General features: G+C 42.6%; 1 protein-coding gene and 1 long non-coding RNA gene across 7 annotated transcripts; one reads left to right on the top strand and one right to left on the bottom strand.

The window, feature by feature from the left end:
- On the top strand, positions 11,741-27,597 carry MTX3 (metaxin 3). Of its 5 annotated transcripts, none has more exons than XM_013994940.2 (10): positions 11,741-11,875; positions 12,395-12,464; positions 12,825-12,901; positions 14,233-14,325; positions 15,025-15,207; positions 15,347-15,423; positions 15,929-16,086; positions 17,676-17,764; positions 19,482-19,604; positions 20,592-27,597. In XM_013994940.2, exons 1-10 carry the CDS (start codon positions 11,795-11,797, stop codon positions 20,700-20,702), a joined length of 1,062 nt encoding a protein of 353 aa, XP_013850394.1. In that variant the 5' UTR covers positions 11,741-11,794; the 3' UTR covers positions 20,703-27,597. The 5 variants fall into 5 exon arrangements, with proteins under 5 accessions (XP_013850394.1, XP_013850395.1, XP_003123801.1 ...); XM_013994941.2 differs by having other exon boundaries at positions 19,482-19,608; XM_003123753.4 differs by lacking the exon at positions 19,482-19,604.
- On the bottom strand, positions 34,186-114,917 carry LOC106509485. 2 transcript variants are annotated; one of them, XR_002341784.1, is made up of 3 exons: positions 114,660-114,917; positions 81,023-81,126; positions 34,186-36,413 (listed from the first exon to the last, which is right to left on the bottom strand). It is a non-coding gene; the product is annotated as an uncharacterized LOC106509485 (long non-coding RNA). The 2 variants fall into 2 exon arrangements; XR_002341783.1 differs by lacking the exon at positions 34,186-36,413 and adding an exon at positions 67,099-67,218 and having other exon boundaries at positions 114,660-114,914.

Here is a 121,038-nt window from a genome sequence, read left to right as displayed (position 1 = left end):
CTTATATAAGATATAAATATATAATTTTATAAATATATGTAATAAATACACTTAATTATATTATATAATTCTAGTAATTAAAATAGAATTATACTATATAGACTATATAATGTATGAATTATATATGTAAGTTTATACACACACATAAATTCCTTTATATTTTCTCTATTGAATTGAATATATACAATATATTTGAATATATATAGATACATATATATTCTAACAAAATATTTTTAAAAATTTTATTGAAATATACTTGATTTACCATGTTGTATTAATTTCTGCTATATAGCAAAGTGACTCAGTTACACACACATATATATTCTTTTTCATATTCTTTTCCATTATAGTTTATCACAGGATATTGATATAGTTCCCCGTGCTATACAGTAGGACATTGTTTACCTAATCTATATATAATAGTTTGCCTCTGCTAATCCCAAACCCCCAAGTCTTCCCTTCCCCCCACTTTCCCCCTTGGCAACTAAAAGTTTGTTCTCTAGATCTGTGAGTCTGTTTTTGTTTCATAGTTATGTTTGTGTTGTATTTTAGATTCCACATATAAGTGATACCATATGGCATTTGTCTTTTTCTTTTTTTCCTTTTTTTTGGGGGGGGTCTATTTAAGGTCTCACCCATGGCATATGGAATTTCCCAGGCTAGGGGTCAAATCGGAGCTGCTGCTGCCAGCCTATACCACAGCCACAGCAACCCAGGATCCTAGCCACGCCTGCGACCTATATCACAGCTTACAGCAATGCCGATCCTTAACTTACTGAGTGATGCCAGGGATTGAACCCACGTCCTCATGGACACTAGTCGGATTAATTACCACTGAGTCACAGTGGGAACTCCCTTGTCTTTTTCTTTCTGACTTACTTCACTTAGTATAATCATCTCTAGGTCCATCCATGTTGCTGTAAATGGTATTATTTCATTTTTTTAATGGATGAGTAATGGATAGAATATATATCCATTCTTCTGTGATGGACATTTAGGTTATTTCCATGTCTTTGGTATTGTAAATACAGCTGCTATGAACATAAAAGATACGTATGCACATATCTTTTAGAATTATTGTTTTGCCTGGGTATACATGCACAAGAGTGTGATAGCTGGATCATATGGCAATTCTATTTTTAGTTTTTGAGGAACGTCCTTACTGTTTTCCACAGTAGCTACACCAGTTTACATTCTAACCAACAGTTAATAGGGTTCCCTTTTCTCTATACCCTCCCCAGCATTACATTATTCCTAGACTTTTTAAAGATGGCCATTTTTTTTTTTTTTTTTGTCTTTTTTAGGGCCGCACCCATGGCACATACAACACAGCCCATGGCAATGCCAGATCCTTAACCCACTGAGTAATGCCAGGGATCAAACCTGTGTCCTTATGGATACCAGTTGGGTTTATTAACCACTGAGCCACGATGGGAACTCTTCACATTTAATCCTTTAAAAAACCCTTTATTTTCAAATAAATAGGCTCATAGCAAGCTGCAAAACAAATGTACAAGGAGGTTCTGTATACCCTTTGTTTCCCCTTGTGTTAACATCCTGCATAACTACTATACACTATCAAAACAGGAAATTGACATTAGTACGATTCACAGAGCTTTTTCAGATTTCACTAGTTTTACATGCCCTCATTTGCATGTATATGTGTGTGCATATATGCAGCTCTGTGTAATTTTGTCACATGTAGATTTGTGTGACCACCACGACAATCAAGATCAGAATCATTTCTTCAAGGCTTTCAGGCTATTCCTTGTAGCCATACCCACCCCATAACCCGCCCCCCCCCAACCTCTGGCAACCACTAACCTTTCCATCTCTTGCTATTTCAAGCATATTATATAAATGGAATAATATAGTATGGAACATTTGGAGATTGCATTTTTCCTATTCATCATAATTCCCTGAGATTCATCCAAGTTGTGTATATTGATGGTTTATTTCTTTTATTCCATGGTAAGGATGAGCCTCAATTTGTTTAACCATTCACCTGTTAAAGGACATTTGGCATTTTTCTAGTTTTTGACATTCGTGAGTAAAACTGCTATGAACATTTGTGTACAGTTTTTTTTTTTTTTTGTCTTAACATAGATTTCTATTTCTCTGGATAAATGCCCAGCATGGCTACAGTTGGTTGTATGCTAGCATCATAGTGCAATGCCTCTCAGTGAAATGTCTTATGTCTTTTTGCCAGTTTCTACTTAGATTATTTATTTTACTGTTGAATTTTGAGAGTTCTTTATATATTTTCTATATGACTCCTTTGTTAGCTGTATCCAAGTCTGGATCTTGACTTTGCATCCTCTTCACAACATCTTTTGCATCTTAACATTAGTGTGGTACATTTGTTACAGTTATTGAACCAACAATGATGTATTATCATTAAAGTTCAAACTTTATTCAGATTTCCTTGGTTTTATCTAATTGTTACCTCCCACCTCCAACAGTGATGATGCCTACCATCTGCCATCCATATACTTAACTATTCAACCCCAGAGTATATCTGTATATCTATACAGATATCTATATGTATCTCTCTCTCTCTATCTATATCTCAGGACAAGAATTATTAATCCATACCCCCAGGGAATATAATTTTATCAACTACAGTAGAGCCTTTTGCCCTTAGACACACAGATTACACCGATTTCCATTGTTGCTTAGAGTAAGACCACCTTCCGTCCCTTACAGTGTAGTTGTTTCATGAATTTTGTTGTTGTTGTTGCTGTCTTTTTAGGGCCATGCCTGTGGCATATGGAGGTTACCAGTCTAGGAGTCTAATCAGAGCTGTAGCTGCTGGCCTATGACACAGCAACACCAGATCCAAGCCACCATGTCTGCGACCTACACCACAGCTCACAGCAATGCTGGATCCTTAACTCACTGAGTTAGGCCAGGGATCAAACCCACAACCTCGTGGTTCCTAGTTGGATTCGTTTCTGCCGCACCACAATGGGAACTTCTGTTTCATGAACTTAAGGTGGATCCTTTTGTCACAGATCCATCCTGGGATGCCCTGACTTCCTAAATAATTAAAAAAATTTGTCTATATTGAGGATCACTTGTGCTATAAAATTCTATGAGTTTAGACTAATGGATCACGTCATGTATCTACCATTACAATATCATACAGAATAGTTTCATCTCCCTCAATAATTCCCGATGCTTTTCCTAGCCCATCTTTTCTCTTTCCTTTACCCCACCCCTGGCAACCATCATGTTTTTACTGTATCTATAGTTTAGCCTTTTTCAGAATCTTGTGTAATTAGAATCATATAGTTTGTCAGATTCACTTTTTTCCTTTAGCCACATGCATTTGAGTTTCATCCATGTCTTTGGGGAGCTAGATAGAGCACTCGTTTTCATAGTTGAATGATATCCCATTGTATGGATATACTGCAGTTTATTTATCTACTGACTTATTAAAGGATATCTTGGTTACTTCTGGTTTGGGATGACTTTAAATAAAGCTGCTATAAACATTCTTGTGCAGATTTTTGTGCGGATATAAAATTTCAAAATAAGCAGAGTAAGTACTTAGGAGCACAGTTGCTAGATTTTATGATATATTAGTTTCTGAGGGCTGCTATAATAAATTACCACAAACTAGGTAGCCTAAAACAACATAAATTTATTCTCTCATAGTTTTGGACTTTAGAAATGAGGTGAAAATGGGGTGTTAGGCGGACCATGTTCTCTCTAAAGACTCTAGGAAAGAATCCTTTCATGCCTCGTCTTAGTTTCTCCTGGTTGCCAGAAATCTTTGGTATTCCTTTGTCTGTAGGTACATTGCTCCAATTTTTGCCTGTTTTCATAGGACTATCTTTCTCCTCTGTGTGTCTGTGTCTCTACGTCTCCTTCTCATAAAGACATCAGTCATTGGATTTGAGGTCTATCTTAATTCAGTATGATCTCATCTTAGCTTGATTACATCTACAAAGCCCCTATTTCCAAATAAGGTAACATCACAAGTACCAGGGATTAAGACTTCAACATACTTTTCTGGGAAAAACAATTCAACCCACAATATACGGTGAGATTATGTTTAGCTGTAAGAGAAACTGCCAAACGGTCTTGCAGAGTTTTGTGTTCCCATCAGCAATGAATGAGAGTTCCTGTTGCTCCATGGCCTTGCAAAACAGTTGGGACTGTCAGTTTTTTTAATTTTAGCTATTCTAATAGGTGTGTAGTGACATCTTATCATTGCTTTAATTTGCAATTTCCTAATGACGAATGATGTTGAATATCTTTTTAAATTCTTACTTCCATCTGTTTTTTGCTTTTGTTTTTGTTTTTGCTTTTCAGGGCAGCACTAGCGGCATGTGGAGGTTCCCAGGCTAGGGGTCCAATAAGAGCTACCGCTGTTGGTCTATACCACAGCCACAGCAACATCAGATCCAAGCCGAGCCATGTCTCAACCTATACCACAGCTCATGGCAACGCAAGATCCTTAACCCACTGAGCGAGGCCAGGGATCGAACCCACCTGGTTCCTAGTTGGATTCGTTTCTGCTGCGCCACGATGGGAACTCCTGCTATTTCCATCTGTATGCCCTCTTTGATGAGGTGTCTGTTTACATCTTTTCTTCGTTTTTAAACTGGGTTGTTTGTTTTCTTGCTGAGTTTTAAGAGTTCTTTGCATATTTTGAATATTGAATATAAGTCGTTTAGCCAATATGCTTTGAAAATATTTTTTCCAAATCTGTGTCTTATCTTTTCATTCAAACAGGATATTTTGTATTTTCATTACTCATTTTTTTTCCTTTAAGACTTCCTCTTTGACTCATTGATTATTTAAGAGTTTTTTGTTTAATTTCCAAGACTTTGGAGATTTTACTGTTGTCTTTCAGTTATTGACTTCCAGCTTGATTCTAGCATGGTCAAAGAATATATTTTGTATGATTGCATTAAAATTTTTTTTGTTGAGGTTTGCTCTATGACTCAGGAAATGGTCTACTTTGGTGAATATTCCATGAGCTTTTGGAAAGAATGTTTGTTCTGTTGTTGTTGATTGGAGCATTCTATAAATGTCAGCTAGATCCTGCTGTTTAATTCCTCTTGCTGTTTGCTTATTTTCTGTCCAGTAAGTCTATCAATTCCTGAGTAAGTGGGGGGAGGGCTATAATTATGGATTTGCCAATTTATTCTTTCTCACTGATCAGTTTTTGCTTCATGTAATTTGAAGCACTGTTATTTGGTGCATATATTTAGGATTGGTATTTCTTCTTGTTGGATTGGCCCATTCTTTGTTATGTAATATTCCTCTTGTCCCTAGCAGTTTTCTTTATTCTGAAGCATAATTTACTGATATTAATAGACATCACTCTTACTTTTTGTCTGATCAATGTTTGCATGGTATAGCTTTCTCCATCCTTTTATGTTCAACCTACCAAAGCCACTATGTTTGAAGTTCTTTGTAGACAGTGTTTATCTGGGTTGTGTATTTTCATTCACTCTGCCAACTTCTGTCTTTTAGTCGGTATATTTAAACCATTTGCATTAAGAATAACAATTTATTTTGTAGGGTTTAAGCCTGTCATTTTATTATTTGTTTTCTATTTGTTCTCTGCTAATCATTCCTCTGTTTCTCTCTCACTCTCTCTTTCCTTTTTGTGGGTTACTTGAACATTTATTAGAACTCTATTTTGATTTAATGTTTTTGAGTATATCACCTTGTATAGTTTTCTTATTGGTTGCTGTAGGTATTACAATATACATATATAACTTACCACAGTCTACTGGTATATGATGTTTTATCACTTTTAGTGAAGTATTGAAAACTTATTTCCTTTTAGGATCCCTCACCATCCCCCATCTTAAAATAGAATTCTCTTGTTTCTACGTAATTGATCTCTATGCCAAATGATTTTTTTGTTTGGTTTAATTCTTTTTAATACAAGCATACTTTGTTTTATTGTACTTCACAATTATTGCATTTTTAAAAACAAACTGAAGGTTTATGGCAACCCTATATCAAGCAAGTCTATTGGCCCTATTTTTCCAACACCATTTGCTCATTTTGTGTCTCTGTGTCACATGTTGGAAATTCTCAAAGTGTTTCAAACTTCTCCACTATTACATTTCTTATGGTGATCTGTGATCAGTCATCTTTGATGTTACTATTGCAGAAAGATTGTGACTCATCAAAGGCTCAGATGATGGTTAGGATTTTTTTAAGCAATAAAGCATTTTTAATTAAGGCATGTACATTGGGTTATTTTTGGACATAATGCTATTGTACACTAAACAGACTATCATGTAAACATAACTTTTACATGCACTGGGAAACGAAAATATTCGTGTGACTCATTTTGCTGTGATATTTGCTTTATTGTGATAGTCTGGAACTCAACTGGCACAATTTCTAAGGTATGCTTGTGCAAAATACAGACAACAGTTTCACTATGCTGGAGGAGCAACATATATCCCTTTCGACGTATATCACTGCCCAATAGGCTTGATGCCATATGAAAGAAATAACCTGGCTCCCCATTTAAATTTCTAAGCCAGTCATAAAACCATACTAACTTGGCTTGACTTCAAGATGGCTGAGTTGAAGCTGCTCACTGCTGAAGGTTTAGAGTCCATCTTCTTTGATTCACAGGGCATTTCCTAGGATCCCCTCCCTCTTCTATCATCCCCAGGACCAAACTGCAAAGGGCACTAAAACCAAGGTCTCCACATAGGACTTCTAACAGATGGAACTGGTAAAATGTGAACTGATCCTGTTATGTTCTCTAGCTAACTTCATTTCCATGAAAAAATTGAATAAAATACTTAAAGAATGTCTCTTTGAAAATGCATCGAATTATTAGCTTGCCCATGGCTGTCACTTGATTTGTCTCTTTCATACTGATTTAAATTTGACCCTTGCCACTGTCAGCAAAGTTTCCATTCACATTTTTACTGAATCCCTGGTACAGTCTCTAAACAGCTTTCTTTCTCTCTTTAAAGCCACAATCTCTTTCCCTCAGGCTCTTTTGATTTGTTTTCTAATATTACAGGGAAATTTGAGGGTAATGGATTTGAGCTAACTCAGCATCTCATGCTCCCCTTGAAACTTCCTCCCATGTCAGAAGGAATGTCTCTCATTGTCACTGCCAGCTCCACTGCTCAAGCTCCTCATCTCAACCCCTCAGTCCTAGGGTAATTCCTCAGACCCATCCCTCTTTTCTCTGGCATCTTCAGGCTTTTTGCTCACTAGGTGGCCAATCTGTCTTCATCTGTATGTAGATTCATCCTGTCATCTCCTTCAAATACTTTATCTTGAGACTCCTGCTCCTGTTCTATTTCTTTCCTTCCTTCATCTGATATATTCCTCAGGATATACCAGCCCCTATTCCTGTTACCTAATTTTCTTTAGTAACCACGTGAAATTTGATTTCCAACAATGTGTTCAAGGAAAAATGCTCAGTGCAAGGGTGCCAGATGACTTTCTTTTAATAATATTCTTCAGCATTTCCTCCTTTCATTTTCACAACATTTTAATTCATATAATACAATTTATGAGTTCATAAAACTTTTCCTCCTACAGTGTCCGTGAATCAAATTATTCCACTCCTCCATCCATGACTGTGTGACTCCATTACTACTGTCTATATACTTTTACTGTTTTGTAAAAATTCTTCAAAACTACCTGTCTCCATTCCTTCTAATATCACCAATTCTGGTTCTCCATCTTCTTGACCAGTCTTGAGCTTATTATCAAAATCAGCATCCATCATTCATTCACCTGTCTTCAGATTCTTTATTTCCAACTCCATGCTTTGACTCATGTAGCATAGCCCATGTGGAGTGCCTTCCTCTGTGCTCATCTAAATCCAGTGTACACATCCTTCAAGGTCAGCTAAAGTTCTACTTCTTCCATCAGGCCTTTGCCAAGAATTACAGTACAATAGAGCCTTTGTCTAAAACCACATTAGATTTGTGGTCTGCTTGACAAAATAGTACCTCCTAATCAGCTCTAGCTACCTCAAATATGTAGGTCTTGTTTTCTCAACTATCCCTCTGAAAGCATGAATATAAGTTTTTATTCCCTTACAGTCCAGCAGGGTGCTAGGCATATAGATGTTGCTTCATGAACTGACTTAATGGATTAATTCTAAACAAATACTATTAAACAAGTAATGACAGTAATATCATGCACTGATAATTCTACTCTGAGTGAAACTGGGATTTTTCAAGGGCTACTTAGAAGGCAACAGTCAGGATGACAGAGTGGTTAAGAGTATGAGTCCAGACTGCCTGGGTTCAAATCATGCCTCTATCGCCTATCGGTGATAATTAATTACCAATTTCTGATCTTCTTGGGAAGATTAATGAACACCTTTGTGCCTTAATTTCTCTCCCTGAAAACAGAAGACCATAAAAGCACTCACTTTATGGCATTGTTATGTCTACCAAATGAATTCTGTTGGATACTTAAAACAATATCTGGTGTGTAGAAATTGCTCCATGAATATCAACTATCATTAAATATTTATCACATGTAGAATGATAGTATCTCAGAACTAAAAGAACCTTTGCTTTAAAAGTAAATGAGTTGAGGAATAAAGGTAAAAATGATTGGCTCAAGGTCATATGGCTAGTTAGAAACAAAGTCAGGAAACCAGCTCTCCTGATTCTTATTCAGTGTTTGTTATTTTCCTCCCCAGGACTTCCATATCTGAACATGTTACTGATTAAAGACATTTAGAGTTGAAAATGATGCCCAAGTTCACAATGCATGATCACTTGTCACAAAACTTTCATCTTTGCTGACAGCATTATTTTACAGATTCTTAATCACCTATACAAAATATCCTAATAGACCCCGCACCATGGTTACTAAGTTAAAAAACATATGATAGGATAGGAATGGATGCCAAGAATCAGGTCCCCTGAGTTCAGATAACTATCACTAGATGAAGCTATTTTTTTAATGTCTATATTTTGAAAAATAAGATTTCTTTGTCAGGAATTCCTGTCATGGCTCAATGGTTAACGAACCCTACTGGTATCTGGGAGGATGCAGTTTCGATCTCTGGCCTTGCTCAGTGGGTTAAGGATTTGGTGTTGCCAAGAGCTGTGGTGTAGGTTGCAGATGTGGCTCAGATCCTATGTTGCTGTGGCTGTGGTGTAGGCAAGCAGCTACAGCTCTGATTCGACCCCTAGCCTGCGAACCTCCATGTGCTGCGGGTGTGGCCCTAAAAAGACAAAAAAAAAATTTTTTTTTCTTTCTCAGGGAAAACACTGTCTGGAATACTCATTACAAAGCTGCAATTCAGGTCACCCCATGCCCCTGTATGTGAATATTTTGCACATAGTATGCTTCCTGGTAGGAATCTGAAATTATGATTTTGACAAACTCTGAATAATACTCTCTAGTAGCCAAAAAAAAAAAAAAAAAAAAAAAAAGGCACAGAGACCAATTACCCATACCAGGCATAATTCCTGAAGGTTTCAGCTTTCTGTGTGGTTCTCTGGGGCAATATTCAGCCTGGTTGTGCAATCAACTGTGCTGGGATTTTAAAATTCAATCTAGCAAATACAGACTCTCAAGGGGAATTGCAGCAATAAAAGATTGCTATTAAATAGGCACAAATAAACCTGTGTGTAAGGATTCTCTTATCAGAAGCAATAGCATGCTGTTCTGTCTCAACTCAATGCTAAGAGACTTAATTTCTCTTTAATGAAAATGAAACTGTCATATGTAACAGCAGCAATAAGGGAGAAGGCATTGTGTGTCCATGAGGATGTATTTTCACCCCTCCACCATCTTATAAACAAGACTCAAGTAGTCTACATTCTCTGTTTACGATTACTTTAAATGTCTGATTGTAGTATATGGACTCTGAGCTTTATGGCTTGGGATTTTAATCCTCTAAACTGGTAAGTCCAATTACTTGAATCTCAAAGTTGAATTACTTTGTACTAAAGACTGAACAGACAGCCTCCACTAATCCCACAGAAGATGCATCATTCCTGCTCTGTGCTTCCACAATACTTTATTTTATTGTATTTTATTTTATTGTCTTTTTGCCATTTCTAGGGCCGCTCCTGTGGCATATGGAGGTTCCCAGGCTAGGGGTTGAATCAGAGCTGTAGCTGCTGGCCTACACCAGAGCTACAGTTATGCGGGATCCAAGCCGTGTCTGCAACCTATACCACAGCTCATCCTTAACCCACTGAGCAAGGCCAGGGATCAAACCCGCAACCTCATGGTTCCTATTCAGATTCGTTAACCACTGAGGCACGACAGGAACTCCATAATATTTTATTTTCATCTTTAACTTTATTCATGGTAGCCTGACTTGTTACATTTAATTTTTTTTGTCTCTTTTGTAGACTATAAACTCTGGAAGAACTCATGACTTATCTATCTCTGTATTCTCTCAGAGCCTTATAGTGTTTGGATATAGTAGCTGTTCAATAAATATTTTGACATTTAATTTTAATGGTACATATGTTACACATTTTTCACTTTGAAGTTTTGTTAATGAAATCTCATCTTTGACATAACTTCCCTTCTCATTTCTGAGAACTCTTTGCTTTTGAAACATGAAAAAGGACTTTAGCACATTGCTATTGTAATTTAGATGGCTATGTAAACAGTAAGGGAGTGCTTAGCAATTACCTGTTGAGTTGTATCTTTATGAAAATTTGCAGAGATTCTTTTGCTTACTCAGTTGTTTAAAGGGACCTAACCATCTCGGGGTAAAGGAAAGGCAAGAACTCAGAGGAATGACTGAGAGGGTATCCCAGAAACTCTACTGTGCCATCTAGATAAAAACCTGGCAACTTTGTCCTTATTCCAAGATCCAGTAAGCATGTTAGGATCATGGCATTCTCAAGACCTATCTTTTCTCTTTTTTCTCAGCTTTTCTTAGCAGTTGTCAGTTTGATGTTCAATAAACATGTAGTTCACCTCCATTAGGCCCACAGGCATGACTGGTGGCATTACTTGTAGGACCCAATCAAAATAAAAAATGCAGGGCCTTTTGTTCAAAAATTAAGAATTTTAAGACAATGACACTAGAACATTAAGGCAAGTATGGGCCCCTCTAAGTATAGGTTCCTCTTTGAGGTCTCACATCTATGAAGCCATTCCTGTTTCTGTCTTCAAAGAACTTCCAGTACACCAAAAGGCAAAAAGTCTGTATTAGATAGAAGCTACAATTCAGGCATGTACAAAGGGCTACAGGAATCCAGAAGTTCCTAACTTTGGAAAATAGTCCTAGGGAAGTGACAGTTAAGCTCATTTTTGAGGGAACAAAGATATTCTAGACTGAAGGAAGGTAGAATTCACTTGACAAACTTTAGGAATAGGGTTACTTTTAAGGAGAGTGTAACAAGTGAACATGAAGGTGACTATAATTGAGACCGAGAGTGGAAAGGGGTAGAAACCAAATATATGCGGGAAGGGGCAAACAATTATAGAGTGCCTACTCTATGCCAAATTCTCTCCTCCCATGTCATAATTTTAAACACAATAGTCTTGTGAATAAACTGTCATGCCTGGTCTACAAATGGCTTAAAGCCCACGGTAGTACTGTTCAATGAGCTTGGGACACATTAGAAATCCAATAAATATTTAAGGTTGTCTGACTGAGGGCTCAGGACTCTTTACCCCTAGGCCAAGCTAGCTCTGAGCATGCCCCTAACCCCTCCAGGGGTCCTTTCCTGTCTCTCCCAGTCCCCAAAATAACCTTCCCTCCCTTTCGCCCCGCCCCCTCAGTTCCACGTGCCGGAAATTAGGCGACAAAAGCACTTCCGGGATAGCAAAGGTCGGCCCCTGCAAGATGGCGGCCCCCTTGGAGCTCAGCTGCTGGGGAGGCGGCTGGGGGCTCCCATCCGTGCACAGCGAGTCCCTGGTGGTGATGGTGAGGCCGTCCCGCCCGGCCAGGGCGCGGGAAAGAAGAGGCGGTGCTAGAGGCGCGAGGCTGCCTGGGCGGGGTCCCGGCTGCTAGCCGCGGTTTCAGCGGCGCTCCGGGCCCAGGCCGGCTGGGGCGCTGCTTGCTGCACTGCCTTGGGCTCCCTCCCGTCCAACGAGTTACAGCCTAGCCTGTGACCCTGCGGAAGCCTAGCGTGAGAGTCACGTCTTCTCCGCTTGGTTCCGAGTTTTCTCAGCCGTGCAGAGCAGTCTAGGCGGAGGAATGAAAGCCCGAAACAGGAGGCGCGCGCTCCCTGCTCTGCTTCTCAGTAACGTCTTGGGGGGCTGGGGGAGATGTCTCAAAATCCTGATAGCTGGCGCGCGCAACCCCGGCTAGAAGTCGGGGGAGGAATTCTGCCCGCGAGTCAGGCGTCTCTGCCTTCGGGGGACCAGGCTTTGAAGTGAAGCTGCTCTGCAGATTTGCATTACGTACTCAGTCTAAAATGTTTTATTGCAAACTCTCTTTCAGGCTTACGCCAAATTTTCTGGTGCACCCCTAAAAGTCAATGTCATAGATAACACCTGGAAAGGTTCAAGAGGTACAGTGTAAACTTTTAAAAACCCCTTTCTACCCTGTTTAACTTCCTCACTCCCATTTAGAGCTAGGAGGCTTGTGGCCATGGAGTACCTTGGGGGGTTAGTTCTTACATGACCTTGGCAGTGTGTTGCTTATGTTTTGATCTTTCTGAGTAATACTTCAAAGGACAAGCCAAATCAGTGGAAATTATGAGAAGTGAAAATGCTCTCCAGAACTGTTCTTTGTGAAATTGCAAAAACCTAAAGTGACTTACTCATTTTTTTATTCCTCCAAATATGATTGGTATAGTTTTTAGGGTATTGGAATCTCTTCTGAGGAGATCAAAATGCTTCCTTCTATGTAAATTGTTCTTTGATTATAGGAGATGTACCAGTTTTGACAACTGAAGACAACATTGTTTCTCAGCCGGCAAAAATACTAAACTTTTTAAGAAAACAGGTGGGTGGTTCTGTTTGAAGAAGTAAATTCTTCATCACTGTGTGTTTTCAAAAAAGTACATTAAAAATACTTTTTAGACTTTTCGATGATACATGGGGATTGGAATTAAAATAGATTTGAGAATCATGGCTCTAAATCATGTGTTGCACTGTGATAGGAAACCTGTATAGTGAATTAGTTTATATTTTTGTGCACTTGGCTTCGTTTTTATTGAAATTTAGATATAAGCAGATTCAATTTAGCCATCTTCACTATTACGCTTATTGATATGATTGTAAATTTAGTCACATAATTGCCACACCTTTTGTGCTGGGTATGACATGTGAGTTCCCATCATCCATCAACGTTTATTTCTTAAAGCACTTCAACCAATAGGTGCAGATAATTATTTCATGAAATAATGTATACAAAATGTCAGAACATGCAAAGTTTTATATAATGTATTCAAAAGTTTAAACATGTAACAGTTTTTATAAATGCAAAACCTGTGGGTTTTGCCAATACTTTTTTAAAAAAAAGAAGTCTTCTGTCAACAAAATTTAGAACTTTTCTAAATTGGAAGATTTTCTTTTTTAATGAGGAAAATGCAGCTAATTAGAGCTTTTTCCTCATTATTGATGAAAATAATGATAGCTTCTACATATTAAGTTTGTGTTACATTCCATGCACTAAACTCAACTAGGTCATTAACAATTTGATACTGTATGGGAGTTCCTGTCGAGGTGCAGCGGAAGCAATCTGACTAGGAACCATGAGGTTGCGGGTTCAGTCAATCCCTGTCCTTGCTCAGTGGGTTAAGGATCAGGCATTGCTGTGGCTATGGCATAGGCTGGCAGCTGTAGCTCCAATTAGACCCCTAGCCTGGGAACCTCCATGTGCCGAGGGTGCAGCCCTCAAAAGACAAAACAAAAACAAAAACAAAAACCAGTTTGATACTGTATAGCGCAGGAAAATCTCAATAGTTTGTAATAACCTATATAGAAAAAAGAATGGATATATTTACATGTATGACTGAGTCACTCTGTTGAAACTAAATACAGTATTGTAAGTCAACTATACTCCAATAAGATTTAAAAAAAATCATTGAAATAATAGTTAATAATTAAAAAAAAGCCTAAACTAACATTAATTGAGCTTTCTGTGTGCATGACGGCTGTGATAAGAACTTTACTTTCATTAAGCAACATTTGTCACTGAATTCATATTTCTCTTTTCCCCTTTTAATATGTTTGCCATTTTTGAGAAACAGTAGGAGCTAAATAATTTATTTAGCTTCCCTGTTTTGGGATGCTCTTGACTTACTAAGGTTTTGGTTTTATATTTTTTGACAGAAATATAATGCTGATTATGAACTCTCTGCAAAACAAGGGGCAGATACCCTGGCTTACATTGCTCTCCTTGAAGAGAAGCTTCTTCCTGCAGTGGTGAGCACTGGTGAATATTACAGTATTTTAGTGACCTACTGAAAATTTAGTCTATTTAGAAGATAATGAAAAAGGCTTAAGAGAGGAAAGTTCATTTATGTATTAATCTTGATTCTTTTATGTAACCGTGAAACTGGTTCCTGTTAGACATCCATTCAACTAGTATGTGAAACAACAAAGTGAAAGATGTCATTCTGGAAATAAAGGTTCTCTGTGGAAGATGGAGTTTGTTGCTCCATGTATACAACCAGGCCAATTGTAATTCATTCATTTAACAAATATTCTTTGAGCACCTACTGTATTCCAGGCCATGTCCTGGGTAAGCACCTGGGATAGAGCAAACAAGAAAACTCATGCATTTAAAAGTCTTGATTTATCCTTGAGTCATTCTAACTGGAAAATTTGTATGAAGGTAACTTTACTCAAGGATATTTATGAAAAATGTTCACATTAAGTGATCTTTTATTTTATTTATTTATGTTATTATTTTTTTGTCTCTTTAGGGCTGTACCCATGGCATATGGAAGTTCCCTGAGTGAGGCCAGGGATCGAACCTGCATCCTTATGGATACTAGTCAGAATCATTTCCACTGAGCCACAATGGGAACTATTCATTTTGTATATTTATTTATTTTTGTACATTAAGTGATCTTTTAATAAATGAATATCCTTGTATTGTTTTTTCCCCTCTTTTTGTAGCTTCACACTTTCTGGGTTGAGAGTGACAACTACTTTACTGTGACAAAGCCTTGGTTTGCTTCACGAATTCCTTTTCCCTTGAGTTTGATCCTGCCTGGAAGAATGTCTAAGGGAGCTCTGAATAGGATTCTCCTGACCAGAGGAGTGCCTCCGCTCTACCACCTCCGAGAAGTAGAAGCTCAGGTATGGTCGGGATTGCCTTCAGAGCAAGGGCTCTCGAGGGATGAGAGAAGGCCGAGATGAACTTACCTATAGGTGCCTGCCTGCAAAGGAGCTCCAGAGCATCTTTCCTACCTTTGAGATGTCATTTCATCCTTATTAGATATACAGAGATGCCAAGGAGTGCCTAAATCTTCTGTCAAACAGATTGGGAACATCTCAGTTTTTCTTTGGAGATACGTGAGTACATTCCCTTAAAAGCCATTTTGATGGGTTTTTTTTTGCATATATTCAGTGAGCAGTTATTTAAAGCGAGTTCCCTTGCTGGGCTCCCCCACCCCACCCCCAATGAGATTTTCAGTTAAAAAATATTTAATGGATTTTTACTATAGGAAACTTTTTCTGTTGGTGGTAATCTCACATTGACTTAATATCCTCCATATGTAAATTTAAAACATCTACGACTATTCCCACCCTATCTCCAGTCTCTGTATAACACTTTGAATAAAATGAATCTTTAATTTACAGCTTAATTTTCTTCTAAATAAAATGGGTATTTTTTTTAAAAAACTGCTAATGAGTAAAGTCCTGGTTGCATCATTCTTATACACTAGAATGGGTGGTAAACCTTTTAAAAGACTATACTATATACTTCAGAACTGACAAGTGTATTCGAGAAAAAAATTTTTCTAATATTCCAAATTAATATTTTCTTACATCCTTTTCAAAATATCCTTATTTTTAGGCCTTCTACCTTGGATGCCTATGTGTTTGGTTATCTTGCACCTCTTTATAAAGTACGCTTTCCTAAAGTTCAGTTACAAGAACATTTGAAACAGCTTTTCAACCTGTGTCGATTTTGTGATGACATCCTAAACAGTTATTTTAGGCTTAGTCTTGGAGGTAAGCTGGTTTCTCTTTGGCTGATCTTTACTTACATAGAATATTTGCATATTCTCCCAAGGATGTACAAGCCAAATCCATTACTTATTAAAAAATGTATGGAGTTTCTGTCATGGCACAGTGGAAACGAATCTGACTAGGAACCATGAGGTTTCAGAGTTCGATCCCTGGCCTCACTCAGTGGATTAAGGGTCTGGCATTGCCGTGAGCTGTGGTGTAGGTTGCAGACATGGCTCAGATCTGATGTTGCTGTGGCTGTGGTGTAGGCCAGAAGCTGTAGCTCAACTGGACCTGTATCCTAGGAACCTCCATATGCCGCAGGTGCAGCCCTTAAAAAAAAAAAAAATTGTGTATTGCCTTTAAATGCTGATTTATAGAATTTCAAAAAGTTGCATTTTTCCAACCTTATTTTTATTCCCATGTGTTAGTTCTTATTTAAATAGATAAGTATATGTTTGGCTTTTGTTTATTCTTCTGGGTTTTATGCAATTCTTTCTTCTTATTCTTTAAACATTGCCCCTTTGAAGTGGGTCATTTTCTGCTAAAAGTTAACTACAGCCCTGCTGAAAGATAGCATTTATCCTAATGCAAATGGGCAATTACTTTAAATGTTGCTTCTAGCATTTTCCTGCATGAACAGAAATCAGCAGCAGATTGATTTTGGTGAGGTACACTCCCATGATTCCACTACTTGAAAACTGATTGCATCAGACCGGAGGTATAGTAAATAGAGCACCTGTCACTTAGGCTCTGATTCTTTGGGAGTGTGGGGCCTGTGCTTAAGTGACTGGGACACTAAATTTGTATTGGGAGAGATGGCAGAAATTGTCCTTTTAAGAAATAGCAGTTATAAGGATAGTTGGCTTAGGGACAGTTTCTTTTTTATAGTGGGTCATGTGTCTTGTATATAATACATTTATTTGCATATAACAAGAGAGGGGTTAGTAGTCTGGGAGTCATGAAATTGGGTAACTTTTAACCTTGTTACTTTGGCGCAGTGGTTAGCAGACCTGACTACAGGACAAACACAAAAGCTTGGTCCTATACCAGATTTACAGAATTAGAATCTCCTAGGGATAGATCCTAGGAATCTGTATTTTTTGAGTCCCTCCCAAAACTTTGGATGCCTGGTGGATATCTGTTTGGGAGTCACTGCCTTAAAAAGCTGTTCAACTAGTTGTTAACTGAAGATCTGTTTGAAATGGGTGGGGAAAGGTACAACTTAAACTTGAGAAGGAAATGAGGACTGCTGTGCCCTTACTAATTACTTTGGCTGTGTGCATAATGCTTGGCTAATAGGGTCTCCTTAAGGACAGATTTAGTCCTTTTTTTTTTTTCCCCTCCACTAACCCATCAGAAAGAGAGAACGCAAAGATTTAGTCCTCTTGCTTAAGGTTTGGTTTTGGAGCATTACTCTCTTTCTTAACTTTGCCTTTGAGCCCAGAATGGTTTTTCATTTCACTTTTTAGGGGGCTGGATGTGGGGGTTGGGGCACTTAGGAGGGTGGGTAGACTCCAAATTCTTTCAGTCTAAACAGCTTATAAGGCTTTCAAAATTTCCTCTTTCTGATTTCTGTCCTGGCTTCTTAGGCATCTCTCCTGCTGGACCAGAAACGGTAGATGCAAATCTGCAGAAACTCACACAACTTGTAAATAAGGAATCCAACTTGATTGAAAAGGTCACATTTACTTCAATCATTATTTTATAGTAGTTTAGTATTTTCCTTTCTGCAATTAACATTGTAATTTGGGTTATGCATTAACTTTACCCTTTCAGTTTTTCTTAAAATTAATTTTTTTCAGAATGCTGTTTAAATTTCATACATTTACTAATGTTGTACTAAATATAGTATTTTGAAGCCAGTAATGGCCTGATTGCTTTGGGGAAAGATCTGATAATGGTACTGGGTTTACTTCTACCACACAATTAGTACTTTCCAAGCTAGGAAACCCAAAAGCCTGGCTTAAGAAAAGAGAGAGAGAGAGAGGCAAACAAAAAACACTTCTTGCTGTGAGCTTCTGTCTGTCTCTGAGGGTTAACATTTCTTGAGATTGTAAACACCTGTATATATCCTTGCTTGCTAGTAGCACTATGATGTCTTTTTCTTTCTGTCACATAAACAATTTTATTTGGGCTCCTTTATATCCTTCTCTGTTCTAAACGTTGTCTACAGTTTTTCACCAGTGTGCATATTTTGCCACTTTGGGAGTGTTCATTTGGTTGGAGGAATATTGAGGAATTCCATAGGGGAGAGAGCCAGCAATGGAAATTTCAATGGATTCTAATTGGAAAAATACAAGAGAGTTATGCATTTTTTCCTTAAGTGTCTGAACTTGCTTTTTTTCCTTATCTAAATGGATAATGGTTCATTCATTCTTCCACAGACTAATGGGGCAGTGTGGCCTAATAACACTGGCTAGACGTTCTGAGGATCAAGTCTCAGGCACTGTATTATATGCGCTTTATATGAATTACCTCATTTAATCTTGACAGCTCTGTGTGTGCAGGTTCTCTGTCACCCGCATTTTACAGATGAGATACTGAAGCTTCAAGAGTAGCTTTTAATATCACCTTGCCTGAGGTCATTCAGCTGGCAAGAGGTGGAGAGGGGATTTGAACCCTAGAAATTGGATTCCAGCATGGGCTACGCAGTTAGCCATCTAATGTATGAATGAAATTATGTATCTAATGTGTGAATGAAATTATGTATCCATTACTGCTGGTGCTAATAGCCAGGTATATAACTGCCACTCTGTGGAATGACCATTTCATTTCATTTTATGGTATATCATGTGTCTCTTATTAAAGTTTGGGTAAGGCGAATGAAAACCATATTTGTCTTAATTCTTAGCCTAATCGGGTGAATCTCATGAAAGGAAATACATTGAAAGTTCAGTGTGGATAAAGGGAAGATTACTCAGACTGTTCTAGACACTTTTCTGTTAGAGGAAGGCTGGTCGGTATAGTTCCATTTTTCTGTGTGGCCAATTCATTACAGACATGTGAAAGGAACCATGAAATCCCTACATGTGCAGAAAGTGCAACCAGGAGGCCCTGTCACCACTTTGTATGCCTCCATCTTGGCATCATCAATATATGGAAGTCTCCTGACCCTCTCTCCGGCACTGCCCCCTCCCCACCCCGCTTGCCATCTGCCCTTCAGTACAGGTCACTGTTTGCTATAAGACATTAGAACAACAAGTTCTCTTGGCTACCACTGTTCACCATTTGGACAGAAAATCTAGAATTTTTAAAAAAGGAAGTTATGTTTGAGGAACGTAGTTCTTGCAAGAAAAAAAAAAAGACATCTTAGCACAATTGATTCAAATAGTTCACTGGGAATACTTTTTCCCATTGGCAAATTAAGAGTTAATCTTTTATTCTCTTTCCTTTAGTATAAATCCCATGTACCTCTGCTGAAACATTTCCTCTATGCTTTACAAAAGCATCTTGAGAAGATAAGGGATTTGCTCTGCACATATTTAGAACTCCAGAAAAGCCTGCCTATCACCTATCAAGTGGGTAATAAGATGCTATATGCTATTGGTTTTGGGTCGTTGATGTACCTGCTCTCAAGTCTTTATGAAAGAGCTTAACCGCAGAACCTGAACCTTGCACCGTGGTTATGGGTTAAAGGCAGTTTTCTAAGCTCTGATTCAGTTCTAAGTAACCCCTCTCCTAGTGTTTCCAGGGGTGCACTAGGACGTCTTAGGGTAAGTGTGAAACTCTTAGACATTTTCTTAATATACTCCATACTAATTTGTTTCTGTAGACTTAGAATTGACCTATTGTTTGCATTGCCTCTGGATTAGGACTAAATAATTTATCCTTCTTTTTGTCGCTTCTCCTAGATTCCTTTGGTCTAAATACTCACAGCCTAAAAGAGGTGATCTTTTTGAGTGGCGGGCAGGTCATTTTTATTCAGGCAATGAGGTATAGTTGAAAGAACAGCAGTTATAGAATAAGACGACCTTGGCTCAGATATCAGCTCTGATATAAGCTTTGCAACCTAATGCAAAGTTGGTAACTTTTCTGAGCTTCATTTGCTAATCTGTAAAATGAGGAATGATTGTGTCTGCTTTTTTTTTTTTTTTTTCCCTCTTTACACTTGTGTTGGGAAGATCAAATGAGGTACTGTAGGTGAACCTACTTTATTTATAAACTGTGTAATAGAAATACTGCTTTTACACTTACTAGAAGATCTCTTAAACCAAGTCATATTATGGTTGAGGAGTTCAATAGGATGTTCATTTTGTGGAATTATTATAATTGTGTGAAGGCATCAAGGATGAGCTATTTTGTTGCTATAAATGTATGGAGTCAGCCAGTATTTAGGTGTGATGTACAGAATTCCTGAGAGATTACTTGCAAGAAAAAGGTTTCTCTGGCAGTTCTAGAAACATTAGGTTCTATACTCTCTGGGCTATAGTTTGGACGAGGAGGCCATAGTCTGTATCAGTGGTGCCACAGCCATTAGTCAGATGTATCTTTTGTTCTTTCCACAGATGGATGACAATCTTCGCCAAAGCCCTCAGCTTCCTCCTCGGAAACTGCCAACACTTAAACTGACTCCAGCAGAAGAAGAAAGTAATTCCATACAACGGCTATCCCCCTGACACTGGTTATGCTTTGTATTCAAGTCTCATAATTGTCGCAGTCATTCTTACACTAAGCGTGCGAGGGAAAAAAAGAAAATGTTTTACATAGGTATAAGGAAGATTCTAAAACAAAAGAAATTTTCTATGACAGCAGTTTTTTTTTAGTTAGGAAGCTTATGTTTTAGCTTGGCAATGCACTTTAAAAACATCCATGTGAATGCTAAATGAACTTGGGGGGGGGGAGAAAACACATTGTACTGTACATAAAAACCTGCCTTAACCTTGGCAGATTTTTGCCTTTGGTTCACATGTTGTTGACCAAAAGCTACACTTCTCTTCTGAATGTGCACTCTTAATTTATTTAGTTAATTTATTAATTTAGTTTCCTTAGACCAGTTTGAATATCTAATATGTGGCTCTTTGGCTGAGGCCTTTTTCTTATCTTTAGAAATATGATGCCTAAATTAGACTTTAGGAAAAATATATTATTCTAATATTCCATTTATTTCAATAGAAAAACCTGTATTTAACTTTAAAAAGCAATGAGGAATGTGTTTTATAATTATGTTCTCATAAGTCTAATCTTTTTTTGGGGGGTGCTACCAGATACATATATAGTAAAGGTGATTATATGTAATATTTGTCTGACTATATGCACTTCTGTATAACAGTATTTGCTGATGTGTTCAATATAGGTTAGCAAGGGCTCTTTCAGTTCATTGGAGCTTTAAATTTGTGTATTTGTAATACATCTTTAAGTCTAGTCATTTCTTTCTTGGAATGATTTCAGGAGAGCTGAATGGGTTGGTCATCGTTATTCTGCCTGATTGTAAAGTCTTCTTGACAATTGCCCAGTTGTTAGACCCTACTCAGGAGGAGCCCACTGCCAGAGTAACAAGTCCCTACTGGGTGTCTGGTCCAAGTTCACCATGCTTGGCTCAGACCAGTGTTCTTTCATAAGAAACCTATCATGTAGTCAAAAGCTTTATGACAACTAATATTTTCCATAGAGATTTAACTACAGTTGAAGTAGCCAGTGGAATAATCGGAAATGGCAGTAGATTTTTAAGAACATTTTCTGTTTATTGGTTGCTGAGCTGTTAAAGGATTTGCTGTGCAGGTAATTTTACTTATAGTAGACTCCTGCTTATTTTAGTGGCTGAGGTGCTTCTGTTGTCCTAAAATCACTTCTGGGGTTTTTAAAATATAGGACCATGTTTTTGATTAGTGTCTTAAAAGATTATTATGGTGCTCGGCAAATCTATCACGTCCTGCAGGAACCCCCGTGTTAAGGAAACAGCTTTGTAGTCAGGAGACTCGTCTAATTTGAGCTGAGTGGAGCTCAGCTGTGTTTGACCTGCATCCTCTCAATGTGTTCTGTATTTAAGAATCTATTTATGCAGGAGTCTTTAAGTCACTGTAAATATTTTTTCTTGAAAGTTTTAATTAAATGAGAATCATGGTAGTCTTCAAAATCTTGTTCATCTGTTTGGATGCATTGAGGGAAAGTAACTAGTAATTTTGACTTCTGCAACAGGGAGGGGCGGAGAGAGCGAGCACGAGCGTGTGCATGAGTGTGTGTGTGTGTGTGTGTTATGTGTGTTATGTGTCAGTTTTCTATCCAGCCATCAGAAATCTATATGAGTTTTCTATGCTGGGAATCATGACTGCAGAACAGTATTCTCTAGGACTGATGGATATTGGAAAAGGGTGGTTAGCACATTAATCTGTTTATGCTTTAGTCAGGGTTAGCAATTTTCAATTATGATTTCTACTAAAACTTCCAAGAAGTACTTGAAGTGGCTAACAATCCTCAAACACATGTAAAACAGAACAATTAAAATTAGTTTTAGGAAAAATAAAAAATTGGTGGGAGAAGGAACTATATTAACCCCAAAAGATTCTAAAATCAAATGGTAAATTTAAATCTAAGTTTCTTCATGGGCAAAGTCAAAAGAGAATACTCAGTTTTGTAAATTTTTCTGTCCATAAAACCATTAATGTCCAGGAGTAAGAAAAATATGCGTACATTTTTATAAGAACGGGAGAGATCATGTTCTTACGACACAGTGATGCAGCCAGTAAGTATACTGTCATGTTTGATGTGTAGAAAGTTTAACCAAAAGATAGCATTTTAGGATAGCAAGTATTTGTCCCTTTTTAGTAGAAAAAAACTACTGTAAATATGATTTATTTCCTTTTGGTCCTTCCAGCTTTGAATTACCTTTAGCTGTATGCTATCTATGCCAGGATGCTTTCAGACTATCTTTTCTAGAATGCAGAGTGTGATTTAGTTGAGAATTTCTGTGTTGGGTTCCTTAGTTGAGTTTTTTTGGTATAAGCCAATGAGCTATAGGACTGAGCACAGACCACTCCAGGGATCAGCCACACACACAGGAAGTGCTAAGCTAACGAGACGCTAGGAAGCTATGACTGAGCACAAATCACTCCAGGGATCAGCCACACATACAGGAGGCACTTGGAACTCCTGTGCACAGAGATCAGAGAGCTTGTGACCAACCTGTCAGGATCTGCTTTGGATAAAGTTGAAGTTTGCTGAGATAAATGGTCCACAGTCTTGAAATACTATGAGCCCCTTTCTTTTGGTAGAGGATAATATGATAAAAGGGACTTTGTTGTGTTTATATTTATTGGTACTAAAGGATTAGAAAATTGGTCAGATAATTCCTATAAGGTAAAGATCTTCCATCAACAAACTGCCATCCATCATCCATAAGGCCAACCATTCTCTTAACTCCAAAGATACTATGAAGAATGTTGAGGATAACAATGTTTTTTCCCCCTAAAAGGTTGATATTGACACGTAATGAATCAGATTTCAACCTGGGTATGTTTTTTGAGGACCAGAGGATTGGCGATTTTACGTTAAATCCAAAGTCTTTTGATTTCCATTTGTAATTTCTGTTCACTTATACTGCTAGATGTATTAACATAAAAGAACAGGAAATCTTACTTCAATCAGCTGAGTTAGAGTTTTCAGAAGTCTGGAGAAACGGAAAACAACTAGACATTAAAGAGGCAAAAATTGGTGAAGTGATGGTATCTCAGAAAACCAATTTTTAAAGATGGCATCGTGTGATAGAAGTGGTAGTTGAAGTCGGAGTATGTTTTCTTAGAGCCTCTTCTAGGAAGAGACATTCACCACATCTATTAGTTTTTTGACAGTTTTTCATAAGGTGTCAAAAATTGTATCCCCTCTAAAACCAAAATATAAATGCTTAAATGTAAAGAGAAGCAGCTGAGGGATGGCTACACAGGAACTCTCTGTGCTATTTCTGCAACTTCTTGTGACTCTCTATTTCAAAATAAAAGGGCTTTAAAAAATAAATTCAGTAAATTTTACCATTGTCTACATAAACGATGATTAAAAATGTAATGCTTCAAACATAGTATTCAGTATTTAGTTGCAAATAAATGCATAATTTAAATATAATTTATTTCATTCTTGAGTTTAAAGAAAAAACTCAGGTTTGCAGCAAATGATTAAAGATCTATTTTGCCTTATCATCAAAGAACAAGATAAATCCAAGAACCCCTTTTCCCTAGGATATTTAAAATCCTATGATTTTATGTTTGTAATTATATATTTTTCTTCCTGTGGTTTACATTTGAGGATAAGGTGTTTTCAAAAAAGCTCTTCCACGGCTCCTTCACTTTGCATGTGTTCTCTTATGACACTAGGACCATGCTTGGATGAAGAAAGTTTGGCATGTCTACATGCTTTTTGTTTTAGGCTCACAGGGATTGAGTGAATGACTTTGTCTTGGTTTGGTTATTTATATAATTGAAATCCTGAGCAGAGCCACATAGTGTATTTGGGTTTTGAGGATGGTCTTTTGTATATGTTGTTGGCATTAAGAATTATCCTTTGCTGGCGATCCCGTTGTGGTGCAGTGGTTAATGAACCCGACTAGGAACCATGAGGTGTCAGGTTCAATCCCTGGCCTTGGTCAGTGGGTTAAGGATCCGGCATTGCCCGAGAGCTGTGGGGTAGGTCACAGACGAGGCTCAGATCCCACGTTTCTGTGGCTGTGGCTGGCGGCTAAAGCTCCGATTAGACCCCTAGCCTGGGAACCTCCATATGCCTTGGGAGTGGCCCTAGAAAGGGCAAAAAGACAAAAAAAAAAAAAAAAAAAAAACCAAAAAAAAAAACCAACAAACAAACAAAAAAACAACAACAAAAAAAGGGAATTATCCTTTGCCTTTTTTTCTTTTTCAGCTCTGTGGAATTTATAGTTACTTTTCAATGTTTTCACATTTCTTAAGCAGATTATTAAGAAATTTGTTGTTAGTTACATGAACCAAAAAGTCTCAAAGGTTTAATGGAAGTTTCACTAGATCTTCAGAATGTTGATTTTCACAGAGGTGTGAAAGATGAAGTGATTTCCTATTTTTTTTTTTTTTTTAAGAGTCTCAAATTTTTTAGCCCAAAACTCTCGTTGGGGTATGTTGGCTAGAAGCCCAGGTTACCTGCCCTAGACTTAAAATTATTTGTTTGAGGTGCAGAAGTATTCTCTGAATCAAAAAGCATACAAAAATTATGTGTTCTAGATGAGGAGGCCAGTGATTACTGATGAGAATTTACATTCTTGAATAGTGATAGAAGAAAGGGTAACTTTGAGCCAGATGTTTGTAAATAGAGAGGGGAGTGTTATGACAGAAGTCTGTTCAGAGCAAAACGAGAGAGCGTCTTTTAAAAATGCAGGAAAATAAGTCTTTTGTATCCTTATTATTAATTTGGAATTATAGTATTTTTTAAAAACTGTATTTTAGTTCTTTGGAGAAGCAGTTCACGATATTATTTTGGCAGAATATATTGTTATTATGTGAACAGAGGGTTCTTTGGCCACATAAGTTTGGGAAATGCTAGGTTAGACAAAGTTACTGTAGGCTTTTCAGAACCTTAGATATGCTGTTATGTTGTTTCACACTCTAAGAAGGACTTGTATTCTATACATCATTTCCCTAAGTTTTTTTTTTTTTTTTTTTTTTTTTTCTTTTTATGGCTGCACCTGCAACATGTGCAAGTTCCCTGACCAGGGGTTGAATTGGAGCTGCAGCTGTGGCCTACACCACAGCCATGGTAACACCAGATCTGAGCTGCATCTGTGACCTACATTGCAGCTTTTGGCAATGCTGGATCCTTAACCCACTGAGTAAGGCCAGGGATTGAACCTGCATCCTCACAGAGACAGCATCACTCCCTTAACTCACTGAGCCATAGTGGGAACTCCCCCTAATTAATTTTTATGTGGATTTTTTTTTTTTAAGTAGGTGTCATGTGGGATTTGTGTTCTGAGAAATACACTTAGGAAAATGCTGCCCTAGAGTGTTTCTGCTTGTTTGTGCTCATTGTAAAGGCTTCCAGTTGTTGGCTGCCCCTCTGGTGAGTGGTGATAAAATGAGAAGAGACAGGTTAGGACTTCCTTGGACCATGGAGTTGACTGAGGAGTGACTATTGATTATTTAGGCACATGTGAGGCCTTGGATCAGTCCGGCCCTATTCCCTTGGACCCAGTTGGCTTGGATCAGCTGTACAGGTCTGTGAACTGCTGATTTCAGAGAACTAACCACTTAGGCATTTGTGAGACAGAGGGAACCAATTTGGAATTCCAGAACAATTTTCCAGACTGTTTCTGGCTGTGCCTTAAAAGTGCCAAAAAGGCAGTGGATATTTGTAGCACTAAAGTCATAACAAGCTGATTATTTTACACATATATATATGTATACACATATTATGTCATAGAAAGTTTACAGTTGCTTCAGTGACAAGAGCAAAGGAAGTTAATTATTTTCAAGTTCTATTACTGAAGACATGGTCTAAAAAAGGATGGTATATTTGTGTGTACATTTTCTAGGAAGAGGGTTTATAGTTTTTTATTAAATTCTCAGCAGTTTTTATGTACTAAAAAAAGCTTTAAACCTCACTAGACCTTCAAATTTCAGAGACCGAATATGTTTGATTTCATTTCGAAGTGTGAAACCAGTTCACTATCAGGTGTAAAATGCATTTTGTTTTCTGCAATGTGTAAGGTTGCATATTTGAACCATACAGTTTGGGTGTGTATTTGATAGAATATTTGCCATTGGGTTTGAGTTGTGGTATAATGGAGAACAGCTAGCCACGTGAACAGCAGTTGGATCTTTGTTCTGATTATTTAGATTTCCTCATGCAAATTCAGAGAAATGCCTTTTAATCACTGAGTTTACATATCCCAGATCCTTGGAAGTCAAGAAGAAATGACTTGCCAGAATTCTCATCGGTCCTAAGCAAGTCATGCACTAGAGAGAAGGCAATGCTGGCCATTCATTCTCTGGACTGTTGGCTGCCTCCCTTGCAGTGCTGGCATCTTTATTACTTGGAGAAGGATGGATGAACTCAAGCTTTCATGTTAATTGTGTTAAGATGAGTTTTATTCTTCTGCTGACTTGATGTTTTATTTTGTAAAATAGGAAATGATGTCTTTCCATTTTTCTCTTCATCCTAAAGTGGAAACTTGAGGTGTTTGTAACATAATATTAGCTTTTTGGAAGACTGCTAGCAAAGAAGAAAAGTAAGAAACTTATGTATACTCATGAGTATTGGTTTCGTTCCACCAAGCTAATCTTGGAAACATCCGTTGTAGTGTACATCATTTGAAACATCTGTTGTAGTGTACAAATACTATAGTTTTGTTATAAACTATCCTAAAATCACATTTTTGGTCATAATTTCAATATTCTAGGCTTGCCTGACGTGAACATATTTTACTCAGAGACTATGTATAGATACCCAGAAGTGGTGATGAAGATCAATGGTGTAAAGAATTTATCCTAATTAATGAGAAACTGGACATAATGTCAAAATAGCTATTTTCACAATAAAATCTGAAATTGCTTGAATATTTATTAACTCCTGGTTAAATATTGTTTCTTCCTTGAGGTGACTGTCATTGGGAAGAATTTCGGGGTGATTGAAAATACTGCCCTGCTGGGGCTGAGCTGGATAGAGGGTTGTTCTTTTTAAAATGTCCATTCTTTCTATGATGCATTGAGATGCCTCATGCCTTTTCCAGCCTGTGCTAAAGGAGGTTAGAGGCCTGCTCCGCATGTGACCTCAGACAGTTCACTCAACCTCTCAGGGCTATACTTATGTCTGTTGTAAAATAAGAGATGGCTCTGTAAGGTTCTTTTAAATTTTCCCTTTTGCTCATCTAGACAGTTCAGTGATGCTCCATGTAATTGGATGGAAGGTATATATTCATTTTTTTCCTCCCTTTTTGTTTGTTTTTAGTGGGCTAGGATACCTGGGTGTAGAGAACCCTGCCAGAGCTGTTAGTCAAGTAAGTACAGTTTGCCTGAAGGAATGAGTCTTTGTTAGTAGAGGTTTTTTGGGGTTTTTTCTTTTTCTTTTTAGGGCTGCACCTGTGGCATATGGAGGTTCCCATGCTAGGGGTTGAATTGGAGCTGCAGCTGCAAGCCTATGCCACGGCCACAGCAATGCCAGATCCGAGCTGTGTCTGTGACCTAACCACAGCTCATGGCAAGGCTGGCTCCTTAACTCACTGAGGAAGCCAGGGATTGAACCTCCGTACTCATGGATACTAGTCAGATTCGTTTCCGTTTAGACAGGATGGGAACTCCTAGAGTTTATTTTTTAAAATTGAGGTGTAATTTACGTGTATCGACCTTCATGTAGAGCTGTTCAGGTATGTATTTCTCTCAACATGAAAAGCTGGCTACATCTTTATTGATACTTCTGTTCCAAAGAACACAAATCTTAATTGCTTATGAATTTTGAATTTAAGATGAAATGCTGTGGGGTGGATTGAGGTGATTAGTAATAGTCACCTCTTTTCTGCAAGAGAGCAGGAAAGAAGAGTTGGTATTGGTAGGATAATAGAATTCTTTGGGGAAAAGATAACTATTTGGAGTCACGAAGCTGAGGACTTTTCAACAAGGACCTTCCACAATTTTGGTTCTTAGTTGTTGGCTCAGAGGTTTGCCTTTGCTCTGGGCCTGTTTTGCGAGCTCAGAAACTCCTGGGTGACTTAGTGTGATGTCCCCAGCTGGATGGTAGGCTGCAACGTAAACAGCACTCTGATGTTTCCCTTGCCACTAATGGCAGCTACTGGTAGGAAAACTCAAGTTTTGCCATTTCGGGGTCTTGTCCCAAGTGAATCTCTGTAGGAGAAAAATTGAGATAAAGGGGAGCCAGCATGATCACTGAATACTGCCCATGTGTTTGAGACAAGTGTCTCTAAGAACAAGAAGGAAATGGTGGTGGAGCATGTGAGGATGTGTCTTCCTCAGGATCATCTTGTAAGTCCCTTCCTAGTTAGAAAGCCAAGGAGATGCTCATCCCTTCTCGATCTGATGAGAACTTCATGAGAAAGGGCGAGAAGCCATAGTGCATTTCTCCAGGTACATGAGTCAGCTTCCTGGAATGCCCTAGCCATCTGTGATGAAGAAACCAAGACAGCTGCGCATCATCAAAGACATTTCTCATTTCTAACGCAGCCAACTCGAGGCTCCAAAAGTTGTACTTTTCCAAGTAAGAGAGAGGCTGTTATATTTATCCTTTCACTTTTTGAGTAATGAGTGAAAATAAGGAAATTTTGACATTTATAAATAAAATCGGGGATTGGTTTTCCAGATCCGAGTTTGGGACAGGTGGTCTTTTCAAGAATTCGCATTTTGGAAAAGTTAAATCTTTTGGTGTACAAGTAAGCGTGACGCTTTCCAAATATCACAGTTAAGACCAAACAGATTTCGGTTTTATTTTAAATGCAAGAAGCAAACTGACTTATTTGAAGACTGTCAGATTGTGCCTATTCTGATATATGTTGTCCCAGTTTTCTCCCTGAGAGGGGAATTGCCTTTTTTCATCTAATGAACTTGCTTTATGTTCTGTATTACATATAATGTCCAATGCGCAGGGTGACTACTGCTAAAATGATTTAGAGAAGGGTGGAGAGGGATAGAGTAGATGTAGAAATTAAGAGGAAAGAGAACCTAAGAGAAAGGAACTCCAAATATGATGTAACTGGGGCTGTGAGGATGAATAAGAATGGACTGTAGGACAGTGAATTTTATTTTATTTTTTTTTGCCTTTTCTAAGGCCGCTTCCGCGGCATATGGAGGTTGCCAGGCTAGGGGTCCAATCGGAGTTGTAGCCACCGGCCTACGCCAGAGCCACAGTAACACGGGGTCCGAGCCGTGTCTGCAACCTACATCTCAGCTCACGGAAACACTGGATCCTTAACCCACTGAGCAAGGCCAGGGATCAAACGCGCAACCTCATGGTTCCTAGTCGGATTCTTTAACCACTGAGCCACGACAGGAACTCCGGAACAGTGGATTTTAGAGTTAGAAAGCCTGGGTTCACACCGCACAGCAAATTGGTGACTTTAAGCAAGTTACTTGAGTCTTAGTCTGTATTATTATTCATCACAATGCAGTGAAATAACTGAATCTGAATGTATGGACGTTGTTATGTACTTTTTTTTTTAATTATTAAAGTTTAGGAGCTACCAATAGAAAAAGTCCCATCCCACCTCATATGGATAATCTCTGTTAACCTATTGGTATCTAGTCTTTCAGTCTTTTATTTTCTACACACACACACACACACAATTCTGTATATGTTGTAATCCTATAGTATATACTATTCTGTAATATGCTTTTTCACTTTGTATTCCAAAAATCTTGTAGGTCTTTACATATTCTACATAATTTTTAAAGGCTGTCTGCAATTTCATTGTATGATGTTGCAGTGTTTAATTCATTCCCTTGTGATGGACATCAAGGTAAATTCCTCCTGTAATGACACATATTATATGTTACTAAGTTGTTTCTCAGGAAGATCACACTACTTTATATTCTCCAAGGCCCTGTGTAAGAGAGCTGGTTTTACTGCAGCCCAACCAACTCTATCTCACCACCAGTCTGATAGGTAAAAAACAGTATATTTATCTATTTGATATGCATTTCTTTGATACCTAGTAAGGGTGAATATTTTCCCCATATGTCTACAGTGCATTTGTAATTCTTCTGTAAGTTGGCTATTCATATTCTGCATAAAAGGAATATTACTTAACTTCTCTGAAACTCTGTTTTCTCAGCTGTAAGATGGGGTTTCCATGTGGTCTAAATGGAATAACACATTGCAGATCCAAAATATGGCAGGTGTGCAAAGTATTCTTTCCCTCCACGTTATTTCCTGGATTAAGAGCTTCCAGAGTGTGGAGACTCCTTTCTTTATTTATCCCAGCACCTAGCGCCGTGCTTGCAACAGAGAAGGAGCTCAAGAAGTTTTTGAGAAAGGAAGACTAGTTGGGATTCGAAAACATTTTGAGTATATCAGGAAAAGGAGTGGGAAAGGTAGATGCCAAGATCCAGTGAATCAGCAGTGAGAAAACTGGTGGGTTCCTCAGAAGCTTACTACTAAAATGGAAGAATTTTTATTTTCAAAGCTCTACAAGAAATCATTTCTTATGAACTAAAATGGCTAAAGGACATTAAATACCTATATTCAAGGCTGTAAGCAGCCTTGAAAAGGTTTTTTGTTTTTTTGTTTTTTTGTTTTTTTTTTTTTGGCAAGGTAACAAGTACATATTTGAAGTATGCTAAGAAATATGACTAGTGAAAGGAATAAATAATTAAATTTTTCGTAAAGTGAATAACCATTTTTTAAAAGTTGGTTAATTCTGATTTTCATATATTAGGTGTGCTTGGACTTGGAGGAAACATGCAGTAACAATATAATAATATTTAAAAATGGTAATAAGTGAAAGTCATCCAGAGCTGTGGTGCCTCAAAAGGAAGGAAGAGGATGGTGTCAGATCTTGTTTTATCCCACATGCCATGTGATCATGGAGGAGAGAGTCAGTGGTTCGTTAATGAGATCTGCAGATGGCTTTAAATTGAGAGGTATTGTAAACAGCAGGAATGACTGAGAAATGATACAAAAGGAGCTGGAAAGGTTAGGAACATGGACAGGAAATCAAATGATTCAGCCTGGAGTAATGCAAGCCAATCTGACATCTGGGGCCAAATAAGAAGAAATACAGATATGCCATGCAAGAGACAAATGTGGAAAACAGTCATCTTAAAGGAGGTTGAGGGGAGGGGGAGGGACTAGAGGAGAACAAGAGGGAGGAAGCAGGAGCTAAGTGGTTGAATGCCTACTGTGGGCCCAGTAGTATGATTTGATACTGCATTGACAAAAATTAAGCCATTTAGTGCTATGCAAGAAATAGAGTTTGGGGGGGATCCATTATGCATAAAGAGCTCAGTACTTGAGAAACAAAAGCCCAGCCACCTTCTAGTGATCCTAATGCTTGTTACTGGTATAGTGTTATCAGTATAGAGAGCATTTGCAAGTGGCCTGGAATCTTCAGAAAGGCAGGAAAGATCATTTGCCACATTTCTACCTTGGGTGTTACCAAGAATTCTTGGAGCAGCTCCTTCTAGGCTGTCCTTGGTGCCAGTGGCATGAGGAGACTCTATAAAACCTTGGGTGAATAAGCACAAGAGGTGGTCCGTTCCTTCCAGCCTTCCTGCCCCTGATCCCACCTTCTGATGCCCTCCTGTGAACCTCTAGGAACATACAGCTTCCATCCTGCCCTTTGCCTGAGTTTCCTACAATTCTGTATCCTTCTCTTTTGTCTAGTGATCATTTGTATTTTCTCTAGATGTCAATGAACTAAATCAGACTTACTGGCAATATTGGCCCCCTTTAGGAATCTCCACCTTTTTAAAAATGGAGCCACCACTCCTCCTTTCTTCAGTTCCAAGGGCTTGAGGAATTGGGTCACAGTGAGAACCTCATGGAGATGAAGAGAAGGAAGGCCAAATTATTCTAGAGAGAACAAACCCCAAAGCAGGTGATGTTCACTGTATCCATTCCCTAACGTGAGGAGAAGACCAGAACACTGGTGCGAAGAATACATTGAAGGAGTGAGCTGCAAAGGAGTGGTGTCAAAAGCATATCATTTGCAGTTCCAGTTCTAGTTGATAAGGAATGTTAATGGCTTGAATTGGAAGCTTGAAGCCGAGTGTGTCAACTGTCCCCGATAATAAGGCCTGTGGCTAAAAAATTCATTCATGTATTCAACAAGTATTTACTAAATGCCTCATGTTCCAGGCACTGTTCTTAGTACTGAGGATACATTAGTGACCAAAACACAGGTCTCTGCCCTGCTGGTACTGTGTTCTACCAGGAGGGACAATAACAAACCTGATGAATAAGCAGATTATATAATACAGTAGAAAGTGGCAAGTGCTATGGAAAAAGCAAAAATGTAAAATGGGATAAGGAGGCTAGAAGTGCTGGGATCAGGGGCAAATGACAGTATTAAATACAGCAGGATAGGCTTTATTGTGAAAATGACATTTGAGAAAAAACTTGGGTTGAAAGAAGTGTTGGGCTGGCTTTCTAGATATCTAACGAAGAGCATTCTGGGCATAGGGTACAGGTGGAGCAGGGGTCCTCAGGTAGGGTTTGTGTGGCATGTCTGAGAATCAGCACCAAGGCCAGGGTTTCTGGAGCAGCGTGGGCAAGGTGGATCGTGAGAGATGGTGGGTGAGCTGAGGGGTGAGAGCAGATCAGGTAAGAGCCTGTGGGCATTTGTATGCCTTTGCCTTTTACTCTGAGCCATTTCAGGGTTTTGAGTAGAGAAGTGATGTCGCTGATTGCTCTTCAAAGGATTACTTGAGCTGTGGTGCTGAGGGTTGACAAGGGTGTGAGCCTGGAGACCATCTAGGAGCATGTTCTAGTAATCTAGCTAAGAGATGGTGGTGGCCCAGATGGATTACGATGGCAGCAGTGAAAGTGGTAAGAAAATACTGGATTCTGGATGTATTTTGCAGGTACCATCCACAAGATTTCTTAACTGATTAGATGTGGGTTGTGAGAGAAAGAAAAGTGACTTGAAGTTTTTTGGTGTGATCTAGTTGCCATCAACTGACATGGGAAAGGCTCTGAGTAGAACAGCTTTTGAGAGGCGATTGGGAGTTCTATATTTGACATGTTGAGTTTGCAATGTCGATTACACATCCAAGTGGAGATGATGAGTAAGCACTTGGGTATATATAAGTTTGGAGTTCAGGAGGTACAATTCAAGAGTCATGAGATAAAGATGTTATTTAAAACCATGAGACTGAATGAGATCATTAAGCGTTTATGTTATAGAGAAAACGACTAAGGACAGAGACCAAGGACACTAAACATGAAGAGAGGGTGGAGAGAAGCAGCAAGGGGGCCTGAGACCAGTGAGACTGGAGGAAAATCAAAAGAAGGTGATGTCCTTGGAGCCACATGAGGAATATGTGTTAAAGAAGAGGGAGTGATTGGGATCTAGTGTTGCTGTGAGCTGCGGTGTAGGTCACAGACGTGGCTCAGATCCCTCGTTGCTGTGGCTGTGGCTGTGGCTGTGGCTGTGGCTGTGGCAGGCAGCTGTAACTCCAGTTGGACCCCTCGCCTGGGAAACCTTCATATGTCATGAGCGCAGCCCTAAAAAGCAAGAAAAAAAAAGGAGGGGGGATGATCGAGTATAGTGATTGAGAACTGATGGGTCACATGTAAGACAGGGACTGAGACTTGACCATGGGATTTAACAAATGGAGATCAGTGACCTTGATGACTAGTTACCATGGAGTGATGGATAGGAATAGGTTCAAGAGAGACTAGGAGGAGAGGAATTGGGAAGAAGAAACAAATGATGACTGGGATAACTGTAAACAGCATGACAGCTGGCGAAGATATCTACAGGTAAAAATGCCTTCCCCTGGGTCCCTGAGCTCCCACCAAGGAGGTAGCCACCCATTTATTTATGTATATTTGTGTATAGCTGCAAATCAAGTCAACATGCAACCAGCAGTGTTGAGCTAGGTCATTAGGAAACCTTCTCCATTATTAGAGATTCAAGTGAGGTTTAATAGAGTTTGTCAAGGGATTCTTATTTATTACAAATATTGTTGTTTGAAACATGGGCTCTTTCTCATAACAATGAGCTAAATTTTTTTGTGAATAAGGTCTAGCATATTAATAATGTTATGCTTAGTTAACCCAGGTGATGCAGAGACCAAGTCAATCACTAGGGGGTTTTCTTCTTTGTCTAGAGGATTTCAGCTTCTGTGGTTTAGGTAATAGAATTTGTTTCCTCTGTCTAGGTCTGGGGCCCAGAAAACTGAGCCCAAATGAAGTAAATCTGCATCTTTATTTTCCATTTGAGCTACTTAATGACTGCATGCATTCATCAAGGGACAGGATGAGAACATATTAAAAAAGCAAAGGGTTACTGCTATAGAAAGCATCAAGAATGCTGTGTGGAGTATAAATATGTTTTAGGAAAAATGCAATGTTTTAAAGGTACCAACTAGTCTGACAACAAACCAGAAAGCTTGGTGTCATCTTTTCTGTTTCCCTCTTTATCTGGTCAATCACTGAGTCCCATCCCCTTCTCACTATGGCCATTGCTTGAATCTGCACAGTTCTCCTGCCATGGCCTCTTCTTTCCTGAGTCATTGCTGCAAATACACTTACCAGTGCCTGACCTTCTGGTTTTGCTCCTTTCCAAACCATTCTCTGCATTGTTCAAGAGTGACCTTTCTAAAATGCCTAAAGATCATGCTTCACCTTTGCTTAATACTTTTTAATGGCGCCTTGTTCTTAAGTCTAACCTTCTTAACATACCTTAGAAGACATTTCATCATCTGGTTCAAGGTCAACTATGCCCCGCCTTCTGTCCTCACCACTGAAAATCCAGCCACCAAACCACTTCAATGTCAAATAACCCCAGACTTTCTTTTAGGTCTTTGGATGAAAAGGTTCCAATGAGTAATCAGCAGCCACAAAATGGCTTATAACAAGACTAAACAGAAAATTAAATTTTTAGGCTCCATTAAAATAGAAATGGAAGGGAGGTTGTGTGGTCAGGCCACTCAAGATGCTGTTCTCTTGCTCTTTATAATCCCCTGTCTGACCAGTCCCTGCTTCCCCTACACAACTCCTCACACAGACATGCCTGCCCTTTGCCCCAGTCAGTGACTATTCTAATCCTTAGGCCAGAATGGCTGCACCTGCTAGTTTATTAATAGGAAACATCTGGCCTTGTGATGGTGGTTAACCAGAGGGGTTGTGAGGGACGTCCCTTGGCTGCTGGTTTCCCTGGTAACTGATGAGCCAATCTGTTGCCAATTTCCCTGGCCAATGGTAGCCTCCTTCTTTCTCAGGTAGCAAAGATTGCTTCCATGTCCTTCCTGCTGAGGTGTAGTGTCACTCTAGGACCCTTTTATTTCAGACCTGTAAGAGCCCCTATCCAATTAACCACTGATGTCTCTGTTGCTATCCCCAGGCTCTTTCTTCACCTAGAGGCTGGGCCACTGCAAGGCTTGCAGGCCTGCAGGGTGCAACCCAAAAGAGGTCCTTTGTTTCCGAGTTCCTTATATTCACATTATACTAGATGTTTCCATTTCTACTTGGCTCATGCTCATGTGTAATAGCACTGCACCTAAATCATATTTGGCTTCTTTTCTACTTAGCTTTACCTCTCATGGCTTAGTCCCTGGCCCTGTTTTTACATTTTACTCACTCCCTTGGCACACCCACCTTACACACTTTACCTTGTTTGTCTTTTCCATTCCCCAGTCTTTAAATGCTTCCTGTAATTTGACGTCTCATAGACTGTCCTCTCCAGCACAGGCATCTCTTCTGAGATCAGACTCCTATCCAAAGGAGATCGAAAAGGTCTGTAGTAATCTCCACCTTGAATCTAAAGCTGAACTCTCATCTTCACTGTGCCACTCTTCCTCTGCCAGTCCTTCCCACCTCGATAAATGTCACCTGCATCATTCCACTGCTAAAGTCAGAGACCTGAACATTTATCTCTTTCCAAGTTCGTGAGAAAACCTGCTAACACATTAGTCAATGCCTGAAATGCTTTATATATTATAATTGTCTTTTTTTTTTTTTTTCCTTTTTAAGGCTGCACCCATGGCATATGGAGGTTCCCAGGCTAGGAGTTGAATTGGAGCTGCAGCCGCCGGCCTATGCCAGAGCCACAGCAATGCGGGATCTAAGCCATGTCTGTGACCTACACCACAGCTCAAGGCAACACCAGATCCTTAACCTATTAAGTGAGGCCAGGGATCAAACCTGCGTCCTCATGGATGCCAGTCAGATTCGTTTCTGCTGAGCCCCAACGGGAACTCCCATAATGCTTTACATATCTGTAAAGTCGCTACTATTATTATCACCCATTTCATAGTTGAGGAAACTAAGGCACTAAGAGAGGTTAAGTAATTTGCTCAAGGTCACACAGCTTATTAAGGTGATTTTAAATGCAGATGATGTGGCTTTAACCCCTATACCAACTGTTATTCTTGGAATCTCTTTCTGATTCACCCCTGATAAGTTCACATCATCTTATCAGAAGTGCAAACAGATTCTCCTTCCAAAAGTGCCCTGAATCCATCTACTTCTTTCCATCATAGTTGCTACCACCCTAACCTTTTGCCAAGACTGTCACAATATATCCATGGAGACCGCCAGTTCTACTCTTGTCCTTCCCGCTTCCCTCAAATCAGCATCCCCAGTCATTCTTTCTAAAGAAGCCAGGTCTTAGCTTGACCCATAAAATGAATTACATTACCCCCAATTATTCTTTCTCATATCACCCTATTCTTTTCTTTCATAGTCAATTTCATAATTGATAATTATACATTTGTATCTCTGTTAGAGCTCTATGAGAACAAGGATTTTGCTTTATTTCTTGGTACCCAGCACAGAGCTTAGCCCATGAGCTATCAGGCACTTAGTAATATTTGTGGATGGATTGATGGATAAATGAGTGACTAATATTGAGTAAGGAATGGCTATGTAGTTTTTATCTTATGTGTTACAATGAAAACAGTTTCACTTCTTTATAAGGGACTAACGGGAGGAGGCCATACGAATTACTGAAAAAATACTCTGTATGATTTTTAAAATAAAATGTAGTTTTTATTGTTTCAGTGAAGGCTGTTGTATGATTCTAGCAAGCAGGCACCCATGGCTTTCACCCAACACTCTTTTCTGAGCGACTCTATCCCTGCCCTTATACCCCTAACTCCACTCACTGGACCAGAGAGAGAAACTGGCCCAAGGTGGGCTAATTAGATTCTCCTTGTTCAGAATTTAGAGTTAGGAAACTGAGTAACAGATTTTTAAAGGAACAGCATTCATTCATTCTTCAAATATTCATCAAGCATCTAGAATGAACTGGTCATTGAGGATATAATGAACAAGCTATGTCTCTCCTTGAAGGAATTAACAGTACAGAGGAGAAAACCTGCTGCAGTAGCCAAGACATGGAAGCAACCTAAATGTCCACCAACAGATGAATGGATTAAGAAGATGTGTACATATATATAATGGGATACTACTCAGCCATAAAAAAGAATAAAATAATGCCATTCATAGCAACATGGTTGCAACCAGAGATTCTCATACTAAGTGAAGTAAGTCAGAAAGAGAAAGACAAATGCTATGTGATGTTTCTTATATGTGGAATCCAAAATATGGCACAGATGAACCTATCTACAGATCAGAAACAGACTCACAGATGTGGAGATCAGACTTGTAATTGCCAAGGGGGAGGAAGTGGGATGGACTGGGAGTTTGGAGTTAGTAGATGCAAACTATTACACTTAGAATGGATAAGCAATGAGGTCCTACTCTATAGCACAGGGAACTATATATGGTTTCTTGGAATAGACCATGGTGGAAAATAATATAAGAAAGGGATTGTATATATGTATGACTGGGTCACTTTGCTGCACAGCAAAAGTTGGCACAACATTGTAAATCAACTATACTGTAATCAAAACTCAAAAAATAAAAATTAAGCCACAATTGTGCAAGACAAAAACAAAAACCTGCTACTGCAATTCAGTGTGTTCAGTGCTCTGAAGTGGGAAATACCAAGGAGTACCCAGGAGACTCTAGGAAAGGTATCATATGCAGTCTTGTGAAGGCAGAGAAAACCTCCCAGCGAGGTGATGTCTTAGTCAAAAGAAAATAGATCCAGAAAAGAGTAGATGCGAGGGGAGAGGGCATCCTAAGCAGAGGGAACAGAAAATGCCAACACAGTGCATTGACTGTGGGTACAAGGATAGGGGAGATTATAATGAGAGGGGAACATGGTCTCCATCCTACAGGCCTTTGTCAGCTGGTACAAAGTTTGGACTTGGGTATTGGAAGCAGATGTACCCGTAAGGAGATTGTTAACAGAAATCCAGGCACGGAATGATGTTGGCAAGAATAAGTTGGTGAGAGTGCGAAGAGACAGAGTGGATGGTTAAAGTGTGTTTAGGGTGGTGACCAGTGAGGGAGAGAGAGGAATCAAGGATGATGTCCAAGAAAAGAATCTTAAAAATAATGCATGTGTGTATATGGATGAGTGAATCACTTTGTTGTACAGAAGAAATTAACACAACGTTGTATGTCAACTGCACTTCAATAACATTTTAAAAAGTTAAAAAAAAAAAGAAAAAAGGACGATGTCCAGGCTTGTGGCTTGGCCTCGCTGTAGACTGAGGTCACCCGCTGAGACAGGAAACACACAAGGGACCTCAAGGAAAAAGGTCAGGGCTGGAGACATAGATGGACGTGTCATCTCTGCAGAGTTAAGTAACGCCGTTGCAGTTATCTTTACTCAGTTCGTGGAGAGGGAGAAATGAAGACGTCCATGGGTGGAATCCTCCCTAAGTCTACCATTTCAGAAGGGGAATGAGGAGGAAGAGCCTACAAAGGAATTTGAGAAGATACGTCCTGAGAGATGGCTGGAAACCCAAGGAAGAGTGAGAGTGATGTCAGGGAAGCCAGTGGATGAGACCTGCTCCAGAAGGGTTTGAGGAATGCCAGGGCTCTGACAAAGAGACCAGAATAAGGACCACTCCACTCTAATTGCTTGGAGTAACTCATGTACAACCTCGTAAATTTTTTTTTTTTTGGTCTTTTTAGGGTTGCACCTGTGCCACATGGAAGTTCCTGGGCTAGGGGTTTAGTCAGAGCTGTAGCTGCTGGTCTACATCACAGCCACGCCAGATCCTAGTCCCATCTGCAACCTATACCACAGCTCATGGCAACACCGGATTCTTAACTCACTGAGCGAGGCCAGGGATCGAACCTGAGTCCTCATGAATACTAGTCAGGTTTATTACTGCTCAGCCACTGTGGGAACTCCATAAATATCATTCTGAACAATCCCATTGCGTAGTCATCTGTTTGTCCCTAAGAACTCGAAGAAGCTTCTCGATAGTCCCCATAACACCTTGCAGATTCTCTAAGAGTGGAGTCGGGCTCATGAGGATTTTCTGAATTTGGTTTTCAAATGCGATTACACGTCCGTTCGTGAAGTACACTTGAATGTCAGAGTTGAGAATGTGGAAAAAAGTAGACATAAGGAAAACTTATTTTAAAAATGTTTTTCAACTTTAAGCAAAGCATCTAACAACCCACTAAGTTTAGCATTTCATGTGTGTTTATGACCTGTCAAAAACTGCCAGAACTTGACTTGGGAGCAAGAAGAAAAAGATGTTGCCTGTTTGTCATCTCTCAGCGCGTCCAACTTCTGAAGGCCACGCTGCAGCCCAAAAAGAACTTTCCTTCATCAGTGGACATTTGTCGAAGGAGAGAAACATTAGTAATAGGATCCAGGCCATGTAATGTTCATTAAACAATGAGATGCTGATGCCAGTCAGTAATCACTTTTTTCCATTTTATTTTCAACAGTGCAAGTGTTCCTAAGAGGCTTGCATGGGATTGAATCTGGTATTTTAATCAGAATTTTAGTGTATTTTCGGCATCTGTAACATCTCCCTCCCTCCTACTTACACTGAGCAAGAGACTCTCCTGGGTCTGATTTGTGCTCCTTCTTCTGAATGTTTAGTCAATTTAATATACACAGTGGATGTATTCTGCGGGAAAAAAATGCTAGGCTTCTCAGCAGAGTCATTTCAAAGATTAGGTGTTGTTTAAAAACAAAGCCATCGCATTCCTCACAATTATAAGGCAGGAAATACAACACTCCGCAATGTTTTACAAGAACTTCTCTTTAAGGCCTCTTGGTTTCTCGGCCTCATGGGCACCCAGCTTCTCTGAAGATGGTTCTGTGTCATCCCTCTGAAGTTTTAGGTCCTGGAGAAACTCTATACTGTTTACTGATTGTTTTCCATTTACAACTTTCACCGAGGAGTTCCCATTGCGGCTCAGTGGTTAACAAACCCGACTAGGAACCATGAGGTTTTGGGTTCGATCCCTGGCTTTGCTCAGTGGGTTAAGGATCCGGCATTGCCATTAAGTGTGGTGTAGGTTGCAGAGGCGGCTCGGATCCCGCATGGCTGTGGCTCTGGCGTAGGCCGGTGGCTACAGCTCTGATTGGACCCCTAGCCTGGGAACCCTCCATATGCCGCAGGAGCGGCCCTAGGAAAGGCAAAAAAAAAAAGACCAAAAAAACCCAAAAAACTTTCACTGAGTAATTAGCGAAATGGAAATGAAAGCACAGGATGAAGGCAGGCATAGTCAAGGCTACCTATTTTCAGGTCCAGGACAGAAGGTCTGAGTCTCACCAAATGCCTGGCCAGACCGTGAGCCCAGCCTTTTCCCTCCTGGGTTAATACAGGAGGTGCAAAGATAGATGAGAGGCCACCAATTCAAGGTTTAAGAAAAACTTTCTTCATGTTCTATAACAATTTAGTTTCAAATGCTAAGCTTTTATTTCTCCTAGCTAGCAGAAGAAGAAGGAAAAAAAAAAAGAAGAAAACAAAAAAATTATAACTAAGTCCTTCCTGGGGGGCCCCTCCCTACAGCTCTTTATGCCAGTGTATCTGGAGCTTATGCGGGGCCAAGGCCTCTGGGGCGGGGGGCACCTGATCCACACAATTTATCTTGGAAACAGTCTTGCCCTTGCCTTTGCCCAACCTGCATGGCCCCTCAGGCCAAGCCATTGTGCTGACAGCAATGTGCAACTCTCTCCCACCTTCCACCCTGCCCCTCAGCGTCTCTGCCAGGTTGCCTGTGTACCCTGCACTCTCCCAGGAAGCAGGCCTTACCAATCCTTGTCTCTGTCACCTCCATCTTCACTTCCTCCCAGTTAAACAGTATCTCTTTCTCTTTCTAGTTTGGGGAAATCACTTCTTTCTCTATTTCTTCAGTATAATCTGCCCCGACCCCATCCCGGACCTTTTTCAGTTGAATCTTCTGCTGAGGGCTTAGGCTTTTGTTTCTAAAGCTTGGCAGGAAACCTCTTCCTGTGAGGCAGAAGCAGGGTCAGCTATTATTTGCTTGAATGCGAAGGAAGGGAAAGAGGAAGAGGAGGGATAGAGTCACGATTGGTGGCTTAGAATCCACACCCCATGAATGCCTCTCCTGACATCTAGACACCAGTGTTTGTTATAAGATACCACCGCCCCAACCCCCCCAACTACATCCTCTAATGTCCATGGGCTCAGGAGCCTATGGGATCATACGCAGACTCCTGCACACCAAATGGCAGAGAAGGACTAGCCCGGAAGACGCACATTCCTTCAGCTGAGGGAGGAGCCCCAGCCCTGTCCACGGAACACAGCACCTGCTCTGTGAACCATTCTGTTCCAGCCCTGGAAGCTTACCTGCCTTGGATGGATGGGAGGACCATGAAGAGAAACAAAACTAACCCAGAGCAGGTCTAGGTGAGGCTGCTACTGGTCTGCATCTTCCCACCCCAGCCATGCACACACCAAATGAAACACAGAAGAGCAGGACGCAGAAGGCAGAGTCCTTTCCCACCCTAGCCAGAGAGAGGCCTGGGGGTGAGCAGAGAAACCAAGAGCCCCTGGGAGCAGCTGGAGAAGGAGGGTGGATGGTGCAAGGTCTCTGAGAGGTCCCAGGCGGTTGCCCACCCACGGGAGCTTTGGCAGGTTATGGGTGGTTACAGACCACACCACGTGGCTGATCAGGAGGCCGGCAGAGTGGAAGAGAAGTTCAAGTGGTGGCCTGAATTCTGGGGCCACAACTTCCTGTGCTCCCACTCGTATATCCCTGGACACACAGGAAAGGCTATGAAAGGAAGTTCTGTCATCACGCAGGTGGGGATGGGCTGGGGCGGTGGCTGCTGTCTTAGCAGAATTAAGGACAAGCTGTTAAAGAACTTTTTAACAAGGATTTGCAAGGAGCTGGAAGGGGCCAGGAGTTATCCACATCCATGTTGTTACATCGGTATTCTAATCTGCGCACCCTGGTGAAATAATGTGAACTTTTGCCCCTGGGGGGACCTGCGTTTGAACTCCGGGTCTGTCATTTCTTAGCTATCACATTCTTTGGCAAATTGCATGGTGTCCTTTCCCTCATCTGTAAATGGGCATAAGAGTTTTTTCAAAATTTTTATTTTATTGAAGTGTAGTTGATTTACAATATTGTGTTAAATTCTGCTGAATGGCCAAGTGATTCAGATATATGTGTGTATATATATATATATTTTTTTTTTTTTTTTTTTTTTTTATATATATATATATATGTACACACACACATGCACACAGATATAGATACACATGCATATGTAAATTCTTTTTCATAGTTTTTTCCATTATGGTTTATCACAGAATATTGAATATAGCTCCCTGTGCTAGACAGTAGGACCTTGTTTCTCCATTCGATATATAATAATTTGCATCTGCTAGGGCATTTATGATGTACATCTAGCATGTTACCTGCCGTGTAATTAGGACCAATTAAATGAGAGTTGCTACTGTTGTCATAATTATTACCATCAGTGTTGCCACTAGAGAGAAACCAGAGAAGGAACCCCATAGGTTTTAGACTGTCTTTGGGTTTTTGCATTTAAGAGCTTGCATTAGGCCAGCTAAGAGACCAGAGCACATGTCTAGTGGGTGACGTCTGTGAGACCCTAGACTCACTCTGTGCATTCGTCAAGGACACAGTTGGGTTGTCATAATTCTCTGGGTGTTTGGGGACTGAGTCTGCAAAAACGATGGCATTTGCTGAACCAAAGCTGTGAACAGCTGTGCTGGGCTCGAAATAGCTTCCCAAGCGATGACTTTCTTTGCCAAGTCAAAGGCACCGCTCACAGTGGGCTTGGAACCACAGAAACATCTAATAGCAGAGAGGTCTCTGTTTCAGGGTGACACCTGGCAATGTTTTACCTTCAAAATCGGGAAATGACCAATTTCTAGAGCACAGTCTTTGGCCTGTTTTGGGACGAAGTCACAAGCAAAGGTTCAGGGGAAAGAGAAGCCTCGGTAATTTATGAAGGGGAGGCAGGTTCATTAAATCAAAATTCAAACAGGAGCTCTAAGTTAGAGAACTTCCAAAGCTTCTAGCCTTCCTGTAGTCAAGAGCATCTGTGGACGTAACAGCCAAGTCTGTGTCCCCAAAACCCAAGCCAACTAAAGAAAGCAATGCATTTGGTGGAAAAGCCATAAAAATAAAGACATCCTAATAAAGCTGTTGGACTATTCTCACTGCATTTTGACCAGAAAAGGGAGCTATGGAAAGATTCTGTCACCATCTGTGATCTACTTGCCATAAAATCATAAATCAGGGAAGGTTGGCAGTGGAAGGACTTCAGACATATAGCTCAGTCACTCACCTGTGCCCTAAGGCTAAAGAACGAGGATCCCAGGGCTTCTAACTCCCAGCCAGGGCCCTTGCCACCATCCAGGCAGCTGTCCCAGAGGTGGAAAAAACACACATGTTCAGGGAGTTCTCCAAGCTCACTAAGAAAAGGTGCCATCAAACACCAATTCAAACTTGGCATCTGGGGATCAGGGATAAAAAAAATACCGTGTGATAAATCTGAAGGGACAGGAGGCCAACAGGAACACAGGCTCCCTCGAGCTTCTCATCAGACTGTGCTCCAAGTTCATTTCCAAGCCATTTATTTGGACTCCACAATATACTTCTAAATAGACACAATGGTATGAGTGGTTAAATTCCTAGGCTAGTCTAGAGGAGCTTATTTAATATATAGCTTTACTTGTAGTACTTGACTCTTCCAGATATTCCAACTGTAATGAGCCACTGTTTATGTCTGTTCATTAATAGAAAAACAAATCTCAGGCTCCAGGTTGGAAGGCAGCAACACAGCTCCCATTTTCCTCCAGTGGGAGTGGTTTCCCTTGCAGGAGCCTGGGACTCTAGGGTGTTGGGGTCAAGGGAAGGGCAGGAAGTCTTTCTTGCCCAGGCTCTGGGCACTTGCTAACTCTTCCACTGCTGGCTCTCAAACCTGATGCTTGGAGGGTGCTGGTCACCAGCAAACGGCTCACTGGTCTAAGGTAAAATACAACATAGAAGTTCCAGCACAGAAAGTTGTTCCCCAAAGCAAAGTGTATTCAATTTAAAGAACAACTCTTTATTCTTTAGATATGTTTCTCAATCTAGGATATTGAATTGCCTTTTCGGAAAGGAATGTTTTCTTAATATTCTTTCTTGGAAAAAGAACATGGGCAAGCCTATGTTCTCGATCCCCAGAACTGCATTCCAAAATTTGGAGAACTCCAATTCTGAGAACCACTGCTCAACACCTCCCCATTTCTCGGGTGAGTTAGGGAAGGTTTTTGCTGTAGTGTCCATCCCTCAGGGTTCTGGGAGGACTGAGTGAGGGAACTGATGGAACCAGAGGGAAGATGTCCCTCATCCCTTACCAGTACCATGTGGGTCCCTCATGAATTAAATGTCCCAAAGGAGGGTCAGACTGGGATTGATTTTCTCTAATGGTTTAGAATACAAATTCTGGATGAGCCACGGGTACCTCCCTTAAACTTCATTGAGACTAACCAGAAATGTATGATCTTTCAGGTAGAGGCTAATCATTCAGGGAGTAGCTACTACCTCATGAGGAGTATGTGGGAGATGACTAAGCACATCAAACCACACATTTACAGGGAAACATTTAATATACCCAGAAATTTGATTTTTATAATAATGTTAAAATATCTTTGGCAGTAAAATATTAAATTCTTTCTTTTTCTTTCTCTTCCTTCCTTCCTTCCTTTCCTTCTTTCCTTCATCTTTTCAGGGCCGCACCTGAGACATATGGATGTTCCCAGGCTAGGGGTCGAATCAGAGCTGTAGCTGCTGGCCTATGCCACAGCTCACAGCACCACTGAATTCTTAACCCATGATCGAGGCCAGGGATTGAACCTGCATCCTCATGAATCCTGTTCAGATTTATTTCCGCTGAGCCACAATGGAAACTCCTTAATTTAAAATATTATCAAATATTTTTGAGACTGATTTGGGTAGATCTGGGTAAGCACTCTTTTGTATTGTTCTGTTCTTGAAAGCAAAGCAGATAGCCAAAAAGCACATGAAAAGATGCTCCACATCACTCATGATTAGAGAAATGCAAATCAAAACTACAATGAGGTATTACACTAGTCACAATGGCCATTATCAAAAAGTCTACAACCAATAAATTCTGGAGAGGGTATGGAAAACAGTATGGAGATTCCTCAAAAAACTAAAAAGAGAACTACCATATGATCCAGCAATCCCATTCCTGGGTATATACAGAGAAAACCATAATTTGAAAAGATATGCACCCCAATGTTCACTGCAGCACTGTTTACAATAGCCAAGACATGGAAGCAGTCTAAATGTGCATCAACGGATGAATGGATAAAGAGGTGGCACATATACGTGATGGAATACTACGCAGCCATTAAAAAGGATGAAATAATGCTATTGCAGCAACATGGGTGAACCTAGAGATTATAATAGTAAATGAAGTTAGGCAGAGAAAGACAAATACCATAGGATATCACCAGTCAGAAGAATGTCCATGAGCTGATCACTTACTCCACACAACACTCTTCCTTACTCTGTCTTTCTAAACCTTTCCCTGAAAGCCTTCTGGGAGTTTGGGCCTTTTAAGCACTAGCTACCTGAACTCCTTGCTTGGTGCCTGCCATAGATGTTACCATTTCCTCCCCCACAACCTAGTTTATCAATAGATTGGCTTTACCGTGTGTGGGCCCAAGTTTGGTTTAGTAACAGAACTAATTATCTAAAACTCAGATCTGATCTTATCACTGCCCTTTTCAGAAACTTTCAGTTGTGTCCTTATTGTGTGTGATGTCTTGACTCTATGGTGTCCCCCGTACTTGAGTCTTTACTGAGAAAAAGGCTCCAGATTGAAAGTGTAAGAGTTGATTTTTATTATGAAAAGCCAGGACAGAAACCAATTCTTTGATAAGTAAAGAGAGTTCCTTGTTCTGGAACAATCTATTCAACTTGATTGGAAAAAAAATACCTTGAGAAGAAAGTAATTTTTTTTTTTTTTATCTTTTTGCCATTTTCTTGGGCCGCTCCTGGGGCATATGAAGGTTCCCAGGCTAGGGGTCCAATCGGAGCTGTAGCTGCCAGCCTACGCCAGAGCCACAGCAACTCAGGATCCGAGCCACGTCTGCAACCTACACCACACTTAATGGCAATGCCGGATCCTTAACTCACTGAGCGAGGCCAGGGATCGAACTTGCAACCTCATGGTTCCTAGTCGGATTCGTTAACCACTGAGCCATGACGGGAACTCTGAAACTAAAATTTTTTAAAAATAAGAATATGCTCATCTTTAAGGTGTAGTTTATGGTCATATCTATCTTGGTTTGTTCCTGCCAAAATATATATTATCTTTATAACATATTTTGATTGGCATTGATTATTTTTTAGAGTTTCCCTACCTGAAGCCCATGCTTGACTGAACTTAAGGAATAAAGTACTTGAAGAAGAAGAAGGAAGAGGAGTGGGGGAGAAGAAGAAGGAGGAGGAGAGGTCAGAAGAAGGGGGAGGAGGGGGAAGGGGGAGGGGGAGGAGGAGAGGTGAAGGAAGGTGAAAGGGGTGAGGAAGGAGGGAAGGAGGAGAAGAAGAAGGAGAGGAAGAAGAGGGAGAGGGCTGATTTTATGAAAGGCTCAGTGAGACACGGGGATACAAGTGGACACACTTTGGTACATTAGCAAAGTGAGACACACAGTCAGGGAACAGGCTGATCATCTTCTCCTGAGAGGACCAGCCCTGCCGGGTCCTGGGCAGGGCCTGGGTTGGGTGTGTAGGAGTGTGTATACCTTGGTGGATTCAGTGGGGACCACTGATACCCAGGGGTCCCAGAAGGATGCGTGTGAGGGGGGTTGAGTCAGACCAGAGGCACCAGTAGTGGGAGAGGTCTCACTTGGAAGTGAGAGTGAGCCTCTGGGGAAGGCCAGCACTATTTGAGGGACACCCATCGGGAGCACGTCAGGTTTGGATAAGAGCCCGTGTCATCCAAGTTAGTACCATTACTTTGCTACCCTTATATCCATGTTCTGACGAGAGCCGAGGTTGTCTTGGGTCACACTGACTTTAAGGAAACAGTTCCTGGGAGAGACGGTTGATGAGAAATCATTACCAGGGCTAAAATGCATCCTTCCATTGCCCTTTCTCAGACAACTGAGTTGCTATCATAAAAAAGGAGGTTCTGTGTTGGGGACATTTTGACTAGAGTAGCTAATTATGAAATCTGACCTGACACAGAGAGCTAGAGTCCTGGACCTGTCACAAGTGTCCCCGAGGCCTCTGCTGTGCTGTCAGCAGATTTATGCTTTGTAGGCAGTTTGCTCTTGCATTTGATTTGCAGCAAGGGGATGGGTTGAAGGTGAACGGATCATCCTACAGCAGTGACTTCTGGAATGGAACATGGTTTGGGCTCTTTGGGGGACTAGGGGTGACCTATGTTCAAATCTCAGTGACCAAGTCAGGTAAGGCTCACAGCATCTGCTGTATCACCAACTAAGAGCTGTTTGACATCTGATATAGTAGTGGCTTCAAAGCCCGGATGAGCCGGATCAAGACGAGTAGCGTTGTTTTAACTCAGAGATAGGCTTGCATTTTAACCTGCTGTTACCTGGGTGCCTTCCCTGACTTTAGCACCAACATGGACAGGGCCTGGCAGCAAAGGGGGTGTGCCAAGGCTTCCTCCTTCAGTTGGTCACAGCAAGAAGTTCCGATCCTCGCAGGTCTGCTTGTTAAACCCTGATCTTGAACCATCTGTTCTCTGTTTTCCCAGGTTGCAAACTTCATGCCGGGAAGATGCAGTATTTTGCAAACTCCGCAGCTATTAGTTTCCCCGCTGATCACACTTCAGGGTAGTGGGGCGCTTCGCTCGTGGTAAACTCTCTTTAAGCTTGAGTCATTGAAAATGTACACAATCAGCAATGTTCAGAAGGAAGCATATTACAGCTGACCAAGCAGAAAGGCCTCTGGAAATCTCCTTGCCTCTGCTCTGTGAGCCCACTGTCTGATTCTCCTTTTCACAAACAAAGAATGTAACTTTCAGGAGGGATGGTCTGGAAATGGCCTCTGTCTTATGGCTGATTTTAGCAGATGTGGTCTTGCCTTCCATGCTCGATGAATGGCAGGTGGTATATTTTTTATGTGCCTCTGAGGTACGTTTTTTATGTGCATCTGAGGGTGCCAAGGAGGGCCTGGATACTTTCAACGTAGACAAAGAACAGACAGGGATTGTTCCCTCCTTCTGGTGGGGAGAGCTGCCCCCAGGTGCTCTGATCCCCAGTCACAAGAGCATGGCTTTCTCTGGCCCTCTTAGGAGAGGTACCTACAAGGCTCAGGAGCTGTGTCAGGGCAGGAATTTGATCACTAACTCTCTGGTGACTTGGGATTGAACTGCTTGCGTACTTACTGGCCACTGGTCTCTTATTTTTCACATCTTGCTTGCTCGGATCTCACCTCTTTCTCTACTAGTTTGTGTTTTACAGAGTGTCTTTTGAACAAGGGTCAGAAAACTACGGCCTGCTGGCTGGCTGCCTGTTTTGGTAAATAATGTTGAATCCAAAGGTGCCTGTTACCTTATGAATGAGTGTCTGTGGCTCTGCTTCAAGGACAGGGTCAAGTACATGACAGAGGATGAGCAGTCTAACATATGGAGGTCCCTTAACTGTGGGCTCACTGCCTCTAAGGCCCTTTCTTTTGGGCATCAACACATTGTCACTTGGGAATTTCTTCTTTTGCCACTGTTATAAATGGCCTCCTTTTACTTATTTGCTGAAGCATCAGGCCTCTTCAACATTCCAGTTCAATGGCCTGACTGTATGCAGGAGAAATCTATATAAAATACCAGATTTAGGAACGTAGTTACCCCTGGGGGTGGGAGACAGAAAAGAAGAGGTCAGCAGACATCCTAGTGGCTGTAACGCCTCTACCACAATTTGCTGCTTCTTCTTCTTCTTCTTTTTTTTTTTTTTTTTTTTTTTTTTGTCTTTTTGTCTTTTTGTCTTTTTTTCTCTTTAGGGCCGCACCTGAGGCATATGGAGTTCCCAGGCTAGGGGTCTAATCGGAGATGTAGCCTTTGGCCTATGCCACAGCCACAGCAATGCAGGATCCAAGCCTTGTCTGCAACCTACACCACAGCTCAGGGCAACGCCGGATCCTTAACCCACTGAGCAAGGTGAGGGATCGAACTTGCAACCTCATCGTTCCTAGTTGGATTCATTTCCGCTGTGCCACGACGGGAACTCCCAATTTGCTTCTTTATAGCATAGGAATCAAATGTGGCAGAATGTTATGATCTGATGAAGCTGGGAGAAGGCAACGTATAAATCCACCTGGTGGAAGGAAGGTGGCGGAGAGAGGGGAACCAGAGCTTCTCGGTAGGAAATGAGAAAAATCTCTTTTGGGGGAGAAGAGAATGGTCAGACCTGGCACCTGATCTGGGTTGTTATGCCTCCTGTTCCGCATGCCGCAATATTTGTTCCATGGAGGAATTTAGCACGTTTCTTGAGCAGCATGTGCTCGGCATGGTGGGTGGGATCCAGCGCTGTGAGGAGACTTAGTTCCTGCCTTGAAGGCACTTACAGTCAGTGAGAGAGGGAGAATTTACACCAAGACTGATGCTTCTGCAAAGCAGAATGGAAACAGCAAGCAGCACCATCGGAGAGCCTTAGCACACAGCTATGGGACTGCCAGGGGAGGGACCATCAATCTGGGGAGAGGGGGAAGGGAGCAGAGAATTCTTTAAGCAAAAGTAGGAACTCGGCCCCTGGGACACAAGAGAATCTCTAAAGGAGGGGAAATGAGGAAGGATGCAGCAGAGGGAATTTCCAGGGCACTGAGCTGGCACAGCCCAGAGGAAAGGGTACAGAGACCGAGACAGGAGATGTGCTGAGGGGAAGATGGAAAGCAGAGCTGGAGAAGCAGAGGAGAGGGAGGGGAGAGAGAGGGAAGGAGGGGGAGAGGGGCTGGGAAGCCTCTGGCTGCCTTTCTAGCTTGGATTTCTTCCCATAGGCATGGGGAGCTACTAAAAGCTGGGGAGTTTGGAAGGTTAGAAAGGGCAGTGTGACCAGACCTGCCCTCATAATTATCTCCGGAGAAGGGAGGGAGGGCGGGTGAGAATGGGAGGCAGGGAGGCCTGGGGGAAGGCTGGTGAAGCAGGTCCAGGCAAGAAATGACTGCAAGCCTGCGCTCAGAGAGTGGCTGTGGGGATGGAGAGGTGGTGGTGGTGGTGGGGTGGCGAGGGAGGACACTGTGGAGGTGAGGCAAGTGGGGGCGTCACAATCCCCCTGAAGGGACTGCCCCCTGAATATCGTGGCAGCTGGACTTCCACAACAGATGCCTTGATGTCTCTTGGTGCTAAGACTGCCTTTCCTCTGCACTGGAACCCCTATCTCCCCTCAGAGTCTGGTACAGAGCTATTTGCTTAGCAGGTGCTTGGTTAGTTCAGCCCAGAGAGCAGCAGCAAGGTGACGGACAGCATCAGAGACCCTGAAGGTTTTCCTTAGCTCTGGGCACTTGAGGTGGAGACGGGACAAGTTTCCAAAGATGTGGGGTCACCCCTGCCTAGGCATAGAGGGGCAGAGCTGCTGCCTCAGTCACTAAAGATGCGGAAGGTCCTGTTGCAGCTCAGAGTTAACAATCTGACTAGGAACCATGAGGTTGCAGGTTCAGTCGCTGGCCTCACTCAGTGAGTCAAGGCGACTGCTGTGGCTGCTGCTGTGAGCTGTGGTGTAGGTCGCAGACATGGCTTGGATCTGCGTTGCTGTGGCTGTGGTGTAGGCCAGCAGCTGCAGCTCTGATTCAAGCTCTAGCCTGGGAACCTCCATATGCCATGGGTATGCCCCTAAAAAGACCAAAAAAAAAAAAAAAAAAAAAAAGATGCGGAGACAACCTGGTGGAGTGGGAGGAGCCCAGGAGGGGCCTGAAGGAACCTGAGCTCTCTAGCCCTGCGCCCTCTGACAAGACCCACCAGGCCCTCAGTTTCCTCATGAAGTGAAGGGAAATCAGAGAAATCCTTTGTCAAGATGATTTGGTTGCAGGCAACAAAAACTGATTTTTAGCAAACTTAAGCTAAAAAAAGAAATCTGTTATGAGGATATCTAAGAGCTCCCAGAACTGAAGGGAAGACTGGAGAACCAGGCATGGAAAAGGATGAGAACCAGGACAGCTTCAGGGTCCCGGTGGCAGGATTTAATCCCTGGTCCATCAGGTGGTGGGGGTGGGTAGTGACTGCTTCTCAAATGCTTGAGCCCAGATAGCCTCCCCCATCCTTATTTCATTCTTTCTTTCTTTCTTTCTTTTTTGCTTTTTACGGCTACACCCCCAGCATATGGAAGTCCCAGGCTAGGGATCCAATGGGAGCTACAGCTGCCAGCCTACACCACAGCCACAGCCACGTGGGATCCAAGCCACGTCTGTGACTTACACCACAGCTCACAGCAACGCCAGATCCTTAACCCACTGATCAAGGCCAGGGATCGAACCCAAAACCTCATGGTTCCTAATTGGATTGTTTCCGCTGCGCCAGGATGGGAACGCCTATTTCACTCGTATTAATAATCACATCTAACCGGCTCCCCAGGCCACATGCCCACCCGAGTGGGGAAGGTACGTAAGGATGGATGACCGACGTTTCTTCCAAGCCACATGAGGCAGGGGAAAGGCAGTTCCTAAAGCAAATGTGGTATGTTGTAACCCCAAGAAAGTAAAATGGAAGATGACTGGCCAAAAGTGCTTTTCAAGCTCAGGATTTCCATGGAGCTCTAGAATTCAACAACCTATAGCATGAGGTGAGGCATGAGGCATGGACAGAACGTCAGAAAAGCGGGGCCAAAACCCTTTCCCCTCTCCAGTGGGGAGGAGGGGAAGTGGGGGTGAGGGGCAGGGAAAGGTGGGTGAAGGCACCACAGAAAGAATGGCTGCAGCTTGAGGGGTTCTGGAGCTCTTCCCCGCCTCTCTTGAGGGCATCTCCTTAATCAAGGCCACCGCTTCCCTGGGGGCATCGTAACATTGCGTTGGATCCTTCTTCCCAAATCAGACGATTAGAGGTAATTCCAAAATGCTTCCTTGGAGTCTATGTATCTGATGGCCCAGACTAGGCTTCATGGTGAAAGGGGGACAAGGAGCTAATATTTTCAGAGGTCTCTGGGTAAGATCCCCCAGAAAATGTTTTCAAATTTTTGGGGAAAAAAAAGTTCAAAAAAAAAAAAAAAAAAACTAAAATTGGAGCCTATGACACGTCGGCAAATAGAAGCTGAGTTCTTATGAGGACAGCCATGAAATCAGGCATTATTCATAGTGAAAGGGAGAACGTTTGTAGGTTTCCAAAGAAGCTTCAAGCCCAGGACTGAAAATGCCGGGTCTGGGGCCAGGCATAGCTGGGGACATGGAGAGGGTCATTTCCGTCACTACATGTCACTTGATCCAGGGCTACAGTTCCAAGGGCAGGAAGCAGGGCAGCAACATAACCCAGAGACCTTTCTGGGGAGGCCTCTGAAGGCTGTAAACGGTCCAGCATGACTCAGGTCTAAAAAGAGACTAAAGCAAGGGCATGAGTTGCGAAGTATGGGGAAGAGGGCACATAGCAGGTGGTGATGCCACACACAGCTAGGAAGGACAGGAGTGAAAGTTCCAGTGCCTCCACCCTTGACCACTCCTGCTCACCAGAGTGGCTAATTGCCAAGGTGCTATGTGATGAGACCACAGAAGGGCTCCCTTTGCAAACTCTTTCCATCAGGGTAGAGGGGGATCTTCTCTGCCCTCAACTCATAACCCTTATCTTTGTCCAGTTAAGGGATCCAACTTGGTCTACAGACACTATCATGTGACTCTGCTCCTAAGAATGGTCTTTGGGTATCTGGGATCAGTCAGGATGAAGAGAACAAACAAAAGAGTTGGGGCTCGAACTTCATTCAGAGGAGAGATACGGAAGGAAACCAGAAGGGGGGTTATTGCTATAGAAAGAGTGAGCACACCTTGTATGTTTGAGAGTTTGGCTGGCTGAGAACAAGAGTCCCACACGGCCGATGGTGCCCTTCCATGAACTCTGCTAAGTAAGTATATTCCTGGGGAGGCATTTTCCAAAGTGGTAAGGCTCCCTGGAGGCCTTTTTTTTCTTCTTTTTTTTTTTTTTTTTCCTGCTGGCAGTGTGTGGTGATTCATGTATGTCATGCCATCTGTAGTAGCATCAGTCTGTTTCACATTTGTCGGAGCCACTGCATTGGAAGCTCCCAGAGGTTAAGGATGATATCTCATTGATCTTGGCATTGTAGAATCTGGCAAAACCCTTCACATGTCATCAATCCTCAGTCACTGTGGTTGTATGGAATGGAAAACAGCAGGGACATGGTTTAGCGTGGATAGCGAAAGGCACCGTGCTATCCTCTTGTGCTGATTTAGTACCTAAGAAAGTCACAATGACCTCCTGATGTTAATTACAGCCAACTCCCTACCCAGCTCTTCCATCATGTCGGTCCTCAGAAATGTGGCTCTATTTGAATACACAGATGTGGATCTGTGACCCTCTGGGTGGTCCTCTGTCCTGAGGAGGAGGGCAAGGCGCCTGCCCTAGCATGGGCTCAGAGCAGCTCCAGTGCCTGTCACAGTCATGAGCATCCCAGTGACTGCCTCCTAAGCTACCGCACACATTTCTCTCTCTCTCTCTCTCTTTTTTTTTTTTTTTTTTTTTTTTTTTTTTTGGTCTTTTTGCCTTTTCTAGGGCCGCTTCCACAGCATATGGAGATCCCAGGCTAGGGGTCGAATTGAAGCCCTACACCACAGCCACAGCAAAGCCGGATCCTTAACCCACTGAGCAAGGCCAGGGATCGAACCCGCAACCTCGTGGTTCCTAGTCAGATTTGTTAACCACTGAGCCACAACGGGAGCTCCAGCATTTTCTCTTGTTGATAAGCGTCTGGCCAAAAAAAAAAAAAAAAAAAAAAAGCTAAGGAGTTATCAATGAGAACAAAAAAAAGCACTTTCCCATCCCAGTAGTTTTAACTCAGCTGCCTTTGTTCTATTGGTCCAGGATCTTGAGGATGACTTTGAGCATAAGGAGCCCTGGGCACTTCCCCCTCTTGGAAGGCAATCCTACAGGAAATATTTCCGGCGGTCTTTTGCTGACTGGCAATACAAGCTGGACAGTTTATGAAGGGTAAAATATAGTTTTAAGGAATAGGTGTTTCTTCCACTTTTTTTTTTTTTTTTTTTTTTTGTTAAAGAAATCACACGTATCCTTGTCTAGAGGATATTTATGCCCATCTCACTGTCATTACCAGCCCTGTGACTTTTCAGGTAGTTTCTTCCTCAGTGGAACCTAATTAGGGATGTGGACAAAGACACACTTTACCTGCATCCCCAGCTGGGTGAGCCCTGGGGTAAGTTCCCTGGGCTGGGCAGGGTGAGAGGCATCAGCTGATGGGCACTGGCTGGGCTTGGTTGACTGAGGGCAATCAAGGGATGTGTGTTCACCCAAACATTTACGGTACTTATCCCCAGGAGGTGGAAGAGTGGGCAGTATTTCTTTCTTTCTTTTTGTATTAATGGGATGTGGGGGTAATAAGTATGGATTATATTACAATCAGAAAAATTATACAGCCTTTTTTTTTTTTTGGCCGCCCCATGACATATGGAGTTCCCGGGCCAGGAATCAGATCCAAGCTGCAGCTGTGATCTAAGCTGTAGCTGTGGCAACACCAGACCCTTAACCCACTGTGCCAGGGATCAAACCTGCTTCCCAGGACTCCCAAGATACAGCAATCTGGTGGCACCACAGTAGGAACTCCTACAACCATTTTTTGAAAGACCTAGCAAAAAAGGGTTCTTACGTGTTCCCAAACACATCCTGCTTAAGGCAGCCCCGTCCCCATTCTCTTCCTTCTTGCTCTGCTGGGACGAGTCATGTGCACACTTATTCTCAGCAACGCACCATCCCTCCCATCCCAAGACACCCCCCATCCCCAGAGCACTCCTGACAAGCCCCCAGTGATATCACTGCTCCAAGAAGCTCAGCAAAGCCCACAGTCTGGAACTTTCTCCTATGCTTGTATCGATGTCATCACAATTTTTATAATTGATTTCAGTATAATTTGTATAATTGATTTTGAAGTACTCAAGTAATATGTGAATTACGTCTCCTTGGTAAAATAAAATTACCCCTAGTCTTCATCCCTCCATCCCCAGGGTTAAATTATTATTATCTATTGGTGTGTTTCCTTCCATGTTTTTCTATTATGTACTTACTTAAATGCACCCACAGTCACTACATGATCATGTGTTTTTGTTTGTTTTCTATTTTCATAAATAGTATCATATTTTCAGGTACTGCAATTTTCAATTTTCTTCTTTTTTTTTTCCTTGCAGCATATGGAAGTTCCCCAGCTAGGGGATGAATCAGAGCTGCAGCTGCTGGCCTGCATCACAGCCACCACAACATGGGATCCTTAACCCACTGAGCAAGGCCAGGGATCAAACCCCCAACCTCGCAGAGACAGTGTCGGCTTCTTAACCCACTGAGCCACAATGGGAACTCTGAAATTTTCTTTCTTTCTTTTTCTTTTTTTTTTTTTTTTCTCAATAATATGTCTTGAAGATCTACCCATTCAATAGCTCTTTCAATTGCTACATAGTATTCTAAAGTGTATTTAGTAATTCCCCATGGATGGATATTTAGATTGTTTCTAGCTTTTCATTCTTACAGTGAGCAGCCTGGGAATGAATGCTTCCTTGCGCATAACGATAAGTGTTTCTTGAGGACAGTTACCCAGAAGTGAAATTGCTGAATCAGATGGTACACGATTTTTTTTTTTTTTTTTTTTTTTTACTTTTGGTAGATACTACCAGACTGCTCACCAATGTGGTTGTACTGATTATATTTCCACTGCAATTATATGAGTATACCTGCTTCCCACACCCTTGCCAAGTCTGAATAGTATCAAATATTTTAGTTCTTGCCAGTCTGATGAGTATGGTATATCACTGTGGAAAATTTTACCCAATTACCAGTGAGAGTGAGCATATTTTCTTAAGGTACACTTTCTCTTATATTGATCACTTGTTCATATTTTTTCCATTTTTTTCCCTTTTTGTGGGGAAGGGAAAATCTTTTGGGGAGAGTTTATATGAGCTGTGTATGTGTTCCAGATAATAATCCCTTGTCATTTGTATGCATTGCAAAATTTCATTATATTTATTTATTTATTTTGCTCTTTAGGGTCACACCCCATGACATATGGAGGTTCCCAGGCTAGGGGTCGAGTAAGAGCTACAGCTGTCAGCCTATGCCATGGTCACAGCAACGCAGGATCTGAGGCACATCTGTGACCTACACCAAAGCTCACGGCAACACTGGATCCTTAACCCACAGAGCAAGGCCAGTGATGGAACCCGCAACCTTACGGTTCTTAGTTGGATTTGTTTCTGCTGCACCACAATGGGAACTCCAAAATTTTCTTTTAGATTTTGCCTTTTTTTAAACTTTGTGAATGGTGTCTTTTGTACAGAAGGATTTTGTCCTTAATAGAGCCAAATTCATCCATCATTTCTCTATGTTTTACTTTCCATTGGCTCAAAAAAATTTGTGGATTTGCATTACGTATTTTGTCTTTTTTTTCTCAACTTCCTTGTGCCTGCTCCACCTTGCTGCTCTTGGCATATGTGTGCAGCGAAGACTTGGGGAGACATCTGAGCCCATGGCTGTCCTAGTGCTCATTCCTGAAATGCACTGACACCAACTCCAATGACTGGCACCAATTCCTCCCTTGCTAGGGAATTAGGAAAAATCAACTTGCTGGAAAGAGGTAGGCCTTTGGCTGGGGTTTGGAATTATTTATGGTTGTAGACATTTGTCTTTGTAAGGTCTTAATTACCTTTAACTCTCCATGCCAGAAAAATAAATCTTATTATTAGACAATCAAGCACACATGGTGTCCAGGAGATAGAGGGGAAAAAATAGAAGGAAAATAAGAGCTCTTTCCCTTCCATTCATGCATTCACTCATTCATTTGTCTAGTCAGTGAGTTAGTCAATCAACACATATTTATTTTTGTCCAGTCAGTGAGTTAGTCAATCAACACATATTTATTAAATACTTGCTGTATCAAGTACTTGGCTGTGAATTTGGGACACAAAGAAAGAAATATCACTGCTCTTGTGGAGCTGACTTTCTAGCTACACATTTATCTCATTTGTCACAATGAATTGGTATCAGATCCCCCTTGAATATGACATCTGGGACCCTTTTTCATGTGATGGCAGATTTAGAGAAATCTCATTGTGCCATAATTGTATTTCTTTAAAACCTGTGTGGTTTAGGGTATGAATTTGGGGTGGGTTTGTGGATAGCACAATAAAGACAATGCAACATGTACAAACTTCCAGGGTAGTCATGTGAGCTGAGTATTTCAACATGTCTCAATACAATTCTGAGTTATTATAGCTAAAGATAAAGGTGAAGTCACTTAGATTTTCAATACAAATTCACTGAGCTCTAACAAGGGCACCAGCTCTGCAATGGGCCAGGCATTTTGTTGGGGCTCAGACTCACTAGGTGAGGGACTGCATTGATTTTCACCTTGGCCTCTCTTTGGGTTTCCTACCACTTCTCTCTTTTCTCCAGACTTCTGGAATGTCCTGAGAAAAGAGACAAAACTTAAAAAAAAAAAAAAAAAAGGAATGAATTTTGTTTTGACTCCAATGTTCTCTAGCAGTATTTAGATAGACACTGCTTGTGTGTAACAATAGGTATTTTGAAGTACAGCCATGCACAGCAATTCTAAGCAGTGACTATAGATACTTGATAGTTCATGAAAAGCACATTCAAAAGAATAGGTATTGGCTCCCTAACTTTAGACTATGCTACAAAGCTACAGTCATCAAAACGGTATGGTACTGGCACAAAAACAAATACAGATCAATGGAACAAGATAGAAAGCCCAGAAATAATACACACACCTATGGTCAATTATCTATAACGAAGGAAGCAAGAACATACAGTGGAAGAAAGACAGTCTCTTCAATAAGTGGTGCTGAGAAAACTGGACAGTTACATGTAAAAGAATGAAATCAGAACATTCTCTAGCACCACACACAGATAATAAACCCTAGATTGATTAAAGACCTAAATATAAGGCTGGATACTATAAAACTCTTAGAGGAAAACATAAGCAGAACACTCTTTGACATAAATTGCAGTGATATCCTTTTGGATTCACCTTCCAGAGTAATGAAGATAAAAACAAAAATAAACAAATGGAATCCAATTAAACTTAAAAGCTTTTGCATGGCAAGGGGAACTATAAACAAAACAAAACAAAACAAAAAACAATCCACAGAATGGGAGAGGATATTTGCAAACAAAGTGCCTGCAAGGGATTAATCTCCAAAATATACAAATGGCTCATGCAGCTCTATATCAAAAAACAAAAACCAAACAAACTAAAACCAAATAAACAACAACAAAAAAACCCCAACAAGTAACCCAATCAAAAAATGGGCAGAAGATCTAGGTGGACATTTCTCCAAGGAAGACATACAGATGCCCCAAAGCACATGAAAATATGCTCAACATCACTAATTATTACAGAAATGCAAATCAAGGCTACAGTAAGTCATCATCTCATGCTAGTCAAAATGGCCATCATCAAAATCTACAAAAAAACAAATGCTGGATAGAGCATGGAGAAAAGGGAACCCTCCTACACTATTAGTGGGAATGTAATTAGTATAACTACTATGGAGAATAGCATGGAGGTTCCTTAAAAAACTAAAACTAGAACTACTATATGATCAAGCAATCCCACTCCAGGGCATATATCTGGAGAAAATCATAATTCAAAAAGATACATGCACCCCAGTGTTCACTGCAGCACTATTTACAGTGGCCAGGACACGGAGGCCACCTGAACGTCCATCGACAGAGGAATGGATAAAGAAGATGTGGTACATACGAACAATGGAATATTACTCAGGCATTAGAAAAGAATGAAATAATGCCACTGCAGCAACATAGTTGGACCTAAGGATTGTCATGCTAACTGAAGTAAGTCAGACAGAGAAGGACAAATATGCGATATCACTCGAATGTAGAAACTAATAAAAATGATACAATCGAACTTATTTACAAAACAGAAACAGACTCACAGACTTTAAAAACAAATTTATGGAGTTCCTGTTGTGGCGCAGTGGTTAACGAATCCGACTAGGAACCCTGAGGTTGCGGGTTTGATCCCTGGCCTTGCTCAGTGGGTTAAGGATCCGGCGTTGCCCGAGAGCCGTGGTGTAGGTCGCAGACGCAGCTTGTATGCCGCATTGCTGTGGCTCTGGCGTAGGCCTGCGGCTACAGCTCTGATTCGAACCCTAGCTTGGGAACCTCCACATGCCACGGAAGTGGCCCTAGAAAAGGCAAAAAGACAAGAAAAAAACCCAACAAACAAATTTATGGTTACCAAGGGGGAAACATTGGGAGGAGGGATGAATTAGGAGTTTGGGATTAACATATACACACTGCTACATGTAAAATAGGTTATCAATGAGGACCGACTGCATAGCACAGAGAATTCCACCCAATATTCTTTAATAACCAGTATGGGAAAAGAACCTGAAAAAGAATGGCTATATGTATATATATATAACTGAATCCCTTTGCTATATACCTGAAACTAACACAAAAATTGCAAATCAACTACACTCCAAATGAAATAAAAATTAAATGAAAAAAAAAAAGAATAGGTATTCAACCACTCCATTTTGCAGGAAAAACAACCCTGAGTCACATGTGTGCACATGTGCACAGGTGCATAAATACCACCTCCAAGGACACATGCCAAACTGTAGCAATGTTACTGTTGGGGTTTTCAGGGTGGGGAGGGGTGGATCATGGGCGATATTTTCCTTATTGCTGAATACATTTCCATAATAACTGGATGCTTTATAATGACAGTATGCTATAATTCCAAAAAAGAAAGATAATTTTAAGATATTTTCTGTAGCTTTGGACAGTCACTTTTTGGGCAATGCTGAGATCTAGAAATAGTACTCAGCCCCTTAGGGACTCCTGCCTGATCTCAGACCTGTCCGTCCTTATACGTTGCATAATTTCATAGGATATAAATAAAATATTTATAAAATAAGATATTAAATTAATATTTTTTTGGTTCTTTTTTTTTTTTTTTTTTGGCCAAACCCATGGCATATGGAAATTCCCTGGCCAGGGATCAAACCTGTGCCTCAGGAATGACCCAAGTCGCTGCTGAGACAACTCTGGATCCTTAACCTGCTGTGCCGCAAGGGACCCTCAATATTTTGTAGTGTTTCATAGCTCACAAAAAAGTATTTCTCTTCTAGTAATACATCGAGAGTTGATTTTTACAACAGTTCAGAGAGGTGGGGTCTAACAGTTCCATGTTAAGATAAGGAAACAGACTCTAAGAAGCGAAATTACTTGCCCAGTATTGAAGTGTACTTGGGATCTCTGTCCTGCTGCCATTGAATTAACTTTCCTGGAAACAGCAGCCCTGTTTGCCCCCCATCACTGTCTCCAGGACCAGGAGTGGAAAGCTGACCCAGACTCAGCCAATCAGCTGTCCTTTCCCAGGAAACTGAATTTAGGACTGAGTCACAATCCACCTGTGGCTGGACCCACAACTGGGAGGTATGAGGTGTAAAGTAGCCATCTCCTGTCTGCTTCATGGGCAGGAGCTGGTGACCAGGTCGAGAGAGGCAGTGAGGAAAGGTAGAGAGGAAACCTGCTTTTTCTAGTCACCTGCTGACAAGTCCCCTTCCTGAGGCTCAGCTGCAGCCTCGATCTTGGATCCCACGAGACACCGCCCTATCTTAATCCTGCTTGAGTGTGGCTTCATGTTCTTGAAACTACAGTCCCCAGACCCTCAGCCGGCAAGTGACAGAACCCGACATCACCCATGGGTAAGTCACCCACTCTCCCTTAGGTCCTGTCCCCTCTGTGCTGTCACCTCCACCACTTCAGCAACCACGCCTCAAGGCTTCGACTGAGGGTGGTGTAGAGAAACACTGTTTCCCTACAGGGATGCAGCTGTGGGAGGCAAGCAACAGATGTGCTGCATGAATCAGATTTATTTGGGTGTAAACACTGCACAAATTTGGGTGTGTAGGTATGGGCGCACCCCTTCACTTCGTGTCAACAGCAACACTGGGCTGCACCCCCTCTCCATAGTATGAGGGATTCCAGAGAGGTGGTTGTTGTTCTTTGTTAATAAGTATCCACAAGCACACCCTTCCCCTTAGGCATGTTGCCCAGGTGTGTCTGTGAGGGGGTGCAGGTGGGGCGCAGCGGAGGTGTGTGGTCGGAAACAAAAAGAAGCAAAGTGTGCCTGCTTCGAGACACATCTGCCCTCCGTTCTCTGCTTTCACTCTTTGTTAATAGAGACCTAAAAAGTGTAGTGCGGTGGGCTGGCTGCATTAATAGTCTCAATCCTTCAGCCCTCCCTGGGTTCACAATCCTTCACAGATAGCTTTGCAGATCACCTCCGCCTTCACCCCCCAACCCAACATGTGTACACACACACACACACACACACACACACACACACATGCACTCTGATTCTGTGGTTCTCTTTAGCTAATGGAATGCTGGCAAATGCAAGGTCCGCTGAGGCTTGAAAAAGCTTTTGTGCCTCTCCACCTCCTTGCTTCTCTGCCTAAACTAGCCTAGGGGAGGATGAGTAAGGGGTACAGGGCTGAGGAACCCCGGTCTGAGCCACCCTGGACCAGCCAACGATCCAGCTCAGCCCCAGATGCGTGAATAAGTAGCAGCTGAGACCAAAACAGTCCATCTGAGTCCCTTCTAAATCACCTACCTGCAGGCTCTGCGCTAAATGAATGCTTCCTATTACATGCTCACTGAGGTTTTGTGGTTGTTTTTATACAGTAGTATTGGGGCAATTGATAACCTATTCATACGACCAAAGATGTATCTGCACAGGCCATTCCTTGGGCAATTATCTGGTTAAGTTTTAAGACATTTTAGGTGACCCCAAAACAGTCACCCTGTACACCTGCCCTCCCCATCATTGCTTAAGAAAGAGAAATGGTTAAATCCCCACTTTTCTCTGATACTGTGTGTGCAGCAGAAGCGCTCAGCTCTGGCTTCGTGGTTGAGGTCTACCCACTTCCCTAGAGCACAATTCAACTTTTCATAAACTCCAGTTTCAAAGAATGCCAAATGGCAACCCTCTCACTAAAGACAGATAAAGCTCACGTGGCTTGTGATGAAGGGGGTTCCAAGTGTGTGGTGAGAATGACGATATACATTTTGGGTGGATAAAGGGCTGTCTTGAGGGTCTGATCATGGAGAAGATCCTGCTGGCCATCCCACGGTGGCTGCTGGAGGCCAGGCCGATCCTGCCAGGTCTGGCTCTGTACAGAGTGGACTGGATTGCTTCCTGGGTGGGGGTGGGGCAGCTAAGGAGAGAAAGCAGGAGGTGGGAATACAGAGGAAAGGGGTGGAAGAATAGTTCTCCCAATATGCACACTTGCCGGGTCCCCAGGGCAGGGACTCCTAACCCACCCTAGACATCCTGTCAGTTCTCAAGGGGGAGGCATGGAGCATGGAAACGTCCTCTGCCCAGCACGGATCTCTCTGATTGTGCAATGCCATCTCCAGCTTGGGAGGAGACCTTGGAAGAGTTAAAGAGGACCCCAAAGAAGGAGTTCCCATGAAACAAGAAAAGCAAAGTCGGGAAGGTGCCCTATACTCCAGTCCATGCTACTTTGGCCCTGGCCTTGAACTCAAGGCACTGAGCTTGAAGGCTGTGGGGAGACCTACATAGGTTAGTCAACTTTTTACTTTGCCAAATGACAGGTTAACCAAAAATGAAACCCCAAATCTATCATCTTCTCTTACACCTTTTTATTATTATTGTTATTATTATTACTTTGGTCATGCCGGCAGCATGTGGAAGTTCCTAGACCAGGGATTGAATTTGTGCCACAGCATCAACCTGAGCTGATGGAGTGACAATGCCAGATCCTTAATCTACTGCATCACCAGGGAATTCCATGTCATACCTTTTTTAGAACAGGACTTTCTGACCCCAAAGTAGTGATAAAAGTATAATTTCAGTATCAAGAATGGCCTTTTGGAGTTCCCTGGTGGCTCAGTGGGTTAAGAACCTGGCTGTCACTTTTGTGGATCAAGTCAGATGCCTGGCCCCAGGACTTCTGCATACCATAAGCACAGCCGAAAAAAAAAAAAAAAAAAAAAAAAGAATGGCCTTTCCCCCAAAATGAATTAGTAATCTTATACCATCTCCTATATATAGAATGTAATAATTATATATATATATATATAATTATCCCTGTTTTTCTCATTTCACTTTAGACTTGTGAAGATTTTATCAGATATGAGTCACCGCTCCTGGCCTCCCTCTCTGCTGGGTAGACATTCCTGTAGGACTAGGCTTGAAAATCAAATTCTTTCATGGGCTCCTGGACGACCCAGAAGGCTGAGTACTTCACACCCTGCAGGGAGTCTGAACTCTGTGCCACGGTGGGTGAGGGTAAGCAGGAAACGCTATAAACACCACACACCGTGGCTAAGAATCAGGGTGGCTGGAAAGGCTCCATCCCAGGTGCTTGCCTGAAACGGTCTTAACAGCCCACGCGTTCCTTTTTCTCCCACCTCCTTGCCGGTTTTCTCTTATCCACCGCCCCACCGCTTTCTGCTCCTCCCTGCGCAGTGATTCACACGGGGGTGCTTACACTAAATATGATAAGTCATTAAAAAACTCTCCACCATCTTGGTCTTGGCTTTTACATTTCAGAGCCTAAAGAATGTATGTCCTGGTTGGAGAGAAAGATAAGCCAACATTATTATCTGAGGTTGCAAAGCAGGCGACTTTATGCTCCTGTGGTGTGAGTGGAGGGGAGCCGTCATCCCAGAATGGCAACAGCCTGCAAGAAACAGTTTAGCTTCCGCAGGGATTACTTCAACCACAGCTCCGTTCTGATTAGCAGACGGGAGAAGCTGCAAATGCTAATGGGGAGATCACTGGAGTAGATGGGGACTCTCTGGGGCGTCTGCAGGTGTTGAGACGTGAACAATGTAATCATTTAAATGTAAAGACACCAATAGATAACTTCCACCCCAAATGACTGAGCTGAGGTGGATGAGGCGGAGGTAGGCTGCTGGAAGAGAAGGTGGAGCTGAAGGAAGTGTGGTCCCTGTGCCTGCGGAAAAACATGACCGCACCTGAGCTTGGCAGTAGGGAGCAGTTTGAAGTCCGATGTGAATCAAAAAACGCCCTCCCATCCCAGCACGTTGCAGGGCTTGATTTAACACAATGCTTGGGATTGAAATCATAATAGGAAAGCATTTCCTTTCTTTCTTTTCCCTTTTTCTCTTTTCCTTCCTTCCTTTCTCTTTCCTTCTTCTTTCTTACTCTTTCTTCTTTCCTTGTCTTTCTTTCTTCTTTCCTGCGAGATTGAACATTAAAGATTCACTTTGTTTAAAAATGGAAATAGTTCAAGTCTTTTTACTAGTAACCTTAAGTTAAGAGATCTTCGTTGGCAGCCTTCCCACTCCTCCTCAAGCCTAGTTGGTCTTAGGTTAAAACCCTTGTTTGCTTCTTTGGAGGCCAAGAGGCATGAAATGTAGATGATTTGTTGATGCTCAGTTTGCCCATCTGAATCTCAGGTAGCATATGATGTGATGCAGACAAGGCCAAGGGCAGACCTTGGGGCTAGGAACCGGGGATACAGAGAGGCCTGCAGCTGGGCTGGGGCTGATAGGAGGGGGCTGCACTTCCGGGGAAGGTCACTGGCAGTGGATGCTGAGCTGAGCTGAAATCTGGGTTAGAGGTCATGGCAACAATATATAAAGAATGATGAAACATTCCCAGGAATGGAGTAGGATGGGGAAATTGTATTTACTAGAACTGTTTCCAGGAAGAGAATTGGAAAGAATCATTTTGAGGCAGAATAATAACTCAGGTTGTCATATAGAAGTATGGGCTTGGGTGCATTCTTTGATGCGGCTATTGATTAACATTTGTGACTTAAGGGCTCCAGGAAGTAACATCGCCACAGGCCTTGTTTACTATAGGGAGTGTACCTATGCCCAGATGGACATTAATCTCTAACCCCCTGTGACTCAGTTTACGGGAAGAGAAGGGCGAAGAAACCATGAGACTTATGGGGCATTTTCACCCCTTAGACCCCTATTGGACAAGGATTGATGGAGATAACTGGGCGAGGCCAATGGGAGAAAACCACAGCTTTCTGGACCCCACGTTGGTACCCCCCCATCTTTAAGGGATAAAAAGCTCCATATGACAATAGAGAGAGGGGGCTCTTCTCCCCGCTCCCAGCTGTCCTGGAAGCTATTTGCTTTCCTGTAATAAAGACTTTGCTTGCTTGCTGCCAGTGTGTTTGCGAAGTTCGTTCTTCAGCTGTGTGAACAACAACTGGGATTCCAGTAACATCTTTCCGGCATCAAGTTGATAAGCTGCTTAAGGCTAGGGAGGCAGTGTGACTATTTTGAGACTTGTTCAAGTAAAAGTTATGTAGGGCTTTTGTTCACCTGAGCAGAGGATGCAAGTTGGGGTCAGAGTGGAATTGCCTAAACCAACAGAGGAAAAGCAGAATGCTGCCACCAGGAAGCCTCCATATTAATCATTCCACTGATAACTCAGGCTCTTTTCTAAGTTGATGGTGAATAAAACTTTCACTGTTTTGAAGAGATTTCAAACTGCTCAGGACACCCACAGACACCCACAGGCCTCTGTGGTGGTGGAGGGAAAAGAGGCTGCTGAATCCCTAGAATGACTGCTAATTCATGGCCAGGGTCTGTGGAGAGAGGATTTGACTGGGCCATGTCAAAATGAGCTGCATACAGAACATGCTGTTGCAGGGGACAGACCAGAAGGTCAAAGTCATGAGCTAGTGGCCAGATCACATGGACCTGAGAATTGCCCCCTTTCTACAGGGAGAAGCATTCCCATGAATGGGCAGCCTGGCAGCTTCTCTTGAGATTGTGATAGTTATGTTAGTTCAAGCAGATTATGATTGTATTAGTCAGTGTTCTACAGAGAAATAAAACCCATAGAGAGTAAGATACAACTAGCCAGCTAGATATTGATGAAGAGGTTTATTATGGGAATTGGTTCATGAAATTACAGAGGTAGAAAAGTCCCATGATCTGCTGACTGCCAGCTGGAGAACCAGGAAAGCGGATGGTACAATTCAGTCTGAGTCTGAAGCCTGAGGACCAAGAGCACCAGTATGTAAGGACAGGAGAAGATGGATGTGTCAGCTCAAGCAGTGAGAACACATTTGCCCATCCTTTGCTTTTTTTGTTCTACCCAGGCCCTCAGGCAAGTGGATAACACCCACTTGTGTGGATAAATGTGATCTTTGTTGCTCAGTCTACTGATTCAAATGCTGATCTTCTCCAGAAACATCCTGACACACCCCCAAATAATATTTTACACCCTTTTTCCTTCCTTGGCCAAATTGCTGTATAAAATTCACCATCACAATGATGATAGGAACCTAAAACTCTTATTCCTCCAGTATGCTTGTCTGGACTCACAGGGGCACCCCAGGGACTGGTGGGCCAGGGAAGGGCAGCCTACGTTTGATGGTAGGGCCTTCCTCAAAGGATGACACCTAAGATATAAGGGCTGTGACCCAGGCTGCTTGTCCAGCACAAACCCTGGGTGCCTGGGCCTGACTAGGTGCTGGGAGTAAATAGGGAGAAGACTTGGTCCCTGGCTGAATTCACAACTGGGCAACAGAGCAGACACGGTGCAGGCAGGACATCCAGTAGTGTGATTTCACAACTCTTTCAACGATTGGATAGAATAAATGTTTAAAGGCATTCATTTGAATTTGGGAGTAGATTCTTTTTTTTAATTTTTTTTTTTTTTTTTTTTTTTTTTGTCTTTTTGCCATTTCTTGGGCTGCTCCTGCGGCATATGGAGATTCCCAGGATAGGGGTCAAATCGGAGCTGTAGCCGCAAGCCTATGCCAGAGCCACAGCAACGCAAGATCCGAGCTGCGTCTGCGACCTACACCACAGCTCACGACAATGCTGGATCCTTAACCCACTGAGCGAGGCCAGGGATCGAAGCCGCACCCTCATGGTTCCTAGTCGGATTCATTAACCACTGAGCCATGACGGGAACTCCCCTGGAAGTAGTTCTTACAGCAGAGCATGCCGTAGCTCCATTTGGCAGGAGCACATGGGAAGGAAGGGGAAGGGGGATTTTTTTGGCAAAAGTGATAAGAGCCCAAGTGTGGCAGGTCTTAAATACCAGCCTCAAAGATCTTGTCCTCGCCCTATACACGAATCTTTAGCGGTTAACTTTTGAGGACAAAAACTGGGCATACTCTGTGTCCCTTCACACAGTGGGTGAGGCTGTCACCTGCCCTCTTGAGGCAGAATAATAATTCAGGTAGTTAGTGTAGGAACGTGGCCTTCGATATATTCTTTGATATGGTCATTGATTAATGTCCGTGACTCAAGGGATCCAGGGAGGAACATCCCCACAGGCCTTGTTTTCTATTGAGAGTGTATCTGTTTTACATCCAGGTGGATGTTAATCTCTAACCCACTCCTCGGTAATAGAAAAGGAATGAGAGGAATGGTGACTCCCAATCTAGGGAAGAGAAGAACACAGAAACCATAAAACACCTCTAAGACCCCTATTGGACAAGGACTGATATAGGTAAACTGGGCAAGGCCAATGGGAAAAAGAACTGATATCTGGACCCCGTGTTGGTCCTCCCACCTTTTCTTTTTAGTCTTTTTAGGGACGCACCACAGCATATGGAGGTTCCCAGGCCAGGGGTTGAATCGGGGCTATAGCCACCGACCTATGCCACAGCCACAGCCACACCAGATCTGAGCCACATCTGCAACCTATAGGACAACTCACAGCAATGCGGGATCCTTAACCCACTGGGCGAGGCCAGGGACAGAACCTGCATCCTCATGGATACTAGTCAGATTCGTTTCCGCTGAGCCATGACAGGAACTCCAGTACTCCCATCTTTAGGAGTTAAAACCCCTATAGCACAATAGAGAGGGGGACGCTTTCTCCCCCTCCCAGTGTCTGTGCTGGGAGCTGTTTGCTTTCCTGTAGTAACGACTTTTTGCTTGCTTGTTGCCTGTGTGTGTTCTTGAAGTTCATCCTTCGGCTCTGTGAACAAGAACCTGGCTTGTTTGGGAGAAAGCAGCACTCTGACACCGACTTTCTCCCATTCTATAGGTGCTTGACACCTGCAGAGACTCCCATTCCAGCCTCCTTCACAGCCTGGTGTGGCCAGGTAGCTAAACTCTGGCCAGTTGTAAGATATAAGTGCCACGTAAAACTTCCAGACCTTATCCTTGCAAGGGAAGCTTTCCTTCCTTCCTGTGGTCAGAACGCAGGTGGGGTGGGGCTGAGCCAGCTTATTCCCTGTACACCCCAGGGGACAGTACAGCAGTAAGAAAAAGGGCATCTGGGTCCCTGAGTGGCCTCAAGGAACAGAACTGTCCACCACCACTGGACCACCCTCTGCTGCAGGCAGGGATATGGGAGAGAAATGAACTTCTATGTGAGCCCCAGTATTTGGGGGTCTATTTGTTATAGCAGGTTAATCTGTATTGTAACTATTACACTGTGGCTCAAGATGGTTGCCCAGATGCACTAATAAATTACTTTTGGAAATTCATAACGGAAAAGTCAATAATACAGGGCTGTGGAAATAAAACAAAGACCAACCAAATGAAAAAAGCAAAGGCTATTTATTCAGAGTTTGCTCTAGAGCAAGGGAGGAACTCAGGCCCTGTCTTTGCGTTTGGCAGAGACTCAAAGGCAGGCAGAGAAGTAGGAAAGCTTTACAGTGGAAAGAAAGGAAGGATTCCCATAGGCCCTGATTGGAGGCCACCAAAGCTGGAAGCAGGCTAGCTAGAAGGAAGCATCCTATGTGATGCTTGGTGGGGAACATATTTGATTTTTTCTGGTTGGTTTTAAGTTGGATGTGGGAAAGAAAATTAGGAAAGCTGGACGTTATTAACTAAGTCCTGGCCCTTGAGGGCTGATTGTTAGAGAAGTTATTGTTTAGCCTTCTGGATTTTCACAGAGATAGCAATCTTGTATGCTGTGAGTCTGACTTTAGCAGGCTGGCTTCCTGGACTGTCTATTGTAGATGAGGAGGTTGGTTTCCTGGGCAGGTCGCTGCAGGACCAGAGGAGCAGTCATTTTTGGGGCCATGTCTGAGGCATGTGAAAGTTTCTGGGCCAAGGACTGAACCCATGCCACAGCAGTACCAATGCTGGATCCTTAACCCTCTGAGCCGCCAGGGAACCCCCAGAGTTGTATTTTTATGTAAGTTGTCCCTCTGTCTATTCAGTTTTCTTGTGGCTAATGAGAACAGAGAGTGGAAATAGTGGTGATGGGATAGTGTTTTAAAGTAAGTGAACTGCCACACAGCAGTGGAAGCATGTAGCTTTCACTTGGTCCTTATGGATAGAGCATGCTGTTGGGCTGCACTGAGAACTGGCCAAATCACAGTGGCAAAAAAGAGAGGCCCCTGGGGCTGAGGAACAGGAGCTATGTGACCCAGCAACAGGACATCTGTGCTCACAGCCAAAGGGCATTAGGACTTGAGTTGCTCCTGAAACTTGCCTGAACAAAAAAAAAAAAAAAAAAAAAAAGCTGCCTGTGGGCTCCGTGCTGTCACCCCACCCTCACCCCCTCCTGCCTGGGAGCTTGGGCTAGAGGGCAAGGCTCCTCCATCCTAGACCCCCACAAGCCCAGCGAGTCCCCAGGCATGCGTGGTGGATTTGACAAACCACTGGTCACAGCAGAAATTTGCTTTTCTTAGTGTGAAGCCAGGGGTGAGCACACCCAAACACACGAGGGGACCCCTGATTGCCTCCAGATGTCTGAACAGCTCCCAGCTGGCAGGCCCAAGCTCGCTTTCAGGTCTGGTTTCCATTCCGGTGGCGTGGGGGACAAGGGGACTCTCCTGCATGGAAGCGAGGGCAGCCAGCCGGGAGCTGCGGGGGACTGTTTTCCTGACTGGGGAACACCTCTCCTTCTGGTCATGAGCTGCAGACAGTCAAGCGCAGGCACTGCTGTTTCCAAGAACACTGCGTGTGGATCTTTGCTGGAGACAAAGGCCGCTTTATGCTTTGTTCTCCCTGGGGTTCCTCACGCCCAGCCCAGCAGGCTCTTTCTTCCACAGGTTCTCTGGGGGCCCCAGGAACGTCAGGCAGTTCCCGTAGAGGCTGGGCTCCACCGTGATCCAGGCCAGGCCCAGGGAGGGAGGTGAATGCAGCTGGCTGTCCCGAGGCAGGCTCTTGAATTTCTAAACTTCGCATTTGTTAAAGGAGATGCTTGGCTCTCTCCTCCCTTTGTTCAGTGGATCAAGCCCCATATCTCAGAGCCATGCTTGAGTCTTTCTTTTCCTTCCCCTCCCACTTCAGGAAGTGCTATCTGGGCTCACTGGAAGAATTTAACTTTTCTGTTTTCATTTCTTTTTTTGTTTTGTTTTGTTTTTTTAGGGCCACACCCATGGCATATGGAAGTTCCCAGGCTAGGGGTCGAAGGGGAGCTGCAGCTGATGGTCTACACCACAGGCACAGCAATGCAGGAGCCAACCCATGTCTACAACCTACACAAGAGCTCCTGGCAACGTCGGATCCATAACCCACTGAGTGAGGCCAGGGATCGCACCTGCATTTTCATGGATACTAGTCAGGTTCGTTAACCACTGAGCAACGACGAGAACTCCTATCTATAAGTTTTTGAGTTCATGGCTGGGTAGATGGATGGATGGGTAGGTGGATGGTCTTCTTAGAGCTGTATAGGACCAGACCACATTCCTCCTAAAGGTCGCTCGGTCTACAATACCCAGAGCCGAGCCACACCAAGCCAGGCTCAGTCCACACATTCAGACAGGTGTCAATTCATTTCAGTAAATATTTACCGAGTGCCTGCAATGTGCTAGTCTCTGGTGATACAATCATAAGACAGACAGACATAGAGCTTGCAGGAAAGAGGGGTGGGAGAAAATTAAATATGCCATTATAATAGAGAACGGGGCAATCTGTAATTATAATATGAAAAGGGGAGGTGCTGCCAGAGCACAGAAAAGCAGCATCTGCATATAGTCTGGGGAGTTCAGGGAGAAGGTAGCCTGCCTTCCTGAGTGCTAGGCTGGCTTATCGTTCTAGGTACTTCAAACGTAATGTCTCTTCTCCCCACAACCCTCCTGCCAGGTAGGTATAATTATTACTACATTACAAATGTGGAGACTATAAAAGCAAGTGCTAAGCCCAGAGCCACTGTTTCAGGATGGATTCCTGGGATATTGACTGAGGGAGAGATGTGCATACATAAGTGCCTGCAGTGCAAGGGCATGCAGGCAATGAGGTTAGGCAGAAGGAAAAATCTGAGCAGCGAGGCAGGTACAACCATGGCCTCAGTTGATACCACATGTGCTCTGGAGCTGGGAAGGTTGTTCCGATCTGAAGCAGTTTTCAATGCCCAAAACTGACCAGTCATTGAACCCAGGCTATTGCTGAGATGAGGGCATAAACTTGGGTGTGGTAGCCTCCTCATCTGATGGCAATTCCTGGAAGGGGTCGGGGTAAGTTGTGCACTGTCAGTCTCTGGGAGAGCAAGAGCCTCTGCTTGCACTTTCCATGTTGGCATAATACTGATGTGATTTTTTTTTTTTTTCTTTTTAGGGCTGCAATTATGGCATATGGAGTTTCCCCAGCCAGCGGTCGAATCAGAGCTACAGCTGCCAGCCTACACCACAGTCCCAGCAACACAGGATCTGAGCCACATCTGCAACCTACACCACAGCCCATGGCACCACCAGATTCTTAACGCATCGAGCAAGGCCAGGGATCGAACCGGCAACCTCATGGTTCCTAGTTGGATTCATTTCCGCTGTACCACGGTGGGCACCCCTGATGTGATGTTTTCATGTGATGCAGTGTTGACAGGCTTAGTCCCATCTCTTCCCTGTCTACCATCACTTTTTGGTGATATCACTGATTCTCACAATTTCAAATACCATTTATATGATCCCACATTTATATCCTCAGTTTAGGCCTCTCTTGTGTGCTGCGCACTCATATGCCACTATTTGTTTATCATCTTAACATTTCCAGAAGCAAATCCTGATTCTCATCCCCTTTGTAATCAGTTCCTCCCACCCTTCCTCTCTCAATTACTGGCACCTCCACTCTTCCAGCTGTTCAAGCCAAAACCTTGGATCACTCTTGGCTTTTCTTTTCCTCTGAACCCTCAGTCAGTCCATCAGGAAATTCTTCAAAATACATCTCATAGCAACTCCCCATTTCACTCAAGCTAAGTGAGTACGATGACCTGATCTCTTCTTATCACCTCTGTCAGTTTTTTTCCTACCCCCCCACCCCCATTGCTACCATCATACATCTTTATAGCTCACTCCCCTTTTTTTTGGGTCTTTTTTTGGGCTGCACCCACGGCATATGGAAGTTCCCAGGCTCGTGGTCGAATGGGAGCTGTAGCTACCGGCCCACACCACACTCAGCCACAGCAACGCCAGATCCAAGCCGCATCTGTGACCTACACCACAGCTCAGGGCAACATCAGATCCTTAACCGATTGAGTGAGGCCAGGGATTGAACCTACGTCCTCACGAATGCTAGTCAGATTCATTTCCACTGAGACACAATGGGACTTCCTATAGCTCCCTCCTTAACTCCCTTCAAGTCTTTCTCAGATGTCACCCACTCAGTGAGGCTTCCCTGAGCATAGGATTTTAATTACACTCTCCACTCTGTCTCAATTATTTCCCAAGCATACACTACCTTCTAACATATAATTTAACTATTTTATTTGTCTGCCGATCTCCCCCTCATCCCCCAACTAACAGGTAAACTTCAGGAAGGCAGGGAGTTCTTTTCTGCTTTGTTCACCACGGTTCCCTGGGGGCCTAGCCCAAGGTTTGACACAGAGTGGGCGTTTGGCAAGTGCGCTTGACCAAATGACTGAGGCAGTGGGAGGGCTTTCAGGTGGGTCTGTCTGGTTCCACACACAGGTTCTCGTCCACACAATACACTGCACATTTCCTACACAATCCGACCCCTTCGAGAGAGACAGATAGACAAATAAATAGACAGACAGATAAAATGCTACCAAGAGGCCAAAAGCAGATCTTGGCCTTGCTCAAGGTCACACAGAGTAGCTGGCCAGGGTCTCTGTGTCAGACGCAGTTCCAGCTGGACTTTGTTTGCTGGGCTAAGAGTGTCTCAGCTGCTTCACAGGTGAAATCACACCCGCAGTCTGCCCCTCCAACCCCCACCCCATGACTTTGGAAAGTGATGGGGTCAGGGGTCCTGGAGCCCCTTCTGAGCAAGACAGGTGCGGGACTCTGATATGCTCAGTGATTTGCTGGGCTTTCTGTGGCTGTTCAAGTTCATTGCTGAGGTGGGAAGACCTGAGCCTCATATTTATGTGACAGTTCTCAAGCCATTTTTCTTGCTTGCTTTCTTTCTTTCTAAGATTTTTATTTTTTCTATTACAGTTGATTTACAATGTTCTGTCAATTTCTGCTGTAGAGCAAAGTGACCCAGTTCAAGCCTTTTCTTTAGGACAAGCCAAGCCTGCCAGTTTGCTCAGGCTTCTGACCAACTGTCCATATTCAGCTGTCAATCAGAAGGTGTGGTTAAAGGAAATCTGGGGACAAGGGGTTTGGCCACTTTAATCACAGCAACATGTTGAGTCCTTCCTTGTTGTTTGTTTTGGCTTCGCCCTGGGCGTGTGGAAGTTCCTGGGCCAGGGATCGAACCTGCCCTACAACAGTGCCCTATGCCACAGCAGTGACACCACCAGATCCTTAAACCATTGTGCCCCAAGAGAAGGCCCTTCTTTATTTTTAAAAGGGTTTTTCAAGAACCAGAGGCCACATGGGACAGCGGAAAAGCCTCTGACCTTGGAATGAGAAACCTCAAGCCAGACTAGTTTTGACTTTTCACTGAGTAGTTATGTGACTTTGAGCAAATAGCTTATTCTAAATTTCATTTCCTGCTACATAAGGAAGAGCATTAGACTAATGAGTGCTGGTGAGCTAATGGGTTTGGGGTTGAATTCCTTAGTTTTGGACCTTAGCAGGTTTGGTTTGGTTTTTGTTTTTTCATGATCTTAGGTCTACGTATTTATTGAATTGATTGAGTGGTTCTTTTTTCTTACATTGTTTTTTATATTGAAGTAGTTGATTCATAACATTGTATCAGCTTCAGGAATATAACGAAGTTATTCAGTTATATAATTTTTTTTTCAGATTCTTTTCTTTTTTTTTGGCCACACCTTCGGCATATGGAGGTTCCCAGACTAGGAGTGGCATCAGAGCTGCAGCTGCCAGCCTACACCACAGCCATAGCAGGGCAGGATCTGAACCACACCTGCAGCCTACACCACAGTTCGCGGCAGTGGCGGATCCTTAACCCACTGAGTGAGGCCAGAGATTGAACCCACATTCTCATGGATACTAATCGGATTCTTAACCCACTGAGCCACAATGGGAACTCCTCAGATTATTTTCCAGCATAGGTTATTACGAGATACTGAATATACTTTCTTGTGCTATAAAGTAAATCCTTGTTGTTTAATCTGTTTTACATATATTAGTGTGTATCAGTTAATCTCAGACTCCTAATTTATCCCTCTCTCTTCCTTTTCCCCCTTGGTAACCTTAAGTTTGCTTTCTTTGCCTGGGAGTCTGCTTCTGTTTTGTACATAGATTCATCTGTGTTTTCTTCTTAGATTCCACATATAAGTGATATCATATAATGTTTGTCTTTATCTCTCTCTCTCTCTTTTTTTTTGGTCTTTTTGCCTTTTCTAGGGCCACACCCGCAGCATATGGAGGTTCCCAGGCTAGGGGTCCAATTGGAGCTGTAGCCTCCGGCCTACGCCAGAGCCACGCAGGATCCGAGCCACATCTGCGACCTACACCACAGCCCACGGGAATACCAGATCCTTAACCCTCTGATCAAGGCCAGGGATCGAACCCACAACCTCATGGTTCCTAGTTGGATTCATTAATCATTGTGCCACAATAGGAACTCTGTCTTCCTTTATCTGACTTACTTCATTTGGTATGATACTCTCTAGGTCCATCAATGACAATATTTCCTTCTTTTGATGGCTGAATAATGTTCCATTGTGTGTGTGTGTGTGTGTGTGTGTGCAGATACACACACACACACACACACACACACACACACATCATCTTAAACCAATCATCTCTGGATGAGCACTTGGGTTATTTCCATGTCTTGGCTATTGTAAATAGTGCTGCTACGAACATTGGGATGCATGCATCTTTTTGAATTAGAGTTTTCATCTTTTCCAGATTTATGTTTAGGAGTGAGATTACTGGCTCACATGGTAACTCTATTTTTAGTTCTTTAAGGAATCTCCACAGTTTTCTTCATAGAGGCTGCACCAGTTTACATTCCCACCAGCAGTGTAGGAGGGTTCCTTTTACTCCATACCCTCTAGCATTTATTTGTAGACTTTTTGATGATGGCCATTCTGACCAGTGTGAGGTCAGAATTCCTCTAGTAATTATCCATGTGGAGCATCTTTTCATGTGTCTGTAGGCCATCTGTATCTTCTTTGGAGAAATGTCTCTTTTGATCTACTGCCCCTTTTTTGATTGGGTTGTTTTTTGTATGAGCTGTATAGTTTTGGTATTAACTCCTGTCAGTTGTATTGTTTGCAACTATGTTCTGCCAATACATAGGTTGTCTTTTTGTTTTGTTGATGGTTTCCTTTGCTGTGTAAAACAATTTTAAGTTTGATCAGGTCTCATTTGTTTACTTTTGTTTTTATTTCTTTTGTCTTGGGAGACTGATCTAAGAAAATATTGCTGTGATTTATGCCAGAAAATGTTTTGCCTGTGTTCTCTTCTAGGAGTTTTATAGCATTAAGTCTTATATTTAGATCTTTAAGCCATTTCGAGTTTATTTTTTTTTGTTTTGTGTAAGGGAGTGTTCTAGTTTCACTGATTTACATGTAGCCTGGATCTCAGCAGTTTTTAAAATGAAACCCAACTACCTCTAGGTGGGGCTTGAGGTCTCCATTTTACTATAGTCCACACCACCCCCTGTTGTCTTTCACCAGAATCACTCATCTGTGTTACCTGCCTGGACTTGAAGGCAGCTGAGTTTCCCTTCCAGCGATAAAACTTTTTTGATTCTAGGAAATATAATTATTCCTATAAGTAGTGGTACTCAGTGGGTGATGGTAGGGGAGGGGTATAACAGCTTTTGAATTCTAGAATGAAGAAACAGCATTTATATAGTGATCATAGAAACTCATTGTTATGCTTTAAGCTACACTAATTTTGTTGCAATTCATTCCTCAAAGATTAGACATTACTTTTAATAGGTCTCTGAATGTAACAGAGTATATTTCCACAATGTAAAGGAGATGGAAGGAACTTTCTCCGATAAGGTGGATCTGAGCTGATATAAATATGGCCCTAGCTACAACCCATGTATAAAAATACTAAAGTCTAAATATTAAGAAAATTGAATTTGGGGAAAAAAGTATAATTCCACCCTTGGGTGTCAGAGAGAGAGAGGTAAAAACTGTGCCACGTTTATGAGCTGGTATGGAGGGATCCCAAAGGCACTTCAGATCCAGACATGGATTTAGGGGTGGGAGACACAGTCTGAGGTCTGTACAACGCTGGGGTGCTAGAGGGAGCCTTCTGACTAAGCCTCAAAAGGGAGCCCTTCTGTTCAAATGGTTAAGGCAATGCAAGGAGAAACAGAAGCCATTATAAAAAGAAGAACAGTATGTTTAAAACAGACATGTTTGAAAAAGAACAGAGCTTTGCTTGCCTTAAACAGCCTCCTCTACTACAAGAATACTCAAGATCTCACACTTTTCTGAGCCAGTACATGGTGGGATAGGTAATTTTACAGCCAATAAAGTGCATTTTGATCACTCAGATCTTGAGATGTCAGATCCTGAGGCACTTATCTTAACAGCTAACCGTTATTGATCACCCACCTCGAGGCAGGCACTGATGGTCTCTGCCCTCAAAGTCCTTCATGACCAGTTGGCCTTGGGAAGTAACATGGTCAGGCTTTTCTGAGTCCCTAACACTAGCCAGATGCCCCAACGGGTGCTGCCAGGACTGGGCCATGAGAATCTGCCCCCTCGTGAGAAAGACGGACCACATTTTCCACTTCCAGCCCAGGGCGCCTGTGGCCAAGTCCAAATGGAAACAGTGTCTTATTTAATGGAAGATTTTTTAGACATTTCTTAGTATCAAAAGCTATCTTGTTAGTGGCAGGGGAAGGGATATCAGGAAGTATTCTTAGTTTAATTGTGCTCGATGGGTCTATGTTGGATTAAATTATAACTCAGTGTTGGTGCTGTCCTATGTCTGTCAAAATGTACCAGGATCTTCTAAAACATTTGGGATAAGAAGAGGCTTGGCAGGAACCAAGACATTTATAATGGGAAAAACAGAACATTTTCTTTCATGAAAGATCAAATTTAAGCACATATTCTCCAAATCAGATTTTCTGACATGTGCCCTTTCATTGTATTCCAGTTCTTTTTTAAGGGGGGCTGGGGGAGGGTTAAGGATGAGGGTGGAGATATCTCCTTGTTCTGTTCTTAGCAAAGATGGTAGCCCTCTTGGCATCAATGGCCTTGGTTCTTACAACATTGATGAGACCACAGGCCCTCACAAGATAGTGTATTGAATAATGTGGTCATGGAAGGTCACCTCTCCAAGGGTTTCTGCTTTGTGAAATCAAGGCAGCCCCTGGACTCCTCCTTTTCCTGGAGGGAAGTAAGGGGAAAGGGGTGAGTCCTATAGCCTGGAAAGCCCAGGATCTTCTGTAACGCATGGCACAGGTATCCAATGATCCAGGATGGAGTTGTTTTATTCATTGCGATGGCCTGTGTGGCCAACGCCAAGTGTCCCAGTGCACAGGAACTGTGTGGGGGAAGGTTAGGGGCTGGGAGGGAAGGGTCAGAGGGGTGAAGTCTGTTTCTTTGGCTGGCTCAGGTGTTCTTTTTCAAGCTGGGGAAAGAACTATCTTATTTTTGAGAGCCCCCAAGGGTTTGATCATTTTTATTTTCTGGTGTGTACAAGTTACACGTATCATCACATGGGAGTTTCTGAAGTCAAGGTTATTTTTCTGACCCAGTTAAGACAACTGGACTTCCTATCACTCCTTCTAGCCTTTGACACATGGAAAACACATCATCACCATTTTTTATGAAGCAGTTGAGTGCTAAACTTCGTTCCCCAACCCAAAGACTTGGTCCCTGCTCTCCTCTCTCACTCAGTTCCTTTTTGTCCTGTCACCATTTGGAATGGTAGTTAGGCCTTGTGAAATGCATTCCTCTCACCATCTCACAGAGCATTAAAATAGAAGTTTCCTTTGCTCCTTGGGCCATTTTCAAAGGGGAAACTTTTAAAATAGTCTTTCTACAGAAGTCACCAAAAAGATAGAAAACAGGAAATGAAATGAATTACCAAGAAAAGCCTGCATATGATTCTAATTTTGTCCTTTCAACTAATGAAAATAATATGTTCTGAATATAACACATTATTAAAACAATAAAATAACAGGGAAAAAATAACATTTTTGCCTATAATTGATTTAGTCTCCAGATTCATATTGTAAATATTCTTTTTTGCTCCTAATGCTTGGAGGAAAAATGACATCATTTTCTCTTATGAAAAGAAACTAGGAATGTATATTTTGTTTCTAGTATGGGAACAAGTTATTTTAAAAGTTGTTTGTGATGTTATTGTATAGATTCTAAATGTCTTTGATTTTTTAGAATGAAAGATACAAAATAACAAAAACAAATAGGAATCTGTTTTGACCAAATTTATATTGATCCAAAGGCTGCCGTTTGATCTAAACGTACTGTACTTTTCAAAGCTACAGGGCACAGATTCACAAACTCACACACACACAGCAAAATCCCAATCCCAACATAGTTCTCAACTGGAGGAGCTTTGATTTGTGGCAAATGGAAGTTCTCAAAAGAAATAGGAAGTGACTAAAACCAGCATCCCAAGGAAAGATATTTGATAAACTCTGAGACCTCCACTCCCAAGCTCAATTTCAGTGGCTGCTGATGGCACTGCAGGTACCACGGTGGGATTAGGGCTCTTTGGACACTGGTATCTCTGTCCATGTTAGGAGTCCTCCCTTCATAGGCACACAGCAGTCTTCCCCATGCCTTTCCGAGTTGGCCCATTTATTACTTTCTGTTCATAGGCTGAGGAAAGCCCAGAGCCAGCCTGCAGCCAAAAGGCATACCCCTCCCTCATGGTCATAGGCTGCATGAACACAGAGCTAAGGATGGGCAGACAGCTGGATTCTGCTATTATTTAAGACACACATTAGGGAGGCTCCCTGAAACTACTGTCCTCTCTCCCTAAAGCTCTCCTTGTAAGGAAGTGAATCAGTGTTGCTCTAGAATGGCCAACTAGAATGAAATATGACTGGCTTCATTACACAGTTTTCAGAAAGAGAAGCTAATTTGATTTTGCCAACTCTGGTCACTAGGTTTCTTTTTTTTTCTTTGTGGCCACACTCACAAGACACGGACGTTCCCAGGCCAGAGATCGAACATACGCCACATCAATGACCAGAGCCTCACCAGTGACAGCGCCGGGTCCTTAACCTGCTAAGCCACAGAGGAATTTGTCCCCAGATCTTGACTACAATAGTTTGTTAGGGTCCACCTAGCCTAGGAGTCTTTCCAATAAGGAGAAGTTCTTTTAATCAAGACTTAAAAACTGAAATAATTGAGACTGATTATGCCTCAGGTTGGAAGGAGAAATGTGAAGGTTTTCTAAACCTTTAAACTAGCTCACATGGTGGAATGCTATTAGCAATGAAAAATCATATTTTAGAAGAATTATTTTTTGACCTATAATGTTGTTCATGCCATATTACTGAGTACAATATACAAGAGCAAGTACAGTATGGTCCACTTTTGACATAAAGTAAATTACTTACATTCTGTAGCTCAGACCTCCTCTTAGCACCTTCCAGATTTGTAGCTCTTTGGCTTCCCTCTGACTCTTCGCCTCCTCTCCCAGTCCAGGGAAACTTCATCTAATCTGGGAGGAAGGCCAGGAGAAACAACTTATCACTACTGAGCATTGTTCTTCCAGAACTTTCACTGATGGTGTAAAAAGCACAATTCTCAAACTATTAAAAGACATAATTCCCATACATACAGGTGGCAAAATCACGCCCAAATTTTAACTCATTAATGAAGGAGACAGTGGCAAGACAAGAGCTGGTTTGGATAAAATTTGAGAAATGGGGATTATAGAGTTAGTGGGGAAAGGAATACTGAATTAAGATTGCTAAATAGATACTAGGTAAGTTAATGCCCTGTAGACAAGTGCTGGAGTTAAATTCTCTACCAGCACCCTCTCCCCAACATATCATCACCCTTATCATTTTTCTAAAAGTTAATCACTTAATTTCCCAGACTTGTAAAATGCTGGAGCCACAACCAAAGGACCATTCCATAGGTGAGTTAGATGACCCTTCATAGACTTTTTAGAAAGTTCATGCAGTCATTATTTTTGCCTCATTTTCAAGTTTTAGATAGTTTTTTTTTTTCCTTGCAAAATGCAATAAACTTTATGTCCTGGGTTCTTTGGAGTTTAGAACTGTCAGAGCTAAGATATGATTTTTGTTCTTAGTTTTCCTGTCATAATGACACTTCCTTCCTAGACCTAGAAAAGAATGGTCTTAAACCAGTTGGGATAAGCTAAGAACTAAACTCAAAGTCTCAGTACCAGCTTCTTTCAGAACTGGGGCTGTTAACAGATTGACAGGCACATTGAATCCCTCACTTGGTCCCAGAACAATGATACCCAGTTTTTCACCCTTTCAGAAGGAATAGGAAGAAAACTCTGGTTTATTTATACATAGGTCTTCCCCAATAAATGGGGATCATCCTACAGTAAAGTTTAGGATTGTCAAGCCCGACCTATGTATTCAGAGCTTCCAAAAAACTTTTAGTTCCCAACTCTCAATCATGAGCAGTCAGTCAAATAATACCAGACATTTGAGGAAACTTTAATTTGGAAGACAGAGATGCAAACAAGCAAAGAAAAAGTAACTTGGAGGAATAGTAAGAAGCATTTTTTTTAAAGAAGCCAATTCTGAGTCATACATTGGAAAACTAAGAGAAGATATTGCATCCATGATATAAGAAAAGGATATTATATTGGGAGTTCCCTGGTGGCATAGTGATTAGGATTTGGCGCTTTCACCACTGTGGCCTGGGAATTGAGATCCCACATCAAGCCACTGCATGCTGTGGCAAAAAACAAAAACAAAGAAACCCCAACAAACTAGGACATTACATACCCTTCCCTCCCTCATACCTAAAGGAACATTCAGGAGGACAAATTACTCCTGGAATTTAAATGTGATATCAACATTTTCCTTAGAAAGTAAAGCAAAAATACAAAGAAATAGAAAAGTGGGATTCATTTATGAGGTCCAAAAGCCAAATAACAGAAATTCCAGAAAGAAAAAATGGAGAGAAGAAATCACCAATGAACTGATGGACGAAAAAATTTCCCAGAGTGAAGATTGGAGAGATAGGGGAATATAGGGAGTCCCAACTATGGAATAGAGTTTCATGAATAGAAACCATTGTGGGAATTGGTGCCATGGGATGAAAACCTGCAGTATAATTGAAAAATTGCTGCAAGCTCAGCACGGACAAGGATGAGAGTTAAAAACTCCAGGGAGATCAAGTTATAGAATGGCCTCCACAATTTTGTGAAATTTACCTCCAGGAGATTAACCGGTTCTCACAGTAAATATTAGTGAAAAATATGCTTGTGCTTCTGGCAAGGAGAGAGAAAAAGAACCATTTTGAAGTACCACAGAGCACTCTATTATTTTTAGCAAGGTCTTTCCTCAGGAGAAACTATTTAACCAAAGTCTAACCTACTGAAATTTTATCAGAGTCTAACAGGCCCGAGGGAAGGGAAATACCCAACTCCAGCCCACTCTAGCCATTCTTTCTCACCTAAGGGAGGAGAAAAAACATTTTTAAATTTTTACATAATTGAATAACTTTTTTTGGTCTTTTGTACTTTTTTAGGGCCACACCCATGGCATATGGATGTTCCCAGGGTAGGGGTCAAATGGGAGCTGTAGCTGCTGGGCTACACCACAGCCACAGCAATGTGGCATCCCAGCTGCATCTGTGACCTACACCACAGCTCACAGCAATGCCGGATCCTTAACCCACTGAGCAAGGCCAGGGATCGAACCCACAACACCATTGTTCCTAGTTGGATTCGTTTCTGCTGCACCACAATGGGAACTCCTTTTTTTTTTTTTTTTTTTTTTTTAACTGTGTAACATTTTTAAAGTTCCCATAGGCTCACTAAAAGCCTGAAACCTAATCCTAGAACTATAGAATACTTCTCTTCCCCCCATACCTCATCATGACATTACTAAAATCCTGTTTACAGCAGTTGCTTTTTCTTTATACATCGTGTTCATCAGTAGAGAACAAATTACAAGAGATATTAAAAGGCAAAAAACACAATTTGAAGAGACAGAGCAGACATCAGAACCAGACATAGTAAATATGGTGGATTTATCAGACCAGGAATTCAAAACAACTACGATTAATATGCTAAGGCCTCCAATAGATGAATTAGTTATCATGCGAGAACAGATGGGCAATACAAGAAGGACATGCAAATCCTAAGAAAGAACCAAAAAGAAATGAGAGAGATCAAAAACACTATAACAGAAATGAAGAATGCTTTTGATGGGTTTATTAGTAGATCAGCAGATGGACAAGGCTGAAGAAAGAATCTTGGAGCTTGAGGATATCTCAATATAAGCCTTTCAAACTAAAAAGCATAGAGAATAATATTTTGTAGTTTGGGACAACTACAAAAAGTATAACATACACACAACAGAAATGCTAGATGGAGAATAAAGGAAGAAAGGAACAGAAGAAATATTTGAAACAATAAGGATTGAGAATTTCACCAGATTAATGTCAGACACCAAACTACAGGTTGAGGAAGTTCAGAAAACTCTAAACAGCATAAATGAAAACAACAACTGAGGTATATCATTTTTAAACTACAGAAAACCAAATACAGGGAAAAAATCCTGAAAGAAGCTAGAAGGAAAAAAATACCTTACCTATTGATGGACAAAGATAAGAATTACATCTGACTTCTCAGAAAGCATGCAAACAAGAAAAGAGTGAAAATATTTAGAGTATTCAGAGGAAAATACCCTTCAATCTAGAATTCTGTACCCAGCAAAATTATCCTTCAAAAGTGAAGGAGAAATAAAGACCTCATCAGACAAACAAAACCAGAGAGAGTCTGTTTCCAATACATCTGCTTTGTAAGAAATTTTAAAAGACTTTCTTTAGGGAGAAGGAAAATGATATAAATCAGAAACTCCAATCTACATTTTTTTAGAAAGAAAGAGCACTGAAAAAGGAATAATGAAGGTAAAATAAAGACTTTTTTAAAATTCTTAATTGACATAGCAGAAAATTTTGTTCAAAATAATAATAGCAATGATGTATCCAATGATGTGTGTGTATGTGTGTATATATATATATATATATATATATATATATATATACACATATTTAAATGAAATGAATGACAGCAACACAAGGGATAAGAGGGAGGAATTAGAATTATTTTGTTATTGAAAGGTATTTACACTTCCCATGAGGTAGAATGTATGTTTGTTAAAAGTGGACTTGGATTAGTCGTAAATGTATACTATAAACACTAAAATCACCACTAAAAAAAAGTAAAAAGCAAAGAATTATAGCTGATATGCCTAGAAGAGAAAACAGAATCACATAAAATGCTCAACTAAAACTAAAAAAGGTAGAAAAATAGTGGAAGATAAAAATAGGAACAAAGAACAAGGGTAACAAATAGAAAACAGTAACACATATGGTAGATTTTAATCCAACTGTATCAGTAATCACTGAACATCAAGGTCCAAATATACCAATTAAAAGACAAGGGACTGTCAGAGTGTATAAAGAACAAAATCCAAGTATTGTATATAATAAGAAACTCACTTTAAATGGAAAGACACGTGTAGATCAAAAGTAAATCGATGGATAAAAATATACAATGTTAATGTTTGCAATATGCAAAACTTCAAAAGAAAACAGGATTAGCTGTATTAATTTCAGACAAAGCAAACTTCGAGGCAAGGAAAGTTATCAGGAATAAAGAAGAGTACTACATAATGATAAAGGGGACAATTATCCAAGAAAACATAATGATTTTATTTTTTTTTAAAGATTTTTAGAAACATGAGCTATTTTATTAAGGTATTTAGTTACAAAATAATGCAAAGTTTTACTGTATATGATAATAAAACCATTATGATGACAACCACTACAAGAGAAGTTTCTTAAATCAATGCAAAGAATGTCTAGTTATGAGTACGATAAGAAATTAGGAGTTGTGCTGACATTCCTAAGCCTGATGGATATAAAGGAAAGTGAGTCAATGGAAAAATGTTTTATATAAACATAGAAAAGCACTATTTATCCTTTTATGGGCAGATTCTGTGAACTTTCTGCTGGGTCCCACCTCTGCTAACAGTGGGATCGTTGTGGGCTAGTTGTGAGTTAATGCCTGTGATGCACTTTAAATAGGACCTGGCCTGGCCCATGATTAATACTCAAATCAGTGGGCTGTCATTATTTTTTTTAATATCCATATTTTTCTTTATTTTTCTCAATGAATTTATTACATTTATAGTTGTACAATGATCATTATAACCATATTTTATAGCATTTCCATCCCACAGCCCCAGCGCATCCCCCCACCCCAAACTGTCTCCTTTGGAAACAATAAGTTTTTCAAAGTCTGTGAGTCAGTATCTGGTCTGCAAAGAAGTTCAATGTGTCCTTTTTATAGATTCCACATGTAAGTGATAGCATTTGATGTTGTTGTCTCATTGTCCGACTGACTTCACTTAGCATGATAATTTCTAAGTTCATCCATGTTGCTAGGAATGCCAGTATTTCATTCTTTTTAATGGCTGAGTAACATTCCACTTTGAATATGTACCACATTTTCTTGATCCACTCCTCTGTTGGATATTTCAGTTGTTTCCATGTCGTGGCTACTGAAAAGAGTGCTGCAATGAACATCGGAGTACATGTGTCTTCGCGAGTCATGGTTTTTCTTTGGATAGATGCCCAGGAGTGGGATTGCTGGATCAAATGGTAGTTCTATTTTCAGTTTTCTGAGGAATATCCATACTGTTTTCCACAGTGATTGCACAAGTTTACATTCCCACCAACAGTGTAATAGGGTTCCTTTTTCTCTACACCCTCTCCAGCACTTACTGTTTGTAGACTTTTTGATGATGGCCATTCTGGCCAGTGTAAAATGGTACCTCATAGTGGGTTTTGATTTGCATTTCTCTAATAATTAGTGAAGTTGAACATCTTTTCATTGTTTTTTCCAATATGTATGTCTTCTTTGAAGAATTGTCTGTTTAGATCTTCTGCCCATTTTTTAATGGGGTTGTTCGTTTTTTTGGTACTGAGCTGCAGAAGGTATTAATACATTTTGGACATTAATCCCTTGTCAGTTGATTCATTTGTAAAGATTTTCTCCCATTCTGTGGATTGTCTTTTCGTTTTGTTTAGGGTTTCTTTTGTTGTGCAGAAACTTTTAAGTTTAATTAAGTCCCATTTGTTTATTTTTGTTTTAATTGTCACTACTCTAAGAGGTGGATCTGAGAAGATGTTGCTGTCCTTTATGTTGGAGAGTGTTTGGCCTATGTGTTCCTCTAAGAGTTTTATAGTATCTGGTCTTATATCTAGGTCTTTAATCCATTTTGAGTTTATTTTTGTCTATGGTGTTAAGAAGTGATCTAATTTCATTCTTCTACATGTGGCTGTCCAGTTTTCCCAGCACCACTTATTGAACAGGCTGTCTATTCTCCATTGTATATTCTGCCTCCTTTGTCATAGATTAGTTGACTTTAGGTGTGTGGGTTTAATTCTGGGGTTTCTATCCTGTTCCACTGATCTACATTTCTGTCTTTGTGCCAGTACCATACCATTTTGATGACTGTAGCTTTGTAGTATATTCTGAAGTCAGGGAGCCTGATTCCTCCAGCTCCATTTTTCTTTTTCAGGATGTCTTTGGCTATTCTGGGTCTTTTGTGCTTCCAAACAAACTTTAAAATATTTTGTTCAAGTTCTGTGAAAAATGTCCTTGATAATTTGATAAGGATTGCATTGAATGTGTAGATTGTCTTGGGTACTACAGTCATTTTGATAATATTGACTCTTCCAAGATAGTCTTAAGATAGTCTTTTTCAACAAATGGTGTTGAAACAACTAGACATCCAAAAAAAAAATTCATAGACTATTAACTCAAAATGATCATAGACCTACATGTAAAACAAAACTATAAAACTCTTAGAAAATAAAATAGGAGAAACCGTATGGCTTTGAACATGGTGATGATTTTTTAGATACAACAACAAAGGCATGATTGATGAAAGAAATAACTCATAAGCTGGACTTCATTAAAATAGAAAAATTATGCTCTTAAAAAGATAATGCCAAAAGAATCAAAAGCCAAGCCACAGACTGTGAGCAAATATTTGTAAAAGACCTGCCTGGCAAAGTTCTGTTATTCAAAACATAGAACTCTTAAAACTCAATGCTAAGAAAGTGAACAACCCAATTGAAAAATGGGCCAAACACCTGAACAGACACCTCACCAATGAAGATATACCGATGGCAAGTAGCACATGGAAAAGATGCTCCACATAATGTATCAGCAGGGAAATACAAATTAAGACAATAATGAGATACCACCAAATACCTATTTAGAATAGACCCAATCCAGAACACTGACAACCAAATCCTGGCAACAAATGAGAGTTCCAGCACTCTTAGTCATTGCTGCTAGAGATGCAGAATGATAGTCAGTTTGTATGAGAGTTTGGCAGTTTATTAAGTATACTCTTACATATGATCCAGTCATCACACTCCTTGGTATTTATCCAAAGGAGGTGAAACTTACGTGCACAAAAATCTGCAAACAAATGTTTATAGTAGTTTAATTAATAATTGCCAAAACGTGGAAGCAATCAAGATGTCCTTCAATACATGAATGGGCAAGTAAACTGTAATATATCTAGAGAGGGTAATATTATTTAGCACTAAAATCAGCTCTCAAGCCATGAAAAGACATGGAGGAAACTTAAATGCACAGTAATAAGGGAAAGAAGTCAATCTGAAAAGACTACATACTCTGTGAGTCCAACTATATGACATTCTGGAAAAGGCAAAACCATGGAAAGAATAAAAGATCATTGGTTGCCAGAGGCTGGTAGAAGATGATGGAAAAGGATAAAAGAGCATTTTATTTATCTCTGTGCAGACCACAGAAGAGTTTTAGGGCAGTGAAAATATTCTGTACGCTATGATGTTAGACACATTTTTCCAAATGCATAGAATGTACATCACCAAGAGTGAACCCTAAGGTAAATTATGGACTTTGGGTGATTAAGGTAAGTCATTGTAGGTTTATCAATTTTAACAAGTGTTTTACTTTGGCAGGGGGTGTTGATAAGGAGAGAGGCTATGCATGTGTTGGGGGTTAGGAAGTATATGGGAAATCTCTACACCTTTCTTGCAACTTTTCTATGAATCTAAAACTACTGTAAAAAATAGCCAAATAAATTCAAACAATGAAAAGTAAAAGTCACCTGTAATTTCCTTTGACAAAAAATTGCTAGTATTCCTACACACACACAATTAGAGTGGAAATATGCTATGCATGTTTTTCTGCTACTTTTTGTTCTCTCTCTCTTTTTTTTTTTAAACTGCCGCACCTGCAGCACATGGAAGTCCCCAGGCTAGGGGTCAAATTGGAGCTGAAGCTACAAGCTGCAGCCAGCAGCCTACACCACAGCCCACAGCATCACAAGAGCCGAGCCACATCTGTGACCTATGCTACAGCTTGTGGCAATACTGGATCCTTAACCCACTCAGCAAGGCCAGGGATTGAACCCAAATCCTCACAGAGACAACATCGGGTTCTTAACCTGCCGAGCCACAAAGAGAATTCCTGCTACTTGTTTTCCTATTCAACAATGTGTTGTAGCTACAAATAATATGTATCAACACCTTAATTTTTAATGGCTGCATATTATTCCATTGGAGGTTCTCAGGCTTGGGGTCGAATCACAGCTATAGCTGCTGGCCTAGGCCACAGCCATAGCAATGCCAGATCCAAGCTGGGTGCGACCTATACCACAGTTCCCCGCAACACCAGATCTTTAACCCACTGAGTGAGGCCAGGGATCGAACCCTCAACCTCACAGTTCCTAGTCGCATTCATTTCTGCTGCGCCACAACAGGAACGCCCATAACCTGTTTTAACTATCTACTTACAAATACATTATATCCGTGTGTTTGTCTGTGTGTATATGTGTATACTTGCCTGATTATCACCATATTATAAATTTCTAGAAATGGAATTAACGAGTGAAAAGGAATGCCCATGAACCAGTTCGATACATAATGCCAAACTTCCCGCCAGAAAGGTTGTACCAATTTATGCATCCAGCACTGTTTGTTGATAAGAGAGCTCACTTTTCCAGGTATTACAAGTCTTTTTTTATCTTGGCCAATTTTTTAGGCAAAGAAATGATTTCTTATTACTTTTAACTGGAGTTGATTTCCAGAATTGTTGCACATATTTCCATTTGTATATTGGCCAATTGTGTTCCCTGCGGTAAAATCTGCTTGTCTATGTGCTCTGCCATTTTTTTCTATAGGGATGTTCGTCTTTTTTCACTGATTTATTAGACCTCTTTTGTGGATTGGGACCATTGACTCTTTGTCCCAAACAATGCACAATGATCTCATTTAAATACAGTTTTCATGAAGCTGGTCTATAACGTTTCCTTTTCCCCTAGATTTGTTCAATCCTGGCACAGTCTAGGCAAGCTCTGTAAAATCCCTGCTGCTTGTCAGCTTGGGTATATTTTCTTTCTGTGTACAGCACTGTGTTCTTTATGTTTGCTTACATCCTGAGATGATGCTCCTCTATGAGGAGAAGGAATTTGTGGACTTATACTTTTTAGTGAAAAGAGAACGTCTTCCAGTTTCATAACTATTTGGAAAAAAAACCCTATTCCCCTACCTGGGCTCAAAGCCTTACCTTCTAACCACACGGGTTAGTCTTTCTGGCGTAGCCAGCCTCCACCCTGAGCCATCCTGTCAGTGTAAATGTAGTTACGGTCCAAAGGGCTCACTATGAATAACAAAGACCCTTCTATGCCTTGGGAAATCCCAGAGATTTAGAGATTCTCTTCCAGGGACTAGGGAGAAAGACCACCCACCTTTTTAAATTAAACAATAAAGGTGATGGTGATGATGATAAAACGTCTAGTATTCCCCACTCCCTCTTCCCACTTTGGAAACAAAACGCCCTAACTCAGTGAAACTCATGTCTCTTAAGAGAATGCTTAAGGGAATTCCTGTCATGGCTCGGTGGGTTTTGAACCCCTCTAATATCCAGGAGGATGTGGGTTTGATCCCTGATCCTGCTCAGTGGGTTAAGGATCCCCTGTTGCTGTGGCTGTGGTGTAGGCCAGCAGCTGCAGCTCTAATTTGACCCTTGGCCCGGGGAACTTCCATATATGTGGCTCTAAAAAGAAAAAGGAAAAAGAAACGAAAATGCTTAAGAAGCCAGTCTCACGGGGAAATCTGGGGTCTAAGTGGGGACCAGTGTTTCAGTTTCTGCTTTGGTACAGAAGAGATTCATGGCCTCGGCTTCAGGTAGGAGGCTTTCTGTTGGTTGATCCTCCCCAGCACACACTCAGAAATCTCATCAAACGGTTAACTTCCTTTCCTGCGAACACTTCTCTGGTTAACCAGCCCCTGGGCATTTTCCAGTGGAAAATGGAATTGCTGGCTTTCCCTGGCTCCTGTTTATAGTCCAGTGAATTGAAAGATGAATCAAGTAATTACCGTATTCCACACTGATCGAATACAGGTGGAGGTTGGAAAGCAGGAGAATGTCAAGTAGTTCATTTGGATCCATTGGGACCCGTGGAGGGAAAGAAAGCTGAAAAGGAGAAATACGCAGAGACCAAAACAGCAGAAGACACAGCATTTAAATAGGAGCCATCTTAATGAGACTGTGTCACCTCAGAGCCAACAGATGTCAGCGGATGGGATGCACCTGTCCCTTGAGGAGGTCACAAAGCAAAATCAAGCACTAGAGCTCAAAATGGAAACAGGGAAACCAAATCGCAGTCCCAGATACATGTTAGCAAATAACGTCTCGGCTCCCAAAACAACAGGTGTTGCTCAGAGGGGGTGCACCTGATATTTCCCCCCCCTCCCCCACCTCTATGGCTTCTCAGAGAGGAGCACTCTTTGGGGAATCTTACAGCCTGCTTCTTTGGTCGGTCTTTGAGTGATGGATTTTCACCATCAACAATCACTGATCTGCATACATTAAGTCAGGTTGCTTTGGCTATAAGAGCAGCTGGAGTTAGAACAGTCCAGGTCTCTGGGGTCTGTTTTGCAAGAGGATCATTTTAACTCAGGTGATGAATTCACTAGGATTTTGGAGGATGGCAAGAAGGAATCTGTTGGAGTGTTTTTTTTTTTTTGTTTTTTGTTTTTTTTTTCCTAGCTGTTGGTAAAGGCAGAGCTCTTGGAACAAAGAATTAGGAGATGGGTTGGCTGCTATTTCATGTTGACCCTGTGAATCCCCGGTATGCAGGGCAAATATTTGCTGAGCTTTTTCTTTTTCTTTTTTTTTTCTTTTTAGGGCCGCACCTGTGGCATAAGGAAGTTTCCAGGCTCAGGGTGGAATTGGAGTGACAGGTGCAGGCCTACACCACAGCCACAGCAATGCCAGATCCGAACCGCATCTGCAACCTACACTGCAGCTCATGGCAATGCCGCATCCTTAACCCACTGAGCGAGGCCAGGGATGGAACCTATGTCCTCACAGATCCTAGTTGAGTGCGTTACTACTGTGCCACAGTGGGAACTCCTTTGCTGAGCTTTTGCTAACTTAGGGCAGCTGGTGGAGGAGAGGTCCTACATAAGGCTGCTAAGCTGAGCCTTCAGACCTCCCCCACCTCCCCAGTGTGTTTGTGTTAATTGCTCAGGGAAGAGCATTTTAGAGGCCTCCATGAAAGAGGTGGCCTCACCCTCCACTCCCTTCTTGCAGAACTGCTGCTCCTGGGGCTGTGTGCAGACACGAGGGGAAAGGTTATTCAGAAATATTCCATTTCAGCCTCTAAAGGATGACATTCTAGGGACACGTTTATGCTTTTGGAGTGGTGGCTCATCAAGACAGAAGCCAAAAGGAACTTAAGGACAGAAGAAACTGAACCAAAATAATAAGCAGAGGCCAAAATCAGAGGGAAGGCTGGGGGCAGCCTCCCACCCAAGTTTCTAACTCCTTTTACTGCACCTGGGGGAGGGCCTTGCCTTTGTTAATGTCTTTGTCTTGGCAACAAAGACCTTCTTTTCCCCACCAGGCCTCCATCTCTGCATTCCTCTCCCTGCAGAGATGTGGCACCTCTTGTGAACCCTGGGATTGCATTTTAGCCCCCTGAGAGGTTTTGAAATTATTGTTAGGGGAGGCACACTGTTCTTTGGCTTTTTAAGGAATGGTGCTGAGTCACAAAAATCAATGCTGTGAAGAAACAATAAAAAAAAATAAAATAAATGGAAGTGTAGGTGGGCCTTCAGGCTCTGCTGGTATGCCCTTGGGTTAGGGGTTGGGAGGGTGTAGCAGGTAGGGTATAGGCTGGCAGAAGCACCTTTGGAAGCAAGAAGGGGATAGGATGGCAAGGACATTTTGCTGTCTTTAAGAGTGCCCTGGGAGTCCCCACTGTGGCTCCTTGTCCCTCACTGTGTCCCTCACTCAGTGGGTTAAGGATCCAGTGTTGCCGTGAGCTGTGGTATAGGTCACAGATGTGGTTCAGATCTGTGGTTGCTCTGGTTGTGGTACAGGCCAACAGCTATAATTGTGATTTGACCCCTAGCCTGGGCACTTCCATATGCTGCAGGTGCAGCCCTAAAAAGCAAAAAAAAAAAAAAAAAAAAAAAAAAAAAGGGTGGCCTGGGTGGAGAGCCTCAGGCCTCCAGGCCAGATCAGCTCCAGGAAAAGATGAGAAGGAAGCAGCCTGATCCCCATGGCTCCTTTTCTCCTTTCCACCCTTCCCACTTTCCCCATGCTTCTTTCTTCTTCCTTTCTCCAAAATTTATTCCTCTGGGTAACTGGGTGACCCATGGTGGTTGCTGGTTATCCTTCCCAGAAATACTTGGGGACGATCCTTTCATTAAAAAAAAAAAAAAAGTACTTCTCACCTTTACATTTTCAGTTTCATTGGGTGACAAGGACATATTGGAGGGCGGGCTGTGGGAAACTTGGTATTTAACCATTTGTTCATTTAACAAAGAATTATTGAGCACCTGTTATGTTCTGGATCCTGGCAGGGGCAAAAAGAAGGGTCTTTCATGTCTTTTTGTTCTTTCAAAATCAATGCCATGTCTGGTTTTCTCCTAAATTACCCAAGGGTAGTATTCACCGTGGTGAATATTGATTTTCTTTCAAAGTCAACATGGATGTTCTCAATTAGGAAAGCATTAAGGTATTAAGAAACATTTGACCTTTCCTGGGTCAAATTATACTACAAAGGTTCTAGGCTTAGCTGAGAATGGCTCCATATGAGTCATGTGCAGTTGACTCCAAGTTTGAATTTCTAGCTCTCGCTCTTGAACTCCATACGTATACCTCCACTTGCCTGTTAATCAGCTCTGTTCTTTTGTCCACAGGCCCCTCAAGTTGCACATGTCCAGAGTCAAACACACTGTCTTCCTGGGACACTCGCTCTCCTCTTCTTATGTCCTCTGTGTCATGGAACATCTTCTCCCCCTACTAGTTACCCGAGCTGGCAGCCTGGGCATCTTTCTTGAAGATCTTTTCCTGCCCAATCCTTCAAACCCAATATCCAAGTCCTGCCTCTCCTCCTACTTACAGAAGAACAAAGCTTTGTCATGTATTTAGACCAGAGCTGGCCAAAGGCACGCTTTAATATCAAGCACTTTGCTGGGAGAAAACTAGCCTAAGCAGTCAGGTGCTTTCTGTCTAATATAATACACTGAGTGGCAGATTAATTTGTACAATTACCAAGTTCATGGACAACTTTGGCAAGTAAATTCACTTTCCCTTAAGAAACACATTTATGACTTAAATAAATAATTTCTTCAAAGAATCCATTTTCTATCCCTAAACGATCACAAGGCTTTAACAATTATTCTGAGAGAATAAATAAAAGCTCTGTAAATAGTTGTGAATCTTGACAAAACCCTTTCTCTTTCTTACTGAAAATCTTAACCGCAGAGAGGAACTGGCATCAGGATTCAAGATGCAGAATATATACTTTTAATCCTATTTGAGACCTTTGTTCCAGGTGGCTTTTTAAAAATTATACTCCTGTTGTCACTCAAATGTAAATGTGGAGTATTCTATGTCCTTTTCTTCCTTTTTTGGGGGGGTGGTGGTAGAAGGGCCGTAAATAACACAGTGCTTAATATTTTAAAGCCCTTATGTCAACAGTATGATTTCTTCTTCTTGTAGCCTGTTTGGGCTGCTATAACTGAATACCACAGACTTGGTGGTTTAAACAACAAATACTTGTTCTTACTGTTCTGAGAAGCCCAAGATCAAGGACGGCAGATTCAGAGTCTGATGAGGGCCCACTTCCTGGTTCATAGATGGCTACCTCTCCCCTGTTTCCTCACAAGGCAGAAGGGGGAGGAAGCTCTCTGGGGTCTCTTATAAGGGCACTAATCCCATGTGTGAGGGATTCACCCTCATAACCTAATCACTGCACAAGGCCCCCACCCCCAAACACCATCATATTGAGGATTAGATTTCAACATATGAATATTGGGGAGACACAAACTTCAGTCTATAGCACTTCTCTTTACAGAGCTTCTCATAAAACATCGTATTTAATCGATATTTGAAACATCATTTTTCATTCTCTATTCCTAAACGTCTCCTGTCTCTCTCTCATCATCTCTGCTGTCATTGCCCAAGTTTAGGCCCCATCATAATCCTCCTGGAGGTTCATATCAACAGTGATAAGTCATATTAGGAATATTACTTTGATATGATGTAATGAGAACAGCCTTTATTCTGTGATCTTCTTCTCAAAACCTATAACCCAATCTAACCACGAGAAAACCATCAGACAAATTTCAACAGAAGGGTACCCTATAATCTACCTAACTGGGCTCCTCAAAACTTTCAAGGTCGTCAGAAGCAAGGAAAGCCTGAAGAAATTGTCACAGCTAAGAGGAGGCTAAGGAGACATGACAATACATAATGTGGTATCCTGGAACCAAAAGGAGGATTAGGTTAAACTAAGGAGATCTCAACTAACTATGGATTTTCACTAATAATAATATGACAAATAACTATAATATTGATTGTAGCAAATGTACCATATTATTTTAAATTGTTAACAGTAGGTAAAATGGGGGTGGGGTTGGGTAATATGAGAATTCACTGTATTAACTGTTCAATCTTTCTGTAGACACAAAACTACTCTAAAAAGTCGTCTGTTAATTAAAAAGAATGATTTGCCTGGAGGAATGACCAACAATCCCTAACGAGTACCCTCTTTCCAGCCTTGATACTTTCCTACCCATTCCCTAGTGTGCAGACATGCTCTTGCAATTCTTCTGTTTAAAATTATTTATGGGCTTCCCTTTGCTCCTTGATTAAACAGAAATTCTTTAGGGTGTCATAATAGGCCCTGTATAGAAAATAGGTGAATCTGTAATATTGCGATTTATGATGAGAAATATACATTTGGTCTTTGTCCCTGTTTCTGGCACAGAGTTCCTAAATCCTCTAGGAATTTCCTAAGTTATAAAAGGAATAAAGATGTCTTGATATTCATAATATACTCCTTTTAACCATACTTGGGTTTATGGTAACAAGGTGACTTTGGAAAGCAGGAAGGATGGGAGCTGGTTGCCAGGGAAACCAACCCTATGATTAGAGGGTTGGAACTTTCAGTCCATCCCTGACCTTGAGGGAGAGGCGATAGGCTGGAGGCTGAATCAAGTGGCAGTGGCCAATGATACGATCAACCATGCCTGGCTATTGAAGTCTCCATAAAAACTCAAAAGAACCAGTTCTGACAGCTTCTGGTTGGTGAACAGGTAGGGGTTTGAGAGATTGGCACACTCAGAGAGGGCGTGGAAGCTCTGTGCTCCTTCTCACATACTTTGCTCTTTGCATGTCAGCCATCTGGCTGTTCCTGAGTCATGTTCTCTTAGAACAAACTGGTAAACTGAAGTAAGAGGTTTTTATGATTTCTGTGAGCTGCTCTAGCAAATTAAGCCTGAGGCAAGGGTCATGGGAACCTGTGATCTATAGCAGCCCAGAAGACAACCTGGACTTGACATTGATGTTTGAAGAGGGTGGGGTGGGGAAGTCTCACAGGATTGAGCCCCTAACCTGTGAGGGTCAAAGCTATCTTTATAGAAAGAGTATCAGAACTGAATTGAATTCATTGCTTGGCAATGTGGGAAAACACACACACACCACACAGGAGTTCCTGTTGTGGCACAGTGGAAACGTTCCGACTAGGAACCATAAGGTTAAGGGTTCAATCCCTGGCCTTGCTTAGTGGGTTAAGGATCTGGCATTGCCGGGAGCTGTGGTGTAGGTCACAGATGCGGCTGGGATCCCGAGTTGCTGTGGTTATGGTGTAGGCCGGCAGCTGTAGCTCCAATTAGACCCCTAGCCTGGGAACCTCCATCTGCTGCAGGTGCAGCCCTAAAAAGATGGGAGACAAAACAAACAAACAAACCAAAAAACAAAAAAAAAAAAAAACAAACCAAACAAACCACCCCCACCACACACACACACAGAACTCCTCCCTGAAATACTCCTTTCATTCAGTCAGGATTCAAAAAGAATAAAATAAAGCACTCTAGGCATTTTAAGCAGAAGAGAAATAGTATGGAAACTAGGCATTGATTAAAGTGTTGGAAGATCTTGGAGGTGTTGCTGGATCTCCATTAATGCCATCACAACCATCCTGCCAGGAAAGATGGTACTTTTGCCAAAATTAGGAAGGCAGGAAATCAGAACACACTACTATGGCTATAATCCAGGTGCTAAGAAGCTGCTACCACCACCAAGACAGCTGACCAACCATAAAGCTACCAACTAGACACTGGAACATGGCTGCAGAAAAGCTCCAACTTCAACAGAAATCAGCTGAAAGCATCAAGACTATATGGCCTCTGTCTCAGTCCCAAACCTCCTAAATCTTGAGTAGTACGTGTAATTGCTGGAACCTAATTTGCATCCAGGCCTCTGCTTGCAAGGCAATCTTGGAAAAGTAGTATTTAGCTGTTCAGGGAAAAATAGAACAGAAGGTAGGCACGAACCCTGAGTGCCCATCAACCATCCCCCACACACCTTTCTCCTGTCTTCTTTCCGACACAATTTTCTGGTTTTCACGATAACCCAGTGGCACCTCATCTTCTACCTGTTCCTTCCATGTTGCTGTCACTCAGAATTCAAATCTATATTCTCACTCTATATTCTCCTTCTGGGCAATTTCATGAACTCAGTATGTAAGGATTCCAAAGTCATCATCCCCAGCCAGGTTTCTTTCACACATCTCCAGCTGCCTACTGGATGTCTGCCTAGATGTGTCATAGGTACTACAAGCTGAATATATCCAAAATTACACTGATCAGGTCCCCTCCTCAGACCTGCTTGTCTCCCGACACCCCTCTCTTGGTAAACAGTGAGATAAACTGTCTCATTTCCCAAGCAAGACACCTAGGAGTCATCCTTGACTCCTCTTCTTTACCTTCCATGTCTAATTAATCCCCAAGTTAGAGAACTGTACATATTAATTATCTCTGGCATCGACTCATTTCTGCTATCATCTTCAACCTGAACTCCTGCAAGGACATCTGAACTGTTTCATTGTCTCCAGCCTTGCCTTCCTTCAACCTGTCCTGCACACTGTATTCAGCAAGCTTTGTCAAAATCATACATCAGATCTCCTAAAACCCCTGTAGCTCTCCATACCCGCAGGATGGAGTCCAGAGTCATTAATATGGCTTTCATGGTCCCAGGCTAATATTTGACTTATGTTTACTGCATAGCTTAGTTATCTAGGCTGTTTAAATATGGAAATACTCCCATACTTTGGAACTACCTCCCCTACCTCTTCACCATCAATCCACAGAGGATTTAATGCTGAATCTGGTTCTGATTGGTTGATGCTTATGCTAGCGAGTACCCCTCAAAGTACTGAATAATGGGTGCTGCCATTGGCTTCCGCCACGAGAGGGTTGACACATGTCTGAGTCTCGGTGCTCCCCTGCCCTCGATTCCCAAGTAGGTGTTGCTTACAGATCATTCTGTAAGCACACCAATCCACTAGGCTCCCCAAGCTCCAAGTCTTACCTCGGTGAAGTCCCCTAAGTAGAGTGTTCCCGACAACATTCTATGGTCAGGTGATGATGCTGGCTCTGGTGGACATGCTAGAACTCAAGGACCCTCTGAGACTGGTCAACTACCAGGGGCAAGTACTCCCTCAGAGTCACCCTCGTCTGGCCACATGGGGGAACTTTAGCCTCTGTTGGACTTGAGTTTTCAGAGGCTGGGATGAGAAGCGGGAGAGCAGATGGGTAGATGGTGAAAGGTCCTAGTCAGGTCCAGGCAGGGTTTCCTCAGGAATAATGGACACTTCTGAGAAAGATGGGTATCCATAGGGATGGTTTGGAGACTGGTGTGAAAGTCATTTCTATTGAATTCCTCCTTTATTTATTAGAAGGGCTTGGTTAAAACCCACTTGATACCCACCTATCTTGGGCATCTACAATATTAATGTTATTATTAAATGTGGGAACTAATGAGGGTAGAGTGCCAACTCTGTTCTACTCCAAGTGTATATTAATTCGGTTGAGGAATGTGGATGTCATAATCCGCATGTTCTGGGTGAGATCACTGAAGTACAGAAAGGTTAACAGAAAGGTTATCTAAAACCAAAGGGTTCTCAGCCAGGACTCTCAACTCATGGTTCCGTACTTATCTGCCAACTAGAGCTTTTCATCTAGTCTGAAGGATTAGGTCAGACCAAAGAATGTCATTCCAGTAGCCAATTTTCATAATCTGGTCAATATGGAGACATGGAATAAATGAAAATCTAAAGTAGTAATGTATGAGCTAAGACATTTTGTTAACATAATTGCTCTTCTGAAAATGCTGAGAGAAAATGAAGCATTTTAAAAAATTTTATAGTTAAGTGAATTCTCCTTTTCCTGAAGCTATGGGTTACTTAATGTCCTGCATTTTAAAGGGAAAACCTTGGGAAAAGTTTTATCCCAACTCAGGGGCAACATTTATCTAGTAGCAGGTACATCCAACACAAAAATTTCATCTTTAAACAAGTTGTACTGTGAGTTAAATCTCTTAGTAAGCAAGAGATGGAATCAGATCTCTAATTTATTGTATTTAGAGAATAAAATGGGCTACAATTAAAAAATTAGAGTTTATTTCATTATTGACTAATTTATACTCATTTCTCAGTTGTTAAATACTTTGATTTCAATCCTTTTTTTTTTTTTTTTTTTTGTCTTTTCTTCTAGGGCCATACTCGTGGTTCCCAGCCTAGGGGTTGAATTGGAGCTGTAGCCATGGGCCTATGTCAGAGCCACAGCAATGCCACATCCAAGCTGCGTCTGTGACCTACACCACGGCTCACGGCAACATCAGATCCTTAACCCACTGAGCAAGGCCAGGGATTGAACCCACAATCTCATGGATCCTAGGTGGATTCGTTAACCACTGAGCCACTCCATTTTCATCTCATTCCTGCACAGCTTGTGCAGTCTGGCCCTTGCCTATCTCTCAAACTCTTCCTTTTACACTGTGCTCCAGCAATTCTGGAATTTTCAGCTCCTTGGAGTCCTCCCCTCTTCTTGGAACTTTCTTCTCTGGACAACCTCAATTCTGGGCAACAGCTTAATAATCACTTCCTCTGGGAGATCTTCTCTGCCCTCTGGAATAGAAAAAGTCCCCTGACTATACATTAGCAGAACCCTCCAGGATTTTTCCACCAAAACCTTATCAGCTGTTATTGCGATCACTTATCCTGGTCTGTCCTTCTTGCCAGTGAGGCTATAAGCCCAGCAAGGGCAAGTCAGCCTCAGTCCTACTGCATCTCCAGGGTCTACCAGATGGCCCTAAATATAATAGCTGCTCAACAGCCACTTGTTGAATGAATGAATATCTGTATGTTGTCCTTCAAAGCAAATTGCATTTGCCTGGATGTAAAGAGATAATATAGATGTTTATTTTTAAACTGACTGAAATTTTGCAGAAAGTTAAATTCACATTCTTTTCTAAGGGGGTTAAAATTGGGATCAGGAGTTCCCATTGTGGCTCAGTGGTTAACGAACCTGACAGTATCCATGAGGATGTAGGTTCGATCCCTGGCCTTGCTCAGTGGGTTAAGGATCTGGCATTGCCGTGAGCTGTGCTGTAGGTCACAGACATGGCTTGGAACTGGCAATGCTGTGGCTGTGGCGTAGGCTGTCAGCTTCAGCTCTGGTTCTACCCCTAGCCTGGGAACCTCCATATGCTGTGGGTGTGGCCCTAAGAGACAAAAGACAAAAAATAAAAAATAGAAATAAAATAAAATTGGGATCAGAACCCAGAAAGTTTCTGACTGCCAGGAGTCTTTCTCTAGGGCTGGCTGTTTAATTGACTGAGCAAGAATTTTCATTGTTCTTAAATTTCCTCTGTTGTCCAGGGTACCTGCTCTGCTCTCTCTACCCACAGCTCACCACCTTCAGAACCTCCACATTTGAGTCCGGGGAAGGCCCCTCCTGTTGGTTGGAGTTGGACGGCATTGTGACCTTTGCTTGTTGGGTTTTTTTTTTAAGACATGCAAATATTATATTTGGTTGGGTCTGTGGTTAAACACGTCTTGAATGTTTCAGACCTCAACTTCTTGGTGATCTCATAAAGTTTCCACAGACTGTGTGTCATTCACAACCTAAGTATCTGGAAGGAAACCCAACTTTAAAATGTAGTTCCCAGTGATTTCAGCCTGAAAGGTGATCTGTCTGTTTTTCTGACATCTCCAAGTCACTGGAATGTGCATTGGCAATATTTCTAGACCAGATTTCTGGGGAACTGCCTCACTTGTCTAAGAGACACAGTTAAGTTAAAGACACTAAAACAAGGCTCTTGGCTTCCCCATTGCAACTACACAGATGGCTGCTTTGGAGACTAGCATATATACTAGCCGAGACAAACAGGCACATGTCCTGAAAGGAGAGAATTGTCCAACTGACCTTAGAAGCATGGCTTCTGAGAAGGCCATTAAGAATATCGTAATTGCTTTATATGGTCAGACCACTGGTTGATATAGCTCAGCATTCATTCATTTGACGTACACGTCCTGCGTAGAGGCTACGGGCCAGGCTCTGTGCTAAGCCCGCATGAAATCAGACACAGTTTCTGTCCAGCTGAGCAGACACGTACAGTGCCCTGTGCAGCTGTTCAACTGGTGGAAGAGTGACCACCCTTGCCCTGGAGGAATTGGGGAGCTTCCTAGAAGAGGCTCCATAGGAACTGGGTCTGGAAGATCAGTGATCATTCACCTGTCTTAGATGAGAGAGGCAAGGGAACATCAAGGAAGTAAGTGTAACAAAGGGATGGCATTGAAAAGGAGCGCTCTGGAGTTCCCATCGTGCCTCAGTGGTTAATGAATCCGACTAGGATCCATGAGGATGCAGGTTTGATCCCTGGCCTTGCTCAGTGGGTTAAGGATCTGGCGTTGCCGTGAGCTGTGGTGTAGGTCACAGATGCGGCTCGGATCCCATGTGGCTGTGGCATAGGCCGGCTTGGTAGCTTCAATTCGACCTCTAGCCTGGGAACCTCCATATGCCACAGGTGTGGCCTTAGAAAAAGACAAAAAAAAAAAAAAAAAAAAAAAAAAGAAGAAAAAGAGTGCTCTGTGTTCTTTGAACTTGCGAGCCCAGAACACAGGTGCCTCGAGAGGGGCAGCAGGAACATTTCTGTGGGACATGGTGGCTTGGTCTTCCTAGGCTGATCTTCACCACCTATTGCATCTACCCAGGCATTCCTCTGGCCTTTTTTGGACCCACTTTTAATTTTCATTTTCAACACCTTATAGGCGTAACAAGTTCCATTTAGAGGCCCCAGGCTGTGTAAAGATGTACTTCCTTTCAGTTGTCCTAAAATACTTCCCTAAATGATCCCCAGCTGGGTCATGTCCCCCCTCTTTTTTATAATTACAGCATTTTGGTCCTCCTACCTAATCCCCAGGAGTCACAGAGATCAAGAATGGATTTGAAAGGCACTGTTGAAATCCTGACTGGGGGAACTATGACCACCTAGAAGCCAAGAGCCACCCCGCTTCGTCTTTCACCTCACACCCACAGGTTGCATGTTGCTTTTTTGTAACGCTTGCCCCCTTTGATAACCTCCCTGGATGTTAATGTTCTCTTTTATTTGTGTTTCAAATAAAACCAGAAAACCAATTTATTCATGGCAACGAGAACTAGATCTTCTAAGGGACTTAGGGTAGCCAGCTCAGGAGGCTCTCCCCTTGCTGCTGGTTAGAAGGATGCAGATGCTGAATAGCACCAGGTGTTGAGCGCCCGTGGCATCTGTCTCCACAATAAGGACTCCCCAGGCACCTGGGCTAGACAGGCCAAGCCTGAGGCCTGGGAGGCCCTCCCCCTCCGCAAGGACAGACTCTGGAGAGTCACCTGCTTCTGATACCATAAGGATAAAACGTTCCTGGAACGGCAAAGTCCTTCTAAGTGAAATGAAAGTGGCTTTGTGAACAGTGGTCCTCATTCCCTAGGATACTTTGGGACGCTCCTGAAACAGGATGCTATCAGCCAGAGCCATTCTGGACCATTTAAAGGAAAGGATGGAACCCATCTCAAACAATCCCTGGAGTAAAGTGTTGGCTCCCGTGTGCGAGTTTTCTCCTCCTTCTCAGAGACCTGAATGTGCATGGCTCTGCCCTGGGTCTTTTCCCTTTGGTTTCTCCTTGCTTCTTGGCATGGAAGGCAGTAGGATGGAGGGGCTGGAATAAAGAGCATGGATCCAAGTCTGAACCCAAGTGAAGGAGGTGTAGGGGGGAGGAGGCAGGGGAGGAAGCGTCTTGGGCCGCCAGCAATCTAAGGAAGTTTGACAAGGCTATGGGGGCTTCCTGGAACCTAACTGCCATCAAAAGGGTCTGGCCTCCAAGGAACAGACTGCCTAATGCCCCTGCCATGCTCAGTCACGGACCAGAAGAGCCTTTGGGAAGCCTGGCCCCCACACATGGTGATGGGTCTCGAAGAGCAGCAGCTGGGCTTCGGCCAACTAAGGTCCCTGAACTCAGAGGTCTACGAGGTCCATGCCCGGGGTAGCCTTACCAGGAATCCACCTCATGTCATCGCCACCCGCCAGCTTCTCTCACACTTCAGGTCTTAGACCAAACATCACTTCCTCAGAGAAGCTACCCCGAACTTGTGGATCAATGAGGTTTCCCTGCTCTCTGCTCCCCCAACACATCACTTTACCCCAAGTTCCTGTTCAATTATCTGACGCCCCAGATACACTCTGAACTCAGAATGGCTAGAACTGTGTCTGTACTATTCCCCCACTGAATTCACACTACTTGGCAGCACCTGGCCCCTGGAAGACAGTGTTTGTTGCATGACTAAATGACTAGTCTCTGATGCAGGTGCCATAGCTCAAACTGTGTGACAAGTCTCAGTTTTGGGGAAGGTGCTTCTTCTGAAATGGATCTTTCTAAATATAAGCATCACTTTTATGGGGTATTTTCAATTTTCAGGCTGAGGTTTCAGAACCATTTAAGAAACCCCTTGAGGGAAACATTCCGAGTTAGAATGATATTCCTGAGTCATGGCGGCTATTTCCCAATTCCACCTTGGCATAGAGTCTGGAGCCAGAGAGATGGAGATGACAAGATTTAGTAGAAACCTAGCTCCTGCTTTGATCACCCACAGGACCTTAAATTTCTTCTCTGTAAACCTGTGTTCCTACTTGTTTTCCTCCTTGGGTTATTAAGAGCCTCAAAGACCATAAGAAATATGAGAATGTATTGGCTGGTTCTGATGCCAGCCCAAGCCCGGCTTGTGTGTTACTGCTATTGCTTATGGACTACAGGTCAGGGCGAGGGCAATGCGGGTGCGAGTGAGTGAAGGGAAGGGATGATATAGATCAGGACATCAAGACTCCCCAAAATATTTGGGGGAGTGGTTGTGCCTTGGAAAGCACCATAGGGCTTCAGAGAAGACGGAGCTGCCTAAAAAGGACCCCAGACCTGTCTGGGAAGTAAGGAGGGATTCAGAAGCCATGGAGATCCCCTCACTCCCAGAATTGTGCACTAGGAGTAAAAATGGGATCCTGAGGTTGCCAGACTCTAAAGTGGTCTCTTAGTTCCAACGAATACTCTTCACTGGGAAAAATGTGGGCAGTTCTGTGGTATGAAGCAGCACTTCCTGACAAAGAAGTCTGTCGATCCATTTAAGATGTTCTGAAGAGTGTCCCTCAAGATGTCTCAAATGCCTCCGCCAAGTTGGCCAAGGCTCTAGGAAACATTACATGCTGCTGAGAACCATGTGGGGTTGGCAGAGGCTGCTCTTCTGCTCTGCGCACAGACCAGTTCAACCTCGGCCCCCCGGGAACGACCTGCTGGGGCCCCTCCCTGCTTCCAGAGCGCCCACTGGAAACACCTCGGGTCGGGAGCCCCTTCTCAGTGCCTGAGGTTGCAGTGCGTGCTTGGAATGCATCTTAGCATCAGAAAATCCAGAGATCTGGTCCAAGCCTTGATTTCACCGAATCAGCTCTGTGACCTTGGGCTATTTCCTTCATAATGACATTTTCATCTATGAAATGGAGCAACAGCAGCAGCCTTCCTGCTGTTTTGTATAAGGATTCCAGATAACATATGCCAAATATCTGATACACAGTAAATACGCAATACATGAGCAGAATCATTATTGAACTTAGTTGGGAGTGGAAAACAGACCCGGAATTGGACCCTAGTTTTGCCACTTATTAGCTGTGTGACCTTGGGCACCTTACTTAGCGTCTCTGAGTCTCGTTATTTTCCTTAATTGTAAATTGGGAAAATAGTACTTAACCTTCAGCAGTGTCACAAGGATTAATTTAAGAAAAGTGCCTACTTATGTGCCTGGCACATGGTACTCAATAAAAGGTATCTGTTTGGATTATCTGTAGATTAAAGAAGGAATGGAAATTCTTCATTGAGGTTGAACTAAATGAAGTACAAACTAAATGAAGTATGCATAGTATGTATAAGGATAGCACGCCAATTTGAATTGTTCTGCTAGAAACAAATTGTTTTCTAAAGCAGGCTGCCTGATATAAAAATAATAAAAAATTTAAAAATAAGAATAATAAAACAAGCTGCCTTTTTTCCCCAGGTTAGACCAGTTCTGAACCTGTGGGCAGCAGAGGCAGAAGCTGGGGACTGGCCCAGGGCCTGGAAGGGTCAGGCCTTGGCTCCCCGCTTTGGGGCCCTCCTGCATTCGCGTATCTTCCAGGGGACATTTTCGCCTCCAGCCCAAGGTCCCCTGAGGAGAGCTGGAGCAAGAGGTCACCGTTATTTACGCTGCCACAGAATTTTCAGACCATGAGACTCCTGTCTCTCCCCAGGCTGGGCTGGCCCATCCCCAGGAAGGAAGGAAGCCAGGAGGTGGAGGAGGTTACAAAACCATTTCATATCCATCCTGTTTTTAATTGATTTCACAGTAGGGGAAGAAAAATCGGAATCCTTCCTACATGACCTTTCAATGCGGGAGTCCTCCTCTGCTCAGGAAAACGCATCTGGGAAGTGCTGGAGGTAGTCTTTGCGCACGCGGTTTTTCTGCCCGCAGCGACAAGCGCGGGCAGTGCCAGTCCTGCTCCTGCCAGCGCCTGCCCCGAGGGCTGCTCCTGTGGCCCCCAGTGCGCCACCCCCTTCCACACCTGGGTGTGGGAAGACGGGTGCAAAGACGCGTGGCCGGCCTCTGCCCTGAGCTCCAGCAGGACTCAATGTGCCTGCTGGGATCTCCCAGCCCCTTAGATCCAGGCACCCCCCCCACTTGTGGAGGCCCCAAGTCCACCTGAGATTGTTCATGGCTTCCTGGGAGGGGACAGAGGTGGCTAACATTCTACAGTTGCCTTTGGCTTTGCTAATTTTCTGCATCTTGTGCCTCCACCACCAGCAGCAAATTGTGTATGATGTGTTTTCGTCAGGATTCATTGGTTGTCAAGAGTGGCCATGGGAGTTACAGAGAAATTAGTGAACACATGCAGGTTTGAGACTCCTTTTCTTTTTTCTTTTTTGTTTTTTTAGAGCCACACCCACAGCATATGGAGGGTCCCAGGCTAGGAGTCTAATTGGAGCTGTAGCCACTGGCCTACGCCACAGCCACAGCAACATCAGATCCGAGCTGTGTCTGCGACCTACACCACAGCTCACGGCAACGCCAGATCCTTAACCCACTGAGCGAGGCCAGGGATCAAACCCGCAACCTCATGGTTCCTAGCTGGATCCGTTTCCACTGTGCCACGAAGGCAACTCCGAGACTCCTTTTCTTAGAAGGCAACTCAACCACCCAACCACGGATGTGGAGGGGATGGGGCGCATCTGCATTTATTAATTATTTTTAAATATAAACTCTGCCTCTAGGGAGGGAAACCAGGTAACTGAGGAACAAGGCAGGTGGGGACTTGGCACATCTTTTTAACTTTTGAATTTTGCACCATTGATATGTATGACTACTATACGCCTATATGTGCACACATATATATCATGTGTATATATATACACACACACAGACATTCATATGTATGTACACCTTCTGCCTTCTAAATGCCCCAGCCCCTGTCCCTCTAAAGAGCCAGTCCTTCAGGGCTGATTTCTCCCAACAAATTACGTCCTTAGCAATTTCATCCACCCTCTCTGAGCCTGCACGAATTTCCAGTCAGTCTTGCTCAGGTTGGACCCAGGCACAAACCATCTCATGGTGTAGCAGGGTGTAGCATAGTATCTATTTCCCCAGAGCTACCCTTGTCTCCAGTCAATTCTTTAAGGCCTACTAGTGGAGAAGTAAGAATGTAGACACCAGTGATCAAGTTTGCAGTCTTGTCTGGGGGTAGTTTGTGGTGCCCCTGAACCATTGACAATAGTCACGTCAAACATCACTGATCACCATAACAAATGCAGAAATGAAAAAGTTTGAAATATTACGAGAATTACCAAGATGTGATACAGACACAAATGTTGGAAAATGGCACTGACAGACTTGCTCAACACATGGTTGCCACAAACATTCACTCTGTAAAAAAGGGAAAAACAAAACAAAACCCACAAACCTGTGCTATCTACAGAGCATAATAAAATAAAACAAGCTATGCGTATATAGACTATGTTTCCCCTATACGTACATACCATGTGTAAAAAACTATGATAAAGTTTAATTAATAAATTAGGCACAGTAAAAAAATTTCTTTCCTTTTTTTTTTTTTTTTTTTTGTCTTTTTAGGGCCACATCCATGGCATATGGTGGTTCCCAGGCTAGGGGTCTAATCAGAGCTGTTGCTGCCGGCCTACGCCACAGACACAGCAACGCCAGATCTGAGCCATGTCTGCGACCCACACCACAGCTCACGGCAACACGGGATCCTTGACCCACTGAGCAAGGCCAGGGATTGAACCCACATCCTCATGGTTCCTAGCCAGATTCGTTCCCTCTGCGCCACGACGGGAGCTCCAAGAAAATTTCTGAATTGTCACTCTTGTTCTCCGAAGACATTATTAAGTAAAATAAGGGTGGCTTGAACACAAGCACAGCGCTATCGCGACAGTCAGTCTAATAACCCAGCTGGCCACTAAGTGACTAACCACAATCTGTTGGACAAAAGGAATGAGTCACTCCCCAAGCGAGATGGAGTGGGAGGGTGCACAATTTCATCATGCTACTCAGAATGGCCCACAATTTAAAACTTGGGAATTATTTCTGGAATTTTCTTTTCTTTCTGTCTGGCTGTCTTTTTAGGGCCACACCTGAGGCACAGGGAAGTTCCCAGGCCAGGGGTTGAATCAGAGCTGCAGGTGCTGGCCTACACCACAGCCACAGCAACGCTGGATCTGAGCCAGTCTGCCACCTGCACCACAGCTCATGGGAATGCAGGATCCTTAACCCACTGAGTGGGGCCAGGGATTGAACCCGCATCCTCATGGATACTAGTGGGCTTTGTCACCACTGAGCCACTACAGGAACTCTCTGCAATTTTCCGTCTCATATTTTTGGATCAATTGACCAGGGGGAATTGAAACCCAGGGTAAGTGGGGACCACTGTTCTTCTCACTTTTGAAAATGGAACCCAAACAGAAGAAGGCCTCCCTCCTACAGCTGGCCCCACCTCCCCAGTAGTTCTGGGCAGCGTGGGACGGTCCCGTCCCCCAGAGTCCTAGAGGCTCTTCGTGGGCTTCTTCCCCTCCCCCGTGCAGTGTGAATAGTGCTGCCCTCCGCCCCCCTGTGCTGTGGTCTCAGGGTTCAGCCAATCCCAGGAAGCTCCAACCCCATAGACCCAGGTCTGTGAGGGGGCCATGGTCCCTCCCCAGCTGCCACAGCTCCACAAAATTCCAGTACAGAAGGCAATGGCTTCATCCTTTCTGCCTCAGCACCCACCCCGCCCCCTCGCCTCGGAAAAGCATCTCCCAGGGCGCTGCACTCCGCTCCGCAGCTAAATGCCGGAACCAGCCAGACTCCTCCTCCGCCATCACCTCCCACAGCCTCTCCATCTCCAAATCCTAAAACCCGGACGTCTGCTTTGGGAGCCCAGAATAAAGTCTCATCGCTTGTCATGTTCAAACCGCCTCTGCCTGGGCTGAGCAGAGCGGCTAGTCGGCCACGCGGGGTCTCCCTCCACTGCTGGGAATCCCTGAAAGGCACAGCCCAGGGAGCGCTGGTCATCCCATCTGCCTCTTGGGGTTCCCCGCCGCCGCCTGAGCCCCCAGTTCACCTCCCGAGCTCCTGTAACTCATTTCTCCAGGATGAGCTTCTTTAACTGTATAGACTCACTCTTTGCAAGTGAGCAAGTGACACTGCCCCCATGCCATCCTTGATCCCACCCAATGTAACTTTCCGGTCTAGGACAGACAGTGGTTCTTCCTGAATGGCTGGGGGCTAAGAGAAGTGGATCATTTGCATTCCTCTTGGGACTCAAGGCTGGAAAAGCCCAACCTCAAGAACATGTATGGCTCCCAACAGGCTCCCTGACCTCAACAGGACTCCTTAGATCCACACTGAGTCTACATCCCTCCACACCTCTTTCCACTGTCCCCTTCTGGCCTATGGCCTGCTCATGCTGCACCAGCACAACTGGCCCCAAAAACTTCCATTGCCTTCCAAAGAAACCCCATCTCTGATTCCCCAGGGCCTAGATAAGATCCCTAGGCCACTCAACCTAGCATTGCTTGTGTTATACTAATTTAAGCACCATGCAGAGGTAGAGAGAAGAATAGCCTCTCACTGCAAAGATACCACATTTTAACCTCCAGAACTTGTGATTACGTTTGGTTACATGGCAAAGGGGCATTATCATCTCTGATGGAATTGTTTGCCAACCCTGAGCCAGGGCGATTACCCCCAGTACTGGCTTTGATGGGCCCATGAGCCAAGGAATGCGAGTGGCCTTGGAGGCAGAGAAAAGAGCTTTACAGCTTCCAGAAAGGAACGCAGTCCTGCCAGCGCCTTGATTTTACCCACAGGAGAACCATGTCAGACTTCTGACTTAGAGTACTATAAAATCCTGTGTTGTTCTAAGCCACTAGGTTTGTGGTCCTTTATTATGGCAGCGAATAGGAAACCAATATCTGGAGGTACCAAGAATTCAGTCTTAAATTCTAACTTCGGGAAAAATTGTTCTAACTCCATACCACTTAGCATCTAAACCTGCAGCTGTCTTACTCAGATTTATGAGGTCTTCACCATCTGTTTCAAGAACAACTTGCTTTACTTTGGTGTAAATAGATAGTTTATCCTGGTGATTTCCTTGAAAACAAGAGAATCTGCTCCCAAGTTTAAAGTGCCCATCTCCAGAAACCCAAATGGCAGTTCCTTTACTAAAAAAATTACACTTTAAGGTCCCCTTCTTTAGGAAGGCTCTCCAAGGCATCTTTCCTCTATTTCTTTTCTTTCTTTCTTTCTTCTTTTCTTTTTTTATTTTTTTTTTTTTAGGGATGCACCTGCAGCATATGGAAGTTCCCAGGCTAGGGGTCCAATTGGAGCTTCAGCTGCCAGCCACAGCCACAGCCACAGCAACGTGGGGTCTGCGCCGCATCTCTGACCTACACCACAGCTCACGGCAACCCGGATCCTTAACCCACTGAGCAAGGCCAGGGATCGATCCCACAACCTCATGGTTCCTAGTTGGATTCGTTTCAACTGCACCATGATGGAAACTCCTTCCCTCCGTTTCAATTGCTGTTATGAGGTTCAGATTCAGGCCAGCTCTAGCACTTCCTTGAGACAGCCTCGCCCTGCCCCCATTCCATTTCTCAGCACTTCCACTATCAGGATCTTCCTAGAGTCTGACCATCCTTCTCCTGTTGGTGAATATTCAATGGCTCCCTATTGCTCTCAGGATACAGCATGTAGCCTCTAAGCACAGATCAATCCCTGCCCACATTTCTGGCTTAATTTCCAGCACAGGTCAAACTAGCAGCAGGTGTGTCTATCAAACATGGAGGCACAGAGTCAAGCTGTGCAAAGGACTGGGGAAAGCAGATCCCCATAGTTTTGGGAATTCAGACTTGGAGTACATAGCCTTGGCTGTGACAGTTTGAATTGTGTCTCCCCCAAATTCAGATCTTGAAGTCTCAGCTTCCAGCACCTCGGAATGTGACCTTCGTTGGAAAAAGGGTTTTTGCAGCTGTAATCAGTTAAGATGAGGTCATACTGGAGAAGAAGGGTGGGCCTCTGTTCCAGCATGACCGGTGCTCTTATTAAAAAGGGCAAGGAAGCACGCACATGGGGATCAGGCCACATGAAAAGGGAGCTAAGTGGCCAGGAGCCAAGGGACCGCCGGAAGCCAGGAGAGATGTCTGGAGCAGATTCTTCCCTGACACCTTCTCAGGGAGTGTGGCCCAGATGACATCTTGATTTTTGGAATTCTAACCCAACTGTGAAGCAACAAACGCCTGCTGTTCTAAGTCACCCAGGAAGTGGTGCTTTATTACAAGAGCCCTAGGAAGCTAATGGAGAGACCCCACCCTCCCTGCCACCCTGGTTTCTCAGCTTCAGACCTTCTCCACCATTTGCTGGTACTGCCCATGGCTCTCGGTGTGGAAATGTGGGCACACAGTAGGGCTGCGAGAGTGGAGAGACTCGCATCTTCAAAGGTCCACAAAATTCATGATGATGCAAATTGAGAAGCCCCTGCCCTTTACTCTCTCCCTGCTTCTCAACTTCATGGAAACCAGTGGCTATGAAGAGCTCATTAAAAGAGAGCATTAGTCAGTCTGTCTGCAGCAGTTTGGTTTTGTTCTGGTCCTCCTAAGAGATAATGAGGGGTCAAGGACCATTCAGTTTTCTCAAAACATCAAATGTGCCATGGAGATCAAAGCATGACTTTCATCTCTTTCCTGTGCTCCTGGTGCTTCCTTTCAGTTTACTCCAATCCTTGTGTTCTCTTAATTAAAACCAAAATGGACTCAACTCTTCAGTCACATTTAAGAAGAGGTGAAGCCAGAGTGGTTATGTCTGGGCTCCAGGAAATGCCCTGAGCATGATGTCCATGTGAGAAAAGACTGTGCCAGAGAAGCTCCTGCTGTACAGCACAGGGAACTGTATCCACTCCCTTGTGATGGAACATGAAGGAGGGTCATGTGAGAAAAAGAGTATCTATATAGATGTATGACTGGGTCACTTTGCTGTACAGTAGACATTAATGGGACACTATAAATCAACCATGATGGAAAAATTTAAATCAAAAATTTTGAAAAAAAGCCTGTGCTAAGGGAAAGTGAACCCAAGCTGTAACCATCCTTTCCTGGAAGGATGACCATCCTCTGTCCAGGAGGCTGAATGTCAGGTGGGTCCCACCAGCCCTAGGGAGGAAGGAGACCAACTGGACACAAAGGCCCTGCTCAGAGGGGGTGAGGCTGGGACACAGGGCCAGGAAATGGGTGGGGGACTTGTGTCAGATCTGCTCCCAGATCCCAAGCCCTGAGGATCATCTTTAGATGGATGAACGTCCATAGGTGAGGGTGAGGGGATGGAGGCTGGGCTTGGGAGGAGAGGGAGCGAGGAGAAAAAGAAAAGAGAGGGAAGGACGACAGGTGGCAGGAAGAGACTAAAGAGAAAACGGCATCAAGGCTGATGCAGAGAGAGAGGCTGTGTCCTGTGGTCAGGCCCTGGAGACAGTCTATGGGGTCCTGGGTCCACTCCCTGTCAACTTGGCCAGCCCTTGGTGGGCTTGTGCCCCAGGCAAGGCTGGCTTTCCCTGGAGGAGGGCCAGGCAGTGCCAAGTAAGGGCTTCCATAAAGGCCACCTTCCTTCCCCACAAACATCTTCCCCATAAACGCTGGCCTCAACTGTCTTTGCCATTTGTCCCTATGGGTTAAAGAAACAATTAAAGCTAAGACGTCTTGAAGGTTGACGTGCTCCAGGCACTATGCATTGTTCATGTATGAGCTGATTTCCTAGCTTCCCGAGGTAGGTGCTCTGATCATCATCTCCACGTTTCAGACGAGAAAGCTGAGGCCCCAAGTGGTGGAGTGAGTCACTCAGTGTCATCAAGCTGCTAGGTGGCAGAGCCAGGATTTAAACACAGCCTGGCTGGCTCCCGAGTCCACATTTTTCCCATCGCACTACACTTATTTCCTAAATGAAAACCATCGGGAACTCTACCGCCACAGCTTTCAAAACCATGTGTTGCTCCCTAATTGGGGTGTTTTAGGAGGAGAGGTTGTTTTGAAGATAATTAATGAGAAACATTTGTAACCATGGCCACTGAGCACCTCTCTGAGGTCCTCCAGCTGGGTTCACTAACAAGTACTGTTCACACTCTTGTGCCTACCACCGCCCCCCAACCCCTCCCAACCCCAAGCTGCCAATGGGAAGCAACAGGCAGATTCCACAAATCGTAAAACTCCATCTCGTTACCTTATAATACTATGTGTAAAAACAGGTCATCAGGCTGGCAAAGCTGTCACATCAAGTACCATTACTTAATCTTTGGAAGCCAAACGACAACACTAGATGATATAAAAACAAGTCGGTTTGTCATGTGAGTTTACTGACCTTCTTCTCTCAGCTTCTATAGGCAGTGAGATTCCATAACAGTCGTATTACCAAAACACAACAGTAACTACTGTCATAAATTAGGCCTCTCCTGGACAACTTTTACGCATTAGACGAGAATACTGGATGTGGAAATTGCCTGCTTAATTTTACCGTTGAGAGCACCAAGGCACAGAAGGAATACACGTTTAAATGATTTACTGAAGGTCAGCTGGAGGCCAGAAGTTTTTAATCCTAATCGTAAATCAAAATCACCAACAGAAGCTTCTAACTATGCAGCTACTTGGGGACCAGTCCAGCTCCAAGTCAGGACCTCAGGTGAGTGACGTCAAAGAGTAACTAGGCAGGTTGATTAGTGACAACAACCACTAGCCAAGGGTCCTGACCCTATATGATGCTCTCTCCCCCACCCCCTGTTGTCTTTTTCCATGCCTCTTTGTTATTCCCAGGATAAATAAAAGAAAAAGACAGACACATTGTCATCTGTGTTTCATATACATACAGAAAGCCTTTCAACAACATTTCCCTGTAAAGGCACGGCCCCTACCTCTATCTTGATACTTACTTTAGTGCATTACAAGTATCCCCCCAACCCTGTGCCATAGGGTGATGTCTGAGACAAGGACGTGACGTTGCTTCATAAGATTTATATATTCAGATGGTAAGCTCAGTGAACAAACTAGATGTTCAATAGGTGTTTCTATATAAAGGAGGAGGAAAGGGGATATGAGGAAAATGGCTCTAAGAAGAACAATTAGAATTTTTTAATTCATGGGCCCCAAGATATTCGGAAAATAAGTATTTCTGTCAGTGACAGGAAAGGATATGTGTCAGAATTACTTAAAGGGCCATGAGGAAATCTTGGTCAATGGCACAGGTTGAACCACTATGGGAAGTTTCTCATTATGCTCTGACCCCATATAAGTTCTGGATAAAATAGAGCAACATAATGTTCCTGCTGTCGTCATCATTATTACCATTGTTTTACAGAAAATCTCAAAATTAAGCAAGGAAATTTCCCAGTAGGAAAGAAGGGGAAACTCAAACTCATAAAACTGTCCATAGGACCATGAGAAACATGTGCTGGCAGACAAGATGCAGTTTAAGAGCCATGAAAAGAGAATTAAGCTTTGGGCCCGCAGGTGGTAAGAAGCAGAAACTGACCTCTTTTTTCCAACCCCCTAGAAACATCAATGGCTTGATGGATGAGGGAGCTGACATGTCTGAAGCAAGGTCCTGGAGCGACACCCCACTGTGTTTGGCAGACTGCGGGCAGGATGTGGCAGAAGTCTTCACTGAGAGGGGGCAGGTCAGAGAAATGACCGGTTGTGTCAAGTTGGCTCATTAGTTACCAGGGAAACCAGTGAGTGGCACGCCCCTTCACCACCCCCTTTGATAAGAATAATCACCAGCTGGGGCCTGGGGCGAGTACATAGGAAGGTCAGTTATGTGCACTGGGGACAGGTGAAGCAGGCACTGGTTGGTCAGGGGATGTTCAGAGAGCAAGAGAACAGCCATCCTGAGTGGCCTCCACCCCTCCACACTCTGCATGACCCTTCCAATCTTGGTCTGCTCCTCTTGGTCTGCGATATCCCTGGGGAGAACCTGACCTCTTTGAATAAAGTTAAAAGCCAGGACGAGCTGTTCCTTCCATGAAATAAGGACTAGAGAATTCTGCCCACTGGTCTAAGCAACAGCAGGAAGCTGACCATCTGCCCAGCGTTGTGGGTGGTGGAAGAGTAGACCTCTAGAAATCAAACTTCCAAAATTGTACCATGTGGAGGTGTTAGTCAGAATTTCTCCAAACCAGAACTAAAGAAAGTTATAGTCAAAAAATAAACATATAAAGTGTCCAGGAGTGAACCCTGCAAAGGCAAATGTGAACCGAACGATCCAGAAGCCCACACGACACATGTTCAAAGCATTCTACAGGAAACTCTAGCTGCGAGAGATGAGCTCCTGGTGAAGAGGTTTAATTTCATGAAGAAAGGAACGATCTTGAAAGACAGTCAACAGAGGAAATACTTGGGAAAATCTGTACCCCATCAACGACAGATAATAGAATAACATGAAAAGGTTTTTAAATACTCATGTAACTATTCAAACGGAGGAAAAGGAAAAGACGCAAAGCAATATTAGGGCATTAGGAAAAAGGAACATGCAAATTCAAGAAAGCAGCATTTTATGATATTAGTATATACACCCGAAAAATATAAGCAATGGGAAATGATAATGGGACACAGTAAGATGGTTAAGGACAAGATAAATAGAGAATGGTCTTCCTATATAAAAGCAATAACCCCTTAGCACATAACAACAAAAAGACCTCATTTGTAATAACCACAATAACAAAAATATAAAATGTCTAGAAATAAATAGGAAATATTTAAGATCTATATGAAGAAAACTTTAAAATTCTACTGAGATATGCAAAAGACGCTTTGATAAAATGTAAAAACAAACCCTCTTCAGGCATAGGAAGATGTGATGTCAAAAAATGTTCATTACCCCTAAGTTAATCTCTTCTTGCTTATTTATTTTTCAGAAATAGAAGTTGATGAAATAATGGCCAAAGTTTTTCCAAATCTGATGAAAACAATATACCCACAGATCCAAGAAGTTCAGCAAAACCCAAACAAGTTAAAGACAAACCACACAAAAATGCATCATAATCAAATTGCTAGAAACAAGAAACAAAGATAAAATCTTAAAGGCAGTCAGAGCAAAACAAAACAAAACACATTACATATTGGGAAAATTCAAAATTCTTTGGTCATTAGCGACAGCGGAAGCCAAAAAGAAAAAATAATTTGAACTGAAAGATTATGAAGATACAACATACTAAAATTTGTGGGCTGAAACTAAAGTGAAGCGTGAGAGAAATTTACAGCTTTAAAGACTTACATTAGAAAAGAAAAAAGTCTTGAATCAATTATCTAAGCTTTCCTCTTAGGAAGCTAGAAAAAGAAGAGAAAATTCAACCAAAGACAGGCAAAAACGGACTTGGGCAGAGATGGAATAAGCCCATTACAGACTCTTCCACTGATTAAAATACTGGACAAAATACAAAGGCAGCTGCCTGAGCACTCTGAAAAGTAAAAAAAAAAAAAAAAAAAGGAGGCAGGTTGAGGAGTCCAATATGAAGTAGCATGCCACTCGGGGGTATGTTTCTGCCCCTGCTTCCCCCACCCCCCACCCCTCCCCGCCCCCCGGGTTGCTTATGCCTTTGATCCAAGGCTGGGCTGCAGTCATGGCTCCTATGGAGTCTCTAGTCATTAAGGAAAAGCAGAAGACTTTCATACCGGCGGACCTGCTCTAAAATAAACGCTAAAGGAAGTTCTTCAGGCAGAAGGAAGATGCTAGCAAAGGACAACTTGAAACTTTGAGAATGAGGAAGAGCAACAGATATGATAAATATCTGCATTAATAAAAACATTTTTTCTCCCCTTCAGTTACTCAAAATGAGTATGACGACTAAAAGCAGCAATCCTAAGATTGTTCACGTTTCCGTGTATGTAGATGGACTACATTTGACAACTGCAAAGAGGGGACAGTAAGGATCAGCAGGGTTGTAAGGCTTCTACATTTTCCCTGAAGTGGTAAAATATTACCCCTAAGTAGACTGAAAGTTTAGTCCACACACACACCATATAGTAACTCCTAAAGCGTCACTAGAACAAAACAAAACAAAAAATCCAAAAAAGGTTGACGTCAAAAAGCCAATAGAAAAATTGAAATGGAATCAATAATAGCCAATGTTCAAGTAATCGAAAAGAAGGTAGGAAATAGAAAACAGAGGAACACAAATTAGAGTGGAAAACAGAACATGGCGAATCTTCTTTCAACATAAAAACACAGATGGGAGACAAGTAAAAGAATGGAGAGAAAGAGACCATGCTGGACTGGCTGTACTATTATCAGGAAAAGTAGATGTCAGGGCAAGGACTATTTCAGAGATCAAGAGGGACATTTCATGATAATAAAGGGCTCAATTCACCGAGAAGATGTAACAATCTTAAATGCGTATGCCTCTAACAAAAGAATTTCAAAACACGTGTGCAGCCAGAACTCAAAGAACTGAAAGGAAAAACAGACAAGTCCACAATGATAGTTGGAGGTTTCAACAATCTTCTCTCAGTAACAGACAGATCAAGTAGGCAGAAGATCAGCAAGTGTATAGGAAACACAAACAATGCTATCAACGAACTTGACCTGAATGATGTTTTTATACAACACTTAACCCAGCAGCAGCAGCAGAATACACATTCTTCTCAAGTGCACATGAAACACTGCCTACAATAGATCACATTCCTTGGCAAATGCAGAATCATTGGAAGCAAACTCTAGTCTCAGAGGGGAATGGAATTACTCTAGAAATCAATATCAGAAAGATATTTGGAAAATGCTCATATTTTTAACGAGCACAGTATCTGTGTTTATATATTACTTTTCTGTTTTGTGTCCTTAAAAATTTTACAGTAAAAATATAAACTAAAACTTTAAATGCTTAAACTAGTACAGAAGGAAAGCTTGGTGAGAATTAAAAGAATGAGTGCCCCCCCATCATCAGATTGTTATCAGAGACTCTGATGAAACTCAAAGGAGGGAATGGGATGGGTAGGAGGAAAGTGAGACCCTCCCAAACACCCAGAAGGAAACATCTATAACAATTGAGAACATGGTAGAAGAGTTCCTGTTGTGGCTCAGTGATAGCAAATCTGACTAGCATCCATGAGGACATAGGTTTGATCCCTGACCTCACTCAGTGGGTTAAGGATCCAGCGTTTCCATGAGTTTTGGTGTAGGTCACAGACGCAGCTCAGATCTGGCATTGCTGTGGCTATGGTGTAGGCTGGCAGCTACAGCTCCAATGCAACCCCTGGCCTAGGAACTCCATATGCCTCAGGTGTGGCCCTAAAAAGACAAAGAAACAAGAATGTGGTAGAATTCTCATCTGCAAGTCAACTCTTCCATGTAAACTATTCAACTGTGAAATGTAAGCTATAGTTCCATTTGGTCTGTGACACTTGGTAAAGTAAAAATAAGCGAAAATTGAGAACCTGCTGTCTCTCCAACAGCCTCTATTTGCCATGTCTCCCTTCTCTCCCACCACTGAATTTTTCCAATGTTAGGATTCCTGGCAGAGATTGGACAGAGTCACCAGGGACTCCAGGTCATGTGCAATGTCAGTTCAGGCCATGGAAAAATTCACCTGTTTCTGCTCACGGCTTGGCTCATTCCTCTCCCCTCAACATAAAACTTTTGTCAACCTCCACCTAAGCTGAGCAGCCACCACTATTACAGAATAGACCCTGAGGCCCAGCTCTGGGAATTTGAGCACGTTGCCTGACTGCTTCGGCTTGGTTTCCCCATCTGGGAACTAAAGGTAAAGAATCCATCTCACAGGAGCTGTGAAGATGAAATAAAATAACAGGTGTGAAAGTGCTTGGTGAGCAGGAAAAGCACCTCACAAATGATTTAGTCTGAGGCTCCGAGGGGGTGCTTCCTTGGGGTTGTGATCAGTTTCTTTTATCCTCCCAGAAATGGTGTGACCTGAGTCAGTGAATCTCTTATCATAGATGGAGGGCAGAGATGGCCAGCTGACCCCCCAAATCTCTGCTCCCCCCCCCATGGGGTAGAATTGGTGCTGGAAAGTGGCTGGCCAGCCAGAAACCACACTTCCCAGCTCCCTTGGCATCCACGTCTAGATCTTGCCACTCTGAATGTGAGCCACAGCTTTAAAGAAGCAGAAGCGCTTTCTCCTTGCTCTTTTCTGCTCTTCTAGCTGGCTAAATGTGGATGAAAATGAGCAGACCCAGCCAACAGGGAGCCACAAGCCAGAAGGAGGCTGAGTCTCTGCATCAGCACATGGAAGAAGAGGGGCCCTCAGTCCGAAGACATACCTGCATGGGGCCATTACAAGAGTATGAAATAAACATCTGTGATGTTTGTGTCATCATATGTTTTTGGAATAGGTCATAAAGCAGTTGGCATGACCTGAACAAGGAGGGTGCATAATGATTTCTAGGTTAAGTCCTTGCTCTGCCAAGATTTTGTGACCATGGCCATGGCACATGTTACCTGTACACTTTAAACCTCAGTGACCTCACCAGGAGAGTATGGATGATAATAGTTCTTTTTGTGAATGCTGAGTTGTTGCAAAAGTTACTTGATATAAGCCATACAAGGTGCTAATAATGATAAATGTTCAATAAATCCTGGCCACTATTATTATTAGCAGCATGGGATTACCAACCCCCCCACCCCCCCCCTTTTTTTTTTTGGTCTTTTTGCCTTTTCTAGGGCTGCTCCCGCGACATATGGAGGTTCCCAGGCTAGGGGTCTAATCGGAGTCGTAGCCGCCAGCCTACACCAGAGTCACAGCAATGCTGGATCCAAGCCGCGTCTGCAACCTCCACCATAGCTCATGGCAATGCCGGATCCTTAACCCCCTGAGCAAGGCCAGGGATCAAACCCGCAACCTCATGGTTCCTAGTCAGATTCGTTAACCACTGAGCCACGACGGGAACTCCTACCAACCCTTTTTTGAAAGGTCATTCATTACAAGAACAATTTCTACCTTGGTACCTTGTCTCCAGGTGACTATGTCTACAGGTGACTATGGCCATTGCAGGCATATCAAGTATTTTCTAAGGAAGCTTTTTCAGGGCTTTAATGTTTTCCTGGGCAGTTTTAAAATCTTTATTTAAACACAATTAACTGGCAAATCTCCATGTCTAAAGTTTAAGGCTCAGCTTACACCTAAAGAGTCACGTGTAGGTCGTGACTTGACCAACAATTTCTTAGAAGCCTCACTCACCTGCCCGCTCTCCAGGCTGCGGTTAAGAAGTCAGGGACGCTGTTGTCTTACAGCTGCAGGTCCGACTGTAACCAGCAGAGGGCAGTGCTGTACACAAACTGCTGCAACTTTTGAAGAGGCCCGGCCTTTCCATTACCAACGTTTTTTTCCTTGTGTTTTGTTTTGCCATTTTCCTCTCCCCATTTTCATTCCTTGCCTTTAAAACAATGACCATGATATTTCAGAAAAGTCTGGTTATCTTCGGTTATGCTCAGTTTTTTACAGATCTTCCGAGTCTCTTGATGGGTCTCTGGTGCTGGTGTGCTTGGAAGAGGCATGTATCCGCTGAGTATGACAGGAGACCCCGCGCTCTCCCGCATCTGCTGGCAAGGTCACTGTGCTCCTTGTCCTCCTTTCCTGAGTCACTTGACACCCACCTGGTTTCTTCCAATGATTCCGCCCCTTCTTCTCCCATTCATCGCAGATTCCAGGACTCGGTCCTATTACCTCAATGATTCTCAACTGTGTGAGCATGTGTGTGTGAGGGAGGGTGGGGTGGGTATGATACATTTCAGATTCTCCTCTATGAAGTGTTTTGAAAACACACGTGCCCAGGTCTCATCCCAGAGCTCCTGAATCTGGTGCTGTGGTGGGTGACGCCTGCAAACAGTTCCTAGGGTGATCAAGGTCTGACAAGCACTCCCACAGCCACCCAGCCTGCCCCTGGTGGAGTTAATGAGGACC

This window comes from Sus scrofa, chromosome 2, assembly GCF_000003025.6.
Source record: "Sus scrofa isolate TJ Tabasco breed Duroc chromosome 2, Sscrofa11.1, whole genome shotgun sequence".
Classification (NCBI taxonomy): domain Eukaryota; kingdom Metazoa; phylum Chordata; class Mammalia; order Artiodactyla; family Suidae; genus Sus; species Sus scrofa.
This window is presented reverse-complemented; position numbering and strand designations above follow the sequence as displayed.

Coding starts and splice junctions, on each gene's coding strand:
- MTX3 (XM_013994940.2), top strand. CDS start 11,795: ATGGCGGCCCCCTTGGAGCTCAGCTGCTGGGGAGGCGGCTGGGGGCTC. Junction 11,876..12,394: donor GCGAGTCCCTGGTGGTGATG/GTGAGGCCGTCC, acceptor ACTCTCTTTCAG/GCTTACGCCAAATTTTCTGG. Junction 17,765..19,481: donor AATCCAACTTGATTGAAAAG/GTCACATTTACT, acceptor TCTTTCCTTTAG/TATAAATCCCATGTACCTCT.